This window comes from Coffea arabica, chromosome 5c, assembly GCF_036785885.1.
Source record: "Coffea arabica cultivar ET-39 chromosome 5c, Coffea Arabica ET-39 HiFi, whole genome shotgun sequence".
Lineage (NCBI taxonomy): Eukaryota > Viridiplantae > Streptophyta > Magnoliopsida > Gentianales > Rubiaceae > Coffea > Coffea arabica.
The window spans coordinates 45,917,027-46,035,974 of NC_092319.1; the positions used below are offsets into that span (position 1 = coordinate 45,917,027).

The following is a 118,948-nucleotide window of genomic DNA, read 5'->3' on the forward strand; positions in this document are numbered from 1 at the left end:
TAGTGTACTCTCATCTGGAGGATATAAAAAAATTTGTGCTCATTCGTTTTGTCGACTAGTCAAATTGAGGAAAGAGTTGATTATATAATGTTTAAGCATCCTTTAACCATATCTTTTGATGAGGAGTGGCTCCACTCTTAGTACCAATATGCTCTTGTATAGTCTCAAATTGGCCCTTTGCTCAACAATTGTATAGTTTATCAAATTTCAATAATATTATCTACGCTTTCTGAAAAAAAATAAAATAAAATTACGGGTGACATGGACAGGAGCATTCTCTAGAACAAGACAAAAAGAAGATTAGGTTAAAATAGCCATGTCATATTATTACCATCATCTTAAGAGGATTGATTAAAGTGGTGAGATTTTTACCACTTCAAAATCAACATTGCTCTTAAATTGAAATTTTCATTTGCTTTAATATCTATATTAAACTCATTTTCTAAATCTTTTTTTTTTCTTTTGGTGGTCCATAGCATAGAAAAAGCTGAAAAAATTATCCACACCAACAAGATTAGTTGACTAAGCACCTGTGTGCATAAGCATTTGTCCTCTTATATCCATGGTTTGCCATCATGGTCGTTGTTGTGTCGTGATCATTATTATTGTTTCACACTCATACGTATGTTATATAGCATATAAGAGTTTTCAAATTTTTTAAAAAAATTAATGAAAATAGAAAATACAACAAGAAGCACAATTATCAAATTAGATTTGCTAAATACCTACATTATCATATATGTACTCAATAATTATTTACATAAAGGGATACTGTTGTAGTCATGAATCAAAAGCATTAAAAGTACATGATTTTAGTACCAAAAGCATCTTCTATTTCTATTTTATGAGACATCAAAGCTTAAATATAAGATTAAAATCATTATATCTTATATAGCACAATAAGAATCCTACTCTGATGATAATATAATAAGAATTCTAGTACACGAAAGAAGTAATACCGTATAATTCAATACAACAAAAGAAACAGATAATCATCAAATAATATTATAGAATGCAAAGGCAAAAAAAAAAAAAAAAGCAAGAATTTTCACCATATTTGATCAACTCTATTGGCCAAATGAATGACCTCAACTTCCTTAAAACCAAAATAAATAAATAAATAAATAACAATAATAAACATCCGAAACAGGTCTATCGGTGAATAATAACAATGAAATAATAACAACGATGAATATCCGAAACAATACTAACAACAAAACTTTTTTTGCTTGATTTTTGATTCAAAATCGTGTATAATTTGACGGGTTCCAATTAATATATGATGATTTGAGTTAACTCAGTTAGTATCGACCAAGTTATATTGAGTCATATCTAAAACAGGTTCACTTGCAAATCATGTGTCGGTATCGTATTGGAAGGTCCGTTCCGGTGAATACTGCTTATATCCTGCACCTAAACACCACAAACTTATAAAACCCTTAGCTTACCAACAAACCTTAGCTAAAATGAAAACAAATCATAAAGTTCTATGGTCTATATCACAAATCATAAGGTTCTATGGTCTATAAAGCCCCTCCCCGCCCACCCCCCCCTACAAACTCACCCCCACTTTGGTCTATATCATAAAACAGGTAAAAGATTCTCTAAACTTAAAATCTACTTAGGGCGAATAGGATGTTTTATGGCGAGCTTCCTTACAATTATTTCGCTTCAAGAGAACAGTAGCACTTTTTGGATGTTTTTGGATTGTAAATTATTTAAGATATTTTTACTGTAGCACTTTTTATGATGTGATGTATGTGAGAAAAAAGATAATTCAAAAGAAAAAAAGGTACATTGAAAATTGTAATGGTGATATAAGCAAATATATTTGGACAAATAATCTCCTGTCCAAACACACACACAATTCAAGAGAACAGTAGACTTGGTTATCATGTAATACTTCAAGAGAATTGTTTTTACTTATGTAATGAGTTCTTTTTTTGAGATTTGGAAAGTTTGAATTGATAACATCTTATTAACAGTTTGCTAGTTTTATAATGTTATTGGTGAAGAAATATATTAAAAAGAATATTTTTTCAGTTAGTTGAAATTTAGCTTTAATTGCTTCTCTCTAAACCAAATTCTCTCCTTATTAAGAGTATCTACTTCTTATATAGGAGGGAGATCTCTTATGGCTTTCTTTTTCTCTTTTGCATGTAGTAAAGTCCCTTTTAAGATATTTTAGTGAGAGTTTTTTTTTTCTCTATTTGGATCTTTTAGTGATAATTTTCTTCTCTATTAGCATCTTCTTGTGAGTGTTTTTTTTTTAGTATTTATTTTTTGGTATTTTATTTGTTAGGTTTGAGTTTTTTCCTAAATGTTTTACCAAATTTTGAATTTCTTGGATTTGTTTTGTCAAATTTTTATCTGATTTCTTTAAATATATATATATATATTTGTAGCTTTGAAGTGTAATCTTGTTAAATTTTCAGATTTATTATGATTTTTGTTAATTCTTCCAAATCTATTTGCATCTGTTGCATGTTTTGTTATGTTTGCTGCTATTAGTACAAATCTTCTAAAATAAAAAAGACATTATGATTTTCTCTTAAAAAAGGAATAAATTTTTGAATTAGGTAGCAAGTAAGAATGAATGCACAGCTTATAATTTGAATGGAAATTCAGTGTTTTCTAGGGTCTGTTTGTTTCGGGTGAAAATGTTTTCCAGGAAAATATTTTCCTAATTTCCCGTGTTTGGTTGCACAAAAGTTACTGAAAACATTTTCCTATGTAAAATATTTTCACTCATCTTATGGAAAACAACTTCCCTTCCAAACTTACTGAAGTTGTTTTCCGAAATGCATGCATCCCGCTTGTAGTATATTCCAAACTTACTGAAAACATCTTGTAGTATGTTCTTTTTTTTTTTGCTGTAAATAGGAGGATTCGAACCCAAAACCTCCTCCTTACACTCCCTCCCCCGTACCACCCAACCTAACCCTCCCCCTAGTATATTCAAAATAAAAAAAAACCTCATCCTACTCATCATATGCTAGTAATTAATTATGTATAATAGGGACATTCTTTTCTAGAGAAATTTTCAGCATTGAAAGTGCAAGATATATGTCACAATAAGCATTGCATGTGATTGATATTTGACACTAAATGGCCAGCAATTTGTTTATTGCTTAAGGAGATATTTTTTATTCATATATACATTTCTCTAAGATTTTTTAAATTTAAACAATGAGATAAATTTTCTTATTTTGCATGAGAAGAAGTATGTAGTTATAATGTGTAGAAAGTAAAAATAGAGATAAAGTGAAAATATTTCAAAAGTTAAACAAACACCAGAAAAATGAAGTAAGAAAATATTTTCAATAAGCTAACCAAACACCTGAAAATGATGAAAGGGAAATGATTTTCATGGAAAATTACTTCCACGGAAAATATTTTCCCAAGGAAAACATTTTACTTCCAACCAAACAGACCCCTAATGATGTAACCTTACATTTACAAGCCTATAAACACAGACAAGAATGGGTTAAGTTTCGAAAACAGCCATTATGGGAAATCCCAAACTTTATTTACCAATTAGCAGGAGAGACGACTTTTTACCTGGCTTTCAAGAAACTATTTTGTTGCACGGTAACATTTATCTAATTCAGTGGACAGTAATTTTTAAAGAGCTGATATATAGTTTATGATTGTAAAATAGATTCAGAACAAAATTAACTACTCCCTACTTTATGGGTCTTTTTTTTTTTTTTTTTTTTTTGTGTAAGCGGGAGGACTCGAACCCGAGACCTCTTGCTTACACTCCCTCCCCCCAACTATTAGTGGACTTTTTACTCTTTGCTGTAATCTTCATTTTACTTTTTCTTCTTTTACTAAGGTAAGTAGGATTTGAATTCTCTGCAATCACAACGAAAAAAAAAAAATTCAAGACTACATTGCTTTCTTCTTTTACTAGCTAAGATAACTAGGATTCACAGTGGAATAAAATTCATAACATCGTTTTTTTTTTCAATATTTTGAGAGGTTTAATATTTTCTTTCTTGCACTCCAATTCTGCCTAATTAATGCCCCATTTAGGGTCGCCGTGGATTTACAAAAAAAAATGCACTTTTAAATACTAAAAATACTTTTAGGATGCTTAGTAACTAATTTTTTCGTAACTCAAGGAACTTAATTTTTGATAACTTAAAAGCACTTTTGTTAAAAGAACTCGTGTCAAAAGTTCTTTTTTTTTATAAGTGAGCGCATTCCAAAACGAGACCTAGTAGCCATTCTCAAAGTTAAAAAAAAAATGAAATGAAGAAATCGAAACATAAATTTTTTGGGGTTACCAAGCCGTACAGATAAACATAATTGGATAGAATTTAAACTGTATGGAGAATTAATTAGTGTACCAATTTAAACAGTTCCCAGTGGACCTGGCTGATATATTTTTGGATAATATTTGCCATACCAGAGAAACATGTCATCATTTATGTCCCATTAGAAAATATGAAAGTTCCAATTATTATGACAACCTGATACCAGATATTGAGGACTTGCTATAATTACTCATGACAAAAGTCCAAACACTCTATCCAATTGTGTGTGCTTTGAGTGCAATACAGCTCCAAGCATGGAACACTGTAGCGATATTACAATTTTTAGTGTAAACAATTTGAAACAAAACATTCTTTTCACTGTCAGGTTCGAGATTTAAATTTTGTACCTGACAACTGGAGGGAGGGAGGCCATTCTGTTGTGCATTTCGGAAACTGGAAATCTGTTAACTCGAGCAGAACTTCCCGATTTCCTGCTTGATTTTAATGCTCAAGGTGTTAACAATTTTTTATGCTGATTTTGATGGTAGATCAAGGGCTTGTGAGTATGGTCACGAGGAAAAATTAAAAATAGCAGGAATATGTCGCCTGGTCTGGTACGAAGAATGCCAAATGATCCCAGATCATGATACAACCAACGTACGTGATATGACAGGCTAACCATAACAACCAGGCAAAAGCTTTTCTAATTATTGCTGCTGTCTTATGATTTTGCTACAAGGAGTCTTAGAATTTTATCTGCGATTGCATACCATAAACTATGAGAAGAGGTTAATGCGTGGCATAGGTTTCTTGCCTCAGAAGAGAAAGTTTCATGTAGCTTATGGGGTTGTGATAATTTTTTTTAACCGTGGAAGACAACAATTGAACCTGACTAATTGTTATGATCATGATTCCAAAGAAAATATTAATTTAGCTTTTCTTTTCCCTCTCTCAAAAGATTTTCTAGGCTTTTCTTGCTAATTACAATTTTGTGGCAACACAAAAAAAAAAAAAAGAAAAATTCATGACACTAGAGGAATACTATGTATAAAAAGAAACGTTTTATTGATTTTTTTTTTTCCAATTTGACATTGCTTCATTACTCACCTTGAAATTCATATCTACCACGTCTAGTTATAAAAAAAAAAACAGCTTGTGTATGTGATAAGCCGAGCGTTCTTCCATTTTGTTCTACTACATACGTGAGAAATGTGAACTAATCAACTTGTTTGGCACTTGAGTATTTTGTCAAGTTTGTTTGCTACAAGTATTTTAAAAACTTTAACTACTACAGTAACCTCAAAAAATTTCCCAAAGTTTTTAAACTATACACTTCAAAATATTCAAAAATTTATACACTTCAAAAATTTCTTAAAAAACTTCTACATAAGGTATAGTAAAGTTTTAGACAAACACCTAAAAAAACTCACGTGCCAAACGGGGTGAACATTATGAAGTGAGCCATTCAAGAAAAGGAATACGTGCCAGAAATTACTAGATGGAATAAATAATGAAAGAGGAGTTGCCGGTTCAAATGATTATACTCTTCTAAACCACCTACTAAAACCCAAAATTCTAGCCAAGTAAGCTAACAAATAGGGATTGTTTGATTTAACTGGGAATCGTAATCGTGAGAGAGAGAATAAATAAATAAATAAATAAATAAATATATATATATATATATATATATATATAGCAAGTAGAATGGAAGAGGGGTCAGTGCGGTTAGGGTCTGGTACTATTCGCTCTAATTGTTCATTATTATATTAGGATAGAAGTGATGTATATGAATAAAATATTTGACATATTCAATATAACATTATAATGTATTTGTACATAAAAAATTTAAATATACACACACACACACACATATATATATATATATATATATAACGATCGGGACGAATCCGCACAAAACACAATTGGAGTGAGTTCTTGTCTAGTAGAATGGATTCACCACAAGTAACAAAAAATTCTGCACAACAATTCCTTTAAGAATCAAGACCAGTTTTATTCTCCATGTGCTAAAACCACAATGCATGAGTATCATTCCCTCGCCATTGTTTCAAGAAACTCTCAGAATTCGCATAATCATTTCTTCAACAGAAACTACTCAGATTTCGATCAGTAAAAGATTTAGATAATGATTATATATTGGTACCTTTATTCCATTCTTGACAGTTGCAAACTTCAAATCCCCAACCCAAAACCCCAAGGTAAAACAGGCCAAAGCAACTCTTCAAGTGGAGTTTAGCTGGATTTTTTAGGTTACTGCTAACTCATGAAAACATACAAACAAGGGAAAATACTTCATTCCTTATGTCATGCACTTCAAGGACGAGAAAAAGTCCCTCTCATGCATTTCAAGGCAACAATCTCGTGTTTAAGAACGAAAGTCCCCCTCAAAATAAAATCAACAAAGAAAACATGAGAGAGAAAAAGACCGAAAAGGCCTTATGTCTTGCGTATAGGGGTACTTAACCCTGAGTTGTTGAACTTGAATGGATATGTCAACACCGGAAGTCTACATCCTTTGATGATCAACTCAAAATGTTAGCTCTTGCATGCACAGTGTATCATTTATGGAGGGCAAGAAATTCTGAATGGATATCTCAAAACTACTCTTTGTCTACTGTACAAATTATGTCTAATATCATTACTAAGCTTTGAGGAGTGGCTGGGACTTGGACAAGTGTGGCTAGACCCAAGACTAAGTGGGACTTGGTGATGGAATGGAGGATTACCCATGAATGCTTTGACAGTGTTTAGCTCATGTACTGTATAATTGTAGTCTCTTGTAGTTAGCTATGGAGGTATACTTTTGCATCTATTCAGGCTTCTTTGCCTAAGCTGTACAAACTTAAATGCTGCTCTATCAATAAAATTCATCTCTTTTGCTCCCAAAAAAAAAGGACCTAAGATGTTGAAAAGGATGCACAATTGAACATCGGATATGACTTGAAACGTGGGATTGTAAGAGTAATAGTACGAGAATTGCTTGGAGTTTCCACTATATTAGATATTACAGCTTCGAGCTGAATAGGCTGCGCATAGTTCTTAACCACAAAATTTCATCATTTCTTCAGGACTTTTGGCAATAACTTCATAGACTCAACATAGCTATAGGTGTTGAGTTGTTGAGTAATAGAATTTTCGTTCTCTTCTTAAAAAGACAAAAAGGACAATATGATTCAGGTCTAGATTATAATGACGTACAGCAAAAACCAAAGAAAATGACACTCCTGCTAATTTGAACTAAGAATGGAAGATTGTTAAACAGGGAGACAAGTAGAAGAACTGGATTTCATCTTTCATTCATTTTTTTTTTTTTTTGCAAACTTCTAATCTACACCATCAAACATGCATCTAATAGAAGCACTTGATATATTTGTAAATGTATTCTTTTTTTTAAGAAAAACATAAACCTACGTACAGTGTGCACATTAATTATATTAATAGTTAGCCCTATCATAATTAATGGCAAGCACAGGATAGTGCAGAATCATAGAAGAGACGAGGCTGACAAAAGGAAAAGATTTAATTTTAGAAAACCACCAAAAAGAAAAGAGTGTGGGAAATAAAGGAACAAAATAAAACATAGAAGCGTTGCATGAGTGCCTATTCGTGTTTGCCTGGGAAAGAGGTAAAACAAGAAGAAGCCTAAATTCTTGTTAATTTGAATGTAAATGCTGATAGCCCTTTAATTTGTTGGTTATTCTAGTATACAACCCTGCCTTACTCCCAAGTCCAACGAGCTAGCATGCAAATTAGGGTTTTGTAATGAGGCAATGAATCCCAGATTTTCAAGAAAGAAATCAGATTAGCCTAACCAGTTCGAACCTCATTCATTTTTGGGCTCTTTCACACAATAATCCAGATAAATTCTGCTCAAAATAGTTGCATTACCAAGCAGTATAAGACATAATACTGGAATAAAAGTATATGTGACACTTAAACACATTAATTTTTGTAGATAAAGATCTGGGAATATAGTACTAGCCCATCTCTATATTATCACAAGAACATAGCATACTCAATCTCTTAAAGCAGCAAAACTTATATGAATTTACTTTACCACAAATAGCAATCAAGAAGACTGCATCTGAAAATTGGAGCTTTCATTGTTTGGCTTCATGGGAATACTTTTCCTCTTCTTCTTCTTCTTGTACGGGATACCACGAGCCTTAGCTTGGGAATCTCTTACCTCGCGAAGATAAACACGAATGGCGCCACTAGCAAAAGGGTTTTTATCAGGTAAACCACCATTTTCTTCGTAGGCAGCTCTGAGGCGTCCAATGAGTGCATCAAGGCTTCCCCAAGCTTGCCTGAGTGGACAAGTGCACGGCCCTGCTGGCTCAGGATGGCCGAAAAACACGCAACCTTGCAAGTGCACCTTAGTCTTCCCAAACTGGTCGAGATATCTCAGAAAATCTAACACATGGTTGAAGTTGCACTGCGACAACGGAACTGGAGGCCTCTGATTCCTCAAATACTGCCCAAAAGTGTTCCAATCGCGACGTTTTTGAGACTCGTACCTGCTCAATTGGCCTTGAGCTGGTTGCTGCTGTTGATCAGGATGATCATGAGTTGCTGGTGCTTGTACCGCTGAAGCTGATGATCTTGATGATGATGATGATGATCCTTCTCCTAATTCTATAATTCCTGGGTGACCATGGCTACTAGACATCATGTTTGATGCACAAAATTTTTTTTTTTTTTGGGGAATTAAGGAGCTTAATTTGAGAAGGTTTTGTGTATGGGAAAGACTAAAGAGAGAAATGCAAGTGGAGTTAGATGCAGATCAAATCATGGGACTACTGAGGAGACATGGTATGGGACCAAGGAGAGTGCTTTAGCTCTTCTTTTTCTTCCTACATCGCATTATTTTCTTCCTTTAATGGTACTATTAGTATTAAGAATGATTTTTTATATTTTCCATTATTTTTATAATTGTACTGGCATCATCAGAGCAATCATTGTCAGGCATATTAGCAAAATTTGGCACTATGATTTGAACCCTTAGTGACTAGGTGGCCACCGCAAGTAACTCAAGTTAGTAGATTAGATTTAGAGCTTGCCATGGTTAATTCTAGATGGTTAATTATGCTGCAATACAAGTGGTGATTGAGATCGTGTCACAAAATCAAAAGTACATAATTATTCGTTAGTGCAAATGTTTAAAGTGGTGAAAAAAGTCGTCATCTTGTTAATTAACTAAGATTTTAAGGTTCAGTCATCGAGTAATTCAATTTCCAACTGGCTTCCTATTAGTTTTTAATTGCTGGAGTAGTGATTAACATAGTTGTGATATAAGATTTGGTTCGATTGAAAATCCAAGACCGACCTCCATTAATTAGTAGGTCGAAACGCGAAAAATGAAAATTTTTTTTTTTTTTGTTTCTGTTTTGGAGGTCAGTAGCTAGTTACATTATTATTAATTAGAAAGAGAATTGTAAGATTGACATGGGAGTATTAATTGCCCGCACGAAATAGTATGGAAAAGTATCTAGAACCTTTAACAAGTTGAGAAAATGAAATAATTAAGTTTTTCTTCTATTGTTCAATTTACAAAGTGAAATTCTCCGTTCTTCTCAAATGATGCACCGAAAATGAAAGAAGGAAAGAGACTAAACAGGCAATTGTAATATATATAGCTGTGACTGCTTTTGTTGTATTTTAGTGATCATAGATAATAGTTGTTTAGATGGAACAAACGATTGATAATATTTATAGTAAACCTTGTGATAATTAGATGAACGGTAGCTGGAAGGTTTCATAATTTCACTGAAGATTTGTCCTACAATTGGAAGGTTGGGCTTAAAAATAATACCACTAGTATTCTTTGCAAGTGTCAACTTGGTTAGACTATCATATACTTTTGCAGACACTACTCACGTCTCTCTCTCTCTCTCTCTCTATATATATATATATATACACACACACACACACACACATAAAACTTTCTTTTTGGGTGTGTTTTGGCCAGCAGAGGGGGAAATTAAAGAAAAGGGGTCTAAAACACTTTCTTGAATGTCACTCTAGCTTGTTTTTAACCATTTTAGTTAAAACCCTTTTGGAATTTGACGCTATGGGTTAAATGGTAGGCATATTTCTTAATCTTAGCTGATTTGGTTGACTCCCAAAGATTTTGCACTATATAATAAGGAGATCCCACTCTATAAAAATCACTAAGCCAAACGAGCATCATTAGCACCCCCTATCACAGTATAACACACAAAAGTGACAAGCCAAATTGCTGCCACTTGTGTATACAAGGATCGATCCCAGTCTTAAAAAGTGACTGGTAGGGCTGTTACCCTAGCAATTTTTCCTAGGTATCGATTGTCAACATAGTCGTTGCCATCACCAACGACTGGTGATAATGCTAAGAGATAATAATGTAATCCAATGGTACGTACCGTTGTTAGTGACGTTTTTGTTGTTGCTTGACGGCTTTCTGCTTTCTGATTAGTTTGCTTTTTGGAGTTTCTGTCTGGAAAGGAACACATAAGATTTGAAATTTCTTGCGTACCCTTACTAGCTGTCCCCTGAATTCAAGCTAATTGCTTGTCAATTCCATTTTGGGTGCATGCATGCATTTGTATAATGGCCCTTCACACTACCTCGTAGGGTCCATTTTCTTTTCCCCATTTTTTTCTTGAAGAAGAAAAATCCCTCCCTTATTTTTCTCTTATTTTTCAATTGGCAATTTCTGAAATAGCAAGATTAGAACAAATTAATCTGAGATGTGAATATGATATTGCAGAGTCGAGTTATAAAATTGAACTTCTTTAATTTCCTCAAACAGGATTAGCCTCCGTTTCACATGGTAATATGTGAAACAAAAGCATTCTGCAATTTACTTCAGTAGTTATGAACGGGTCACTAGCTAGCTCATGAACCACCTCAGTCAATTAGTAAACTTTTCTTGATGCACGTGTACCAGACCGGACTCAATAGTATGATATTTGAGAAGTTTGAGTTTTGTATGAATTCGCCTACCCGCTGCGTACGTACGTACGAGTGAATAATTAATTGGTAAAGCTGATCTACCCAAAATTTCATTATAATTACGTCGTCAACAAATTCAGCACAACTGAAAAAACAAGTCTTAATGTGAATCATATGTCAATACAATATGAAAAACAATGGTATAAAATAATACCTCGCACCTCAAAAATCAACCTATCATGTACACAAAACGAAGCCACGCTACGCCTTCAGTCTGGTGGTCAAAGTTTTTGGTCGCGTGGGAGGTCAAAGGTTCAACCCCTTTCTTCGATTGAATCTCTACTCACAAAATGAGAATATGCTAGATCAGGTTATAAGAATCCTATCATTACGACAGAAAAAACAAAAATGTACACAAAATGAGATTCACAATTTTTCTGTAGATTACAATCTTCGCTCTCTAACAAGTTCAAACTTATATGCATCAGCGCTTCAACTTAGGTCCTTATTCCATGTTTTTTCGTATATCTTCAAATTAAATTTCCGTCTGATGCTATACACCACCATTTGCCAGTTACTACTGTATCTGCAAACTAATAGGCAAGATGTGAAAAGAAAGCTCCCTTGTCTAGCTTTCTTAACAACCACCCAAAAGGCGGAAAAGATTAAGAGTTAAGGAGCTTCAATCTGCTTAACCACTGGTGCCTTAATTAATTAGAGAATCAGTGCATACTGAAAAAGTGTGCTAATTTGTTGATGTCCACTTCAAAGATCCACTGGCTACGGACTGTTTGAGTCTTGTTCATTTTGCTGATTTTGGTAATTACTTCCGCCTTTTGAACCGCATAAACATGTTACTACTATTGTGTATTTTCTGGACTACTCTTTCACACATTCTCTCAATATATTTATATACGTAGCGATCACCACTGAATACTGATGTTATAGGAAGGTATTTTTCGAGGGGTTGAGACAAACGAAAGAGCAAGAATTTATTTGTAGGAGATTCTACCGTCTTTTTTATGTATCATACCCTCGTCTTAAATTTTCTGTTGAATTGTAGAATAAGTGGTTTTAATTTTAGATTATCATCATCATCATTGAAAGATATCAATTGATAGAATATTTTCCAGAGAGACAATACAATTCTCCTTTATTTTGATCTAAAATTAGGGGTTCAAAATCTCATCAACTTTACAAAAATGCTTACCTATCATGTCTAACTCTAAAGCACCCTAACTACAGCCATGGCAAAGTGCAGATGCCCTAACCCAAAAAAAAAAAAAAAAGGGAGAGAGAGAGAGAGAGAGGTGGTTGAAACTTGAAAGCAAACTGATGCTTCACAAATGAGAAAACAAGGATCTGTCACTGCCAGACACATTAACATTTGGAAGCATTCATATTCTCAACTACATATCATCCCAAGTATCAATTGTCGAAAATCATCCGGTCATCACACGTAGATCAACAGTAAAAGAAACTAGTAGAACGGAAATATGAAAGAGTAAATTATCTGAGGTTCCAGGTTTCACCGTTGAATGAATTTTGGTTACTATATATTAGTTCATCTTTATCGTGTGTTAGTTTCCTATTTGATGATTACTAGATCTCAAGATTTTAACAAAACACTAATAAACCAAGGAAGTCTTTGGCCAAATTTGACAAACTTTTAATTTGCATTAGAACTGGGAAAAGTAAAGGTTCACTTAATCGGTCTAAGAGGACAATTAACATTCTAAAACTTGGTGGAGAGAAACTAAAGGGTGAAAAACTTAAAGTCTTTTCCTAGTGGTATTCAAAATGGGGCTAAATTTCACTTTGATCCCTTAAATTATAGATGCATTCCTATTTTGGTTCTTAAATTTGATTTTTGGATACTTTATCCTCAAAAGTATGAAATTCATCCACTTTAATTCTTAAACTTTCAACTTTTGATACTTTACTCTCTCTCTCTTTTTTCCAAGGGATCAAATTGGTGAAAAAAAAGGGAGTGCTCGGGTTGTTGTAACAGGGCTTTGGGCCGGGCATCCCTCTCACATGTTTAAATACGAGCTTTGACGACTCATCAAATCCCTGTAAACTGTTTGAAGGATCATAGATACTTTACTCTCTAAAATTAGAGGGAGTACCCGTGCATCACGCAGGCGTTTGGTGATGTGGTTAAAAAAGATTTTTCATTGGACAAATAATAGTATATTTTGGAAAGAAATAGTCATCAAATATGACAAAATTAATAATAGTACATTCTAATTGTAGCACACACTTGTACACTTCACTTTATTAATGCTTTTACAATTTTATTATTTCCAAAAGATCTCTACAAATGTCAATTGAATTTCGCTCGAGAGACGACATAAGTTGTTTCAAATGAAGGAATACCCTCCAATGGCTAGTTATAGCAATGTGTTAATTGTACAACATGTTAATATGTTTTGTGTTTATTGCACAACAGAAACAACACTTCAATTAAATATGTCTATAACACCATTTCACTAATTACACCAACACATAAGCTTATATGAGTTGTAGTCGATGTAAAAATGGTTGCAAAATAATTCCATATTTCAAAAACACCCAAATGTTTCCAGAAATCAAAGCTTTAAATGTACCAAAATAAGGGTATTTTGGTAAATATATCTAAATACATGTTGCTCTCAATTGTACCAAAAGTTTTAAAAAACTACACAACGTTCCACATTCTCAAAAAGCACCTATCCATATGGTTGAAATTCAAATCCTCTTTAACCACAAATCATTTTATATAGTATAAGGATATGATATTCATCCTATGGATTTATCATAACTGACGGAATAGTAAACAAGTGATGATCAAAGTTTAAAAACTGAAGTGTGATAGATTTTGTACTTTAAAAGATAAGGTGTCCAAATTTGAAATTTAATAACTAAAGTAGAAGTGCATCTATGGTTTAAAGATCCAAAGTAAAATTTAGCCTTCAACATAGTAATTTTTAATTCATTATTGCCTATGTTAGTTATGCAATTAAATAAGTAAAATACATTGTTAACCCTTTTCTACATGAGTAAGAGAGATAGTTATACATGTTAGCGTGAGTTTTTGCAGTTTGTTCGATGTGTATAATGAAAAATGAAGGACGAAAATCACATAATTTAGCATCTTTAAAATGGTTTACACATCTTATGAACATGTTTCATATATGAGCTTTACGCACATATGCAAAAGTACATAAACCATGTGTTGAATTTTCCCATATATTCTTTTTTCTTTTATTTTCTTTTTTTTGGCAAGATATAAGCCATAAGGAATTAATAGCATATGCAACATTGTGGTCTTCATTATGCTTACTTTGAAACAGTTGGGGTTAAGGAACATGTTTCAAACTTTTCATCACATCACACCACGCTATCACAAATAGTTTTGGACGAGGTGAATTCCGAGTAACTTCTAGATTACCAGCAAAAGCACCTGGGAGGATCTTTGGTAAAGAACCACAATCACGAAACGAATCATACTTTATTTTGCTTTAACCTGAGTAGTCAACCTGATTTGATCTCAAGTCCACATCTTTTCTTTCAAGTTTTTGGTTCACTTCACTTAAACAATATTTCGCTATTGATCAACAGAAACCGCTGAAGAAGACAAACCTTAAACTAAGTATGAAGTTTTGCCATCTTTATTTGTTAAGATGAAAGACTATCTCATGGGAATTACTAGGAAAATGGAGGGGAAGACATCCAACTGTAACAGACATCGGCTGAACTTTTACAGGAAAACTTGGTACGATTGCAAGCAAGGGGTTGTAAACCCCTAACTTTGCACCTAAAAGGACCTTAAATTATGGCCCTCTTAGCTAGTGGCCAACTCAGCTTAGAGTGTCACTCTGTTTGTGTGTCAATGACAATAGTACTTCCTAGTACTTTTTTTCTTTCTTTCTTTCTTTTTTTTTTTTTTGGGTAAAAACCTCGAATGGGATGCCAGTCATTATTTCATTAATATTTTAAAACAAATTAAATTGGAGGGGGGACTGTAGGCTGATCTCCCATACAAAAAGCGAATGCGGCTTGCTAGTACTTGCCCCATGTTTTTTTTTTCTTCCAAGCGTGGCAACCTCAAAACCAGGATTTATTTTCATAATAATTAATAAAGAAAATATGTCAAATTTTTTATGAAAATTAAATTATCGATTTCAAAACTAATATTCAATAGCACGTGGATTAGTTAATTCAATTAATTCGATGCATAAATTTTCATGGGATTCAGTAAACATAATATAAATTCCATCGTTGCAAGATCATCTATATAATTCGGCGAAGAATGAACTAATAGTGGGATTTTCTGATAAGCTTATAGAATCCATTTGTGAAAGACAATTCAGCTACTAGAAGGGGTTTAAAATCCCTATTTGAATTTTAGGTGTCTGTACATTCAATTTACTCTACGGATAGAGGAATACATAGGGCTGAACACAGTAAAATAAGAAATTGAAAGGTTTCATTGAAATTGAACTCCCATCGAAAATTCATAGGGTAAAAAATAAAATAAAATCTTGGTAAAACCTATAGGTAGAGATGTACGCAAGTCGAACTGCTCGCGAGTAGTTTGGTCAATGGCTTGATTTGAACTCGGTCAAACCGAGTTCGAACCGAGTCTCGAACTACTCGAGTACACATTCGAGTCGAGTTCGAGTCAGAATTTTGCAGCTCGTGGCTCGACGAGTAGCTCGTTAAGCCATATAATTTAAATAATATATATGTATTATAATTATAAAATGATCGTTATGGATATAATTTATACTGAATTTACAAGTAAAGTGTAGAGTCAAAAAGCTTGATTACTTTAGCCAAGCCTTATCGAGTCGAGTCTCGAGCTTTTAAAGATTTCCTCGAGTCAAACTTGAGTTTGAGATTTTTCTACTCGATCGAGCTCGAATTCAAATTATTTATAGGTCGAGTCGAGCTCAAGTATAACAATACTCTAGCTCGACTCGGCTCGATTACATACCTACCTATAGGTCACCAATCAAAAATTCAATAACGGACGGGACCAATAACAGTTGTCAATGAAAGTTTTTGGATTGAAGGGAATACAGCACATTGAGGATGAATACACTTGTTTCTTTGCCCGAATATGGTCATGAAAATTGGCATGTCGACGATTTCTAATCCGCCTAATACTTTATGTGAAGCCCAATTATGAGATTGTCAATTAGTCCCCAATCACTACAAGTGCTTGCTCACTAAAGGCCCTTGAGGTCCATGAGGAACGAAACCTTGTTTGAGCCAAGTCCAAGCAAAACTGAGAGAAGTCTGATTTTTTAATATTCAAACGATTTCGTTCTAAGATGCAACACAATATTATCTTATAATACAGAATTTGTACCTTGTAACCCATCACTATTTAAAAAAGAAATATGTCCAGTTTTTTATATGAAAATAGGAAACAAAAGAGCACAACCTCTTTTTTTTTTTTTTTTTAACAAACCAATATCTTAAGAACTGAAAACCAGATTAATTCCGGATCAAGCTTCTTCTTCTTTTTTTTTCGATTTAGCATATCAATGATCAATCACTATTTTAAAGAGGAAACCGGAGATAATGAAATAATGTAATGTATTGTAATGGGAAACAAAGAATCGAGCCTTGACAAATTGCTACGGAAGGTTTGATTCAACCACAAGATTTCAAGGCAGATCAACCCTTGTATATCCCTTGCCAAAAACAGAAATATCTAGCATTAGCTGCAACTGCGAGTTGGTTGAAGACAACTACCCTATTTATTTCCACTTCAATCGCTTTTTGATAAAGCATTAATTAGCAAAACATATTCCTTTGATTACTGTACAAATGCCTCCCAAAATTAGTAAGTACGGAGCCATCAAGAAACAAGGTATTCATTTCGGTTTAATCATCCAAGAAATCAGACTTGGCAAATCAAAAATTTTTCACAACGGACCTTCGAGTCCTACATAATACATGTACTAGTTGAGAAAACCATTATTAATAATTGCAGAGGGCAATTAACATTTTTTTTTCTATTCTTATTCCTTTGTTAATGGGACATGCATAACACTATACTCCTCAATTGTTCAACAATGGAAGAGCATGCATTATCCCACTAACCCCAATTACAATATAAAACCACAAAAACCTACAGCAACTCCCCCTGTTGGCTTTTCTTTAAAAAGCAACAAAGTTAATTTATTCAGAGTGAATATTTAACGTATGCAGTAGAAGTGTTCACGTCTCTGATGAAAGTCCCAAGCACTGGCACGAGCAAACACTTCTTCGTATCTTCCTTGTAAACAAACCCTTTACATCTGCAATCCTTGCTGCACTTATCTCTGCAAGCTTCAACTTTAATCGGACCTTCTCCATCACCAGTAGATTCCCTATTCAAGAAATGCTCCGCCGCAGCAATCTTGTAATAATCCACCTTAGCCTTGGCCGCACACGGCTTCAGTTTTGGTGGTTGACAATCTTCGCTCCACCCCAGAAGACCATTTGGACTAGGACACGCCACACACATTCCCATTTGGCACAAACCGAAGGAACCACATTTTGATGGCAACCCGCATTCTCTAACGTAGTAACTCGAGAAAAATGCAAATGTCTCTGACCATCTCAGATACGGGACTTTATCAAAATAAGTAAACACTTTCACGTTGCCATCAGATTGAAGCCTCAAGAATGAGAGTGTTGCATTATAATTCACCTTTCGGAGAATTACTGTGTTAGCAGAACCAACAGGGAATGACTGAAGCAGCCGCCTCCCGCTCGGCGTTGGACTTGGAGTTGGTGGTGATTTTGAATCCTCAAATGTTTGAAGAAGCAGCTCCCAGCCTGCAGATTTAGGGTCTTCATCTATGGGGGTGGTATTAAATCTTACAGAACTATATGCGCTTCCTTGCCAGCCATTATAGTTGACAAGCTGGCCAGAGTTGTTTAAATACAAGCTGAAGCCTGAATTATCAAGCACAAGGCTATACCTTCCATCCCTTCCATCAGCTTCAGACGTACGGCTAACAAGCCGGCCATTTTTCTTGACAGACATGCCGACCAGTAATGTATCGACTGGATGATCAAAGCTTTGCCAAATGAACTTTCCCTTTTTATCATACAGCACAAGGTTGCCATTGGGCAACAGTTTAATGCCCGTGACGCCCTTGTTAGCTGTGTTGGTCTGCCAGGCGACAGTGCCATCAACGTCCGCGAGGACTAAGTTTCCATCGCGGCCGAAGGAAAGAGTGGCATTTTCTTTAACGGGGTGGTTGCGGTTGGCATCCCAAACCCAGCGCATTAGGTCTTCGTCGCGTGGGATGCCGGCACGCATGCCCAAGATGAATTCCCCTGGGGTGGTGTTGTAGAAACATAGACTGAATGGGAATGCAAAGAAGTCGTTGGAAATAACGCGATACCCTGCATCGTATTCGGTTATGTAATCTCCGAATTCACCTTCGTTTATGATCTTGAAGGTTGCATTAGCTGGCACTTGAGCTACAGTGCTAGCAGTGAAGAAGTAGAGAATGAGAAGACTGCTTAAGCAGACTGAAAATGAAAAGCTCCAAGAAGACATTAATTGGGATTCTTTTTGTGTAGAATGCCAATGGAGAGGAAAAGAAAAGGATTGAGATTTGTGGGACAAAAGTGTAGTCTCATGTTTTGGTATTTATAGTTCTTCTCCGGAAAGTTTTACCTTCATCGGAAGCTATTGGCGCGTTGAAAAGTCAAATTGAAGGATAAGATTTGAATAGTCAATGTTGACAACTGCCAAGCGCAAGCCAGATCACTACAGTTCTATTATACGGCATCCTCTACAGTTGTTGTCTGTAGACTCTGTACCGCTAAAGTGTGTAGAACGACGAAATTTCTTCCGCAGCCCTAGTCAACATAGCTAGATACGGGGAACTAAGATGTGAGTATTTAATTAGTGTTCAATCTAACCTTGGTCTCATTCTAGCTGAATAGCTTGCCCCTTTGGCAATTAAATAGGGTGGGATTGTACATTTTGTCAACTAATTAAATATATATGGCCTGAAAAATTAAAGTAAGCATTTTGTCCTTATTAGTTCAACAAGTTTCTAGAGATGTTGTTGATTAAGAGCATACATGTATATTTAATTACGACCTTCTCTCTTCAAATCTTATGATCGCAGGGGTTGCAATGTAAATAAAAATTCAATCTAAATAATGTCGAGTTCTCCTTAGGCCCGTCCCCTTCCCCTTAGTGTAGGATAGATTAGATTTATTGTCTCCGGCAAAAAAAAAAAAAAAGAGTTCTCTTGACATCCTACTGTATCGCAACGGATCTTCTGTCCCATATCCTGTGCCACTCTCTGTCCCACTTTTTATTATATTGCTATTGCTCCTTCACAAACATCATATTTTAATTCTTTTTTATTTTCTTATGATCCAATAACTATTAATTGAGTAAAAAATAAATATAACAGTTTCAAAAAACTAATATATAATAGAAAGTAAAAAAATACAGCAGAAAATTCATAAAAAGTCTCATTTTTTATGCATTTTGATTTTTTGAGTTTGTTAAATTTTGTGTATTATTCAATTAATAGTTATTGGATCATAAGAAAATAAAAAAGAATTAAAACATGATGTTTGTGAAGGAGAAATAGCAATATAATAAAAAGTGGGACAGAGAGTGGCACAGGATATGGGACAGAAGATCCGTTGCCTGTATCGCATTAAGGTCTTTTTTTTTTTTTTTTTTTTGGTTCTTTTTGGAAGTTTAACATACATCATCCCATTATCATTATGTTCCCATTCCTATATGCTTTTCAAGCAAACCAACGTACAAAAACTGCAATGCATAGTCTAAATGGACCACCAATGAGCTGTAATATAACAAGGAAAGGAGGAAATATTGATTGAGCTTTGAGCACAACGATTCAGACGAGGACCCAGTCGGGCAACCGCGAATGGTCTTTGAGATCAATTACGATGACGATAACGAAATGGGATAATGCATGCATGGACTCTGGCGGTCTGGCCTGTCCCACTTATCCACACCCTTGTTTCTGCATACATGATTGACGATGGCTTCTCAACGATACGCTACTTACTGCTATCTGATATCTGCATCAAATGATACTCAAATTTTATTTCATTTCCACAGCAAATGATGACAAAATTTTCCCTTTTTAAGTACAAGTTGCATTTCGACTTACTTGAGAATGACAGATTTGATGTCTCAGAGAAAATTATTGTAGAAATAAGAATTGTGTGTGAAATAATGTCGGTGCACAAAAAAATCAATTTGTTTTTGAAATTTTTTTCAACAGCTTAAGAATTTTTAAATTTAAGATTTTGGATTAAATATTTTATTTTAACCGCAAATGGACCGTTGGTCAACGGTCATGATTTGAAGGTGCAGAAAAAAATAAATTTTTTTTAATTCTATTGTCGCGCACAAAATTTGCGGCGAACAAAAATTTTTTTTTTCTTCTTAAAAGCCGCATGCTAAATTTGACGCGAAATTTGTAGACTGTTGATCCATTTGATCAACGGCTGGAAAATTGCCGCAGATTCATCTGATTTTTTTATTTTTTGAAACCGAACGTCTGATGTATGGCAAGGAAATACGTACACAAGGCCACTTGGGATCCTCGGTGACATGTTTTCTATGTCAATCCAATGTCACCTAAAATATTGTGCCAAGTGTCCTGTTATTATTTACACTTATGTTAAACCAAACCAAGCTGAAGTATTAGAAAATTAAAGTATAAATAATAACGGGACACTTTGCGCAATACTATAGGTGGCATTGGATTGGCATAGAAAAACATGTCACCGAGGATTCCAAGTGAACAAGGCAAGGCTTTCAGGGCAATGCGGTGTAAGAAAAATCAACAAATTCATGATTCTGAGAAAAAACCAAACCGTCAAGGTATAGGAAAGCAACGGCAAGCAAAATTGTGTGCTGCGAAGGTCATAGCCCAAGGTAATTGGTGGAATTGTGGGGGAAATGACATATGCAATGTTGGGACTATTTACTTCTAATTATTAACAGAATGAGTTGGGGTTGAGCCCTTTTCCTCATTTCTTTTTTGTCAAAGAAAATGGTCAGCCATTCCTCAACGATGGATGAATAAAGGAGGAAAATGTCAGCATCATACGGATAAATAAAAAGCCTCTGATTATTGCATATTAAAACAACGCAATTAAGGAGGAGCCCAGAATATAGCGCTGTAACATTTCCACCATTAATTGGCATCTGCTAATTAATTAATTGATTTGAGGCATTGCTGAATACGTTAATACTCTATCTCGGAAGAGAGGAGCGCTTGGAAACTTTTTAAAGTTAATTACATCTGATAATTAAGCATGTGGCCACATTAGACGGGCGTGGTAGGCAGTACAAGTCTCTTTTATCATTTGCGGCGACTCTTAAATTAGAAATCAATCCCAACCAACGTCACTTTTGTGATATTTTCGAGTTTTCACAATACACTGAGAAATTCGCCAATTAACAGCATGTCATATTTTATATATAAATATATATATATATAAGTATGATAGTATATAGGAACCTCGTGAATTTGTAAATACTTTTTTTTTCCTTTTTTATTAAATTATAGTAAGAGATAGTATAAATTTCGATTATAAAAATTAGACTTGGCCTAATTACTCCATCATTTTTTTTTTTGTATTAAAGAAGAAGAAGAAGAAGAAGAAGAAGAAGAAGAAGAAGAAGAAGGAGAGAGACCCATCCCGAGTGCTGCTATATAGCATCAATCATGAACGACTTTAAGTGGCGGTGGAGGCCGGAGGAGCCATAATTGATGCATCAAAGTATGGCAGGTACGCGCATTGAAGCTCTCATAATGAACCAAACCAACCTCTCTTCTAAGGCTGAAACCCAAATCCGAAGAAACGTAGGTTTCCAGAAAACTATTAATGCGAAGGAAAAAACGTTTTTGACAACTTGAACGGAGAAAAACAGCAATATCATATCTTGGAAGAGCATTGCAATTTTAATTAGATTCGTATAGAAAAGCATTATTGATCCAGAAAATAGAATATAAATAAGGCATACAAGTACACATGCATGCGTTCCGGTTTAATCTATCAGAAGGGCCCTCCCAAAAAAAAAACAAAATACTGGTCTGGGCAGCATCAATTTATAGTAAATACACCATCCAAGTCTTACAATCAAAACAGAACACAATACAACATTAACCATGGCCACCACCACTGCATTAAGGTTCGGTGGGGTGGCTAATTTGCCACAATTAAATGTGGTATTGTTTAAAAAATTCAGACGGATGTGTAGTACAGCCGTCTGGTCCGGTGACGGTTCAGTCCCTTCGGAATTATCCCAAAATCTCTTCGGGCCCTTCTTTCTCCCTAGTATAGGAAAACTCACTATTTGACGTATGCACCAGTGGTGTTGACATCTTTAACGAGAGTCAAAAGCACTGGCACAAGCACACGCTTTGAAGTATCTTGCTTGTAGACATATCCTTTGCAATTGCGATCATTGGTGCACTTGTCTCTGCATGCTCCAAATTCCATCACAACTTCTTGACTATCCGGAGACCACTGGTAATTCAAGGAGGATTGCACCCCATCGAGCTTGTAATATGTTGCCTTAGGTTTCTTCCCACACGAGCTCAACTTTGGTGGTTGACAGTTTTCTGTCCATGCCAAGAGCCCCTTTGGTGTAGGACATGCCACACACATCCCATTTTGGCACAAGCCAAAATTACCACATTTTGATGGCAAAGCACATTTTTCTGTTTCAAAATTATACTCCGAAAGAAAGTGTAGGTCTCCAGCCATCTATCAAATCTGACATTGTCATAGTAGGTATAACTGTATAAGCCTTCACATTGCCATCAGATTCAATCCTCAGAAAAGAGTATGTTGCATTGTAATTTATTGTACTGAGCTCTTGAGCTGCATGGGTTTTGACAAAAGTCCATTCCTATTAAGTGGCATGTCATATCCCTGGTCATTGTGACTGTGGAATCCTAATTCCTAACCAAAGAACTGCTTAATAATTCTAACAATGTCTGACAGCCCCAACAAAGCCATGTACCTGGTCCATCTTCAAATGGGCTTAGCAGGTTGTAGATAAATGGATCCGCTGCCTCACAAGTTTCATTTAAATTCATTTCACAGGTTTTTTTTTTTTTTTTTGATAAGTGGGAGGTCTCTGGATTTCTCATTTATATTTTTTCCCTCCTACCATCTGCCCATCTCTTTCCCCTTCCATGTTAGAGTAAAATGGTCTTTTCAACTTGAGGTATCAAACTTTGGTTTGAGGAAAGGAAAATGAATGGTTTATAAACTTGGACTCATTGGCTATTCAATAAATTGGATAAACCATTCTAGATCAGTGGATTTGGATTTCGACTAAAAGTTAGTTGAGACAGTTCTTGAACTCAGGTTGTGACACAACTTTTGTTACGCCATATTTTAATTTAATCACATCATATATGCAACTTAATGCAGGTTTGCAAAAAATTATTATAGGCAAAAACTTTTTTTATCAACTTTAATTGAGAAAAATAAGAATATCATGTGTAGGAAGAGCTACAATGCTCGATTGGTATAGAAAAACATTATTGATCTAGAAAATATTAGATAAGACATATAAGTAGACATGCGTGCATTCCGGTTTAATCTATCAAAAGGGCCTCATAGAATAAGAAAAGAAAAGCAAAACACGAATCTGGGCTGCTTGGATTTATTGCAAATACGATACAAGTCTTGCGATCAAACCAGAAGAACCATAATTAATACAATATTGCAGAAGCTCAACAAGAAGCTTCTTTATTCGGCACATAAAACTCTCAAAGCATACTTAATGCTATGCTAACAATTATCCAAACCAAGTTTTAACTTTTAATAGTTTTTTTTCCTTAAGTTAAGGCTTTCCATAAAATCAATATTTGACATAGGCACTAGTGGTGTTGACGTCTTTGACGAGAGTCAAAAGCACCGGCATAAGCAAGCACTTTGAACTATCTTGCTTGTAGACAAATCCTTTGCAATTGCAATCATTGGTGCACTTGTCTCTGCATGCTCCAAATTCCATTTCGACTTCTTGACTATCAGAAGACCACTGGTGGTTCAAGAAGGATTGCACCCCATCAAGCTTGAAATATTTTGCCTTAGGTTTCTTCCCACACGAGCCCAACTTTGGTGGTTGACAATTTTCTGTCCATGCCAAGAGCCCTTTTGGTGTAGGACATGCCACACACATCCCATTTTGGCACAATCCAAAATTACCACATTTTGTTGGCAAAGCACATTCTGTTGCCAAATTACTTGGAAAGAAAGTATAGGTCTGCATCCATCTATCAAATCTGACTTTGTCATTGTAAGTATAAGCCTTGACATTGCCATCAGTTTCAAGCCTCAGAAAAGAGTATGTTGCGTTGTAATTTATTTTACTGAGTTGTTGAATCCCATCAACCTGTGGTTTTGGCGCTGGCGATTCGAATATTTCAAAGATAAGGTTCCAAGCTGTTGGAGTAGGCTCCCACGTCGAAGGTTGGGTGTTAAACCTTACAGTACTTCCAAAATTCCCCGGCCAACCATTGTAGCGAACTTGTTGGCCAGCGTTGTTTAGATACAAGAGGAGGCCATCATCTCCAAGCACTAAGCTGTACTTTCGATCGGAGCCATCAACATCAGAAGTTCGACTGACAAGCTTGTTTACGCCACTCCCGCGAAGGGACTGCCCAACTAGTAACGAATCAACTGGATAATCAAAGCTTTGCCAAATGAACTTTCCCTTTGTATCATACAGCACAAGGTTGCCATTCTGGAGTAATTTGATGCCCGTGACACCCTTGTTAGCCGTGTTGGTTTGCCACACAAGGCCGCCGTCAGAGTCGGCTAGGACCAAGTTTCCATCCCGGCCGAAAGAAAGGGTGGCGTTTTCTTTCACGGGGTGGTTGCGGTTGGCGTCCCAAACCCATCGCATTAGGCCCTCGTCATCTGGGATGCCAACACGAATGCCAAGCACGAAAGAAGTTGGGGTGGTGTTGTAGAAACACAGTCTGAAGGGGAATGTGTAGAAATCATAGACATCATTGGTTATGATGCGATAAGTTGCCCCATACTCAGCTGTGGGTACGAAATTTTGGAATTCTCCCAGTGGACCTGTGTTGACAATTTTGAAGGTATTGTTTGTTGGCACTTGAGCTCTGGTGCTAATGGCCAAGAAACAGAGGAGGAGGAGAATGCTAAGACAGGGTGAAAATGGAAAGGTACGACGAGCCATTGGAATTCTTTTTGTGCAATAAGGAATAAAGGGCAAGCTAATCAGTTGGAAATGGAATGAGAGATATGAAGTGGGTTGTAACCATTTGGTATTTATAGATTTTTTTTATTGGTTTTTCTGCATACAATTGTTGAAATTTGAAAACTGATCAAAAAAATATTGAAAATTGAAATTTGAATTTCAACGTCAAAGTTGGTAACCTGCAAACAAGATTGAGCATCCATCTAGTAACATAGTATTACATAATTTTGTTCTATGTCGTTTTGGTTGTCAAATGATTATAATGTACAACACAATTTTTTATAAGGGAAAACGAAACAAATAATCCCTTACATATTACTTATTTAATCATTCACATACATAAAAATGCAAATTCATCCTTTAAATATATAAGGGATAATTTTAGAAACCTCCCTGAGGTTTCTAATAATTTCACAAAGCTCCCCTTAATATTTCAAAATTACACATACCTCCCCTATTGCTGTAAAAGTACTCTACTACCCCTATATAGGATACTTAATGACTTTTTCTTTTTGGAAATTTCAGAAATTTCAAGAAAAACTAAAATTGACTTGTTTTTTCTCTCTCTCTCTCTCTCTACCTTACTCTTTCTTCCATTTCCTTTTTTGCTAAATTCCTACCACTCATTCCTCTCTACCTAATATTCTTCCTCCAATTCACGACCAAATTCTATCTATTATCCCTTACCCGTATTTATCCCCCTCCTTCCCTTTTTCTTCTTCTTCTTTTATCTCTATTCTCATCTCTTTTTTGCAAATATGATCAAGTTCATCCTTTTTATCCTTTTAATTCTAAGTGTAATGGGTTTGATTTTTCTGCGTCTATTTATTTTATCCAATGTTAGTTGATTATGGGTGATAAAACTTAGTGATGTCAAAAGTCAAGAATTTGAGGGATGGATGTGCTTTAGAAATGGGTTGTCGAAAAAAAAAAGAAGGCTGCAAAAAGAGAAAGACGAGAGATCTGTGCTATTGATTGTTGATGAAGTGTTAGTTTTGGGTAAAAGTTTGAGACTGAGTTTTATCCAATTTAGCACCAAGTGACGGATTTAATTAACTTGTGTAGTAAATGTAGCCATGTAGGGGTTGGGTTATTGGACATAAATTAGGCTATAGTGTTTTAAGTGCTAGAATTATTGAAATTTATTTTGATTTAAATTGGGGTGTTTGCTTGGCTTTTGGGGTGGAGTTGTTTGGAATAAGGCAATCATCATAGTTGAATTTTTCTCCAAACTTTTATTTTTGGTAGAAAGAGTTTGTTGGCTCTGGTGTTAGAAGAAAAGCAATCAACAGAGCTCTTTTATTTTTCCTTTTTATCTTTTTGACAAAAAGGGTAGTTTAGGATATTTGAAGGAATTGGTAGCCTATTGGACATATTTTGAAGCATAAATAGTGAAAGCAAGGTAGGTGTGTGTAATTTTTGAAACCTAAGGGGAGCTTCTTGTAATTGTTAGAGACCTCAAGGGAGGTTTATGAAATTATCCCAATATATAAATTGCATCATGTTTGTCTGAAAATTCATTTTAGGAAATTCTTTTTTTACCTGAAAACGCCATGTGGCTACCAAATGAAATATTTCAAAGATAAAAAAGACATTACATACTCATGATTTATCCATTTTTTTTTGCCTTTTTTCCTCCTCTGTTTTTGCTTCACCAACATTCAAACAGCAAATCCTAGATCCACCACCATAGTCCGCAATTTCCAGATAACAAACACTATCAAATATTGTTTAATATCCAGAAATTGTAAATTACGGAGATTTTGCTACAAAAGCCTCATTGCTGCCGCTATAACAAGACAAACGCCGCTATAGTTTGATAAGCATACAGAATAGAGGATTTGTATGCTAATTAATTTTCTTTTTGTTTTCTGAAAAAGGAATAATATTAATCATTCGATCATGCAATTCTAATAGTGCTTAAATAATTAGATTAGATTGTGGTGCGATTGGTATATGTCAGGAATGAATTTGCATCATTTTGATAATGAGCGATTAAATAACTACAAATGCGACTACTTGTATTTTTTTTTTTTACAATATCGCAACACATCATCTGTCCCGCTTTTTATTTCACTCCATATCTCAGCTTTTATTATAGTGTCATTTTTCTTTCACAAACATCTTATTCTACTTCTTTTTTATTTCCTTAAGTTCCAATAACTACTAACATATTGTAAAACACAAATTTAATCATACAAAAAAAAAACAAAATATCACTAAAAAAATGAGATTTTTATGATTTTTTTTGTTGTACTTTTTGTTTTTCTATTAAGGAAAATGATCGGTTTCATTCTTCACATTTCACAAAAATATTCTTTTCATCCCTCACTTAAAAACCGAAGCAATATCGCCCTTGACATTTAAAAACTGAAGTTCTTACATCCCTGAACCCAAATTTCAATGTGAATCAAACTACCAATCAACTTGATTACAAATTTTGGGGATGTAATTGGTAGATCACTTGGTTAACTCACCTTGATATTCATGTAAAATTTAACGAACCCAAAAATAAAAAATAAAAAATTATAACATAAAAAAGAAATATTAATCTTTCCTACATTATCATTATATACACTGACGGTGACGGTTTTATGTACCGCCATATCATTTCAATTTAAATTTAAACACCAAATTTTATATTTATGATACGCATCTAGATTCGCAAGCGGATATACAAACGGTGTATGAAAAGATTTATCCAAAAAAAAAACTCTACTATTCCAAGACAAAGAATGGCCTTTTATGTTATAATTTTTATTTTTTTTTTGGTTTAATAAATGTCATGTGAATATGATGAAATTGACTGAGTGATTTATCAATTCTATTTCCAAAATTTATTACTAGGTTATTGAATGGTTTGATTCAGATTCAAAATTAGGTTCAGGGATGTAATAGTTTTAATTTTTAAATGTCAGGGACGAATTTGCTTCATTTTAAAAGTAAAGGACGAAAAGAATATTTTTGCGAAATGTGAAGGATGAAATAGGTCATTTTTCCTTTCTATTGTATTATACTTTTTAATATGTTGAATTTTGTGTTTTACCCTTTAGTAGTCATTGAAACTTTAGGAAATAAAATAAAATATTTGTAAAGGAGGAATGACAAAATAATTAAAGATGTGACATACGATAAAAGAGGTAGGATACAGTGGGTCATAATATGCAAAAAATGGCAAGTATTAAGCTACTAAAAATAAATGGTAGAAAGAAAGTCCACTTTTGGAAGTTTGAAGTCAATATAGCAGCTGAGTCAAAAAAAAAAAAGTCAATATAGCAGCCTGTAGATGTGCTGCAATCCCCTTAGAACCGGGCTCCGTGTCGTCTTCACCCTTCACTAATTAGCAACTTGAGCACATTGCAGACAAACCTTTCCTCTTTGCCTTTGGGGTTAGAAGATGGGAAAACGCGTCTGCTTCTTCTATACTTTTGGGCTGTAACGCAGCAGCATTTAGCAACTGTAATGAAGTTAATAAAGTTTAACAGAAGGATAACATCAAGGTTTTAGACAATTATCCTAGATCCAAACCTTCCAATTGCCTGAACCATAAAGGACTTTAACATCTTTGGCTCCCGGTTTGAGTGCGCTAGGCTCAAAGATTGGCGAAGAACGTTTGGCACGGTTAAATTGAAAACCAGCATTAAATGGTGACAGTCCATTTTGTATCCTTCCATTTTTTTTTGTTTGGATCCATTTTGGTTCTCTTTTGCATGGGCGCAATCTGTAGCAATAGATGCTGATGCAGATCAGCAGATGGATGCTTCCAGTTCCATATGGGATGAATTGTGATCAAAGTATTAATCTATCCTTATGGCTTTGTTTCATGTTTACCTGCTTGGCAATGAGAAAAGCCATGCACGGCTTTCTTTATTTGTTGAGAGACTGATCACATCAAAACCAAGAGATTCATCACCTCAAACCGCGCATGATTTTTAATTTATCAAGTCAGTCAAGAATTGTGTGGTAGCTTTGTGGGCTGGGAAAGTGGGAATGCGCCAGAATTTGCAGATTGGTTGTGGTCCTGTGGAGTGGACCTGCGCGCATTGCTAGCTTTGAGTGATTGGAAAAGTCGGGCGAATGGATAAATATTGAATACATGCATGCATGATATAAAGTCATTAGCAACCAATGTCAAATAGTCATTGCAGAAGACTTGTGGGTTCCTCTTTGATGTCTTGGACCATTTCGATATGTGTTCTTTGAACATAATTGTGTGCTTATCATTAATGGCATGATGGTATAATCTTTCTTTCCTGTCTCTTTTTGTTATGCGCGCAAGAATGATCAACATCGACAAGTTTGCTTGCGGTTGGTTGTTAGATGCACGATTTTGATTTACTTATTTGTTTTTGGTAAATAAAAGTTTGATTTTAAAGGAGAGGAACATAGTTCAGGCTAAGGCTCTGTTTGGTATGATATAAAGTATTTTCCTTAAGAAAATATTTTCCATGGAAGTTCTTTTCTGGGAAAATATTCACATTTTTCAATGTTTTCTGATGTTTGGTTGAAATTTTTAACTACATTTTTATTATCAAAATTCAACTCCTTCCGCCACTCGCTTTTCTCTTCCACTGCTGGAAACCGATCTTCCTAATTCCTACCACTAAAAATAGCAGAACCGCTCAAAATGGAATAATCCAAGTCAGGCATAAGGACAATTCGTTGACTCATAACTATTGGCGCCATAAAAGACATTACCAAGCTAGACATATCAAGACCATGAAATGGCTGGTGATTAAGGTCAATCAATGAAAGTGAAAGAACAGGCATAAATATCTTCTCAAGTTGAAGAAATAGGCTCTGTTCTTTTTCATATGATTAGTGCTCTTATTGACTCGTATATGAAATTTGGTTTAAAGATCATATACTAGCGCTCAAACCACAACCTCAAAGGCATTAAAATCCAGGCAAATTTGAGCTAAAGATACATAATTTTGATTAAGAAAACAGTGTAAAGAAAATTAAAATGACTGAAGAAAGACAGTGGGAATTGATAATAATCCAAATTGTTAACAAATTCGTAGTGTTTGCGTCACCAGTAAATTCATCAGCATCAAAAGCACAATGTCAAAGAGATCAGAGTGAGTAGGGTGAGGCCTTTTTTTTTTTTTGAATATGCTACAAGCTTTGAAAGTTTGACAAATACCTTTAATAGGCGGCCACATGCGTTTATAAAAACAATTTCGATAAGTCCGGAAGGGAAGTTATTTTTCACAAGATGAACAAAAATCTTTTACACAGTAAAATATTTTCATTAACTTTTGTGCAACCAAATAAGGGAAATTAGGAAAATATTTTCCTGAAAAAGATTTCACTTGAAACAAATGGACCCGAAATGATACTCATATACAATATTTGTTTAAGACCTGTCTGAATGAATCAATGGGTATGAAAAGCCGAATCTGAGGGTTTCATCATTAGCTATTTTGCTAGTTATTCAACTTGATTATCCCTTTGTCCTAATTTTTTTTATGAAACAAAATCAAAACAGAAGCAAAAAAAATTAGTAAATAAATTAAAGGGACACGTATCTCTCTCACCACCTTCTGTTCCCCTTCCCTCTGTCCCCTCAAAATCGCCTCAAAGCTATGTACCTAGTTCGTATCTATATCGCTTTAAATGGATTTGTGGCCACACAAGTTTCATTTCATTCCATTTCAGAATAAAATAATCTTTTTTAACTTTTGTTGTAGTACCATATTTTAATGCAATCGGATCATATCTAATCTTTAATTATATTATCTTTCCAGCTAAAGGATAAACTTGCGAGAAATAGAATTTGTGAGAGGACTCGTCGTTTAATTAAATTTGGCAAGACCAACTTGTGCAGTGATATTTGGGAGGATGATCCAAGAAAGAGAATATATTATTAAAGATATTCCTATGAAAGATACGTTAGGAGAGGCAAGTGTTACCTTTACACAAAATGAAGTCCCAGATTTTAAAAAATTGCTCAGCAAAAACGAACTAAAATATTCATAAACATGCAAAGATAATGTAAGTTTGCAGAAAATTATTATAGGAAAAGATGCTTTTTTGTCAGCTTTAATTGAGGAAAATAAGAATATCATAAGTAGGAAGAGCTACAATGCTCGATTCTATTATACAAGCATTGTTGATCTAGAAAATGTTGGATAAGACATAAAAGAAGGCATGGGTGCATTCCGGCTCAATCTATCAAAAGGGCCCTCACAGAACAAGGAAAGAAAAAGCAAAATACCAATCTGGGCAGCTTGGATTTATTGCAAACAGGATACAAGTCTTACGATCAAACCAGAAGAGCCATAATCAATACAATATTGCAGAAGCTCAACACGAAGCTTCTTTATTCGGTGCATAAAACTCTCAAATCATACTTGATGCTATGCTCACAATTACCCAAACCAAGTTTTAACTTTTAATAGTTTTATTTTTTTTTTCTCTCAAGTTAAAGGATTTCCACAAAATCAATATTTGACATACGCACTGGTGGTGTTGACATCTTTGGCGAGAGTCAAAAGCAGTGGCATAAGCAAGCACTTCGAAGTGTCTTGCTTGTAGACAAATCCCTTGCAATTGCAATCATTGGTGCACTTGTCTCTGCATGCTCCAAATTCCATTTCCACTTCTTGACTATCAGAAGACCACTGGTGGTTCAAGAAGGATTGCACCCCATCAAGCTTGAAATATTTTGCCTTTGGTTTCTTCCCACACGAGCCCAACTTTGGTGGTTGACAATTTTCTGTCCATGCCAAGAGCCCTTTTGGTGTAGGACATGCCACACACATCCCATTTTGGCACAATCCAAAATTACCACATTTTGTCGGCAAAGCACATGCTGTTGCAAGATCACTTGGAAAGAAAGTATAGGTCTGCATCCATCTATCAAATCTGACTTTGTCATAGTAAGTATAAGCCTTGACATTGCCGTCAGTTTCAAGCCTCAGAAAAGAGTACGTTGCATTGTAATTTAGTTTACTGAGTTGTTGAATCCCGTCAACCTGTGGTTTTGGTGCTGGCGATTCGAATATTTCAAAGATAAGGTTCCAAGCTATTGGAGTAGGCTCCCACGTCGAAGGTTGGGTGTTAAACCTTACAGTACTTCCAAAATTCCCCGGCCAACCATTGTAGCGAACTTGTTGGCCAGCGTTGTTTAGATACAAGAGGAGGCCATCATCTCCAAGCACTAAGCTGTACTTTCGATCGGAGCCATCAACATCAGAAGTTCGACTGACAAGCTTGTTTACGCCACTCTCGCGAAGGGACTGCCCAACTAGTAACGAATCAACTGGATAATCAAAGCTTTGCCAAATGAACTTTCCCTTTGTATCATACAGCACAAGGTTGCCATTCTGGAGTAATTTGATGCCCGTGACACCCTTGTTAGCCGTGTTGGTTTGCCACACTAGGCCGCCGTCAGAGTCGGCTAGGACCAAGTTTCCATCCCGGCCGAAAGAAAGGGTGGCGTTTTCTTTCACGGGGTGGTTGCGGTTGGCATCCCAAACCCACCGCATTAGGCCCTCGTCATCTGGGATGCCAACACGAATGCCTAGTACGAAAGAAGTTGGGGTGGTGTTGTAGAAACACAGTCTGAAGGGGAATGTGTAGAAATCATAGACATCATTGGTTATGATGCGATAAGTTGCCCCATATTCAGCTGTGGGTACGAAATTTTGGAATTCTCCCAGTGGACCTGTGTTGACAATTTTGAAGGTATTGTTAGCTGGCACTTGAGCTCTGGTGCCAATGGCCAAGAAACAGAGGAGGAGAATGCTAAGACAGGGTGAAAATGGAAAGGTACAACGAGCCATTGGAATTCTTTTTGTGTAATAAGGAATAAATTGGAAATGGAATGAGAGATACCGACAGGGTTGTAACCGTTTGGTATTTATAGATTTCTTTAAGCTCTGCTTTTCACAAGAAGTTTTTTGATGCATTGAATGGTCGACTAAGAGTTGGTTCTTTCTCTATTTATTTTGTTGTATTCAATTATTGAAACCTGAAAATTGAATTTCAAAGTCAAAGTTGGTAACCTGCATGCATAGGAGAATGTGCATCCAGTAACATGGTACTGCATATACCCTACGTTCTATGCCCCATCAGTTTTTGGCAGTGTACAACTCAGGAAATACCGGTAGTAAGAAACAATCTCAAACTCCGAAGTGTAATCGCAGCAAGTTCTAACTAATACACGTAGGTTACTGGAAAATCAGGGCGAAGACAAATTTAAACTTTAGATAGGTTTGTAGTTCGTTGAATTTAATGTTTATGTAAGGATGTTAGATATATTTGGCTCTGCATAATTTTCTCACTCGTAAGATTTATGTTTACTTTGCTTCATATTTGAGATCGGATTCCAAACTATCTGTCATTTCCTAAAAGTATATAGGGTTAATTCAAGAAAATCCCCTCGAACTTCTTTCTTTTCTCACTTTGTCCCCTTGAAGGTTGATCAATTGAACCAATATACCTCCTATTCTTTCACAATATTCTCAATCATCTGTAAATTTTATCGGATAACCCATTTTGTGTTTGATTGAATTATGTGCACTCACGTGTCTAAGTGAATTAACCAATACATATTCAAAAAAAAAAAAAAAAAGTCTCTACTATTTTGTATGCCAAAAATATTCCTCGACCAAATAGAAACACATGCAAATACTAGGTGATTTAGAGCTGTCATCTTCCCCAAGTAAACTTCCTAAATATTTGTAATGACAAATTTAAAGACCTTAAAAACCCTAAAAATCCAATTACCTGAAACAAGAGTGGCCAAAGGTCTATATATGGTACATAATAGGCGGCATTGGTTCTGAATGATTTTAGTTACAAGTAGTTGCAATGGATCTTCTGTGCCACTCTATGTTACACTCTATATCTCACTTTTTATTATATTACTGGGTACGTTTGGATTGGTGTTTTTGAGCCTGTTTTTGAAAAACTGTTTTTCACATTCCAAATGCTACAGTAAATGTGTATTTCAAAAACAACTTCAAAAACACCAATCCAAACAATATATCAAAAACAACTCCAAATATATTTCAATTATGCATATTTAATTTGTATATTTTAATAAGTATATTTCAATCTGTATATTTTAATTATGTATTTTATATGTATATTTCAATTATATTTTAATATATTTTAATTATATATTTTAATATGTATATTTCAATTATGTATTTTAATATGTATATTCAATTATGTATATTATATATATATTATATTAATATAAATATATTTATTTCAATTATGTATAATATTATATATATTATGTCAATTGAAATAAATATTATATATTCATATAAATACATTTATTTATATATAAATTTATAAATATATTTATGCAATTTTGTTTTATAATATATATTAATATGTATATTTCAATTATGTATATTATATATAAATTATATTAATATTAATGTATATTATATATATTATACATTTCTAATATTATATATTTACATATACATATCATAAATATTTTATTTTATTTAAAATATATTTTTATATATTTATAATATATTTACATAAATATTATATGTTATATAAATTATATATAATATAATATATAATTTATTATACATTTATATAAATGCACATTTATACATAATATATAAATATTTATGTATATTTATAATATACATTTATATTATATATTATATATAATATAATACATTTATAATAAATTTATACATTTATATTAATATACATAATATTAATTTTACATTTATACATAATATTAATACATGCATACATTTATATTAATTATATTAATACATTTCAACATAATATTAAAACATATTTATAATATATTAATTTATACATTTATATAATATTCATTTATAATTTATACATTTTTAATAACATACACTTATACATTTATATTATGTTATATTATATATAATATAACACATTTATACATTTATATTAATATACATAATATTAATTTTACATTTATACATAATATTAATGCATATATACATTTATATTAATTATATAAATACATTTTTACATAATATTAATATATATTTATAATATATTAATTTATACATTTATAATAATATACACTTATAATTTATAATATATTTATAATATTAATTTATAATTTATACATTTATAATAATATACACTTATACATTTATAAATATATTTATATTATGTATTATATAGAATATAATACATTTATATATTTTTATATGAATATATGAATATATTTATTTATAAATGTATTATAAATGCATAAATGCATATTTATATAAAAAATATCATTTATAATTTATACATTTATATAATATTCATTTATAATTTATAATTTATAATAATATACATTTATACATTTGTAAATATAAATGTATTATAAATGCATAAATGTATATTTATATAAAAATATAAAAATTATAATATTCTAAAAATACTCAAAAATATGTTTCAAAAATACCTCTAAAAATAATCCAAAAAAATCTACAGTAAAAGTTTTTCATATAGTTTTTGAAAAACAACCCCAAATCCAAACGGACTTGTTTTTCAGATTCGAAATGCTACAGTGGTGTTTTTGAAAAACAACCCCAAAAACAGCTAATCCAAACGGAGCCACTGTTTTTCCTTCAAAAACATCATATTTGTAGTTCTTTTTTGTTTCCTTGAAATTCAATAACTATTAATTGAGTACAAAATATATACAACAATCTCAAAAAAGTAATATATAATACAAATTAAAAATATAGTAGAAGATTCATAAAAAAATCTCATTTTTTATGCATTTTGAATTTTGAGTTTATTAAATTTTGTGTGTTACTCAATTAATGATTATTGAATTTTAAAGATAAAAAAAGAATTAAAATATAATGTCTATAAAGAAGAAATAGTAATATTATAAAAAATGAGAGAGAGTATGTGACACAAAAAGTGGGACAAAAGATGCGTTGCGCAAGTAGTTAGATTTCTAGGTTTTTTAAATTTGTCAATAGAGAAATTTAAGAAGTTTGCCTAAGGAACATGACATCTCCATATCGTCTACTTTTTGCGTGCGTTTCTATTCGACCAAGAGGTATTTTATGCATGCAAAATGGCATAAACGGCATAAACTTCTTTGAAATAATTCGGTCAATTGACATGATCATTGAGCTGCACATGATTCAATCAGTTGCATTTGATTGGGAATACTATGATAGAATAAAGGATGCATTAATTCAATTGAACTTTTAAGGGGGGCGAGGAGAGAAAAGAAGTAAGTTCAAGAGGATTTATTGGAATTAACCCAAGTATGTTAAACTGAAAGTCCAGTTTTACAAGTTTGAAGTTCCAGAGAGCAGCCAATCTAACCACTAAACTTGGCGCAGTGGCCATCAGGAAGGGTTTTAAGTTTTTCCTTAAACTATAGGTACGGGTTTAAATCTCGCCTGTAGTAAAAAAAATTCAAGTGTTGTGTCAAGCATTCCCTTGATCTAGTAAGATCTGTGTACCTGTTAATTCCAAATACAGTTTTTTTAAACTCCTCCTTTCCTCTAGTTTAAAATATATAGATTATACAATAGATATCATCATCTTCTAAAAAAAAGAGCAGCCAATCACACCATGTGCTGTCATCCTCTTTGGTTCGGGATCCACCTCGTCTTGAGTGAGCGAGGCCCCCTCAGCTTGCAGACAAATCTTTCCTCTTCTGCCTTGATGTGAAAACGCGTCTACTTTCTTTGCACTTTTGGGCTGTAGAATAATTAGGAACATTTCTAGCAATCGTGATGAAGTAGATAAAGTTTAACAACTAGATAAGATCACGGTTTTAGACCAATTATCCTAGCAGGTTGATAGTTATGAGTCTTATGACGGGGAGGCTCCTTGGTTGAGAGTTTACACCCTTCCCCTCTTTACAACAACAACAATAAATCTTCCACTTCCCCGTGGTAAAGAGACTGTTAAGCTTATTTCTCCAGCTTCTAATTTAAGCAATTAACAACACAATAATTAAAACTTCAGATTGATTAGGTTTTCATGTCCTTTCTAAAATTTTTAAATGCACTTGAGTTGAGTATCTTCCTTACAGAATGAAAAAAAATCGTAGCTTTAGTGGCCTAAGTGGAATCGGGCTGAACGGTTGTTAGGAAAATTATTCGATCTGATTTTGTATATTTTCACAATATGTAACTTGCATTGCATACGGTGTAATTCACTTTTAATAACGTGTAATTATAAAACAAAATTTTATAAGCTCCATATATAATGCAAAAAATTATGTATAAAATGCAATCTAAACCTTACTCTTTTTTTGACCAAATTTTGACCATGAATCTTTAGAAATGATTGCTTTCCTGCAACTGTCGTTGCCCCTCGGACCACAGGTACCTAGCAATTTTGTACATTTTACACACGATATAACTTTATTTGTACACGACGTAACTTTGTTTGCACAACGTATAACTTTGAAACAAATTTTTGTGAACTCCACACACGACGTTAAAAACGAGGTACAAGAAGTGATCTGGACCATATAATTTTTTTGAACCAAATCTTGACCGTGAACAACTCAGATGGATCGCTCCTGCCCCTCATCCTTGCCCCTCCTCCAGCCTAAGTGCCTTACAGTACATGCAATGCAGCAGCCCACCCCCTAAGACCGTCGTCTATGCTTGAATTGACTGCCCCGATGGCTTTAGGACGGGCTCCCAGAATAGATTCGTTTACTTGCACAAAAAGTAGTGTACAAAACGAAGATAACATATCCATTCATGACAATTGACATATACCCTGCGTCAGAAATGATATCAAGGGCCTAAGCATTAAATTTTTGGGCAAATTGGAAGTGATAAAGGATAAAGATTTATTGTCTGCAGTCCACATCATCAAGCATAGATGAAGTACGCCATAACAGAATATACTTTATCTTACTATGATAAAAGTGTTACACGGATCTAACCAGTTCACTTAATGCAGATGGTGAGGGAGGATCTCCCTGTCTGTCACTATAAGTAGGCTTGGAGTTCGATTCCAAAGAGTCCACAAATCGACTGGGATTTGACTACCTCCCGTTCCCTTGCAAGTGATTCCATGGTTGTTAAAATCGCGATCCGGATCGTAGGATCGATCCTACGATCCGAAAAGGTAAAATTGATCCGGATCGCATTCAGAATCGCAAATTTCTTGAATCTATATAGGATCGAGGTAGGATCGCATAGAATCCTACGATCCTACTTCGATCCTACAAATTTTTGCTAATTTGTGGAATACAAGGTTCATTTTGCAAGTAAAAATGAACATTTGGGGTAGGCTTGTAAGTTCACACTCAATTGCAGGCCTTAGTTGCAATGTTTTAACAAATTTTGCCTCAAAGTCAAAAGATTCCGTCAAAAAGCTTCGGCCCTTCTTCATCTTCTCCTCAAGTAGAGCTTTGACGTTTCTCTTCTCCTCTCCGCTGCCCAAATCAAATCCCTAATTTTAACCATCAAACCACCTCAAGCTTCGGCTACAGCTCTTACCAAGAACCCACAAGACAAATCGCTGCGGCTTCTACCAGGAACCCACAAGCTACAGCCAACAGCTATTGCAGAAAAGGTTCATTTTCTGCATTGGGTGAAAAGCTGAGCAGCAAAATCATCATCTTCCTCTCTCATACTCATACTACTTTGTAAGCGTTTAAACATGAGTGCAATAGTGACTAATTAATGGCGTGTGAAATTAGGATGGAAATGTACAAATTTTACCTTTTCTCAAGCTTTTTTCGTTTACATTGTAGGAAATTATATGATACCAGGAATTCTATTCTGTTGGATGGTGCTCCTATTTTTTTTTCTCAATAATTGAAATTTGTATTTGGCAACTTTAATTAGTGAAACCACAGGAAGTTTTAAATACTTGAATTAAATGATGAAATGAAATCTAATGCCAGAACTTTTTCTGCCCGTTTAATATTTGAGCTTTATATATATATATATATATATATATATATATATATATATATATATATATATATATATTATTAAGTTTTTGTAATGAATGTTCAATATTTGATCGTTAACACATTCAATTCACACCTATTATATATATGCACTTCTAACACGCATAACCTTTTTTTATATTCATATATATACCTTTTTTGATTAATTTTACTTTTCAAAAAATTTCATTCTTCAACTTCGTACCTATTTTTCATTAATTCGAAATTGTAAACATATTATTGATCTTTTGTGATTGGCAATTGGCAATCAAAACATTCTTGAAATGCTGTGGGCTGTAACTTCTTCATCTTTTTATTACTTGTCAGATAGTAAGTAAAAAATGCTATATATTGATGAGTAACTTATTTATTTGATATCTTTTAGAATGTACAAAATGGTATATGAATTTCAATTTCATTAATTTAGTAAATTTAAGAGCTTTTGGTGGGATCTTACGATCCTATGATCCGATCCTACGATTCGATTCTGTGAAACTAAAATCGATCCTACGTGGAATCCCGATTTTACAAATCTTGAGTGATTCTTGAATTTATAAAAAAAAAAAAAAAAAAAAAACCAATGGTAATCCACGTGAGTTTATTCAACAAACATATCTGCGAGTTCTTTAAATTTCTAGAGTTAAGAAGTTAGAACCAAAATAATTTCAGGGCATCCGGTAATAAGCAACCCACTCATATTTTGTGTGGATAAGTAGGTTGTCCCACATCTATCATCCTGGATTGCTCAAATGCATGAACTAATATCCAAGAGAGTTCAAGACGCCAAGTTGTGGATATATGGGCACGCATTTCAGACTCCAAATTCTCATCCATAACATGGCTCCCATAGAAGAAGACAGGAGATATTAACACTGATCATGGCTCTCGCAAGTCTAGTTGCTCATAATATAGCATCTGAACGTATAATTTTGTACTCCATAATCAAGACACGAGCAGAACTTAACAAGGTATCCATTCACAGGTAGCATGTAAACATTTATTTTCTCAAAGAGTAAATAAAAGAGCAAACAAACAAATAAGAATAAAGTAAAAATGACTTAATCCGCATTGAAATTAAGAGAAAATGTTAAGAAAAAGCACAAGCAAAAAGGATTACGGGCTTGCATTTTGCTCAACAAGGTAGGGCTCTAGCATGGCACAAGGTTCTTAGAATGCAACGATGCAAGTTTTACCCACACAGAACTTGACCAGATTTCAATCCCACTGTAGCATGCAATATCATCCCCGGTCCCCATTCCACCAACAATATGTATAACTACCATATACAATGAAAGACAGAAAACTTAAAAGACCAATATGAATGATTTACATGGCAACAAAGAAACGACACCGAAGGTCAATTTCAAGCAAAGCAAGACAGCGCTAGGATTCAGAATCAAAAGGCAGCACCAGACCATGCATCTTAATTTATTGTACATATATAAAGCAATTAGAAGAAATAACCAGAAAAGCTAATCTGGTTACCTCCTCCATCAGTTGGCTCTTCGAAAAAAACTTCACTGAATCTGCAGCACTCTGTCTGGGCTTTCAACCATACGCAAAGAAATAAATGGGACAAAAAAAAATGTACAGATATAGACCTAAATGAGAAACTTCGTGTTCTAGGCAAGTAACAATATAGAATGACGTTCGTCATCTAGCAATCAAAGTACAAATCAGCGGCATGAGAAGACACAAAGCTCATTGATAATTTCAGTGTTATGAACTTATGATATCTCTATTAGACAACTATGACTCATTTATTTTCTGCAGCAAATTTATATAGTTTAGGGAGGCAATGAGTACAAATGGATTGACCCTGTAGAGTCCTTTCTAGACCGAAGTTAATGATTCTAGACATAACCAACTCACACGTTACTTCTTTTTATCCAAATTTAACCATCACTCAAGCTCAAATATTAAAAGAACCCAGAATCCCATCCATAATCAATGAGAAACAATAATCCACCTTCAAATTGCAATAAAAAATAAAGTATCTGAAACTTGGCACTTCCTAGAATCCACTGGACGTAATAAAGCAGAAAAATTTTTGAAAAAAGTCAACACTGAAAGAAGATTAATTATCTAAGTACCTGTTACTCCCTTGTCTAAGGCAGTGACATCAGGGTGCGTCTTCTGATCTTTGCAACATGAGTAATTGATAGAGAGTAGCCATGCTGTAAGTGACAACCATTGACCCAAAAACATTGATCCTTCCTGATCTACTACAAGCAACTTCTGCCTCTTAAAAATTACCCTGGCTCAATGAAAATCAGGACAGACTTCAGTCTCAGATTCTTTCAGCAGCCCAAACCTCCTCAACATTTTACTCAAATTTTTCTCTGATGGAAGGCGATCTCATGTTGAAAAGGTGAATATAATTTCGGCTGGTGATGCTTTAAGCTTTTCCATGTCAACATCCTCTGACTGTTCATCTGATGATATTTCATAATTTCCAGTAGAATATCTCTTTCTAGGGTGCAACCTCCAGCCAGATTTATGGAGAGAGAGAGAGAGAGAGAGAGAGAGAGAGAGAGCACTAATCATAGAAGAATCATGACTAGACAACTCGATGAGATATTCTGCATCCAGTATAATTAGCTTGTCTAGTCACACCTTCACTGAGATGAAATCAAAAGATGCAGAGAATTTAATTGATTACAATTTGTATATTATAAAGAGCAGCTATTTAAAGCAATATCCTGCTGAAAACACAAAATATACAGATAGATGTTATGGTAATTCCAGCAACTGATCCTAGAAGCTAAAAGGCAGAATGGCAGCAAAAGAAATTAAATAAGACAATCAAGAACTACAAAATGATCTTGAAACTTTGCAATTGGCCAATTCAACTTTGTTCAGAAATTTAATAAAGTGATACAGTCATACCAACCTATTCACACAACAGCAAACAAAAATCCACTGGTTCCCTGCCTAAACCACAACAAAATTATCCTACAATAGGAATACTATTGCTGCTTAGCGCCGCTTTAAACCAGAACGGCTGTGCAACTCCAAGAGCTGCTCCAAAGATGCCAAAGACCACCCATCATCTATCTGAGCAAAGACTTTCTGATTGAGGGAGTCAATGATAATGTTAATGTTACCAAAACCATATATTTGGTGACCATCTTGCATTCTTCCTGGTTTTGGCTTGAAGAGCAAACCATTCTGCTGTGCATGCACTTCAATAACTTCTTTCAAACTCAACTCAAGTCCAATACTTCCTTGCAGCTGAGAAGCTCTTTCTTGAGCCTGAGCAGCAGCTTTCTCAAACTGCCTTTGCTCACGCACCCTAAGATAGGATATATTCTCTCTCAAACCAGGTTGAACCACTTCCATGCCTTCAGCAGCTTTGTTCATCATGTCAAGGCCAACACTCAGTCTATGACGAACGTGCTCATTAGCTAAAAGTTCAGGTGGGAATAGATCCTTCCAGCCTAAGTACCAGTTTGTCACTTCCTCAAAATTTGGACTGGAACATAACCAGTGATACAAAACTTCTTGCCACTTGTTGAAAAAAATATCCATTATGTGAATCATGTGATGGATGGGGATAGTCGCTGCCCAGGTCCGAACCCAATAGAACTGATCAAGATTCTGGTTTGCAGGGTTTATTTGGAACTCATGCATGACAGTCAACAATTTGGGAATTATATGGCGAACCATCAGTTTTTCCCAACTGGCTGAATCAAACACTGTCTTCCAAGGTGAAAGAATGTAGTATGCTGACATATCACTGGGATGCCAAGCATGCAAAACACTTTCCAATCTATCACGAATTGTGTGGTAGCAGGCCTCTAACCTGTGTCCCAATAAAGGAAGCCATGGATGAACCCAAGAATGGATAGGAATGGTTTCTCGACGTGGATCCCAAGAGTCCACAGCAGCTGATAATTTTGGCATGACAATTTCGTCCAGAATTTTCTGAACAACAAGAGTTGGCAGCAATTTTTCCCAAGAATCCAGAAATCGAAGCATTGGCTCGGGATCTCTTGCCTGCCAAGTATTGGTGCCAGATATTCTAACAGCAGGAAACACAACTTCCATAATCAGTTGTGTGTAAGGAGATGAACTGTTAGCGAAATTTAAAGAGTCTTCTTGCAAAAGGGACTTCCATTGGGATACCATTTCTCTCCCATGTGTTGGATTCTGAAGAGGGTCCCAACCCTGAAATACTCTGATAAACAAGGGCTGGGCATATGAACATGCAATGCATGATAAATTGCAAAGTTTATATTCTTCTCCGTGTCGTTTCTGCATGTCCACAAACAACTTAGCCAAAGAATCTAGGGTCAGTGTTCCCGAAGAGCTCTGCTCCCCTATCTGCTCCAATATGTTAAGTATATCTCCCATGTTATCAAGCTCCTGCTTCTCCTTAGATGCTTGGTTTTGGAGTTTCTCCCTCTCTTTCTGCAAACTTACAACTGTCTCCCGCTCGTTTCTTAAGTCTCGATCTATCTTCTGTATATCTAATTCAGCTAAATCCACAATCAGTTTAATATTGTGCTGAAGCTCAGGCATTGGTATGTCATTCTCTCTTGCTTTCTCTTCAGCATTTAGATTTTCCAAGTTGGTCAAGACACGAACCTGAGGCCCCCTCATGTCGAAAACTTTCTGCACAACTTCAAGGCTCTGCTCTTGCTTCTTCGCCAACAACTCCTCAGCTGTAACATAAACCTTCTTCTTAATCCGTGCTTGCTTGGACCAGAGCTTCTCTTTCAACTGAACCACACCAGGCTGAACAGAAGAAGTCACAACCTTCTCTTCTAGTTCCTTCAGCACTGGCAGATTAGTCTCTTTGTAGTCATTAAAACCCATCCCCATATTCTTTGGTCGCAATTTAGCCTGAATTGGAGACACAATACCTTGCTCATTTTTACCCAACCCCCCTCCTTTGTAACCCATCTTCTCCAACAATCTCAACCCAATACCCTTCGTGTGCTTCTCAAAGGAACCCACATCGCCTGGCTCGAGTTCCTTCCTCCCCGGTCGAGAAGACTTCTTAGCTAACATCGATTTCTCCTTTTCCCTCTCGCGTCTCAATTGAGCTCCTTCTTTGATCTTTTTCCCAAAAGCACTTGGTAAAAAGTCGTCATCATCATTTTTACTACCATCCTCCATCAACATAGTTGTTTCCTTTGATGAAGAAGAACTCGCACCAAAACCAAGCCCAGCTGGGACTCGATCAGCTTCCCCCTCATCATCTAGCTTCTCCTCCTCTAAATTTCGATCAATTTCCTGATTGGGCATAACAGTACCAGTAGACACAAAATTGACAGGCTTACTAAAGTCAGGTTTCGAGGAAAGCCCCTTATCCTTCCTCCTTTTCCTCGAAGACCCTAAACCCCCATAATCATCAGAATCACTATCCCCAGAAGCAAAAACACCATACAAGACATCATCTTTCGTCTGCGTGTGCTTTTCTCTACGTTTTCTATAATAAAACTCTCCACCAATCCATTGCCCATCCTCGAAATCATTCTCCATGCCAAACTTCTCCATTTCTTGATATTCATCCATTTTTTCTTTTTATTTTTCCTTCAGCTAGCAAATAAATAAACGAAAACCTAGAATTAAAATCAAACCCAAACACAAATTTTTTTAAAAAAAAAAAACCTGAAACAAGTTGGACTGGGGACTGGGGGAAAAGGCAAAAGGCCCAGAATTAAAGATAAACGATAAACAAACGTCAGTAGAAAAATCCCAAATTCAGCTCTTGAAAACTCATAAATCTGCGCAATTTAAGAACATAATCAAGTAAAACAACAAATAACCAGGATATATCAATTGTATTACCTCAACAAATTGCCTTCTTAATCTCGAGAGGTCTTTGCGACCGGCGGAAAGCTTTGCAGCGCTGAGCCAGAGAAGCGGGAATTTGTAATTCGTGAATTTTAAGGTTTTTGCTGGTCAATCCGAATACCATCCGCACAGAAAGAAGCCAATAAGCTCAATAAATGCTCAACAAAATTGTCTTACGAAGACAGTAAATGGGCTTTGTACTGCCCTTTGCAGCTTCAATTAGGCTTGCTTCAATTAGGCTTCTTAGAGCCAATCTGGATGATATGCGATGATTGCTTATTAGACCAAACATAAGGTACCAAAAGCCCAATAACGAAAATGTTTGTGTGTCTGTCGATTAAGAGGCTAGTTAGACCGGGCTCATTTGGACTAGGCAGTCCAGCCCGCTAAGGAGGACTCCGTCTCTTTAAGAAATCACATTACGGCACAAGTAATAATTTTCTAGTACTTAGTATACAATCAAAACCTAACCCTCAAGCTTATTGCACTTTGACAATCTCCATTGTCATGCTTCAATCACTCATTAGCTAGGTTTTTCTTTCGCTTTGCATCAATTCCCTGGGATCTAATTGGATGCAAATTATAGGGAAATCCCACATTTTTTAAGTCAGTCTGACAAAACCATCTATTTTTTATATTTTGTTTGTCTCAGAGTTGACTGAAAATATTTTCTTTTTTTTTTTAACTTGAGGTAGATATCAGCTCGCTTGTTTTCCTTGTTTTTCTTCTCCAAATTTAGAAATCCAGGTCAATGCTACTACGAATAAGACCTCAATAAGAGGTTTGTTTGGACAGTGAAATTATTTCAAATAATATTTCGCTTGCATTATAAACACATTTTTCAGTCCACCTTTTTATATTCACAATCACTTTTTTGTTTCACATATATCGCATCATAGAAAGCGCTACAGTAATTATTCCAAATAATATTTCAAATAATACTATATCCAAACAAACCTTCATCTTGAAGAAATAAAGAAAAAAAGAAAGAAAGTTGATAGTATCATCGTGGGTCATCAAAGCAACAATCGGTAATTTATTGGTGCCGACAACCATGGGCCGACCCAAGCGTGTCAGGTTTCCTAGTTTGCCGCGGATCCGACACTTTAGCTAGTTTTATATATTTCTCCTGAATATCCTTGAATCAAGAGAAAACTTTGACCATAGGAAGATTGTGATTGGGTAAAACAATTCTATGTTTTTTTTTTTTTTTTGGGAAAGAATTCTATGTTTTGTTCACCACAAGAAAAAAGAAAGAAGAATCAAAGAGTGTGTATTTTTCATGCTTTCATACCATGCCTATCAACTGTCTTCCCCGGAGGGGCCCAAAAAAAAAGGAGTAAAAAAGTGTGTAATTTCATGCTTCATACTTGCCCATGCCCAGAAAAACAGAAGACAAAGGATCTGTTTCATGCCTATCAACTGTCTTGGCCGGAGGTTAAAAAACAAATGTGTTTGGATAATAAATTATTTGAGATAATTTGGTGAAAAAATACTATAGCACTTTTTTGATATGATGTATGTAAAATAAAAAAAAATGATTGAAAAATATATTGATGATACAAGCAAGTCAGTGTGTGTAAATAAGGTGAAAATAATGTGTAATTTAAACACAAAAAAAAAAAAGCGTCTTGTGTTCATGCCATAATTGAGAGCACAGTCTAGCTTTCATATGAACATGTGCATTAGCTTGATAAGAGCACGTTCGGACTGGACTTTTTTTTTTTTTTTTTTGAAAAATGTGGGCAGGTTTTACAAGAAAATAGCATTAAAAAGCAACTTTTTTGAGTTGCGATGAATATAAAGTTCTTTTTTTTATCTTGCGCAAAAAAAAAAGATTGAAAAATTTATAAGAAAAATATTTTCAAAAAGTCAAACAAAAAAAAGTCTCACAAAGCTAGCAATTCAAAGACACTCAGCCGACAGCTTGAAAGAGAGAGCTAGTGATGGGATTCCCTCCACGCAACACGCAACACAATCTCACATTCCTCTCACTCTTTTACGACGGTTTATTACTTTCAACTCTGGTTTAGTACTCTTGGTCAAATAAGCTATAAAGACTTTGAATTTAAGAAGGGGAAAAAAAAATAGACTACTGAGTTTGTTTAAAGGGAGAGAAAAAATGTGCCAAGAAGGGATGCAAAAAAAAAAAAAAAAAAAAAAAGGTGTTTCGAATTGATAAGTCTGGTCAAAACTCAAATATCAGTTGCACGACTGATCATGATGTAAAAGAGCAAAATGCAGTCAATAACTGCGAGAGCTTATCATCTTCCCTCTTCTCCACGCCATGTGGTAAATTGACAAGGCTGGAATTCGTACACGCCACCCACCGTAGAAGTTTCCGATGTGTCGCCGTCTATCATTTTCTCCACTGCTGCCCTGCCCCACCGAGAAAAAGTCAATTCCAAACAAAGGAAACATCAAATGTACCTAGTCACATTTCTTTTCTTTGTCCCAATAATTTGGTTAATTTATTAATTCATTTCTCCCCATTATTGTCTTATTTTAGTACTTCTTATAAGTTATAATATACTACTACTTGCTATGGCAATTTATTTATTATTTATTATTTATTGGTCAAACTGAAGTGCATTAATAATGGAATAAAAATGTTGATTTATTGTTGGGTGCCAAAATAAGGAATTCATCATGGTTTTTGCTGGCTCGTTTTGGACCATGAGCTCTCTCCTCAGGTCAATTTTTGCATGCTAAATATCCAATAGACAGGTTCGAATATGCTCAAACACCGCCATACATACGGCAATCTTAGACTTGAAGCTTGAAAATTATTCGACTTGTAAAATACGATCTTTCTTTATTTTATAGTCATCATCATCGTTGTCTTCTTTTTCTTTTTTTTTTTTCAAGTAAAAGATCATGGATGCAATATTTTCAATATATTATTCCTTCCACCTTTCTATCCATCCAACCAAATCCTCTCTCTCGGATACTTTTATAGTCAAGCAACACTTTTGGAATATGATTTTTCCTACAACACTTTTTAGAGTTGAAAATTTGCACCTTTAGAATAACTACATGGAACGTTGGAAGTCAACTTCCATGTTAGGGTTGATTCCAAGTCTCTAGCTTGAATTTTTAGTGTTCCTGTTTTTCTTCTTCTTCTTCTTTTTTTTAAAAAAAATGACAGATCATAAACGTAAAATTTTTTACTCATCGTCCCTCCTATCTTATCATCCATTCAATCGATCCTCTCCTTCTTTACTACTTCCTCCCTTTTTTTATAATTGACGTTTAAGAAATCTGCTCTAGGGTACTTTTATCTGTCGTTTTATTTTCCCCATACAGTATTAATTATTTTTTCACAATTTTATCCTTTTATCTCTCTTTTCTAATATAGGGTTCTTAATTACTACTCTAGTTTGGTGGGAGTTAGTTTGCATTGCTTTTGGCATAGTAAAACAGCATCATTTAGTACTTTAGTGAGAGAAAATATGGGTGAATTGGACAATTAATGAGGGTACAAAAGGAAAGTAGTATACAGATTTAAGCAACGAAAAACTTTTCTTAATTGATGTGCAAAACCTTAAACGTCAGTTATAAAAAAAGGGAGGGAGTATATATATAATCAAGCAAGACTTTTAGAATATGATTTTTCCTACAACATTTTTTTAGGGTTGTAAAATTGCAGTTTTAGAATAACCTCAGGGAACGTTGGAAGTCAACTTCCATGTTGGGGATTCCAAGTCTTTTGGCTTGAATTAGTGTTCATATATTTTGTCATATGTCATAACCCACACGTAGTTAGAAATAATTTCATAACCGGCGGTCAGAACAATTCACTCTACTTATCAACCACCCTAACTCCTAGTTCAACATGTTGTTAAAAAATTGTTAATTAAAAATATCATAGACTCGTTTAGTCAATAAAATGAAGCAACGAGACCTTTAATTATTGAAAATATAAATTAAATAAAAAGCTTTAGCCGGCATTTTTTTATCCTTATTTTTGACATGGGGGAAAGAGTTAAAAGTTCGCGTTGAAACTTGAACCTTTCGTTAGATAAGCGCATAAGCACGTAAAACTGAATTGCTGTATTGGGTTCGGGGATCGAAGAGTCAAGAATGCCCAAAATCAAGGTGGTCCAAATCTAGAAATCTGATGATGGAAGTTTAAGGGTGACTGCAAAGGTGTGGTGTTTTCACCTTACTAGGCCAGCAAGGAAAATAATACTCCGGTCGAAACAAAAGGTTGACAGAATATTGATAAAAAAAAAAATAAATGTGTTTATTTAATGAACAGGCACCCGTTAAGATATACTTCAGGTATATAATTATGTAATATAATAATAAATATTAACGTGTACATGTATATATATGTATGATATATTGGATATAATTTAAACGTATTAATGGGTGTCCAGAAAACTCAAAATAAATCACTAATATGGGTTTACGTGACTAACAAAATTATTGCATGACATGATCCAATCCTACATGTTGAATTTATGTGTGATATGAGTATATGACATGACTAAAATTGGCACTCGCATGTCTTCCTTTCCTTCTCGAACTTTTGCGCAAAATTTCAACAGAACCTATACTAGGAATAGGATGTGATTTTCAAAATCAAAGCTAATCTAAGAGCATCCACAATGCTATTACACCTTGTGGAGTGTAATCCACATGCCACGTCAGCATTTCACTTTCTCCTCTTTTATTACACTTTCACTCATAATGGATTACACTCCATAAGGTGTAATAGCATGGATCCACAATTAAATCAAATATTTATTTTAATAATGCATAACTCATATCTCATAAATAAATAAAGTAATTTTTAAAAATAATTTTGTTATTTTTAAAAAATAAAGTACTAACTTTAATTAAATTTTTTACATTAAATTTAATGGGATATGTTTTAAAAAAAGTGTTGTGTGTTTATATGGAAGGCTAAAATCTAACCGTTGGAAAGCTAAAATGTGTTGTGTGCTGGCAAATTTACCGTTGAAGCAAAAATTGGATGTACCTATTGGTGGCTAGAATTATTTTACATTTAATCATGGGTCTCACCTTTTAATGGATTACATGCATCGGAGCCGTGTCATGGAGCGGTGTAATGGCCCTCCATTTCACCCGCGCTGCTATTGCTCTAAGAGGCAACTCGATGGATGGAGTGTGTTAGATTATTTAAGACAATTTTTTTTGAAAAAGATACCGTAACACTTTTTAATATAATATATGTAAAATAAAAAAATATTAAAAATTTATTGATAATGCAAACAAATAAAAACTTTTATATAACAAAAAGCACCATCCAAAGACTCCAAACAACTATTTGAGAAAAACAAATGAACAGATGTGGGCCAAACAACTATTTGAGAAAGACTCCAAACAACTATTTGAGAAAAACAAATGAACAGCTGTGGGCCAAAAGTCTTTTCAGCTAAGCATAGCTTTAAACCATTCCAACGCCAAATTTAATTGCCCAACAAACCATAAACTATAGGTAAAGGAACCCACTGAACGTTATATGAAGTGAAAAAAATAAGCAATCGCTTTTGCAATGACCTTCCCCGGGTGCGAGAAGGAAGCAAAAGCAATTGATTGGGGAGCATATTGTTATAACTGGTGCAGGCAGGTATTCCAGTTTATGCCATAATTTTAGTTATTTTCTTTGTCCAAAAAAAGGACAAAGTGAACGATAAAAGAAACCAATAAGACAAAAAGAAGATCGGTTGGGGTTTAGTTCTTGTGGCACCAGATCATGATGCATACTTGTGTTTCAGATAGATTCTGCTGGAGAATGCAATTGAATAATCAAGGCTCTTAATGAATTGATTGATCCCACTTGGACTAAAGATTTCAGCGATAAATCCTGTCTGCCTGGAGTGGTTACCCAATAAATGATTTGTTGCTTTGAGTGAAGCGTGCGGTCATGAATCAAGATGATGATGGTTGCAGTTGTTTTTCATTGAGGAGCTTTAACTGAGGAAACTCGACTTCTTCGAGCTACTAATCTCATGACAATGACATGTTTCAGGCTGCCAAAAAGATTATTGTAGCGATTTGATATATGTGAGGGAAAATGTGATCACGGAAAATGATAATATTTTCTGACGGAAACAAACAATCCAAACATGGCCTTGATCTGCTTTCTTTTAGAAGAGCTGAAACTGAAAGAGATGGTGGCCAGGTAAGATTCGAAAACTCGTACAACTTGTGCATTTCGTTTGAAGTTTTGGTACTTTTTTTTTTAAAGGATACATTTATTTTTTAAAAATACTTTTAGGGTGTTTTCGTAAGTTGAGGGGCTCAATTTTTGGCAATCTAAAAATATTTTTACTTGTGCCTTCTTTATAATCTACTGTAATCTCAAATGGTGGGACCATTAGCGTCGACCATTAACACTTTTTTCACAAAATTATCTTAGATAATTTACAATTCAAACACAAATAATATTTTTATAATCTAATTTATTTTAATTTAGGCGGAAGGTGAATCTAAAGAAATTATATATACGGGGTTAATAGATATATAAACCTATTAAATCAAAGAAATGTTCTGATGCGTCTTTTTAATTTTTTTCGCCGCGACTAAAATATCTCTTTTGTGGCCACTTTCAGCTCAGTGGTTCTTTGCAATTACATCTCAGTTTGTATATATTAGCAAAGAACTAGTAGATGACACGAAAGGGTATTGATTTATTTATACATATTTATTGATGAGCAGGGAAATGGGGTGCTTGATTGATTTACGTATTTGGTAGGTCATACTATTCGAAAGCTACAGGTCGTAATTGTAGACCTTGAAATGTGTGGACTTTGAACCAATCACGAAACCAGTGGGATCTACCATTCATCAAATTTACAGAGAAAATTGGACAACAATTACGGTTTTCACTCCCACGATTTTCTAGTCTAGAGGATCTCATTCGTGATTGAGGAATGCTGTGACCAAGAAATGAAAGATAACTAACTAGTAGTACAAAATTACTACCACAAAACTCGGAGATATGCTGTAATCAAATCAATTGATGTATTCTCTAACTCAAATTGTTACAACGCCTAAGAGTGAAAATTAAAAGCACAAAACCTTCACATTGGCCATTTCTAGCTGCAAAATTTGAAGCATCTTATTCTCCAGTAGCGGAGATATCATCAATTACTACCAAAAACTAAAGAATACAAAATCTGACCATCTTTGGAGAAAAAATCAAGAATCTTTCTTGGCCGAGGAAGGCATATTCCTTGTTAGGAGTATTGGAACGTTGAACGGCAAACTAGACAGTACAAAAAGCTACCAGATAGAAGAAAAAGAGTGAAGCAAGCAAATAGACAGACGTGTATTTGACTTTGCGGGTCTGATGGAAGTTCTTCTTTTGAGTTCAGGCGGAGAGTGAGCCAATTTGCTTGCTTGCTGGCTTTGGTGGAGGCTGCACTTGAACTTAAAGATCCGGCCAACAAGTTGGTAGAAATTTGAAGGGGACATTTTATTTAAAAAAAAAACAAAACAAAAAGTTAGAAATTTTTTAAGGAAATAGAAGATCTATTTCGCTGCATTTTCCTGTTTTTATTCCTTCTCAGTCTATAAATAGCTAACAAATTAAAGGGGACATTTTATTAAAAAACAAAATGTTAGAAAAATTTCAAGGAAATGGAAGAACTATTTCACTGCATCTTCCTTTTTTAATTCCTTCTCAGTTCTCAGTCTATAAATAGCTAACATTTGCATAAGCAGCTTTGTACATCAACTCTCTTGCCCCCCATCTCTGAGCTCTTCCCCAAAGTCCTCTTCCAAATTCTCAGGTCTTCCTTTTTTCAGGTACCTCTTACCTTACTCTGACACTACATTTCAGTTTCTGGGCTTAACCAAAAATGAGATGCTGGATTCACACACACATATACACATACTCACGCACACGGAGCCATTGATATATTTTGGCTGCATTTTGTTTGTTTCCTAATTGGACGGTGACGAATAGCCGAAAGTTAGCTGATTTGCATTTGTTTTCATATGGCCCCTACTATCTGCGTTCATGAGTCATGATCAGATTTTTGTGGTCAACTTCATGCTATCCAAATCAATTTACTTTTCTGCTCACTTCACTGCAGGGACTGCCATTTGTACTTATCAAATTGAGAGTGGTTGAGACCTGGGAGTGAGATTATGGCTCCTGATAGGAATTTAGAGAAGTTGGCATCGATTGATGCCCAGTTAAGGCTTTTGGTGCCTGCCAAAGTGTCTGATGATGACAAGCTTGTTGAATATGATGCTTTGCTTTTAGACCGGTTCCTTGACATTCTTCAGTACTTACACGGCGAGGACCTTAAAGAAACGGTATGCATATAGATTTTATTTTTCCAGCTTGTATTTAGGTGATTTTGATCAAGATCCAATTTTGGTTATGATGAAAAAAATCTGATCTTTATATTGACAATCCATATAATAAGTCAGTTGGAATTTTTTTTTTCGGTCTTTTTTCAGTTTTTAGATGGGGCATTGTTTGTTTTCGATGATTCCAATGTGAGGGAAGTACTATCAGAATTTTGAAAAACCCAGGTTATGTTTAATGATCAAGATTGTGTTTTTATGGCAATTTTGGTTGTTTAATCTGTTCCTCGGAAGAAAATTGCTATAGACATTAAACGAGAAGTTCCGATTTCAATCTTAGTATACCATTCAGTCATTCACCAGTGAGTCATTATCACTTGAAGTGTCAAGTGTATGGCCCTTCTGTAATTTGGCTTCCGTAATGTTTAGATCCTTTAAGCCTTTGTGCATATTTGTATCTCGTAGTGAATTGCTCTGTTCATTAGCTTAAACAATCTGCAGAGTCTGCAAGGTCTGCTCAATGTAGTTTGTTCTGTTCTTTTAATCTCATTATTATAGGTTCAAGAATGTTATGAACTTTCCGCCGAATATGAAGGCAGGAAGGATCCAAAGAAGCTGGAAGAGCTTGGTCATGTTTTAACCAGCTTGGATCCTGGGGATTCCATTGTCATCGCAAAAGCTTTTTCTCACATGCTTAACTTAGCCAATTTGGCTGAGGAGGTTCAGATAGCATATCGAAGGAGGAACAAGTTGAAGAAAGGTGATTTTGCTGATGAAAACTCAGCAATTACTGAATCAGACATAGAGGAAACTCTGAAAAGACTTGTATTGGATTTGAAGAAGTCTCCTCAAGAGGTCTTTGATGCATTGAAAAATCAGACTGTGGATCTTGTCCTTACTGCTCACCCTACTCAATCTGTTCGGAGGTCATTGCTTCAAAAGCATGGAAGGTTTGTCCTATAACTGCTCTCCTGTTATTTTCTATCCACAAGCTTACGAGTATAATTCTCTTAGTTTCTTTTCCTTTTCCTACTCTAATACTCTTATGTCAGGATACGCAATTGTTTGGCTCAGTTATATGCCAAAGACATCACGCCAGATGATAAGCAGGAGCTTGATGAGGCCTTGCAGAGGGAGGTAATGTTAGCTCTTATTTTGTGCCTGATGGAGTTTTGACATCCATGCTCTGCACTAGACATTTTCCAAACTATCTGACAATATTACTGCATCTTCTCAGTCAAGAACAAATTCCTCTGGTTTTGCATCGTCCAGTGTATCTTTCATATCCATTTTTCTGCCAAAATTATGCAACCCATTAGTTACTAGATCTGACGTAGCTAAAAGCATTCAAATTCCTTGGGCGATTAGCAAGAAAAGGTCTCTACTGGATATAGATTGATCTTCAGAATAGTAACTTTGATGTTGTCAAATCGACTTCACAGCTTCTTTCCCTTCTGTTTCTTGTTTCTGAACTGGTTACAGCTACTTATTTTCTTCTATTAATCTGTCACTGATTTCTCTGCTTGTACTATTGCAACTTTATATCATTTCTCATCAACGATTAGGATCAGATGCTCACTCAATCCCCTATTATCCTGTGACATTCAATAATATCATGACGCAAGCATCCTGTATATAAAGCCCTTCACATTTAACTTACTTTTTCTTTGTCTGATTTCAACAAACCTTCAGATGGTCACGTATATGAGAGCTGTTCCAGTATATTTACTCTGATACTGAAATATTCTGGTTTCCATGTTTTTTCTTTTTGTCAAAGACTCGAACCTCGTTTTCATACTTGCTCTGAAAATGATCTAAGCTTCTTTTCTTTCCAGTCTTAAGGTAGACTCCATTGTGATCACTGAAAACTGATAATTGATCGGAGAGAATGGTTGACCACTCACATTTGTTTCTGTGCAATGTTTTCAAACAGATTCAAGCTGCTTTCCGGACGGATGAGATCCGAAGGACTCCTCCAACACCACAAGATGAGATGAGAGCCGGAATGAGCTACTTTCATGAAACAATTTGGAAGGGTGTTCCAAAATTTCTACGACGTGTTGACACAGCTCTTAAAAACATTGGGATTAATGAACGTGTTCCTTACAATGCCCCTCTCATTCAATTCTCTTCTTGGATGGGTGGTGATCGTGATGGTATAAAGTTTCTCCCAAAAAACCAGCTTATTCAAATGGCTAATGCATTGTGCTGCACACACAGGAAAAGACACTTAATTGGACTGCTTAATGCTTCTTCATGAGTTCTGTAATGAAATGTTATACAGATGGGCATTTGCTATGTCAGCCTTTAAAATAAAATAAAAAAGATGATATTAACCTTTTAAAGTTATAAAAATTTCTGAGGTTGTCTAATTTTCTGATGCCTTGGCCTAAGAAATAGAATACGGAAGAAGAAGGTGTTGGCCACATTTTTTGTTTATTCATGCATAGCCATCCCACCAGGTTTGTTGATTGAGATTTTATTGTTTTTAATGCAGGTAATCCGAGGGTAACTCCTGAGGTGACAAGGGATGTTTGCTTATTAGCTAGAATGATGGCTGCTAACTTGTACTACTCCCGGATAGAGGATCTCATGTTTGAGGTTTTTATTATCCAGTTCACCTTTTTGAATCCTTTTGATTGTTTTTCCATTGTCTTATGAAACATATGTGCTTGTACTAGTTTTTCGCATCATGACTTATGTGCTTGTACTAGTTTTTTACATTATAATTTTTTTGTCAGTTGTCAATGTGGCGTTGCAGCGATGAGCTTCGTGTTCAAGCTGACATACTTCACCAATCTTTAAAGAGAGATGCAAAGCACTACATAGGTGAGTAGGGAAGTAACTCCTAGAATTTGCTGTAGACGTTTATTCAATAAGGACCATTCGTTCTGCCAAACAACCTTTTGAAACTGAGTTTGAGGTTCAAGTATAATAACCATCCCTTTTATTCTCATAAAACAAAAATGCATCAGAACCATTGTCGCTATTTCGTAACTGCTCAAACCATCATTTGGTCTCTAGTTGTAGGACAATGAATAAGAAGGCTATGTGTCTTAAAATTAAACTTTCTGCTTCAAGATTTATGAACATTGAATTTAACATGGCAGAATTCTGGAAACACGTTCCACCAAATGAACCATATCGTGTTATACTTGCTGATGTGAGGGATAAGTTGTATCAGACACGCGAGCGCTCTCGACATATGTTAGCTCATGGAACTTCTGATATTCCAGAGGAGGGAACCTATACCAATGTTGAGCAGGTAGTACTTCTGAAGTTAACTGCTAAGCACCTAAAGTTTTGAATCACACTGTTGCCTATTATCTATATTTTTTCTTCTAGTTTGATCTCTGAGTCTATTTGGCACTATATGTGATTGCTGATCAACAGAAGTTCCCCCCTCACTCGCCCCCCCCCTCCCCGGCTAACCACCACCACAAAAAGCAAAATAAATCCAAAAAAAAGAGAGAAAATCTCATACCTGTCGCCTTACTGATAGAAAGATTGTGCTATCGTGTAGTTTTTGGAGCCTCTGGAACTGTGTTATAGATCTCTTTGTGCTTGTGGGGACCAACCCATTGCTGATGGAAGCCTTCTGGATTTTCTGAGACAAGTTTCTACATTTGGGCTATCACTTGTGAGACTGGACATAAGACAAGAGTCAGACCGCCACACTGATGTTTTAGACGCCATTACAAATCACTTGGAAATTGGTTCGTACAAAGAATGGTCAGAAGAACGCAGGCAGGAGTGGCTTCTGTCTGAATTAAGTGGCAAACGACCTCTTTTTGGACCTGACCTTCCAAAAACTGAAGAAATTGCTGATGTTTTGGATACTTTCCATGTCCTGGCAGAACTACCATCAGATTGCTTTGGTGCATATATCATCTCAATGGCTACAGCACCTTCTGATGTTCTAGCAGTTGAACTTCTACAGCGTGAATGCCATGTGAAGATTCCTTTAAGAGTTGTTCCACTTTTTGAGAAACTGGACGATCTGGAGGCTGCTCCTGCTGCTGTTGCACGACTTTTCTCTATCGATTGGTACAGAAACCGGATTAATGGTAAACAGGAAGTAATGATTGGATACTCAGATTCTGGCAAAGATGCTGGACGACTTTCAGCAGCTTGGCAGTTATACAAGGCTCAAGAGGAACTCATAAAAGTAGCCAAGGAATATGGTGTGAAGCTAACAATGTTCCATGGTCGAGGTGGGACTGTTGGACGAGGAGGTGGACCCACCCATCTTGCTATATTATCTCAACCTCCTGATACAATTCATGGATCCCTTCGTGTTACGGTTCAGGGAGAAGTTATTGAGCAATCATTTGGTGAGGAGCACCTGTGTTTTAGAACCCTCCAGAGATTCACTGCTGCCACCCTTGAGCATGGGATGCATCCCCCAGTCTCTCCAAAACCTGAATGGCGTGCACTAATGGATGAAATTACTGTAATTGCTACAGAGGAGTACCGTTCTATTGTTTTCAAAGAACCTCGTTTTGTCGAGTATTTCCGCCTTGTACGTACTTCATGCAGAATTCGTGCACCATGCACCTCCTCATTAATATCTGCATTTTATCTGCTCTTTTTGGTGAAATTTTTGTTGAATTTGATTTTTTTTTCCCTCTACCCATGATTAGGCAACACCAGAGCTGGAGTATGGTCGTATGAATATTGGTAGCCGTCCTTCAAAACGGAAACCAAGTGGAGGCATTGAATCACTTAGAGCTATTCCATGGATCTTTGCATGGACGCAAACCAGATTTCATCTGCCAGTTTGGCTTGGCGTTGGAGCAGCTTTCAGATATGCAATCAAGAAGGACATTAAGAACCTTCAAATGTTGAAAGAGATGTACAACGAGTGGCCTTTCTTTAGAGTCACTATCGATTTAGTTGAGATGGTGTTTGCCAAGGGTGAGCCTGGTATTGCTGCTCTTTATGATAAGCTCCTAGTTTCAGAAGACTTGTGGGCATTTGGAGAGCGCTTGAGGACAAACTATGAGCAAACAAAAACACTTCTGCTTCAGGTACTACGGGAAATTTTTACGGCTAATTTTTGCTTAAAGTCCCGTTGGAGTTGGAGTTATTTAGGGAAATTTTGGGAAATGAATTCTAAAGAAAAAGTCAGATCAAATCATTGAATGGTTTTCATAAGTAAAGACAACATGCTGTTTTGCTTTTTGCAGATTGCAGGACACAAGGATCTTCTTGAAGGAGACCCCTACTTGAAGCAGCAGCTTCGCTTGCGCGATTCGTACATCACAACTCTGAATCTTCTTCAGGCTTATACTCTTAAACGAATTCGCGATCCAAACTACCATGTGGAGCTCAGACCTCATATATCCAAGGAGTATATGGAATCAAAACTTGCTGCTGAATATATTCAGCTGAATCCAACAAGTGAATATGCCCCTGGCTTGGAGGACACTCTCATCTTGACAATGAAGGGAATTGCTGCTGGACTGCAGAACACCGGTTAAACTTATTTTGTTTTCCTTTCTAACCATTGTAAGAGATGTGCTTTCCCTAAAAAACCAGCAGGTATAAGCAGAGTAACCTTCAATTGCCTTCCATGGTTGCCCGGGCTGTATGGTTAATTTGAATAATTTGTATCATCAGTTTGTTGTGCTTATACAATTTTCGAACTTGAACAATCTTCACGTATCCTCTACTTAGCTGTTGTGACGCATAAAGCACATAAGTTTACCCAATAGGTTCTCATTCTTGCTTGGCTTGGCATGTTCAACCATCTATCCTTTCGCGTGGCGTAGCGGCAGGAGACGAACTGTGGATTGAACTCTATCGACTTCGTCCAGTTTGGTCCAATCTTGCAGAAATAACAATTAACGATGTATAAGTTGTCACAAATCTAATTTCAATAGCTGAAGGGTGTGATATCTGGATTAATCCATCTTTTTTTTTTTTCTCTTTTGAGGAAATTAATCCAGCTTCTGCAGTAACAAGGACCTGATCAAGAATCTGAATCCTACGGGACTCAGCCCACTTAGGAAACTGCTGCTTTTATATTCCCCAGATGATTTCCAAGTTTCAACAAACATAAGTCGGTTCAAAGTTTTAGGTGAAATAAATTAATATGATCAAGGGAAAGAACACCAAAAGAAAAAAAAACATAAGAAATTTACTCGGATGAATATCTTACAGAAGTGCTTGAGCCACCCAATATTAGCATCTCTAACAACCACGAACTTGTGAAAGCATCAAGAAACTGGATAAAGACAAAATACAAGCAAAAATAGACGAAATTTTACACAAGAAACACGTTAATTTCAGGTATCAGCCCTCTTATTAGCAGGAATCCACTGGCCATTCTCGTATTCCTGATGAATTCTGAGGCTGCCAAACGGATACAGAAACTCATCCCCTGAACTCTCGAAATACACGTAGTATTTGTAGCCAGCTCTACCCGAGATTCTTCCAACCCACCAACCATCATTATCAAAAGCGTCCACTTTTTCAAGAACATGAAACTCCGAGACATTTATCTGAGGAGGTAAAGGCCTGACTGTTGAAGCTTCAACAACCTCCTTGAGCAACTCTTTTTCATTATCTTCTTTGAGTAAAGTTTTGTACTCCACCAGGAACTTGTTTTTACCCCGTTTGGCAATAATCTTGGCCTCGTAGTAGGAACCCAAGAACCCATCTTCGTTGCAGCATATCTCCACTGAATCACCTACCCTGATGGCCATTCTTCAAGTCCTTTTCCCTTCCCTTGAATTGATCAACTATTCAAGATTGAATTTTTGGAAAAATTCTGGCAAGAATGACTGAATTACTCTCGAATGGAGGGAGTTTTTTTTTTTTTTTTTTTAGTACAGTGAAAACAACGGAGGAAGTCTTGTTTTATCATGGCTAAGCAGTTTTCCTGTTCCTAGACGGACAACGCGCAGTAGTCACTGTATTTGGATTTAGGAAACCGAGAAAAGGTAGCACTTGATCACGTGGGATGCATTATTCCTTGATGTGATAAATGATGGGGCAAATTATCCATTAGTCACTAAACTTTTTAAATAGTGTAGTTTTGACCATTTAATCTTCAAAATTAATGTATTTACCCACTAAAATATCAAAAGTTTAATTATTGGAGAATTCCATCCTTTTTTTACAGTTAAGTCTATCAAATTTGGTTATATCTCATGGCTCGTACGAATTTTAGACATAGAAAATTTAATGTTGAAAACAGACAAAATGACTTACACTTTTGATAGTTTAATGGATAAACGGATACTTCAAAAGTCAAATAGCCAAAATCTTATTATTCAAAATATTTAGTGAATATCTTGGTAATTTACTCTAAATGAAACAGTGGGTTGTCGGGCTCGGCAGTGCCCATTATCCTATAAAAGTTTTCCATATTCTAATTGGAACCATACAATTTTTAAAAAGGAAAATCTCAACTATGAATTTGATCAATTACACCTAAACAATTGTTGATAATCTTTTCCTATACCTACTAACGTAGGTGCTATTTAGCTTGAAGAGGCACTCTAAGTTCTTATAGGGGAAAAATTTTTAATTAATAAATAGGCACTCTGAATTTTAACAAGGAAAAAAATATACAATCAATGAAGAGGCACTAAGAATTCTTACAAGGGAAAACAATTTATTTAATCTCGTAATTACTTAACTAGTGCCCAACATATCATTAACATATCTAGTCTACGCGCGAATGCGAATTTTCAATTGAGTTCCAATTACAGACGTGGCGCGCTGATATTGGCTAATTAATGATCGTTCGACTCGTGCGAATTTCCAATTGATGGTCGTCCATTCCCACGCATGAATTCTTTCGTTTGCTCATACGTTTACCAATCCTTTTGTTTCTTTGTTTCCACTAAAATCTACTCCCACGTGGCTTTGATTTTTTTTCCTTTTGCATTTTTTTTATTGGATTGGAAGTGCTTGTTAACATATTATATGCCCATGGTTTTCAATTGATTTTAATTGCTGACATGGCACTCTCCCATTGATTGATTGGTGGTAGTCATCCAATTGATTTCAAATTGATGAGGTGTTGCCTTGTGATTGGTCAATTGATGGTCCTCCCAATTGTGTATGAAAATGGTGATGTGGTGATTGGATGAGAGGTGGTAGTCGTTTAATTACATGTAGGATTGTCCTAAAATTTGGTCTTTTTTTTGCCTCAACAAATCACATTAACAAAAATTTGGGCTTCTAATTTTTGTTGTCCACCAAATCACCTCTAATTACCTATTCTTAGCAATTAATTGTTAATAAGTAATTAATAATGCAATGTTTTTTATCATCCAACAAATCATGTTTAATTAACAATTTTTTTCCAATTATTAACAAAAAAATGACTTCTTTTTTGTGGTTGTCCAAAAAACCACATTTAATTATCAATCTTTTTCAAATGTTATAAAAAAAAGTCCTCTTTTATTTTGGGTTATCCAACAAATCATGTTTAATTATAAATTTTTTGCCATTAGTTTTTCATTAATTAATTAATAATTTCACTTTTTTAGCGCCTAACAAATCACATTTTATTACCAGCTTTTTTGTCAGTTGATGGTACTCCTCCAGTTGACTTCAAATTGACGAGATGTCATTTTGTGAATGGTCAATTGGTGGTAGTCCTCCTAATTGCATATGAAAATGGTGATGCAGCAAGTTTTTATTGCATAAGAGGTGGCAATCCTTTAATTGCATATAGGATGGTACTAAAATTTGGCCTCTGTTTTTTTTTTTACCCAACAAATCACATTAACAAAAAATTGGACTCCTTTTTTTGTTGTCCACCAAATCACGTCTAATTATCAATTTTTTGCAATTAATTGTTAATAACTAATTAATAATGTCATATGTTTGGTCATCCAACAAACCGTGCTTAATTAACAATTTTTTGCAATTATTAAAAAATTTTTGACTTTTTTTTGTGGTTGCCCATAAAACCACAATAAATTATTAAATTTTTTTCAAATGTTATAAAAAAATGTCCTCTTTTATTTTGGATTGTTCAACAAATCATGTTCAATTATAGAATTTTTTGTAGTTAATTGTTCATTAATTAAATAATACTTTCACTTTTTTATTGCCCAACAAATCACATTTAGTTACCAACGTTTTACAATTATTAAAAGTTTGTTTAGGTTTCCAAATAAATCACAATTAATTATCAAATTTTTGTAACAACATATATTATTAATTATTAACATACATATAAGGGGGAAGCCATGCTGTGAGAACCTGTATTTTCCTAATGTGTATTGGGTTCACTTTCTTTTGATTGGCAAACCGAACATGTATATTCGTAATGAATGGTTTTTGATATGCCGCTTTGGCTTGAAAATGTTACATTTCAATGTGTGTATGTTTGATTGATATTTGGTTGAATTTCGGATCAACTCGTATTTCAAACGGCAAAAGAAAAAAATTTGGCTACTCTCGGCCTAGTATCTGGATTCTGACGTGGCCGGTACTGTTCATCATCGGTTTCGATTTTCATTTTTTTTTGTGATTTTGACTTGTTTACGCGCGTGAGTATGTTCCGGAACGTATTAGATCGACGTGAACTAATTCGTAGTTCTGGCGAGAGTTGGGCAGGCAGTCCGCTAACCCCTTTGGTTCGCCTTAGGGGAAAGTGGGGCTGTTACAAGTAGTATCAGAGCCACTTCGCGTGGTCTCTGCGCGGAGTGAGACTGGGCCAAGTGGTGTTGTGATCATAATTTCATGAATATGTCTAAGTGCTCGTTTGAGCGTAAGTTATGAACTGGGCATGTGATAAGTGTACGAATCATTATCATGGGACTCGAGGAAGTTAGGTATGTTTGTCGGGTAGTAATCTTTAATAAGGATGGTTTACTCTTGGGACCGGCCGGCTCGAGATGTGAATTATCTTAGACAAGATTCTTGCGCCCGGATACGAAAGATATGAGGGCCTAGATTAGAAAGGATTTGGTGAACTAGAAAGGCGATTCTATGGAACTTCGTGTGATTTGTTCGGGTGTGGTTAAGCGTGATCGACCTTGATTAAGATATAAATATTTGGACGAAACCCTAGAAGGGGAAAAGCTTTTCGTGAGTTCTTTTGCACTTGTGACCTAGGTGTCTATAGCACTTTTGGAGGACTCTTTTGTTTCATGGAATGACTTCGTATGTACTTGACTGACTGTTCCGTATAATTGCTTAACCTGGTTATGTGATCTATGTATACGTGTTATGTGTTTAAATGCTCTTCGCGGTAATTGTTTGAGTTACTTATTCTTGTTTCATTGTTCCTGTCTGGTGCTACGGAAAGGAGGGTTAAGTGCCCTTTAACAGTATATTTATTTGGTGACCTAAATTGACTTAGATTGATGGAAGGCACTCGGAGTGGTCGAGGTCGTGGACGCAGAACTAGACAACCCACACCGGTTACGGGTACGGGGGAAATCTCTACTGGACCCAATCCTGAACCACAAGTAGACCCGAATGTGCAAATAACTGCTGCTATGCAGCAAATGACAAACCTACTAGCACAAGTAGTGCAACAATAGGGCCAGAACCCAAACTCTAACCCCGAGAACCCTGATAACCACATCGAGAGCGAAGATAGAGCTCTCAAACGATTCCAAAAGTTCGCTACGCCAAAGTTTGTTGGGGGACCCGACCCAGACGTTCCCGAAAGATGGCTTGAAAAGATAGTGGATATATTTGCAGCACTACACTACCCTGACGAACGGCAGGTGACTTTTGCCGTGTTTCAACTTGAGGGGGCAGCCCGTTCCTGGTGGAACGTAATTCGGCAGAAGTGGGAACGAGAACAGACACCTAGGACTTGGGTGAAGTTCATCAGAGAATTCAATGCGAAGTTTTTCCCTCCTCTAGTTCAGGAGAGGAAGGAAGACGAGTTCATTCGACTCCGCCAAGGAGCTCAAATTGTGGCGGAATATGAGAGCCAATTCACCCGCCTATCCAAATTTGCGTCCGAACTTATCATGACCGAGCAACGAAGAATACGGCGATTTGTCCAGGGCCTGAACCTAGAAATCCAGAAGGACCTCGCGGCAACCCAAATTAACGCCTTCAGCGAAGCAGTGGAGAAGGCACAACGAGTAGAGAATGCTAGGCTACAGGTGAAAAACTTCCAGGCGAAAAAGAGGGAATTTCCTGGAAGTAGTTCGGGGCAGGGGGATGAAAGTACCCCTCCCAAGTTTGGGCGGGGAACGGGAGGAGTAAGGATGCCGGGAATGTCACAAGAGAGCCCGTCAAGAGGAGGCTCGGCTTCTACCACACGCGAACCCTGCGGGTATTGCGGAAAATTAAACCACTCGGAGGACAACTGCTGGAAGAAAGGAGGAAAATGCTTGCGCTGTGGAAGTGCCGAACATCAAATTGCTAACTGTCCAACTCGCCTGCTTGAGCGGAGAGGGACTCTGCCACCAACCACAACCCACCCTGACCAGTCAAAGGGAGACAAGAATGGATCGAAAGTGTCCTCTCGGATGTACTCTTTAGAACAACATCAAGTTTTTGACCCATTAGAGGACGTGGAAAGTAAGAATTTACTGAACCTGGCCAGTGAAGGGGGTACAGATTTGTTAGCCAAGTATAATGCTCAATTTAATCCCGGAATAGTCAATGATAAGGAATTTCGAGGACGAAATTCTTTTAAGGGGGAGAGAGTGTGAGAACCCGTATTTCCCTAATGTGTATTGGGTTCACTTTCTTTTGATTGGCAAACCGAACATGTATATTCGTAATGAATGGTTTTTGATATGTCGCTTTGGCTTGAAAATGTTACATTTTAATGTGTGTATGTTTGGTTGATATTTGGTTGAATTTCGGATCAACTCGTATTTTAAACGGCAAAAGAAAAAAATTTGGCTACTCTCGGCCTAGTATCTGGATTCTGACGTGGCCGGTACTGTTCATCATCGGCTTCGATTTTCTTTTTTTTTTGTGATTTTGACTTGTTTACGCGCCTGAGTATATTCCGGAACGTATTAGATCGACGTGAACTAATCCGTACTCCTGGCGAGAGTTGGGCAGGCAGTCCGCTAACTCCTTTGGTTCCTTTTAGGGGAAAGTGGGGCTGTTACAAGTGGTATCAGAGCAATACGGGTTCTCACACTCTCTCCCCCTTAAAAGAATTTCATCCTCGAAATTACTTATCATTGACTACTCCGGGATTAAATTGAGCATTATACTTGGCTAACAAATCTGTACCCCTTTCACTGGTCAGGTTCAATAAATTCTTACCTTCCACGTCCTCTAATGGGTCAAAGACTTGATGTTGTTCTAAGGAGTACACCCGAGAGGACATTTTCGATCCATCCTTGTCTCCCTTTGACTGGTCAGGGTGGGTCGTGGTTGGTGGCAGAGTCCCTCTCCGCTCAAGCAGGCGAGTTGGACAGTTAGCAATCTGATGTTCGTCACTTTCACAGCGCAAGCATTTTCCTCCTTTCTTCCAGCAGTTGTCCTCCGAGTGGTTTAATTTTCCGCAATACCCGCAGGGTCCGCGTGTGGTAGAAGCCGAGCCTCCTCTTGACGGGCTCTCTTGTGACACTCCCGGCATCCTTACTCCTCCCGTTCCCCGCCCAAACTTGGGAGGGGTACTTTCATCCCCCTGCCCCGAACTACTTCCAGGAAATCCCCTCTTTTTCGCCTGAAAGTTTTTCACCTGGAGCCTAGCATTCTTTACTCGTTGTGCCTTCTCCACTGCTTCGTTGAAGGCGTTAATTTGGGCTGCCGCGAGGTCCTTCTGGATTTCTACGTTCAGGCCCTGGACAAATCGCTGTATTCTTCGTTGCTCGGTCATGATAAGTTCGGACGCAAATTTGGATAGGCGGGTGAATTGGCTCTCATATTCCGCCACAATTTGAGCTCCTTGGCGGAGTCGAATGAACTCGTCTTCCTTCCTCTCCTGAACTAGAGGAGGGAAAAACTTCGCATTGAATTCTCTGATGAACTTCACCCAAGTCCTAGGTGTCTGTTCTCGTTCCCACTTCTGCCGAATTACGTTCCACCAGGAACGGGCTGCCCCCTCAAGTTGAAACACGGCAAAAGTCACCTGCCGTTCGTCAGGGTAGTGTAGTGCTGCAAATATATCCACTATCTTTTCAAGCCATCTTTCGGGAACGTCTGGGTCGGGTCCCCCAACAAACTTTGGCGTAGCGAACTTTTGGAATCGTTTGAGAGCTCTATCTTCGCTCTCGATGTGGTTATCAGGGTTCTCGGGGTTAGAGTTTGGGTTCTGGCCCTATTGTTGCACTACTTGTGCTAGTAGGTTTGTCATTTGCTGCATAACAGCAGTTATTTGCACATTCGGGTCTACTTGTGGTTCAGGATTGGGTCCAGTAGAGATTTCCCCCGTACCCGTAACCGGTGTGGGTTGTCTAGTTCTGCGTCCACGACCTCGACCACTCCGAGTGCCTTCCATCAATCTAAGTCAATTTAGGTCACCAAATAAATATACTGTTAAAGGGCACTTAACCCTCCTTTCCGTAGCACCAGGCAGGAACAATGAAACAAGAATAAGTAACTCAAACAATTACCGCGAAGAGCATTTAAACACATAACACGTATACATAGATCACATAACCAGGTTAAACAATTATACGGAACAGTCAGTCAAGTACATACGAAGTCATTCCATGAAACAAAAGAGTCCTTCAAAAGTGCTATAGACACCTAGGTCACAAGTGCAAAAGAACTCACGAAAAGCTTTTCCCCTTCTAGGGTTTCGTCCAAATATTTATATCTTAATCAAGGTCGATGACGCTTAACCACACCCGAACAAACCACACGAAGTTCCATAGAATCACCTTTCTAGTTCACCAAATCCTTTCTAACCTAGGCCCTCATATCTTTCGTATCCGAGCGCAAGAATCTTGTCTAAGATAATTCACATCTCGAGCCGGCCGGTCCCAAGAGTAAACCATCCTTATTAAAGATTCCTACCCGACATACATACCTAGTTTCCTCCAGTCCCATGATAATGATTCGTACACTTATCACATGCTCGGTTCATAACTTACGCTCAAACGAGCACTTAGACATATTCATGAAATTAGGACCACAACACCACTTGACTCAGTCTCACTCTGCGCAGAGACCACGCGAAGTGGCTCTGATACCACTTGTAACAGCCCCACTTTCCCCTAAGACGAACCAAAGGGGTTAGCGGACTGCCTGCCCAACTCTCGCCAGGACTACGGATTAGTTCACGTCGATCTAATACGTTCCGGAACATACTCACGAGCGTAAACAAGTCAAAATCACAAAAAAAATGAAAATCGAAGCCGATGATGAACAGTACCGGCCACGTCAGAATCCAGATACTAGGCCGAGAGTAGTCAAATTTTTTTCTTTTGCCGTTTGAAATACGAGTTGATCCGAAATTCAACCAAATATCAACCAAACATACACACATTGAAATGTAATATTTTCAAGCCAAAGCGGCATATCAAAAATCATTCATTACGAATATACATGTTCGGTTTGCCAATCAAAAGAAAATGAACCCAATACACATTAGGGAAATACGGGTTCTCACACATGCCATGCCATGTCTCGTCTCAAAGGGGTGCCTGTGTTACTGACATGATGAAATGCGGTTGGCTAGAGACTAGAGAGTGTTCATCCAACTTGGTTTTAGTGGTAGCTTGTCTTTCTTATATTCCCATTTCGTTTTCTTTTCATTCGTTCTTTCCTTCTAACTTTCTAAGTTCTAACTAGTTTTGTACCCGTTCGTTGAACGGAAATCGTCGAAAAATAATAAATTTTAGTCAATTTATAAAAATGTCGATATAAAATACATATTTAATGTATAATCTATTATAACTTGTCTTAAGTATATTACTATATACGCATTGTAATGTAAAGTATTCTTATAATATAAATTTGAACATCTAATTCAGTGAATAATAATTCAAAAGTAGAAAAAATAACATTCAACAATATCATAACATTCAAAAATTTGAAAATAAATAAAAGTGCAATAAATAGTATCAAATAATATTCTACTATTCAGAAACTTGTTTTTGTTTTTTTCTGTTTGAACATTCTCTTCGATTTGTCTGTGCAAATCAGCATTTATTGATTTTCTATTATCACTGTATGATAGCAAAGTAGGATAACTAAGTATAAAAAAAATAAATGATTTATCGCATTCAAGTTTGTGTATAACAATACGTAAAGATTATAATTAAGTAAATGACCAAAATCTTTTAATTAACTAATGAATTTGCAGATATATCTAATAGAGATATTTATGTCTCTTGTATTTATATCGTATTACTTTCCAGTGTCTTTTGTTTTTTGTTGTTTTTCCTGAAGACAAATTAACAAACATCGTAGTATATGATCACAAAAATCAATTAACAAACATGTTAGAAAAGATCCTACAAAAATAACAATGAAAGTACTTGTTTAAATCCTATGTCTTCATACAAAACAAATAGAAAATAAAAAAAAAACAAAATTCAAGATATGTTACTAAGCTCTTACAATTGAAGATCAACATGCCTTTTAAAAAATATATATATATATATATTGAAAAAAGATGTACCTGATAATCAAGAGGGGTGGAAACCCAAAATCGACACTTTAATATGCCAATCGCTTGCACTGGAAATACCTAACCATGAATTTGATACTTGAAATCAATATATTAGAGGCTATATGTAGTGTAGACATGGGAAATAAGAATTGATAAGAATACAAAGAGATATTGATAAGAACATTAAAAGTATGTTTATCTTAATTTAAATTGCTTAAAGTACGTAACTTTTGGTAGAAAATAAGAATCCTATAATATTAAGAATTCTTATAAGAAATAAAATCATAATCGTCCAAATAACTTTGGGTAGAAAATAAGACCTTATGTGACCCGTACTATGCACGTATATAAACATGTACGTAATAAATTTACAAATGTGTTATCAAGATAGATTTTACCGATCTTAAAAGACCACCTCTACTATATCGAGTCCTTTAAGTGCATAGACTCCTATGATGTAGGTCCACACATGAAATACTCCTTACCATCTAGGTAGAGATGTATTGTGATTAAGGAATTATTAACAAAAATATATTAAAAAAAAGACGGGCGAAGAACACTACGGACGGAGGCCTTTCTTTTGGATTGGAGGACACTACGGACGGAGGGTCGGGTAGGGGCCTTCAGGGTGCAAAACCTCAACAAATATCTAATGTTTTATCTCATCTTTCTTTAGCTATGATAATAGGATTTTATTTCTTTGGTTGATGACACTCCATTTTCTTTATGGACTTTTCCAGAATTTTTCAATCAGATGAAGTATCATTTTTCTTTGTACACAAATTATGCATGGGGACTGTGAGTCTTGTAAAAACTTTTTCAGGCTAACTTTCTTTAATTTTCATGTCTAAATTGTTTGTATGTTGTTCTATATATGGGTAGATTATCTTAAAATAAAAAGGATCTATGATGAAACTGTTTAAAAAAAAATAATAGGACACTATAAAAAAATATATTATCATTTATTCCTATATATCTAATAGAGGAGATTTATGTCGCTTTTATTTATATCGCATTACTTTTCAGTTCCTTTTTTGGGTAGGAAATAAGAATCATATAATATTAAGAATTTTTATAGGAAATAAAAATTGATATATATCCAAACAAAAAAGGAGCAAGTCACGTAGGAAACTATTTGACGTCTCATTAAGCCACGTAGGAAAGAGAAAATATGAAAGAATAAATACGAAAATATGACTTTATTATATATATATGACTAGAAGACAGACTATAAATTGCAAGCCAAATAGGAGAAGAGAGAGGAGAGTGGCTAAGACACGCTGTACCAAGTGTGGTTGGTCAGGTTGAATGACAAGGCGTGGGTGTTGGGCTCAATGTTAGGCCATTGAAATTATAATTTTACCCTTATTGCTCCTCAAATTTTACAAATTCTATTATAAAAGATCTTTTTTTTGAATGCCTGCGAGTGTAAAATAGATTCCACCGTACCTGTACAAGCTTGACAAAGAACAACGTTCTGCTCCGATTTTGATTGAGAAGCCTGTTGAAAATTTGTTCGTACAATAAGCGGACGAACGTCCATGTATTGCCCGTCGGATTTTGGAGATATCTACATTATGATACTGGTATTTGAGCTACTGTTGCTTTTCGCTTTTTGCTCTTTCGTTATTGGTTTGTTGTTTTTAGGGTTGCAAACGAATCAAACCGCTCGCGGACGGTTCGAGTCAAGCTCAAGTCGAGTTCGATATTAATCGAGCTCGAGTCGAACTCGAGTTCAAAATGTTAAACTCATTAACTCGCGAGCCGACTCGCGAGTTTGAGTATATATATATATTTTTTTATTTTTATTTAATAATAAAATTATGTATATTATATATTTTTTAATTTTTATTTTTATAGTAAAATTACGTATATATCTTTAATATTTTATTATTTATTAAGAAAAAAATATTATTTTATTTATTTTTTTAAAAATAAAATAATTATTTTTTTATTTTTTTCAAACTCGAACTCGGCTCGACTTGATTCGAGTCGAGCTCGAGCTCGAATATTGCTGGCTCGTCGAGTTCGAGATCGAGCTCAAGCTTGGTAAATTTTAGTCGAGACTCGGCTTGATTAGCTCAAAACTCGACTCGACTCGGCTCGTTGGCAGCCCTAGTTGTTTTTCCATCAGTTATCCAGTCAGACTGCAGAAGAACAGAGCAAGTATCTCCAAGAAAAACTTCACCCCCATCTTCTTCTTCATAGGCTTTTCTTCCTCTTGATCAGCCGCATCTTCGTTCCCCGCCTTTTTTCCTTTTTTTTTTTTGTAAATGTTGATTAAACAAACAAGATTGCTTCCACCTATTATTCTATGGATCTTAATCTTTTTGGAAACTTTCATATTAAGGTATGCTTGAACTATTCTACACTTTGCACGGATGAAACCAATAAAAAACAAATGAAGTTCAAAGGAGTTATCTGAGGTGAAAATTTCCTCTTTTTTTTTCCTATGTTGTGCCTAATTTCCCTTTTTTCCTTTCTCAGCTATACATGAAATTTATTTTTTTGCACTAACAGCTGCCGCCGAGATGAAAAGGGGAAATAATTGCTAAGAGAGCCTTTAGGTAGATTTTGCTTTTGTTTATATGTTAATTTCTTTTTAGATCAGTTTTTATTCTTCTGATTCTATCTGGTAGTTATTGAATATTTTCTTTATTTTTTTTTCAGGTTTTTTGGTTGTACAAGTGCTTGCTTCATGGTGACTGGTTAGTATACAGGGGAATTAGTGTCTCCTATTTATTTTCCTCCTTTCCGTTTCTTTCTTGACTACTCACACCGTTGTTTAGAGTGGTTTTTTGAAATGTCATTTTCTCATATCTTGCCTAATGGAGTTTTTCTTTGATGTCTAAGGTTTTGTGTGGTTAGAAATTTAGGATCTGATACTTACATAATTGTTTATCTCATAGTGCTCAAAGTTCCATGTGTTTTAGTGATTACTAAGGTTCCAAGAATTTGATATTTTTCTCCCTTTTTTGCTTTTGGAGTTTAGTTGTTTAAGTACTTGTCTCGTTTACATTGCTAATTCGCTATTGTCCTCTGAAACAAAAAAACTTCACGGTAGCCAAGAGGTATCCCCTCAAATTCTGGTTTTGGGTTTTGCTGTGAATTGTAGAGTGTTACCCGTTATCTAATGCTGAATCTGTTGCATGCATGGTCTTAGCTTCTTTATTTAGTGATGTGCCTGCTGAATTTGTAGTTTCCAAAGCTGTGTCCTGTAAGTTATAAGCTTGTTTAAATTGATTTAATAGCTCTATTCTTCTCACAAGTCACTGGAATTATAAGCATTAAGAATAACTTTAGCATAAGGCAATTGATGCATGCATGGATGATTTCCTATTTTAGTTTTGTCTTTGTGTTCCCATACTAATGGTGCTGTTATATTCATCATCATCGGCTATTTATTTTTTTTTTTTGCTCTGCAGGTTCTGCTCTTGGTTCGGTGAATTTCTAGGTACTTTTCCTGTAGCTCTTATAGTTAGTTTTTTTTTTCAACCCTTTCCTTTTTTTGGTGTTTTTGTACTAATGATACAGCTTAGTTGATACACATAGTTTTCACAGTAAATGCTATAAGTATTGAAATATCTATCTCATTCCACTAAAACTACACAATAGTACTTGAGTTCTTTAAAGGGAAAGCATGACTTTTAAAGGGAAAGCATTAGCATTAGCTCACTTTGCAATAGTACTTGAGTTCTTTAGTCTTGATTGTTCCCTTCTAATAGACTCTAGGAATCACCAAAAGCTGAATTCACTCAAGGTCATTGTTTCATCCTTTTTTTTAAGGTCTTTCATCTTTCCATCTATAGAGTCCTTTGAGTTCTTTAAAGTAACAATGGTCAAAGTTAAAATGAACTACAAATGATGGAGACTAGAATATTTAAGCACTTAGAGGCACTACCTATTTCTTTATATCTGACTTTTTCCTCTTGTTCTTATGCTTCTTTGACACAGAGATCTTAACCTTCTCTTCAGCAGACTCCTACCCATGTGTACAAGAAGTTAGGAAGCTGATTCTAGCAGTGATAAAAGTAAAATTCAATTTTCCTGGCATGTTCTTTATGGGAAATCGCTTATGTGAATGCAACTATAGATTACCTCAGAATCATCAAACGAATCAGCTCTTCAAAGCACAAAGCCATCTGCTGCAGGTTGGCCTAAACTTTCTTATGTTGACATATCACAAAATACATTTTTAATAGAACAAACAGGTTGTCCTTGCATTTTCCATGTATTCGTTCATTCCTTTTCAATGTACTCTTTGAGGCATGCTAAATAACTCGATCTCACATGTTTAGTATACTATCTAACTCCCTCTGAAGCAGACTTCAAGATTAACTGGATAACCAAATGGATAGAGAGCATCCCTGGTTCATTATACTGCAATCGCTTCTTCCTTGAATGAGCTGTGTATTTCCTAGCACTTACTAACAAAGACTTCTAAATGAACTCCATAAGTAAATGGATGAAGCATATCTTTGCCTCACGTAGAGAACTACAAGAAAGGTAATGAGCTGCTAGAGAGTGGTTGTACTCTTAGGTGTTGCTCACATGACTTCTTAAGTTCTTATGTTCCAATTTGACATTATATTTTCTTTTGCAAGAAAATAGTTGTCCTTTGCTTTATGAAGTGTGATGCATGTCTTTATCTCTATCTTTAATAGTACACTTAGAATCTTTTATCATTAGACCGTGGTCTACTATGAGAGATAGGTAACCAACTATTTCACACTTTTGGATTGCATTTTATAGCTCAAGTAAGTGAAATTAAATTCTTGACTTTGTTTTCTTAGTTTTGTATCAATAAGTTTGATTATGCCTACAATGTGCTGCTTACTTTAGTAAGATGTTTGGCGTGCTATGTAAATAAGTTTCTTAATCATTGACTTTAAAAATTTGGCTGCTGGAAAGCACAAAAATCAGGATGAGAAAATTCCTATGACAGATTTAATAGAAATTAGGGAACTTAAGTGGTGTGCCACTTTTGCTGTTTCATTAGAGCATAAGGACTTGACAATTTAGAAGGTGGCTTAACTAATTAAATGGCTGAAATGGTTTAAAAAATGTCTTTTTCAAAAGGGTGAAACATATTTAAATTGTAACACTAAACAAGTTGTCATTTTCTTTTTTATTGATTTTTTTATACAGTATATATTATACAAAAAAATTTATTTGTCTCTCTTCTTTTATCGAATTCAAGTAAGAACTCATAAGTAATGACAAAAGGGTGCAGAATATTGACTGATTAATATCTTGTCCTTTCTTGGGAGTACAAGTGGGAATGCAAACTTTGGTTTAAATCCATTTGACAAGTGTGTAGTTTCAAAGCTTTAAACATGAGAATTTTTATACTTAGACTAACTCAGCCAATTACATAGTTGTGCATCTGCTTGGCGACTTTAAGTGTAGAGATGTTTTATTACACTTGATGAAGCAAGAGTATGAAGCCTCCTTGCTCAGTTCTTACTTTATGTTATTTAAATAGTCAAAATTAGTTCAAAAAATAATGGGAGTGTTTGGATACCAAAATTATTCCAAATAATATTTCGCTTGCATCACAAATACATTTTCCAACCAACCCTTTTATATTTCCAATCACCTTTTTATCTCACATACATCATATCACAAAAAGTGCTACAGTAATTATTCCAAATAATATTTCAAATAATACACTATCCAAAATATTGCAAGTCTTCTATTCTATAAGTTCTTATTTTCTTTTCTTGATGTCTCTACCTTTTATGAAGTCCAAAGAAATTGAAGGCCTTTAGTCTTTTGGTGACTTCAAAAACAATTTTGAGTTAGTTTCAACTGTTGTAGGAAAACAAAGATTAAAGTGATAAAATTTGTTGGGTCGGTGGATGAATATTTTGGCCTCAAATACCATTTTGAAAGGTGTTAATACCTTTCTTTGCTGTTATCATGGGCCCAAAATATTTCCATTGTATATCTATTTCATTTGCTTTATCAGATCTCATTTGCTACGTCAATAAGGTTCTAAACTTGAGATAATGACTTGTTTATCTTATCTCAGACTGGAAGCATATGCAGCTCTCCACTTCCGATTGTGTCGAGTCTTGTGTTGAGCATTGTGTCAAGTCTTCATGGGTGCTAGTACTTGAGAGAAAAAGGGCATTTCATAGCCTTTTTGTATTTTTGTAATTTATACCTTTTGAAACATTATGAATATTGTGCTGATACTGCTTTCTGTTGGTAAAATCTGGGGGAGAAAGAAATCCAGCAAGTCCTGTAACTTACAATTATACTTTTTTGTTTTATTCCTAGATGAGAGTCCCATTTTCTCAAGTCTGCGAACATGGATGCACTTCACAGTTACAATATCATCGAAAATTACTTTTGCAAATTGCTCTATCAACTTTTGAATGGATAGATATAATACAGCTTTATATAATTTTGAATGGATGAATATAATATTTATGATTTAGCGTAGTATAATTTGCAACAATTATGTACTATATATAAATGGAAAAACTTAAATAATTGGGAAAGTTCAATTATGTACCATACATGACTGAGCAAACACGAAAATTTTCACGGTGTTCTCCTCCTAGTTTTTGAAAAACACGTGCAGGGTGGGTTAGAAGTGTGATGCATCACTTTTAACGAATTTTGACTAACTTGTGTCACATTCTACACTACTAGCATAATTTTATAATTTTTTATAAAATAATTTTTAAGTAAATTGAATTTTAGGAATCGAAAGATGAGTTTAAATAATAAAAAAATGTTTGAATGGCGATGCAAAATAATACTGGGCTCAACTGTAGATTTGATTTTTCTTTTTTCAAATTAGAAAAAATTGAAGTGTGTTTGGATAGAATATTATTTGAAATAATTATTATAAAACTTTTCGTGATGTGATGTATATGAGATAAAAAGATAGTTAAGAATATAAAAAAATGAATTAAAAAATATATTTATAATACTAGCAAAATATTATGTAAAATAATTCAACAATTCAAACACACATATATAAGATAAAAAGATAATTAAGAATATAAAAAAATGAATTAAAAAATATATTTATAATATTAGCGAAATATTATGTAAAATAATTCAACAATTCAAACTCACATATTTCAATATCATTGGGCTCTAATTCAAAGCTTGGGATTCTCCCATCGCGATTTCAGCCCAGAATGTAATCGCCGCAGCCCAAATAGTTCCTTCAACCCGAAGAAAGGAACATCCCGAAACCTGGTCAAACTGAAAAAATGATTCTCGCCCATGTTCAAACCACCACGGCACCACCAGCTGACGGCAAAAAGGCAAAAGCAGAGTCGTAAATTCTCATTAGAAACCACAGAAGTTTCCAGAACAATGGCTTTAGCGACGAGGCAAAGGCGGACGCCACCGACAGATCTCTTGACGACGTCGTCAAGTTCGTCGTCCTCTTCGTATACGAAGCTCGATAAGCCGAAGAAATCCGACGCCGGACAAGATGAGGTCGACCGCGGGTTAGGATGGTTGTTGCCGTTGATTTCTCTCGGAATGCTGAGATACATGAGCTCTACGACGAATATAATTCACGATTGCGATGAGGTCTTCAATTATTGGGAGCCTCTTCACTATCTCCTTTACAAGTCTGGCTTCCAAACTTGGGAATATAGGTCCATTTCTCTCTTCTCAATGCTCAATTTAAACATAGTTGTGTAAAACTTTTCTTTTATATTTTAGTAGCTTAATTTGGATTTGTTTTTTGGTCTTAATGTTTTAATCGAGAATTGATCTATGTTTCTTCATGTGTTGCATCCGTAAAATAGTGAAATTGTAGGAGCTAAATTTCTCTTTTTCGGATATTCATTTACAGAGCAGAGCTATTACGTGCTCAAACTTGATTGAGTTTTCTAAACAATTTTTTTTTTTTTTTTTTAATTTTTGCTGAAGTGGAAGTTTGCAGTTGATATTAAGCATACGGTAGGACATTATCTGTTTCTGCACAAAGGAATAGTAACACTTGTTATGGAGTAAAAGAAAAACAGGCTTGGGGTATAAGTTGAGTTTCACTACATCTTCGCCTGCTTCATGCGGCATTGTCGTTAAATTGATATTTTGCATCCTGCAGCTCCCAATTTGCACTGCGCTCGTATCTTTACATTATTTTCCACAAGTTAATCGCATCCCCTGCTTCCTGGTGGTTTGGTGAGGAAAAAGTAAGAACACCTCAAGCTTCTTTTTGTTTTTCTTTCCCTGACTTCTTTTTGTTGTTTTCCCTGAATCTGTCTTAACTGGTACACGTGTATAACTTTCAGGTCAGGGTATTTTATGCTGTGAGAATTTTTCTTGGACTCATCTCCACCGCAACAGATGCTGCTCTTGTGGTTGCCCTGTCCAGAAAGTATGGAAAACGTCTTGCATCTTATGCGCTTGCCATGCTATGCCTAACCAGTGGCTGTTTCTTTGCTAGTACTAGTAGGTAGCTTTTCCCAGTGATCTCTATCCAAGCTTCCAGCGTGTTTATAAATGGTTGAACAAATTAGCATCTTTCTGGACCTTGCTTTGATTTTGTTATTGTTTTCACGTTCAATTTGTTTGGGCTTTTCACAGCATAAGTTTATATTGGGCTAAATTTGCAGGTTTTCTGCCTAGTTCGTTCTCCATGTATGCTATGTCTCTTTCGTCAGCACTTTTTCTTTTTGAGAAGCCTGCCATGGCAGTTGCTATTGCAGCAACTGGAGTTATTCTTGGCTGGCCATTCTCGATCTTGGCATTTCTTCCAATAACTATCTACTCCCTCGTTAAAAGGTTTAAAGAAGCATTCCTTTCAGGGCTAATCAGTTCCCTTGCACTGTTGGTGAGTGGATTTGGTTATAACTTTAGTATTGCTCCTCAACTCTTTAATATCCTGATTTTTTGTATAAATTGCCAAGTTTGATCATTTAAGTTGTTGTTGAATTACATTATAAGGAATTTGATCTCTTCCAGGTGCTCTCCCTCGTGTTTGACTACTACTACTATGGAAAGTGGACATCATCGGTTCTGAATCTCTTGGTTTATAATGTCTTAGGTGGTGGGGAGAGTCATTTGTATGGTACTGAAGGGCCGCTGTATTACCTGAAGAATGGCTTTAATAACTTTAACTTCTGCTTCCTTCTTGCCCTGCTGTTCCTTGTGGTTCTTCCTGTTGCAAGAAAGAAGTATCAACCAGATTTATTGGTCGTCATCTCTCCTATCTATATATGGATAGGTTTCATGTCTCTGCAGTCTCACAAAGAAGAAAGGTTTGCTTGATTTGTTGTCCTAGTATTTTGAAAATTAACAATGGGCTTTATTTTGTCCTTTTTTGCATCTATATTTTTCATATTCAGTTCCTTTGAAGTGTTTATTGGTTGCAACATGCAGAATCTGATTTTTTTTTTTTTTGGTCTACTATCAAGGCTTAGTATGCTTTATTGTTTTATAACCTGGATGCCATTTGTTTAGTGTTCTCTAACCTAGATGTATTACATTCCTCCACTTGGCTTAGATTATCTTCAAACATGTTGTTTTTACTGGACTAATGGGTTGTACAATCATCAAGGATTTGAAACTATGGAAGGTTTGTTAGGTTGCTTACTTAGAGAGTAAGAGTTGTTCTTTGAAGATTTTTCGGGCTCTTTAGGTCTGTGAAATGTATTCTCTGTTGGCTGCATACTGAAGGAAAATTCAGAACATCAAAGCTTGATAGAATGATGTAGAAGTGAAGAACTTGTGAAAGGACTGATAGAAAGGATTACTATATTCATCCTACCGCTAAAAGTGAAGAATTTGTTTAACAGTTTATGATTTTCTATTCAACTGAAAGAACACAACCACATAATGCATTTGCAAGTTGTTTGTTTTTCCCCTTTTCCCTTTAACCACCTGCTACAAGTTTTCCATGGAAAAATGCTTTATTTTTGGATGACCTGGTGGTGTGCATCAGTGCAACCCTGTAGATTCCAAAAGATTGTGTTGCATGGATATTAATGGTTGTGGCATTGTTTAACAAGCTAAGCTCAAAGTTTTAAAGTATACTCAGCTTATTACCTCTGATGGACTTTCTGCTAGGTTTCTCTATCCAATTTATCCCCTTATCTGTGTTGCTGCTTCAGCTGTCATTGAGAGCTTTCCTGATTTTTTCCGGGATAAGCATGATCCACGCAACCCATCCGTGCTTGTCAAGGTAATATGACTCCTAACTGCTGCTTTATATTGGCTCAGTGCCTGTTGCTGGTGAAAAATTACCTTTGATTTGTTAATGCAGGTTGCTAAATTTCTGAGACCTGTGATTCTTGGCTTAATTTTGTGTGTTTCCCATTCTCGGACATTTTCCCTGATTCATGGCTATTCCGCACCTTTAGAGATTTACAAGCATTTTGAGCATCATGATGATGTAGGAACTGGTGAGAATCCATTTATCTGATTATGGGATCTGACGCTTTTCGTCAAATTCTGGCTATGTTACTTTAGTATCATGGCTAGTTCTTAATCATCTGTCCTCAAGGCCTACAGAATATAAGAAGACTATGGAACTGGTTAGACAAAACTTGTATGCCTGCTTACTGTCAAATTAAAATTTTTCCTCATTGTTCCAGCAAATTGCCTTCTTCCCCCATCCCTTTTCCCTCCGTTTTAATTTCCTTCTAAGATGATATATGAATTTTCTTTTCCCTTTTCATGGTAAACAAGTATCTTGGCAAATTATTCTAACAAGGCTTCCTGTTTAATTGAAGTACGGGATTTCCTGAATTGGTCTATTTTTCTTGCTATTGACAAAATTGTCAGTGCTTTTGGGGTTAATTTAATTGTTCACATTTAGAAACAATCGTAGCCAAGTTTATTCTGGGTGTTTGCTTCCCAAAAAAAAAAATCTGGATGTTTATTTCCTCCTAATTTCATGTGTGCCTTACTTATTTGTTTCATGTATTTACAGGTTCTGTTGTTTGTGTTGGGAGTGAGTGGCACCGCTTTCCTTCATCTTTTTTCATTCCTGATTATGTGGCCCAAGTTCAGTGGATAGATGATGGGTTCAGGGGTCTTCTTCCATTCCCTTTTAACTCTACCTTGGGTGGAACTTCAGCAGCACCGCCTTATTTCAACAATAAGAACAAGGCATCAGATGGCCAATATGTAATCAAAATTTGACTTTCTAGTGAATAAGCATCTCTCTTTCCCTTCCTTTCTCACATGTTTCACTAGCTTCACTTGTTATTTTGTTATAAAGAAAAAGATTATTATCTTTGTTTTTGTGTGAATTGTTCAATGGGTTACTATAATTGGTTACTTTGTTTCCTTCTATATTACAGCTCCAGGATCTTGAGAAGTGCACTTTCCTTGTAGAGCTTCAGCTTCAACGGCCAGTCCTTTCCCGTGGAAGTGACTTGTCGAAGTGGGAGGTACAGCCACTCTCTCTCTCTCTCACACACACACACATATTCACACTTTTGTGCACACAACTGGGTGCACCATGGCAGATACATAAAATACCAAAAAGGGGTTGTTTTTCTGACTGGGAGTTTCTCTTATGTAGGTTGTTGCAGCATTACCATATCTCGACAGGGAAATGTCACCTCCCCTTCACCGCTCTTTCTTTATCCCCCATCTTTGGCTGCAGAAGAATGTCTTTGGCCTATACAAGCTGCTGAAGAGAATACCAAAATAGCTAGCAGATTATGAGAAACCTTTCATTAGTTGAGTAGTGCTAACTTTTTCTACGCTGAGTTCAGCTTTTACTAATAGAAGTTTTCTGAAGACCCAGTTTGCTAATTGAGGTTAGGAACACTCTAGCTGAAAGACCCAGTTTACTAAAGAATGTCTTTGTTTTCAAGAATGTCACCCTCCCTCTGTTTACCGCTACATGCAAATACTTTCAGTGAGATCGTGGCATTTAGTGTAATGTGTCTAGTTGTAGCTGATCTTTCTTCTGATCCCCTCATGCCACCATTGTGGAGTCTCATGGCATCGGTCATAAACTAGCTATTTGTTGGTTACTCGCTGGCAAGCCATTGTTTTTATTTGAAGGGAGGTAAAAGGGGGATGGTAAATTGGGTTTTTTGCAACCTCTCATAGATTAATTCGCACAAATTTGAGTTGGAAAATCATGCCCCGGACTCAGCTGAGTTTCAGAGATCATATTTGTGGTACTTGCAGGAAAAATTTTCTCCACTCTTGTTGTGGCCAGTGGAAATCTTCACGGTGACTGAATGCTAGGAGGTGATGATGCGTGATTATATTGCTTTATCAAGGGATGCCTCTCTAATTTCGGACCACGGGTCCTGAATGTTTTACAATATTCAAATGAACACCTTCAGGCAAATTTGGAATCTGGAGATATCTCATGGTTTTGATGTTCGATAGAATTAATGCTTATATCGTCATCTCCTTGACCGGGAAACTCTTTTGACGCTGAAAATGTTACTACAAGTAAGATTCATGTATCGATTATAACTGTTTTCGTCCAAGGGGAAGAGAGGGGATTAGAGGAGGAGACTCAAAAGAGAAAAAAATGAAGTAAACGCAAGAGTCTTGAGCAATGTGGTTTTATGGCAGAGTGGCGGTACTGAGGTACAATTGCTTCCACGGTTGGAGGTTTCCCAAAGGGTACTGAAATGCATTTTCTTAGAGAAACTATCTGTGATCAAGGAGAGGGAGCGTATGTTCTTCTGGAGTAGCATACATGATCCAACTTGTAGAAGCGTAAGGTGTTCTGAAATTCGAAAATAAACCAAAGACATTTTGCAAAACTACTACGAAAGTTGGCGAAATCAAATGAGAAGGTGATGAAATCCTTAACAAATGACCTCACAATTTTGGCTGACATTGATGGCAATACAGCCAAGTGCACGGAATAACTCAACAAATAGCGGTTCAGGTAGATTGAAATTACACTCTTTCCATTTACTTTTTGATATGGTTACATGTAGCCCGCACTTGTGAGATCAATACAGCAAACCCCACAGGAATAGGGATAAACAGTAACCCCTTAAAGCTACATCAACCATTTAATCATTCATTCATACTAGCCCAAATAGTTACATCTGATAAACTGAATTTGCAAATTTAAACTTATCAACCGTACTGACGTTTACTGTGTTGGGTTTGAGTTTTATCTCACAACTGTTTATTTTGTTGGATTTGGATTTTATTCCACCAAACCCAACAAACTGAACGGTTGGTTGGTGAGATAAAACTCAAGTCCAACAGACCGCAGAACTCAAACTTTTACCAACTGATCGGCATTCTGATCCAGCCAGTATGGGAACAAGTAGAGATTAAGCGCTCAATGCAGTTGGAGAATTGGTGATAGGTTAGTAAGATAGTCAGATATGAATAGTTAGCAATGCCACAACCTGGATGATTTACGGGCTTCCAGATGAACATTCCCAACTAATCATTCCAACTAGGCAATGCCGTACGAAGTTCTTGCACAAGCTTTGGTCGAGGACTCATAACGCTTGACATTAGCTCCTACATTCTGAAGCTTCATCTCCATATTCTCATATCCACGATCACTGTGAGATATTCCGCTTACTTCAGTTATTCCTTCAGCAGCCAACCCCGCCAAAACCAGAGACATTCCACTACGTAAATCAGCTGCCATGACTTGAGAACCTTTGAAACTACTGATGGAACAGTAATTTAGAGTTGTCAATCTTCATAAACCATAGTCATACTCCAAATTTAGATATATTCAGCTACATCATAAAAGAGTAGAAGCTAACCTTCCTGTCTCCTTTCCAAAAATCAAAGCGGTGCTTCCACAACCATGAATTCTGGGCCCAAATTTCCTCAATTCCTTTACTACAAGAACCAAAAGCCAGAACTAGATGTAAATAGCTGACAGTTTGAAAAGAAGAATATGGCTTGGTGCCTAGGGAAGGATATGTCATATAAAAATTACCCTAGATTAGAACAGGAATACGTGTGTAGCTACAAGTTAAAATATGTATTTGCTGATGCAGTTGAGCAAGAATGTGAACAAGAGTGGACATGAATTCCAGTGCAATGATTGATCGCTCCATTATCCATACTACATGCCATGACCCAAGCGGTTTTCAAACACAGATTCCTCCACCATACTTGGACCGTTACATGTTGCAAGGAATGCCATAGTCTGGGGTTGGAGATCTGTAGGAAAACCAGGAAATGGGCCTGTTTTAATGTCAAAGCGTTGCAAATCATCTCCACATTTTTCAGGGATAGCTGAAACCTGGTCATCAATCATATATTTCTCGGAACTGTGTATAACAGATTTGGGTCTGGAAGAAAATTAAAAGCTAAAATATGTAAGAACGTTCTTATACCTCCAAGGTGTCATCAGTGTACGATACAATTTTGCAGCCTGCACTAGAAAGCCTTTCAATCAAACAGGATATAGTTGAAGGAATGATGGGTGACAACGAGATACAAGAGCGGGTAATCGCAGCTGCAAGCATGAAGCTGCCTGCTTCTATCCGATCAGGCATAATGCTGTAACAGGAACCATACAACTGACCCCTTCCGGAAATATAAAGTTCATGGGTGCCAGCTCCTCTGATGGAAGCTCCACATCTTGTGAGGAAATGAGCCAGATCTATCACTTCCAGTTCCTGCAGAGGGAATATCCAATTAAAGAATAAGCAAGATTTTGAGTCATTCACTGAGGTCCAAAATCTTTGAAGCAGCAGAAACTTAGCACAACAAACCACTATTCAAATCAGAATAGAATATCTAAGAGATTCTTCTACTGCCATACTTGAGCTACATTTGAAAGCACTGTATTTCCCTTGGCCAAAGATGCTGCCATCATAAGAGTTTCCGTCGCCCCAACACTAGGGTAATCAAGTTGGAACCTCGCACCAACCAATCCCTTTCCATTTGAAGCGTAGGCTTGTACTTTTTCATCTCTGTGGATGATAACCAAAGCTTACTTCATTCATGTACATTATCCAGCATCTGTCAATTCTTGCAAATATGAACCACCACTGGGCTTCCTGTCATACATACATGACCTGGCACCAGTCTGCTTTTTATTTTGTGAATGACTAGCAACTATGCTTGTTGTGAAGCAACGGCTACGATGATTGCAAATACAACACGACACAAATATACAGATATATCAAAAGCTTGCCTAGCTTTCAGTTGTTTAACACAGGATGAAGTATTAACAAAAGCAGGGGCAATTCTTTGTCTTTTGAGTGACAGAGAGGGAGAGAGAAATTTCTTTTCAGCGAATTATGAGATACTGCTGATAAATAAATTCATGCAGAAAACACCCCAAGCAGTCAAACACTACTATCAATCTCTTTGCGTGAACCACCATTACTTCAAAACTTGAGTCTCAACGTCAGGGTTGGCAATTGAGCAAAACTATAGTTGTAGACCTTAAAAGGCTAGTACACAAATTAACCACATGTCGTTAGGAATGATAATTGGGTCGGGTCGTAGCCTCGTAGGTTGGCAGGTCAGCTTGAAACTCACGTTTTCTGAATAACACGTCAACTCGAACACCATCCGAAAATTTAAATGAGTCAATTTTCTTGACCCAAATAAGATTTGTTAATTTCACGAGTTATCGGAATCCTATTTAAATAACTTGTTCGCTTAATTTTCTTTTTATTTTTTAACCTTCTCACTTTGGTAGTACGGTGGATTTTTTTTAATAATGAAGTTTCCATCAGAACATAGAAATTGTAGTCCAATCTCGTAGTATTTTTTTTTTTTGTAAAAAAAATGAAAAAAAAAAACTACGACACTTGCACACATAAAATACCTTATTTTCGCATAATATTCATGCTTTCGTTCTCGTAATACTTAATTATAGCCTTAGTTAGTTTTCTTTTTTATTTATTTTATGCCTCTATTTTATTTATTAAATTATAAAAATACATATTAAACTAGTCAAACGGGTCAACCCATGTTGATCTAAATTGGACTTGTTTGATTAGTGGATCGTTCGGATCTGACCTGAATTTAATCCAAATCCGTGAAAAGTAAAATCATATCTACTAATTTTATGTTAGGTTCGATTCGAATTTTTAAATCGTGTTGAGAATTGTTACACCTGCATGTCTTGGCTAGAGAACATTTTGACACTGGTTAATTCTAGACATATCTACCGCAAATGCAAATGAATATATATATATATATATATATATATATATATATATATACACGCACAAATGTTCTTAACCTTTAGGTGGACTTAAAGTTGCAGACAAAAGGAAATAAAGTAGTAAGAAATTTACAAAGCAATTTATAGTTTTGGGCCAAACCTTTTTCCTTTTTGGCCTAATGAAACAAGATAGACTCGTAAATTCTTACTCAAAACCATTCAAAACTCTAAGCTAGCAAATAGTGGCTCATACCACAAGTCATCCAAAAACAGCATTCTGGTTCCTTTACCAAACTTTTTCCCATTACATCTCCCTGCATTTCTAAGTGAAACCAATCTCGTAGTTCAGAGCATTCAAAAAGTAAATATTCTTCAGGGCCTAAAACGAGGAGCCTAGATTAAGTGGCACTGCTGAACAGAGTCCTTCCGAGTAAAAAATACACACACACATACAAAAATTAACTTACATACGAAAAATTGCACACATTACCTCAACTCAAGAACAGCACCAAGAGCACCAAGCCCTCGGATATAAAGATCAAAAGGACGACTTCCAATGTCACAACCACCCGGCAATGCCACAGCCACCCGGCAATGCCACCACAGCCTCGCCAAACCGAGTTAACAGCGGCCCAATGACAAAAAAGCCACCTCTAATTTTCCCAACCGCGTTTGAATCTGGCTCAACAGAGCTAATGCTATTAGCATTAACCACAGCTTCATTCCTACAAAACTCAACTTCAGCACCCAATGACTCCAAAACAGAAGCCATTGTTCGAATATCAGATACATTAGGTACATTTGTGAGCTTTGTAGTCCCAGAGCAGCAAATTGTCGCTGCAAGAATTGATAAAGCTGAATTCTTGGAGCCACTAATGTTAACATGGCCAGAGAGCTTTGAGCCTTCTGTAATGATGAGTTTTGGTTCTGGGGTTAAAGAATTAGAGGTGGGGGAGAGGGGGCTGAGGTTTTCGGGCCAATGAGAGGAGAGTTGTGGTGGTTTATTTGCTGGATTTTGAGGGGAAGGAGGGAGAGTGTGGCTGTTGGAGTTCAGTCTTGACGCCATTGGGGGAAAATGCCAGTGTCTTGAGATTTTAAACCAAGTCTGAAATGAAGATGGATACTAGTAACTGGTAAAGGACAGCTGAGCAATGAAGGGAAACGTCCGTTAACAATGGAAACCGACACGTCTCTTTTGATAAAAAGGCAAATGTTTTTAAACTCTGGCCGGCCAGTGAACCGGAAAAGCGGTCGGTTTGTGATTTGACCGGTCCAACCAATCTGACCGTTCATCTGGTTCACCGGTTCTCTTTTTTTTTTTTGGTAACTTCAAAAAATTCTTTGAAGGTCACACCTTATTAGTAAGCAAAGAGATAATGCCAAATAAGTCTCGGAAACCAAAAAAACAAATGATTTCAAAATAGAAAAAGAAGAAAGAAACATAATCCAAATTAACTTCCATTGATACTAGTCCTAAGAGAAATCTACATAACAATTATTACAAGTTAGGCACCAAAGACAAAAAAGGAAAAATATTATTACAACTCCAAAAATTTGTAAAATTATAGTAGTAGATGATGCAATTATTACAAGACAAACGACATCTTTGTCATAGATTAGTTGAAATTTTTCTTTTGATTAAAATTTTCAAATATTTGTACTGAATCATTTGCAAATGGAAATAGAAAACAAAAATCTTGAAAAGGAAAAAATTAAACTCACCAAGACGAAAAAACTCGTATGAAAGTTGAAGCTTCCAACTTGCTTATAAATCAGCTAAGATAATAGCTTGATGATCATGGGGAAGGCTTGAGAAAGATTTTGTCATGGGTATTTGATTTGGAAATGCAAAGGTTGCAAAGAAAAAAATGAAAAAAAAAATGAGACAAGAAGCAGAGACAAGAGAATTGAGGATTGAGGAAGTGAAGCAAAACCCAAAATATGCTATCTAGTGTTTGCGGTGTCTTAGTGCTAGGGTTTTCTTTTGTTTAATTAGATTTTAGTTTTTCACTTAAGATAAGTAGCATTCTATACAAAAAAAGCTTGCCCTATGAATATAGTCCAGTTGTAACAAGTCTTTGTTGTGACTGTGGAGACCTAGGTTCGAATCCCAGGAGCTCTATTCCTATTATTGTTTTGAGTTTAGAGTGAATATTTGAAAACTTTATTATTGTTTTGAGTTTAGAGTGAATATTTGAAAACTTTAAAAAACCACCGGTTTACGGTTTGAACGTCTTTTAACGGTTCATATGGTTTGTCCGGTTTTCAATGGTTTTTCATTAACTTGCGGCTTCAACACTAGACCGGACCAGTGACATGTTCGATTTGCGGTCCAATCGATCAAACCGATTGGTCCGATCCGATTCTAAAAACATTGGATAAAAGTTATAAATCTGAGAAACTTCTCTTTTATGAAGAAATACAATAATAAAAGTAATTTATAGATTTTAAGTAATTAACTTGTTAAGTTAAAATACAATCCATAATAGTAAAATCTCTAAATACGTAAATTGGTGATAAACTACTAACAATTCTCCACTAGTTTGTCACTAGCTTAGATTTTCTTTTCACATAACAAGTATTATGCTTAAAGAAGGTGTCTCTCGATTTGAACCATTTCCTAATGCACAAGATTATAAAGTTCATAGTGTTCTAAGATTGAACTCCAACTCTCAATGTAATACAAAGCACACCTTGCAGTCATCTTACTTTTCAAGAGGTTTTAACTGCCTTAGCATGTTGCAAATCTCTTTTGACATATCTCTTTTGATGAAAGTCACAAGAGGTTTCCTAAGATTGACATATTTCTTTTGATAAGAGTTACAAAAGTGATAAATTTCTCTTTTATGAAGAGATACAATGATAGAAGCAACTTATAGATCTTAAATAATTACCTAATTACCTTGTTAAGTTAAAATAAAATCCATAATAGTAAAAGCTACAAATATGTAAATTAATGACAAACTACTAACAATCCCCCACTAGTTTGTCACTTGTTTAGATTTTCTTTTCACACGACAAGTATTATGCTTAAAGAAGGTGTCTCTCAATATAGTACAAAGCACACATTACACTCATCTTACTTTCCAAGAGGTTTTAACTACCTTAGCACGTTAATGGCCATGTGCTAATTTTGCATGCCATATAGAAGAAAGAACAGTTCACAACATAAGCAAAGAAATTATTTATTTCATTGATACTAAATTTGAACATGCCATCCCAAGTGTACCTCTTGCCTACAAATACACAATTCTTAGTTATTACAACTTTATCAGACTCTAGGACTACTTTGAAGTCCTTCTCAGTTCTCACACAATAGATTAGCAAACACAAAATTTTTCTTAAGATTAGGAATATGAAATACATTCAAGAGAGATAATTTCTCCCCACAGGTGAACTTTAGTTCCACTGATCCTTTCTTGACAACTTTGGCAGCATTGTGATTCCCTATAAGCACTTCCTCAAACTTTTTCAGCTCTCCATAAGATTTGAAAAAGGCTTTGTCATGACACACGTGAATAATTGCACGTGAATCAAGCCCCCAGACTTCGGACTTTGTTGCAATAGCCATATGTAGTTCAGTGATCATGTCAATTTCTATTTGAGACACCATAGCAATAAGTTCTTTAACAGCATTCTCAATCATGTTGGTCTTGTTCTAATTTTCGGCACTTAAAGTGCTCTATTTTGCTGCATTCTTGAACTTGCACTCTCTGATATAATGGCCATGTTTTCCACAGTGAAAGCATATTCTACTCTTCTTAATGTTCTTTGAGCTCTTTCCATTCTTTTGGACGTTCAAAGAATTATGAGTCTTTTTTTCAGAACCAGAAGCTTTTTCACTGACAAAGTGTATGTCATTTTTTTGAAAGTAGAACTCAAAATCATAGCCTCTCTTGCACGATTGGTTGCCTCAATTTGCATATGATTAGTAAATCGTTCAATAGTTAAACTCTCTGTAGAATGCAGAATTTTCTTCCTCTAGTCATGCCAAGAAGGAGGCAACTTTACAAAATTGCTCCCACTTAGAGAGGGTCAAGAACAACAAATTGTGATTCACTCAATTGAGAAACCAAAATGTCCAATTTGTGTATTTGATCCATAATTGGCATATCATTAGAGATTTTGTATTCAAAAAATTTGAGTACGAGTGCTAGGAATTTATTTGTACCTTTCTTTTCATGTTTATACTTCCGCTTCCAATGTAGCCCAAATTTCGTTCGTACTCTTAAAGATCATAAAGCCTGTTGGTAAGCGAGTTGAGAACCTATCCTCGACACTTCAATTCATCAGCAATCTGGTCTAGTTTGTTCCATCGAACCCGACCAAATTGATGGCTTCTTGATCTTGAATATGAATTTTCACTCCAAAATTTGCCTCAATTGCCATTATCAAAATACCTTTAGATTGTTAGCACAGTAATGACTTTGAGGCGTGATGATCTCACTTTCCTAATGGTATTTGATACCCCAGGATACAACAAAGCCTTAATAAAACTCTCTCAAAATTGTATATGTCAATTACGTATTGATTAAGATTTTATAAACTCTATTGAGACACCAATGAAGAAAAACGTCTGTCAACAAGATTTTATAGACTCTATTGAGACACCAATGAAGAGAAATGTCTATCAGTAATGGAAATTGACATATCTCTTTTGATAAGAGTTACAAATCTAATAAACTTCTCTTCTATAAAGAGATACGATAATAGAAGCAACTTATACATTTTAAATAACTACCTTTGTTAAAATAAAATCCATTATAGTAAAATCTCTAGATAGTGACAAATTAGTGACAAACTACTATCACGAGTTGCAGAGGTGACAAATTGTAGAGGTGTCTATACCTCTATATTACAATCTGAAGCTTGGGTTTGAAGAAAGATAATGCATAAACGATGATGTCTTAGATGCGGGAACAGAGCAAATACAGTTAATTTTAGGTAAAATTGGTACAGTTATTTTACCTCTTTATGATTTGATGTGCACTCATATAATTTTATTATATTTATGATTTAGTATATATTCACGTAACCTTGTCATACTTCATGAAATACAAAATTTCATAAGTGTATACCAAATAAAAAAAAAATACAACAATCATATCGACAGGACTTAACGCCAACCATACCAACATGCCCCAAATCCATTAGACGGTAGCGACACTTCATTGACCTTCATTCACGAGTACTGTTTCAGAAAGGCACTCACCATTAGCTACTAAGCGTGATCTTATTAATTTACCCTATCCAAGGAGTGCTAATTACTATAGATTACATTGATTTTACCCTAAAGAAGAAGTATTAATTTTTACACATATGAATACTCAACTTAGGATTCGGTACTAATCTCTTTAGCTTTGATAGTATCAGCACTAGTCTGCAAAGGTTAAAAAAATGTATATTTCTTTCGATAAATTAGTCTTTTATTAATTGTTCAATTACAAACACTCTAGCAAACCATTATACCTTTGTATCTGTACGCGTGTACACCTTGTCCACGTACCTTGGCAATTTAAATTGAGAGAGAAAAAAAAGGCTTTTTTTTTTTTAATTTTACCCTTTCGTAAAAATAGCACCTAAGACGATTAAGTTCTGCATTTTCATTATATTAATGGCCAGAAACCATGCCAAAAAAGAAAAAAAACAGTTAGAAAATTATTGAGTAAAAAAATAACTGGAGAAAAACATAACTACCAAATCAAGATCTAAGCATGACCACCTCCCAATATAGGAGGTTATTTTGTTAAAACCAATGGGCTGATGTCAAAGAAGCAAAGTCTTCCCGAAATATGTGGGTTAAGAAACTGAGGTTGGTTAAAATTTTTGAATCTGTCAATGGTGGTGAAACAAATGCAAGAGACAATTAATCTCTTCTTCCAAACCGCAAAAAAAATTATGGTCCATAAACTGCTAGAGAAATAACCGCTGAACCTCATTTTCTGCTGGTTCCATCACCTATAAATAGGCCTTAATAATACATCCAAGAAAACCAGTAGATACACAAGCAAGAGAAGAAGCACAAAGCCAAAAAATCTTTAAAACCAAAAAAAAAGAAGCCAAAAAAAATGGCAAAGGCTGTTGCTGTTGTGTCTGCTCTCTGCTTTTTGGCCCTTGCCAGCCTCGCTCATGCTCAAGAAGCATTCACCGTTAAAGGCCGGGTCTACTGCGATCCATGCCGCGTCGAGTTCCAAACAAGCCTTAGCAAAAACATCGAAGGTAAACTAATTTTCTTTAATCATGTGTTACCAAATCAATTTACATTTTTCCTATTTATCAGGATCAAGGTTGATGACCTCGAGAGCAGCAGAATTAACGTTGTTTGCTAATATGGGCAGGCGCTGAGGTTGAATTGCAGTGCAGGGTACGCGAAAACGGAACAGTGACAGTTTCACAGAAGGCCACAACTGATGCAAGTGGAAACTACGAGTTGAGCGTACAAGGAGATCATGAGGAAGAAATCTGCGAGGTGGCGTCCGTGAGCAGCCCCTCACTGGAATGCAATGTTCCCTTCGGCGAAAACAAGGCAAGGATCCTTTTGACCCAAAACAATGGCGTCCAAGGCACTGATCGCTTTGCCAACCCTCTTGGCTACAAGACAACTGAGGCTAATCCCGATTGCAAGCCAATCCTCCAAGAAATGGGCTACATCCCAGATGAGAATGGACTGTAGGAAATTTTTTTAAAATAGCCTCTTGCCTAGCTAGGCGCCTGATCAATAAAAATTGACTTCTCTCCTGTATGTGTATCCAACTCATTCTATGAATGAGAAGTTCATGAGACTGAGGGAGAAATAAAATACAATTCTTATTTAGAGAATTGATTTTGTGATGCTTTGGCAAGATTAATTAACTGAAAATATCCCTTTTATTTTTCTCGTGTACTGAATTATCAATCTCGTAAGCAATCTGTGTTAAAACAGATTTTTGTGGGAATAAATTAAGGCCAAACTGATTATTATTGCATCGTTCACCACATGCATGGCATCTTTAATACCGAAGACAGCAATTTCTATCACTTCTAATCATTTTTCTTGAAAAGAGTTATTGATCCATTGAAATGTACTCTTAGAACTCCAAGGAAGTAACATTGAGGAGATTAGTAGAGGATTCAGGAGTCATATTTTGCTTTTTTGATAGTACATCTTATCTTAAGCCATCTAAAATCTTTATTAGATTCAAAGAAAATCGAACCTAATTATCTGGCTTAATGATGCATTACAACCGCAATGCTAGCTCAAAATGGCAGAGCTCCAACCAAGGCTAGTTTTTTTATTTTTATTTTTATTTTTTATCTTATCCAAGCTTCTTGATTTGGCCAAAAAATAGCAGTGACTTCTCTTCAAAAAAAAAAAAAAAAAAAAAAACCTTCAAAAAACATGTAATGCCCAAACTAATAGTACAGGGTCATGGTTTCTCCACCTTCAAGTCTGGAGATGTCGTCAAATTTAGCTGTTAAATTACAAGGGCAAGCAGATGACTTTCAGTTGTGGCCTAATCGCGAAGGCTTCATCATAAAGGCGTGAATTTTATACGGTCCATATTTCACGCCTTTCTTGAAAATGGTCGACTGCAAGGTGTCCGCTTCTAGTTCTAGGGTCTCTATTGCGTTCGTTTGTTTCACGCCTTCAGCAGATAGTAATGTAGATAACTAACTGGTTTTGTTACCCTGTGCCCTTCATCTCCTTTATTATGATCATGAAAATACATCAACTACAACAAGCAAGTTGTTTCTTCGGAAAATAGTTTCTTTTTTATTTTAAATTTTTTAGTGAAAGAAGGGTGGGATTTAAGAATCGAGGTGGGAGAAGGGAGTTTCTTTACAAATCCATAATATTATCTTTTCCTTGCTGCTGAATACGTTACGTTGGTCTTTCTATTACTTATAGGTCTTTGGTTGAATTCAATTGGGCTGTTCAAAGCTTTACCCCCTCTTCAAAGTTTGTGGCTGTTGTTGAAAGTTTACTTGAAGAATGGATGGAAGGCGAGTGGATTTTCCATTTGAGCTTCGCATAATTTATGTCAATTTTAGTTGATAGTCCTTTTGGCTCCATGTCCGTATCTGCACGAATTCTTGAACTATTTATTGTATGTGAATGGTAGTCCGGATGCTCTATCGCTACAGCAGCTCCATGTTGTCAAAAGCAGGACATGATATCATAACTACATAGCTTACATGTTACTTACTGTGTTTTCTGCGTCCACTTTTGATTATCAAATTATTTTTCGTCTCAATTCAATCACTCAACCAACTAATCAATATATCTGTGATCATTTCTTTGGATTTTACTCTTAATTAGAAAAAATAAATCAAATATCTGCAATTCACGTGTCAAAATTTAAGAATAAATATATCCACTAAACTTCTTAGTTCGAACCTAAAAACTCATTTTGATTCATATCGACTAAAAGGTTCGAGCATGTGACTTCATTGGAGTGAACATACGAATCCATATATGTCCAATGACAAGCATTTTTTCATACGACGAGGCACTAGGATGAATTGAACAAAAAAAAAATGAAGTTGTTTTTACTTGATATATTAATTCGTATCCACCAAAAAATGAAGTGAACATACGAATCCATATATGTCCAATGACAAGCATTTTTTCATACGACGAGGCACTAGGATGAATTGAACAAAAAAAAATGAAGTTGTTTTTAGTTGATATATTAATTCGTATCCACCAAAAGATTCGAGTACGTGACTTTATATTGGAGTAGTGAACATATGAATCTACATACAACCAATGACAAGCTTTTTCTCATTCGAGCAAGGTACTAGGACGAATTGAGTTTCAAATATCAATTTAAAAAAAAATTTTCAATTACATCATAAGCATGTTTCTCAATAATTTCATTTTTTTCCCAATTAATTTTTAATTTCATACAAATTATATAACAAAAAATTACTACAGTATTATTCCAAAAGTGTTTATTTGGAATTAATTTTTAATTTCATACAAATTATATAACAAAAAAATTACTACAGTATTATTCCAAAAGTGTTTTTTTTTCCCAAATAACATACATACAATTTTATTACCAATTGGCTGGATGGTGTTGGTTTATGAGCTTCACCTTAGACTGTGTTTAGCACCTTAACGTCGATTACCTTCGAGTGTTAATCTAATTTTATTGGGGATTTTCAATTATCTCTACAGTTGAAAAAAAAAATACATAGTACAATTTTATTATTTTTCTTTTAGTATGTAATAATAACACATTATTTTTGTCACCCATCAGATATATAAAATTTCAAACAAGCCCTACCCCATTCCAGTCTCCCCATAATTCATTGCTAGTGAGAGAAAGCAGAGATTCTCTTCGAAACTCTGAAAACCTTCTTCTCTTTCTCTCTCTACAAAAAGCCCTTGTTGCGTAGACTCTGCGAACCCATCAAGCAAAAACTCTCAGCCATCTTCGCCGAATCAATCCCATTCAATTCGATGGCTAATAGCAATTTACCTCGTAGAATCATCAAGGTAGTTTTCCTGATCTCTTCGATCCCTTTCTCAATTCACCCCATTTACATGTGATCACTTTTTTAGGGTTTTTCTTTTTTTTTTTTTTGTTGATCGTTGCTTTTATTTCAAATTTTCATTTCCTTGCTTTTATTTAAAATTTGCATTTCCTCAAGTTTTTATTTTTGGGTTTTTGTTCTTTTTCCATTGTGTGACAGGAAACTCAGCGTCTTCTTAGCGAACCCGGTAAGCGCCCCCTCCATTATTTAGCTGTGTTTTTAATCTATAAGTTGAGCTTCAGATTCTGTGTTCTGCTGTCTTATTATGCGTTTTTCCCCCCTTTTCTTGTTCCGATTGAGAAGGCTGTTGATTTTTATTTTTTTTCGTTTCATGATCTTATTTCCTTGTTTTGTTTACAAAATTCTAGAAGTTTTCCTATGTCTTCATGACTGATAGCCTGTTATTTGTGGTGTAAATTTTTGAGCTTTATGAAAACTTACATTCTCCTTTTTCGGTTATTGGACTTTGATAAGTTTTTTTTTTTTAATGTGAATTACGAATTTATTTCTCATCTGTGGAATTGAGTGTTGCAGCGCCAATGAGTCTACTCTGGTGATCACCTGGTTTTTTTCTTGAAAACAGTTTCTTTAAAGTGGAAAAACATTTTCTTTAGATCATAGGTGAGGTCATGCGAATCCTCCAAGTAACATTTACTAGGGGCTTTGGAAACCAGCTATGTAGATTGTGCATCTTTTTTTGGTAGAAAGCAATTTTTTTGCAACAGCTATATCATTTGGTAGTTTATTATGCTGAAGCTTGTTGTTAGCTTAACATTTGGTAGTTTTTAATGCAGTGCTTATTAGCTACTTGTGTTTTTCAATTATGGTCATTGTGTTGATTGTTGTGTGCAGCACCGGGCATAAGTGCATCCCCCTCTGAGGACAATATGCGGTACTTTAATGTCATGATTCTTGGTCCAACACAATCGCCTTATGAAGGTTAGTTGCTTGATCTTATTTTCCTCTTTGAATGGATTAATCTCCTGCCTTTGCATCTTGTTGCCCTTTGGGGTAAACAGATGCTTAAGTAATTATCAGTTTTTTTTGCTTGTAAGAATTAATTGCAGAACTTCTTTCACTATTTGGCCGTCAATGTTGGTTTTGGTATCTTCTTGCATCTTGCAATTTGAATGTGAGAAAAAAGATTAAATGTGAAATTTCTAACTTAAAAAAGGCATTTGTGTTGATACATTTCCCCATGATTAAAATAACAAGAGAGTAAGTCTAGACGGAAATATTAAGTCAAAAGTTGTTTCATAGAGGTCATAGTTTTGCTGGACAATCATGTTGGGACTTCCAAGGCGTTGCCATGTTTGGTTTGTTGAATGGTGAAACACAAGTTTCCTCACGAGTTATTCTTGTTTCCTCCTGTAGAGTACAATTCAAACAACTTATCATCTTTTGGTTTTCTATGTTTAGTTATCTTAGGTTTTTGTAACTTTGTTAAAAAGGGGTAGAGGGAGGAATCGAGGTGGGTTTTAATTTTTTGGGAAAGGAAATAACTTCAGATTAGACTCTTTTAACTGCAAGGAGTACAAGTGATAACTTTATTCCAGCTTCCTTGTGTGTGCATGGTCACAGATGTACATGAACTTGTTACTTTTGTAGAATTGTAAATATGTGGTTGTCAAGTCAAGGTTTTGCGTGCGTCTTTTCTATCTCTTTCTACTTCTTATCCTTTTTTTTATTTTTTGGGTTGTTGCTGTTGGGAGAGAGAGGGGGGTTTGGTGCGGCTTTTGACAGCGGAGGGGAGGAAGAGTAGGTATGGGTCATTAAGCCCTCTCGTGTCATTGGTTATGGAACTAAGAGCTTTTACCCATGTTTTGTCCATAAGTGATTACATAATTTGCCCCATGTTTGATTTTCTTGATTTTTTATTCTATGTAAATTTGGCTTAAAGATGTTGGGGTAGTTTATATGGTATATGATTTTCCCACTATATTTTGGTTCCATCTACTTACTTGGTACCCATACTTTGCAGGAGGTGTTTTCAAGTTGGAATTATTTTTGCCTGAAGAGTATCCAATGGCAGCTCCAAAGGTATTGCATACTGCTATGAATTTCCAGCTTTAATGGTGTACATATTGCACTGTGATATCTCATGGACTTGATTCGAGGCAATTTAGTCTTTTGTTTGCTCATGTAAGTAATTAAGAGCGGGAACTTGTTGTCCATTTTATACCTTCTGTTTTCAAGTGATTCTTGAGAGTAACATGGTTGATGTGGCACCATTGTTGTAAGCAATTTTTTTTTTGGGGGTGCATGCTCTTTGTGCATTCTGCATATTCTACAAATCAATTGTAATCTTCATTTGGGTCACATCCTCACTGGGTTATTCTGTTGGCTTTAGTAATTTTGCCTGAAGCAGGCTCAAATTTTTTGTTTAATGAGGACTGTAGCTGCATGCTAAAGTTTGGATCTGCTCATAAACATTTGGCTAGAAATATTGTGAATCTGTTAACTGAAAGGACTCTAGTTGTTACTTTTTGTGCTTGCTATCTGCTTTTATTGTGCTGTAATATTTAAGTGGTGTTGCACGGAAGGATGTGGAATTTGTATCTAATGTTAAAAGTGATTGTTGGATGATTAGTCATGAGATGCTGATCTGTATTGGAGTTTTCTCTTTAATAGCTGTTTCATCAGAGCATGACAACTATACCAAAAGCATGCCAACTATATCAGAGCATGGAGGAGTTTTTAATAGCTGTTTCTACCAAAAGATGAACTAAGGAGCTCAGACCCCAACTTTCTTTCAAGGAAAGGGAGGAGGCATTTTCGGGGACTAGCCTACTTCCTTCTTACTTGTCAGGCAAAGCAAAGAAGCTAACAATTGAAAGGAGCAATCAAAAGAAGTACAAGAACATTCATAAAAAGAGGAAAATAAAAACTATACTTAATAATAGTAGGTAGCCCTAAAAAGAAAAATCTCTCATTCCATCGTTTAGCTGTGAAGGAAAACTTAAAAGTGCCAAAGATGATTTCGATGTCCCCTGATCCAGTGATCATGCCCATCATAAAACAGAGGAGATCGAAGTGGAAAGGAGCCTGCATACCCACTCTCCTTTCTTTCCATTTCTGTGAGCCCCATCTCTTTAAGGTGGGCCCCACTTAGATGGATAATTCATAGTTCTCTAGTGCTTGGATGACTCGCTTGTATGGAACAGAGTTGCGAGTACCCAAGTCGTCGATACTTGTGACATAGCTTGCAACTATACATTCTTTTTTGCAGCTTTAAAATCTGCTTTCTTGCGTGTTGTTAGTTTTGTGTTCTGTACTTGTTGCGTAGCAATGCAAATTGGGCTGATTATTAGGTGTAAACTTTTGGCCTGCCAAATGGAAGAACTTAAAAATATTGCATTGCTTTGGCCCATGTCAAACCTTGTTACCTTAAAATCATTTTTGTACATGGTTAAATATCAGCATAGTTTGCAGAACTATTAAGCATTTTGAAGGCTCGTTGCGACATCAAACATGTGTTCTCTTATTAGCACCTGGGATTGGGCTTATTGGAGTTTAGGTCTTCCTAATGGTTGTTTGAGAGCTACTATATTATCTGAAATTTTGTATTATCTGAAATTTTGTTTTCTATGTTGATTGAAGGAATAAATCTACTTATTTGGAGTGAAATCTTTTCTAACGAAAGGCACTTGACTTGTATGCTCTTTGTCCGTTACATCTCTTAACAGGTTCGATTCCTGACCAAAATATATCATCCTAACATCGATAAGGTTAGTAGTTACAGCTATAATCCTAGTACTCTCTAGGCTTAAATAAAGTTGTGTCTTACAGGATAAGCATTTATTTGTAGCTTGGAAGGATATGCCTTGATATTCTCAAAGACAAATGGAGTCCTGCTCTTCAGATCCGAACTGTACTTTTAAGGTACTGAAGTTACTTTTTTCTGTATTTAAAGGAAATTCTTATATTTAAGGAATGTTGTGGTATGCTGAACAAGTTGGGGTTCTGAAGGTATGATCAGGGTCTTGATTTTCTTTGAAACTCTTCCTAAAATGAGTTAGGGAGAATTGCATTAAGATTTTCTTTTCATTAATTTCAAGGCTGTATTTATTACGAACAAGCGGATGACAATTACATTATGTAATTGTTTCTCTTTTCTAGCATTCAAGCTCTTCTGAGTGCTCCAAACCCGGATGACCCACTTTCCGAAAACATTGCAAAGCATTGGAAGTCAAATGAGGCTGAAGCTGTTGAAACAGGTAAACTGTACAAGCTTTCTTCTTCTCTGCTTCCCTTAAACATTTGTTTCCTTTTTCCATTTTGGGCTGGAAGCCAGGAGTCTCATATTATACTTAAAATGTTGTGTATCCAATAAACTGCAGCTAAGGAGTGGACACGTCTATATGCAAGCGGTGCCTGAAGTTGTCCGGACCTGGTGCTTCCAAAAAGTAACATGTGCAATGTACTTTATTGACTTGGTAATTCATATGGAATCTGGAAGAAAGGCTGATAGTTGGTTAGGGGAATTTAATGTTCTCAGTGCTTCCAGTTACTTCGTTTAAATTGTTTTCTTGCCATGAACTCTGTCTTTCAAACTGTATAATTACAATGAAACGTACAATTTATCCGTGTTTGCATCACCCTGTTAGAGGAATTTCTACATTTTTAGTTTGAAGTTGAACTAGGGTTTAACTTGTAAAATATTTAGAGCAGGCTTCTTCTTGAATTTGCCCATGCCCATGTAGGAGTTGAAAGTGCTGGTTATGCGATGTCTTTGACTTGGAGGTGACAAGAATCTGCATGCAAACTTGTAACTCAAAATTGATTTTGGTAGCATGCTGATTATTAGATATTTGCTGTCCGAGAACACGAATCGCGTGTTGCAAAAAATGCATACTTGAAGGAGAGCATAATGGCATGGACGAGTACAGGGATCTGTAGCCAGAGGGGGAAGGGGGGAGCAGAAAACCCAAAATCAAACGCCAATAGTTAGGAGCAGTGAAAGAACAAAAAATTTAAATTTGGTGCTTACGGGAAACTTAGGAGCAGAATATTGGGTTCTGTTTTGGTCGATCGAAACCAGAGAGTGTGATGGTAACCAAATAGAAGCGTCTGGACAAGACTAATCTCCTGGCGGTGGACAAAATACAAATTCATACGGCTTAAACTATGCATACAACTTATGAAATCTTAGTCAAGGGTTTATATATAGCAATTACGGCTCCCATTTCACGTTATATCCCAAGCTGGCAGGTAAGAAAATAACTGCATGCTGCAGGAGTGATGGCAGAAAAGGAAGGAGGCATTGTGAAGTAGGGTCATGAGGAAGTGTTGAAAATGGCCATATCTCTCCTCGAATAGCTTGGACTACCATTAGGTCTTCTTCCTCTTGCAAACGTGGTGGAAGTAGGATTTGTTAAAGAGCACAGGGTATATATGTGGATTGTTCAACAAAAGAAAGCTGAACACGAATTCAAGAAGAGCAGCAAGCTCGTGAGCTGCGATACTGATATCCATGGTTATATTGAGAAGAAGAAGAAGATTAAGAAGCTCAAGGGTGTCGAGGCCGAGGAGGAGATGATGCTTCGGCCTCCAAGTTTGTGAAACTATTCTGGACGATCCTGTAACTGGAAAGATCCACTTCAAGGGCCTTGCGGGCATCACCCAGTTGAAGCCTTTGCACTTGGCCAGCAACGGCCTCTTAGTTCACATGTTAGTTGTCCTTAATTTTTGTCTGCTTTTTATGTTTGATCCATTTCTGATTAGCATAAACAGAGTCTTACTCCTCCCAAAAATAAATAAATAAACAGAGTCTTATATTATTATGTCCTTCGTGTTTCAGTGGGGTGTTTCAACAAATAAAGAAACACTTAACAGGTTTGGTTGTAGAATCGAGGGATTGCCACATTTGTAAACTTCCTTCGTCCAACCACATGGTTCCAATGATCACCACCTACCCTCTTCTTGATGTGATAAGGAAAAGTCGTCCATTTTTCTTAGTAGATAATTGATTTTGACATGCAAGAAAATTAAAACGATACATAGGATGGAAGTGAATTGAGAGAATAAAAAATTCTCAAATTACAATAATCTTTTTCTTAAAAAAAAAAAAAAGAAGAAGATAATCCCGCCTAACCTCCCCCTCTTCTAGTAACATCGTCGAGATTTCGATTGGCAACACAATCAAGGTAATATGTCCATAAATAGAATGGAGCACACAGAGTACGAATCCTCTTCAAAAATTTTGGGTCTGAATAAGGCGCTTTCCGAGCCCAAGCTTCTGTCAAAAACAGCCCCATTTAAGTGGTAAAAACGAAAAAAGTAAGAAAAACAAAATACTACAGAAATTGCTACTACAAAACAAAAGACAACACAACGCTCTGCCTTTCTTGCGTGGAAACCCAATGCCTTGTGTTCGCCCCCAAGCCCAAAGTCCACATGTCGTCCGACCGACAATCACTAAAAGCATATTAATAAGTGTCGGTCAGTTTTTTTGGTAAAATTTTGGTCATTGGATCTGTGAAACTTTGCCACAATTGGTCAACTTTTCAAACCATCTTTTCTGGGTGGCGGGGTGTTGGCGCAAAACTATTAAAGCCGAATGAATACTGGCCGTGGCCACGGGACGGCTACGTGTCTTTGACTAAAATTAAATTCCAAACCCAAAAAAGCCTATAAAAGAAGACAAAAAGGGTGAAATGAAAATGCAATTGAATTGACGGCAAGCAAAAAAGGTAAATGCTACCTCATCATGCCAAATTATTTTGTAACCCCACCAACCAAACGAAAACGAACCGAAGCCATACATTTCATCCTACTACCATCCTACTTATTGAATGGTTTGTTTGTATGTTATATCCATTCCCCACTTTTTCCACCAGCCAAAGACGTCTGCTTCAGACAAGTGACAGCAGTAACACACGTACAAACACACGGATAAGGGGCTCGAATGATTCGTCAAAAGATCGTTCGAATCGATTTTATGTAAAATTTATAAGACGTAATTTTATCGTATAATTTACTTTTAATAATATATAATTATAAAATAAAATTTTATAAATTTTAAGGTGCAAGCAATCTAAATCTATATATATATATATATATATATATATATATATATATATATATTAAAACAAAATCTCGATCATGAAATGAATCTACTGTGCAACCGTTGCTGTCCCACCTCATCAAAAACACACACACTCATCTGGGCCTTTTGGAACTGAACGTAACGGCTATATTTTCTGCAGGACACTGAATGATGATCTTCAATCTTCATCATAAAAATAAAATCGATCCATCCTGATCCATCAATGCGTCCATCCATCATCAGTCTGACTTCTTTCATTTCTTTGCTTTGGTCAAAAATCGGTCAGACTTTTAGGACACTTCACTTTTGATCAGTAATAGTAGTGGACAGTACCACTCAGTAGTAGCTTCACACTTCTATTACGTTTACGGGCTCCGTAGGGGGTACTGTAACAATAATAATTATAGGGACCTGTAAACGGAAACCAACCAATCAAATAATAACGTCTCCCTGTTCTCGTCTTTTTCGATGGATCCCAAAATTCCAACAGCGTCCTCCTCCGCCTCCTTCCCTTCTACACCTTTCTTTCCTAGGATTATTCTACTTTCTGATTCTTTTATTGACCCTTTTGCTTAATTGCAGTTTTGGCCACAAGGATCATTTATTTCTTCCATCATTATCATGTAATCACTTTACTCATCTGAATAGAGATGTATCCAGCATCCACACACCCACCTAATTCGGATGGCACCCCCAACCAAACATACACATTAGATTTCCCATTCTGCTGGCAGTATCGGGCTATCGGATAAGGAATTTTACCCTTAGTATCCACAAAACAGTTTCAATGTCATATTACGAGTTTTTTTTTTTTTTTTGCCAAATTAACCTTTTTTTTCCAAAAAATATTCCTACAATGATTCAGCTCCAAAATTTATTACTAATCTCTAATCTTCTAACCTTATCTCCTAATAAGGAGCATCCTCCGCCATGCTTTTTAAATCAAATTCTTCAAACTCAATCAAATTCTCGTTACCACCATTATTAACATAGAAGATTCCAGCCTGACGAGCATCCATTCCAAATAAAAGCATAAGACTATCTATTTTCCTCAGCCCACCATGCTATTCCTCCTGTATAGCCGCATGCACAATGAGTTCCCGTTCAATGCAGTATGAACAAATGTTCCTAATTTTTCCCGTTCAATGAGTTCCTTTACAATTTCAACGAAAAATTAGCTGTTTTTCCCTTACAATAATGAAAAGGTCATAATTGTACTTATAATTGAAAATTGACCAAATGTTTTCATCGAAGGGGTGCTTTAATGTAATCAAATATTTGAGATGGATTGCTTAAGACATGCTAAGGCCGTGGCATTATCGGATCAAGGAATGAAAGGGAAAAGAAAAAAAAAGGAAGAGAGAATAAGGGGGTTTGCATGACTTTTAATCTTATCCAAGATACACTTGTCCTGTAAATCTCTCTTTTTTTTTTTTTTATAGTGTGTAATATGAAAATTATTATTTCAAGGTTCTTTGCCCAATCATCAAACCACAAAATAATTAATTATCAATCAATAAATAAAAAAATCAGATCCCCCGCTAATTATATGGATGTGACTGGTAATTATGCATGCAACTCGCCTCGCTAATTGTGACTCAAAACTGGAATTGCCATGACGTCCACCATTAAAATCTCAATAGTCAATAGCGACACCACTCAATAGCCAATAGCGAATAATAGAATAGGCCAATAATCAAAGGAGCAAAGATTGGAGTCCCGCTGCAGGGGGCCTTTTTTTGTCCGAATCAAACAAAATGGCAGGGCAACCCAAGAATTCATTGCAAAACGTACATACAGTCGCTGTCGCAGGACAGGACAGCCCTATCTGTCAGCAAGGCGCATGTTAGCACCGACGACCATCATCATCTTGATCGTCATCGTCATCATCTTCTGTCCATCATCCAACCTTGTGGACAAATTCCCTCTGCAATGGGGACTGACTTGGAATGGAGATTGGAGGTTGGTAAGTAAACTTAAATGCTTACATGTGATTTTTAAAAATGAAAAGTGGAAAGAAGCAGCCCTCCCTCCACCACAGGGCTTCTTCTGCCTGCCTGCTCATAAAATCATATAAGCCTCTCCCCTCAATTAATGTCCACAACTCTTTTATCAAAATTACACCGCCCCGTCAAGGGGGAAAAAATTTGGATCATCTATCAAAGGCTTACAAATAACCAACGAGTTAGCCACCACATAATAAATTGTGCATGAGAGATCAAGAGTTCAAATATTATTGCATCATCAATCAAAGGCTTACAAATGCTGGAGGGGTTTGATCACATCATAGCCAAAAAACCGCAAAGGAAGAGAAAAACCAAAATGGGTAAGGCGCTAGAGAAACTAAAAACAAGTACAAAGAGTAAAGAGCATTCATTAGTTATTACTTTTTTTTTATCGCAACGATAACATTTGTATTATCCACCCTAGCGAAGCTATAATTAAAAGCCACAATTAAGTAGTTACTACTACTAGCATGCATATACAAGGATATGATTAAAACGTGGCATTAGTTTTTGGTGTAGAAGTGTTTTTGAAGGGAAAAAAGAACAAAAGAAATTCAAAGAATCAAACGGGGGACCGCGTATTTTTGCAGTAATCAATCGAATCAACAACCCTCCCACCAACAACTTGATGAGAAAGCCGACCATCAATTAAAAACACTTTCGCTGCTCTCTAGGAAAATGTACATGTGTTAATAGTAAATATAACAAGATTGACTACTGAACACCACCACTAAGAAAAACAGCCCATTAACAAACGACAAATCAAAGTACAAAAAAATAATAACAATAATAATAAAGAATTTTTATTGATGAAATGGTTGAGCAATGATAAAACATTAATATCAATAACATCATCATCATCACCATATCCATCCTTCTTTCACTAACCCGGTTAACTACCCACCAGACATGACATCCAATCTCCCTCAAATGGCCTCCAATGGTTTTGTATGTATCATTCACCAATATGTACATGTACAGGATCCTCTTCTAAAGCCAGCCAACCCGGCCAGCCATGTCTCTTTTTCTCTGGCTAGAATTCAACTAAACAACTTTAATCGATTGTACATCCTCTCTCAACTATTTCTACCCTCAACTGGAGGAGAGATGATAATATCAGGAACACAGGCCAGGCCATATAAAACCGGAAAAGATATGAACTTAAAATTTCGGAAAAATGTAAGATCGGTAGAAAAGATGGAACAAGAGAAAGGATGAATGAATGAATAAATGAAAGGGCAAAAGAGAACTAAGCTATCTTTTTGGATCTTTCTGGCCCTTGCCTGACATTGACATCTAACAAGATTATTATGCCGTGCTCTGCTTATGTCACAGGTGTTCAGCAGAACTATATGGCAGGAGGAATGACCGTTTGCACTGAAGCAGGGGGAGCTGGGCTGGAATGCAAAGAGGGAAGCACAAGAAATGAAGAAGAGAAGCTGGAGTAAACATTCTGATCTTGAATTTAAATACTGTAATGCCTCACCGAGGACTCCAACAGCTCTTTACTAGGGCATATCATCTCCTTCACCCGGCGACCATTCTTATAAATCTTGAATGTAGGTACAATTCTTACGTGTTCCGCATTAGCAATTGCAGGGCTCCCTTCGACATCAACCTTCAGCCAACAATGAACGACAATGTAGGTTTTGTTGTCCAGTCAAAGTATGTGAATGCACGTAACAAGTTTGCTAATTTTATTTTCAAGGCAGGGAATGTTTCAGAAGCATTCAGGAAGAATTGGCAATATCTACAGCAATGGCAGTTTGTACCTTGAGAAAGTTTATGGACGGATATTTCGCACATAATGCGTCTAGGACTGGAGATATCTGCTTGCATTGTAGGTTTGATGATGCTAGAAAATGTACAACAGAAGCACCTGCAATGTTCCAAAAAAAATTTCACGTAATTGCAGTAGTAAACAATGCACGTACAAGCTCTAATGCATAATCAAAAGGAGGCTAGTACCAGAAGGCAGAAGCTTACAAGGTGAAGAAATTGCAGCCCGAAACTGCTCAAGACAAGAAACCAACTCAACTTCCCCACCAAATTGCATATTGGAAACATCTTCTCCCCGGGATTTCTTTAGGGCAACTTGTGCATGGAATAGCGCCTCGGCAATTTCATTATCGTATGCAAGTTCCCTTCTCAAAACCTCATAATCTTGCACAGCTTCAGCCCACCGTTCAAGCTATAAATAACAATATCAAGTCACACCTACACCTATGTGATTGCAAAGCAAATACACAAATGCAAAAAAAAAAAAAAAATGCTCTAGCGTGTTTAAAGTGCATGAGATGCAAAACAAAGGCAATTCACCTTGCTATTTGAGGCAGCCCTTCGAAGCAATGCTTTAGTATAATTTGGCTGGATACGCAGGGCTTGGCTGCAGTCATCTACAGATAGCTCCCATTTTTCAAGCTTAAACCAACATGCTGCTCTATTGCACAAGAGAACTGAGTTTGAGGGATCAAGTCTGAGACCTTCCCCATAAGCTGAGCATGCTTCAGTAAATCTCTCGGACTTGAATAAAGCATTGCCACGGGAACGAGCTTGACTGGCCATCCTTATATTGCTGAGTAAAACAGAGACTTCAACACTCCGAGGATCAATCTGCCCTGCTTTCTCAATGGCTGTAAGTGCATCTTCAAACCTGAATAAATTTATACAAATCACAACCCATGTAATCCATAATTTCACTTTCAGATGCGGATAGTTTGGGCCATACCTTCCAAGCGCCAACTCCAGTTGAGCTCTAACAAAGGGTAAATATGCATCAGATGCTATTCCGAAAAACTTTATTTGGGAGTTCAAATTGTCTGATGTATGAAGTCTGGAAGTGCTTGAAAGACTTGAATCAGCATCATCTATTCGGTGCAGCTTTAAAAGGGCTTCTGCTCTACATGCCAATAGCTGCCAATTCAATTAAACTGTTTCAGTTCAACCAATTTCCTTTTCCTGTCACTAGAACTTCTCCAAAAGACAGAAGTTTTAAGCATTTTTTTACCTGAGGACAACTATCAGCTCCAGAAGCAATTGCAGCTTCTGCTTCCCTAAGCACATTTTTCCAATCACCAACTCTCCGAGCATCAGTGCACCTACTTAGGCGCTTCTCAATAACTTGCAACTTCTGTAGCTCAACTGGATCTGTCTGGTGCCCTGGAATACAAAGGTGCCTCCTGGCATTTTCAACCTGTCCTAAACTGCGACCCTTACAGGAATTAGATTGCTTACTGCACAATGCAGGATAAACAATGGAAATTCCAATAACCTAAACCACAAAAGGAAAAAAGGCAAAGACCTCAACCAGATTTAAGATGGAATTAATTGAACAATAGTCATGGCTGACTGACTTTTAACCCCCCACAACTGTGTTCTTTTTGGAATGATTTCCTAGCAAGTACAACTTTAAGATGGACTTCATTAATGGGCAGGTTCAATTCCAAAATGTTGAATTATTTTTTTGTCAAACTTACAATACGGTAAACAAGTAAAGACTTTAGTGATTTAAAGTGAAATGAAATTCACGCATAAATATCTTAAGCAATGACAATCTACTCGGCATTTGCTTCTTCTACAAGCAAGGAGCTAATTTACAACCCAAGTTTCTTCCAATCTTCTAATGTACTTCGAACTCATAGGAGCAGATAGGAAGTGCAACATTAATCCAATTAGAAGCATGATGCACTCAATGACACTAAGAAACAATCACAGCACGAGATCTTTCAGACAAATCAGATCTGACAAAGGACGTGGATCACACTAAAAAAAAAAAAAAAAAAAGCAGTAGAACGAATAAAACAAGCTAAAAAAAGAAAGCAGCCCTTCATTATATACGTCAAAAGCACAAAAGTTCAGCCAAGAACCATATAGCAACTGCAACACTAACATAGCAAACAAAACGAAAGATTTGAAATAACACAAAATTGCAATTTGGCATAACCAATTAACAGAAAAACAAATCAAGGTTTTCACTTTCTTCACCCAACTCACCTAACAAGCAAAGACCCTAACCGATGGTGTGCCCTCACGTATCCTGGATCCAACCTAATAGCTTCCTCACATTCCCTCACTGCCTCTGGAAACCGCTTCAGACCTATCAATGCAGCTGCTCTGTTGCAATGGTAAGCAGCATTACCTGGTGAAATCGCAATGGCTTTATCATAAAGAGTTAAAGCCTCCAAAAAATAACCCTTTTTATAATTCTCATTTCCTAATCTTTTCAACTCTTCTGGATCATTACTATTCAACAATCCAGCCCCACCCCTTCTTGTTGGCTCTCCAACCATGAGGCCACCGCCTCTTAAATTTGTCGGTGCTGGGCTGGCAAGGCCCACACTTTCTCTCTCCCCGCCGCAACCAACGGCGGATTTTGCTCCGGTGCCACCCCGCATTATACTTCCGTGGCCGTAATTACCAGTCCCGGACCCCAACACATCAGTCTTGGACGACCGGCTCGCCATGCCAGTCTTCAAAATCCTGCCGGAAGGACAGATATTCCCGCTGGGAAGCACATTGACCCCCGGCGAAGTAACAGAGCTTCCACTCCCACCGGAGTATATCAAGGGGTGGGTCCCACCCGAATCTGATCGGGAATGACCCGGCTTAAATCCCCGGCCACCGGTCGGAGAACTCTCCGCCGTGCCGGAAAGTTCGCCGGAATGATTTAAATCCGACTTTTTAACCACCTGGCCTTGCCCATTTCGACCCGATACCGATCCAGACGAGCTGGAGCTACTGCTCGTAGTAGTAGTTGTCGTCGTAGTGGTAGCAGTGGCTCCACCACGAGTCCTCAACGGCGAGACCGGCGAACCCAGATCGAGTTCTCGAAAGTCCGGCTTGTTAAAGTTGTTATCATTATCGTCTTCGACACAGCTCAATGAGTTTCTTAACCGATCATTCAAGGAATCCAACCTAATATCCGTAATGGGTTTTCCAGACTCAGCCATTTTTTTCAATCTTTACTCCCCTCAATCCACACACACCCACACACTGTCTCTCTCTCCCCCCCCCTGTAAAATTTCCTACGATATACAACAAATGTGCTTACTCTTTCCCCTTTTCCACCTCCTTCCTCTCAAGTCTCAGTCTTTGAGCAATGTTAAACGGTGGAAGTAAATAGGACGCAGCAATGGAAGAAGAAATAATTAGAAAGAGAAGTTTTTGAAGAAGACATGAGAGAAAGGAAATAGGGGAAGTAAGGAGAGAGAAAAGAAAAGAGATGGGGATCTCGTGATTCAAAAGGAGGAAGCAAAGAATGAATGTGAATGTTTAGAGAGTAGATAGATAGAGAGAGAGAGATGGGGTTTTGCAGAGGTGAGAGTTGAAGAAGGGGAGAATAGTATAGTAAGAGGATGAAAGAAAGGGAAAGGAAAGAAAAGAAATTTTTTGGGTTTTTCGTTTTCCTAATTTTCTTTTGGCTTGTTCTTTCCTTTCCTTTCACCTGCTGCTTCACGAGACAGCTCTGGTTGGCTACTCTCCTCCCACTCTCTCGCTCTTGTGTAGTATATTAAGGAGGAGGGGGACTTTAGGGAGTCTCGTCTCCTCTTTTTCGCTCCCCTATTTACTCTTCTCTTCTTTCCTTTCCCTCTCTCTCTCTCTTGTATTATTAATTTATTATTCACCTTGCTTGCTTTGGGGACATGAATTTTGTAACAAGGGTGAAATGAAAGGCCATACAAATTCACTGCACTAGCTGCCCTCCTTCTTTCTTTCACTCTTGTCTTTGCTCTTTATTTCTTGGAAGGGATATCTAAACGATTTTATTGCACTAAACCTAATCAAAGATTTTGGTTTTATAACTCACAGATTTTGCTATGGAGTATTATAACACTTAAGTTAGGAAGATCAGCATAATTTTCAAAGTGAAAATGGAAGATTAGTATAATTTTCAAACTATAAATTAGTAGTATAATTCTACGTACAATGAAAATTCAATGCTTGCTCAAATTTTTTGACGAACAACATGTGTAAGCTAATATATGAATATTTATTTATATGTAAATTAAATGCAGTTTATACGCAACAAATTCATGAATAAGAATCCATATATGTAAAATTAATATACATTTTTTAAATTTTTTTGCTAGCAATTAGATACATTTGTGACTAATTGGTATTCAAAGCTAAATTTTAATCACTGATTTTGTCATTTATCGGATACATTAAGTACATGTTTGACATTTATATACGTACAAAAATATCGAAAGAACAAAATCGTTAAAATGGATTTTAGTTGAATTCCTTTTAAGATGACGTCGACAATTTCTTTTGACAAATGACACTTGTAAATGAGTATACGCGTTTATATTCTAATAATTGAATACGCGGTATATACGACAAAATTTATGAATAGGTAAGTGTCAATACATGCGAACTCAAGACAATTGTATAATGTAAATGTTAATATAGGTAACGAAGAACAATATAATGTCTTTGATTGACTTTAAGTTTTGCATGTCTAATTACAACTTACGAGTAATAATGTCAATGGTTTTAATGATATATTAGCAAGTATGAAAGTATGGCAGTGGTAACATGATGAATATTTGAGATTTTAATGGAGGTGGTTATCAATAAATCTCCATCTTTTAGTACTGTGGAGTCTCTCACTCGTAATTTGAATAACATTTTCCCCCTTTTTATCTTGTTTTGAGTTGGGAGCTAAACAGTTTCACTTTGAAAGCATAAAAAAAAAATATATATATTCTCATGTTTGATCCATTTAGACCTTTTTAATCAATACATTGAAAAAACTAGTAAATATACTTTGCATTATAATTCATGTTATACTACAATTTTAGCATTATAGTTCATTTTTGTATTGGATACGTCTTAATGAAGATGGCAAAAATATTGACTGAATAACTACATAATTGAAATTCAGGTAATTCCTAGATCTAACAAAATCAATTTAGTCAAGATTACCAAGACGGTAATTACTTTGTGATAGCCATAAATTGATGCACTAGTGTGGTGCGTATATATGGTAATGATTCTCAAGAAATATACATACATATATATATAACTAAATTGATATGTTTCAACAAAAGTAAAAAGAGAAAAAATATGAAAAACGAATGAATCAAATGCATTCTTTTTATACTGAACTTTTCTAATATTTCAAACAAAATTATTTCTTGGGTTAATCTTGCATTTTCCTACATCTCTCCATGTCCAGTTTAATGCACTAGTGCATTCTTTTGTAGGATTTTCCAATTCTGCAATTGTGACTTCCAAAACCCATCAGACATAGAATCCAGAGTCTAAAAACCTTCTTGTTGAAACATATTCTGTGACAGTTGGTGCTCCCCCTCAAAGGAATGGGTAGGTAATAAGGCTATATAGCTACAGTAGAGTTTTTTTTTTTTAAATATATATATATACTGTCAGTTGTCGGTGTATGAAAAAATAATCTATAATAGTTGTAAAAATATTGAGCATATCCAAGTAAAAGTATATAGTGACAGAATTAGGAAAAAAGAAAGCATAATCACTTGATCAGTGGTCATTAATTTTAATTAGGGTGTATATCTTCTCTCTTTGTACGCATGGATTCTGAATTCTCTTGTATTGGTGGCATTGCTAATACTTTCCTTCTATTTCACATCTTATCGAACAAACAAATGCTGAACCATTACGTTTCCTCAAATCAAACAATTATCTATCCAATTTAGCTGGTTTTCGATCTTCGATTGCAATATTTATTTGATATGGTATAAACTGACTTGGCCAGTATAATCGTCAAATTGAAATCAAGACAAGTTTTTTTTTTTTTTTTCTTTTTGGAAGAAAAAAATAGGTCTGTGCTTATCCACGATAGTATCAGTTTCGATGTGCAAATCGATGCTATCATCACATACCAAACCATGATTTGTTAAGCTTCTAATATTAATCTTCTTTAGAATAGCAAGGGTTGTTTGCTGACGTGGCGGTGCTAATATTTCGTGCATTGTGGAATTTCAAAGAACTTTAATGTGATCTGATCCCCAAAGTTACAACGCATATTCGTTAAAGTTAATACTCCCTCCGTCCCACTTTGATAGTCCTGTTTCTTTTTTCACACAGTTTAAGAGAAAGTAGTTAACTTTATTGGAAAAGTAAATTTAGATTGCTATTTTCCTAAAATACCCTCACATTAAATAGAGTACAACTTTATGGGAACTTGAATTGATAGTAAAAAAAGAATCAACTCTCATTAAATGGGGTAGGTTTATAGCAACAACAACTTGTATTGAATAAGGGTATTTTAGGAAAATGAAAATATAACTACATTCTTCAATTGAAAAGTGGACTGCAATTTGGGACAGACAAAAAAGGAAAACAGGACTATTAAAGTGGGACGGAGGGAGTACAATGGAATTGTCATTGTGAGCAAGAGAAACTAAAACCTAGGTATTTTCCAACAAAAAAATTTCTACGTTTTTCACGAACACATTTTTCAATCATCTTTTCACCTCATATATATCAAGTTCCTGCAGTACATTTTTTATAAAAATTTCAAAAAATTGGTGAGAAATTTTGTGTCAATGCCAAATATTGGTGGTGTATTGTTGACTTATAAAGCATTTTCATGCGAAACAATTCATTTGCTATTTTTTGAAATCACAACTTAGAAGCCTAACCGTTACAAGCATTGCAAAAATGCAAATTGCCTTTTGTAAACTCTTTCCTAAACATTTTCCAAAAGGACGTAAATACAAATGAATTATTAGTTTCATTTTCCAAAACAAAAAAAAAGAAAGCCTTTGTTTATCTATTACTAGATGTTTATTTGAAATATTATTTGGAATAATTACTGTAGCACTTTTTGTGATGTGATGTATATAGGATAAAAAGGTGATTGAGAATATAAAAAGATGAGTTGAAAAATGTGTTTATGATACAAGCGAAATATATATTATTTGGGATAAGTTTACTATCCAAACAAAGCCACGGGTCTGTTTGGATTGTAAGTTATTTGGGATTATTTGAGATATTTTTACTGTAGCATTTTTTGTGATGTGATGTATGTGAGATAAAAAGATATTGGGAAGATAAAAAGGTGTATTGAAAATTGTAAAGATGATGTAAGCAAATAAAATTGAGAAAATATGAAGCAATCCAAACAAACCCTTATATTTTCCTCCATAATTTCATCCGATGTTTTGCTATAAAAAGTAGAACATTTAGCGCAAAGAGCTGCTCTATGCAAATTATATTCTCTACCTTTTCTTTTCAATTCCTTGTTTAATTATATATGTGGAATTTATTTATGACAAAAAATTAAAAAAAGAGAAGAAAAACAGGGAAATGAAGGAAAAACAAGAAATTTTATAGGGTATTTTTGAAAAAATTTTAGTGTAACGGTATATATGAAAAATTTTTCAAATATTTGATATATTATATAGATAAAATATTTTTTAAAATATTTTTATTTTTATATTATAATGACATCATATTTAGAAAAAACTTGTTTTCGAAAAAAAGTTCAATCCTAACGGACATGTTGCAAGTGGTAGAAGATTAGTTCAGAGTTCAGACAAGGCACATTGCAAAGTGGCAGCGACTCGTGGGTTCTCCCGCAGCGAACAATTACGAGCACTGTAAATGGGGACCCACATGTCCGGGTAATTAGCTACTAATTGGCAGATGGCCCATTTTGCAACAGTTTACAGGCACAACACCGAATCATTTCTCCCCTATGTTCTTGCAAATATCCATGGGTTCGTTTGGATTAGCTGTTTTTGGGGTTGTTTTTCAAAAACAGCACTGTAGCATTTCGTTTTTCAAATACAAGTTCGTTTGGATTAGTTGTTTTTGGGGTTGTTTTTCAAAAATTATATAAAAAGCTTTTACTGTAGATGTTTTATGGATTATTTTTAGATGTATTTTTAAAACATATTTTCGAGTATTTTATAATTTATAATTTTTATATTTTTATAACAATATATAATTATACATTTATAAATATTTATAAATAAATAAATTTATATAAAAATATATAAATGTATTATATTATATATAATACATAATATAAATATATTTATAAATGCATAAATTATAAATGAATATTATATAAATGTATAAATTATAAATTATAAATTTTATATTTTTATATTTATATACATTTATGCATTTATAAAACATTTATTAATATTTATAAATAAATATATTTAAATATTTATAAATAAATATATTTGTACTTTTATAAATAAATATATTCATATATTTATATATAAATGTATTATATTATATATAATACATAATATAAATATATTTATAAATGTTTAAATGTATATTACTATAAATATATAAATTATAAATGAATATTATATAAATGTATATTATAATTTATAATTTTTATGTTTTTATATTTATATACATTTATGCATTTATAATACAATTATAAATATTTATAAATAAATATATTTATATATTGATGAATAAATATATTTATATATTATTCTAAATAAGTAAGTGTATTATATTTATAAATAAATTTATATATTATATATAAATAAATAAGTGTATTATATTTATTTATTTATTATATATTATATTTATAAATAAATATATAAATGTATTATAAGTGTATTATATTATATATAATACATAATATAAATATATTTGTAAATGTATAAATGTATATTATTATAAATGTGTATAAATTATAAATGAATATTATATAAATGTATATTATAATTTATAATTTATAATTTTTATGTTTTTATATTTATATACATTTATGCATTTATAATACAATTATAAATATTTATAAATAAATATATTTATATATTATGTATAAATAAATAAGTATATTATATTTATAAATAAATTTATATATTATATATAAATAAATAAGTGTATTATATTTATTTATTATATATTATATTTATAAATAAATATATAAATGTATTATAAGTGTATTATATTATATATAATACATAATATAAATATATTTATAAATATATAAATGTATATTATTATAAATGTGTATAAATTATAAATGAATATTATATAAATGTATAAATTAATATATTATAAATATATATTAATACTATGTATAAATGTATTAATGTAATAAATATAAATGTATACATTTATTAATATTATGTATAAATGTGTAATTAATATTATGTATATTAATATAAATGTATAAATGTATTATATTATATATAATACATAATTTAAATGTATATTATAAATATGCATAAATATATATATTATGTTTAAATGTACATTTATATAAATGTTCAATATATATAATATATATTATGTATATATTAAATATATATAATATATAACATTTATATAAATGTATAATAACATATTTATAATATATATAATTTATATAATATATAATATTTATATAAATATATAAAAATATATTTTATATAAAGTAAAATATTTATAATATGTATAAATAAATATATTTAAATTAATATAATATATATATCCTATACATAATTGAAATATATAAATTGAAATAAACATATTAAATATGTATTTGGAGTTGTTTTTGATATATTGTTTGGATATTGATGTTTTTGGAGTTGTTTTTGAAATACACATTTACTGTAGCATTTGGATTGTGAAAAACAGTTTTTCAAAAACAGGCCCAAAAACAAGAATCCAAACGGACCCCATATTTTCTGGAAATTATTTTTCTGGATTCCTGTACTTTCTAGATTTCCACTTTCATACGCAAGCCAGGAGCTAACACAAGATTTTGAGGGGCCCAAAACGAATTGCCCAAACTACCCAATCCTATTGCGTGTGAATTTTCATTTTTACCACCATTTTGGTCCTTGATCCACGAAATTGGCCGAGAATGAGGTAATACACTACTATTGCTGCTCCTCTATTTGAACAGTAGATTATTTGGAAAAACTTTGTGCGATAATATTTGGATTAATCTCTGTTATTTTAATAGTATATACATTAACGGATTCGAATGCATGGCATGTCATTTTAAATTAAATTTAAACACCAAATTTCACACATATAGTATGATGCATTTAGATCATTAGTACGTGTGCATTCAGATCGCTAACAAATACATTGATCATGTAAACAAAATACATTTTTAATACATTGATCATGTAAATAAAATTTTACCCGTATATAATACATTTTTGTTAAAGTGCAACAATAAAAGTAATTAGAAACATGTTCATGATATTAAGTTTGTTTGGACAGTAAAATATTTACATAAATTTATTTGTTCGTATCATGAATATATTTTCAATCATTTTTTTAATAGAATAAAATTTTAATCATATTTTTATTTTACACCTAAACGGTGTCACAGTAGTACCTTTTTTCAAAAAAAAAAATTATCTCAAATAATCTAATATCCAAGCGCACTCATCGTGTGGAACGGACTACTTTGATAAATTTGAGAAAAAGTGAGGCAAACATGTCAACCGCGGAGCCATGCAGAGAGAGCTTCATGGCAGCTCATAGCAACGAATCCCGATAGAGGGCGAGGGTAATTCAGTCAATTTATTGTCGTGTCTCTCAACAGCACAGCAGAAGCTGGCCATGTGCTAGAGATTGCCGTGCCAGCTGGCCCATTCAGGAAACCCTAGAGTTTTACAGTGGCGTCCAGCTAAGCAGATGACAGAAAAGGCTTAACGACGTTAATTTCGATATGCAGAATCTGGAAGGGTGCAGGAGAATATGCCGTTAAATCTGACGGCCCGTAGTGGGGTAACGATGGCGACGGCCCCGTCAGGGGCAGAGCAGCCATCATCCCCTGGTGGCTGTTGCCTGGAATGATGACCGGGCGATCCTCCCCATTCCCGCCAGGTCATCAAGAATCACTGCTGATATCCATCAGATGCCCTCAGGCTCACAGTAAAATAAGTGGGGGTGATGTAAGAGGCCAAACGCCCGCTCACTTTTTATCAACTGGATAATTTGGTTGCAGTGATTGAATAAGGTACTAGCGTCTGTGTAAATTGAGATTGACATAGCCCCTCCTGGCTACATTTACTTGCCTGTCCTGAGCCAACTTGCTCGCTGATGACATTATGGCAAGGCAAGTAAATGCGTATGGGCTCTATTTATTTAGTTTGGCCTTGGACCTTATTCATTAGTATTGCTTAGGAGAATAAAGTACAACAATCAAATTCAAAGCTAAAACATATGCACATCAAGCCAAACAACCACATCTAACTCTCAATTCACTGAAATAATAAAGAAAACAATGGAGGCAGTCAGATTTGTGCCTTTAGCTAAATATTCATGACCTTCTTGTTTGGCGGGTAATTTTTTTTGTCAAGTTCATCTGTTACAAGTTTTTTAAAAATTTTAGTTACAGTAGTAATTTTAAAAAATTTTAAAAAAAACTTCTACAGGAAGTTACAGTAAAATTTTAGACAAACATCCAAAAAATTCAATTACCAAACTGAGGCCACTTTTTTTTTTTAGTAGTCGGTGTCATCGTAGTCTGTATGTACACTTTCTAAGCGTATAAATATTTTTGAATGCCTCGCCGGATTTGATACTACTAATTTTAATCTCCTACCTTGGGAATATATGTACACTTTCTATGGTCATTTTCGAATGCCTCGCCATATTCGATATTCATTTAATCTCTTACCTTCGTAATCGATGCACCAAATCCTATTGTTGCAAACATCATCAATGACATTAATATTGTTGCACCAACAATTTTCGCCAATTATGAACGTGAAATTTTGGTCTCTCTTTAATTACATATTTCCCAAGTTGTAGCAGTATAACACACACAGGTAAACACTGGCTGATGGACCATTCTCAATCAATAATTCTCAATGCTGAGTTTTGCGTCCATGGAAGGCAATGATGCATCGAATTGATGGGGTCCACGGGACTCACCAGTTGCTACATACGATGATTGAAAAAAAGAGCACCCCATGTAAATTGTATAGCAGCTCTACCCTATCACGGTGGTGGTTGTCCCATGAAAATCTTGAGGGAAGGAAGAAATCTGCACTTCCGAACTTCACCAATTACAAAATTGATGATAACAAAGACATATTATATTCTTATTCACTCTCAACAAATTTCGTGCTTTTCAATTTCATGACCTGTGACATCGCTTGTGCCAAGAAATGTAGCCTCCTTGTTTGGGGCAGACAAGTTTTTTGTCAAGTTTAACTGTTACAAAATTTTTAAAAATTTTAACTACAATCATTTCAAAAAAATTTTTAAAAATTTTAAATTATATGTTTCAAAAAAAATATTTTAAATTTTTAAAAAAAAATTTCTACAGTAAAATTTTAAACAAATATAAAAAAAATTCATTTACCAAATAGGCCGGGTACTAGTTTTTTTTTTTTCGAAGTGAAATAAACACACACCCAAACAATGAACAGTCACGCAGAGGTATCACCGAACACATCGACTTAAACGAGCAATCTAAGATGAGACCCACGAGAAACATCCATTTAGCGAATAGGCCGGGTACTAGTACGTTGTTAAAACTTATACTAGTATTATTATTATATGTCCTGTCGAGTTTGACTAATTCAACATGCTCATAGGATTTCAGAAGCGTTGGCTTGAGTTACAAGTAATATTAAATGGCTGTTCAGCAAGTTTTGCTGGACTTTTCTGTATTTCGTCAAACAATTATTAGTTTATGTGTGTCTTCTAGTGGAAGAGCTAGGTGCAACATGACAAAAGAACATGATTGTAACTCTGACCTGATGACAAAGTTACACTGCAAACCAGAAAAAAGGGTTGAAATTGTGGCGTGTGAAATGGATAAATGACAGTAGCGAGTTTTAACCGATCGGATGCCAAAGCATATGTTGATGATGGCTCTGTCTTTGTAATTTAGCGGGATTTGTCAATGATACTCACGAGCACCGTCGGTGTGCAGGAGCAAGACATTCAAAATTTGGAATTCATGCATGGTAGCAGTTCCTTGTTGCTTGAAGCTAGCAATTACTTTGAAGTTTTTTTTTTTTGCTTTCCCAGTTACGATTCTGGTGGTCCAGTAATGGGATGGATCACTTCAATTTGAAAATAGAAATATGCAGAGCAGAGACATCCAAGACTGAATTTTGCAGAGTCAAATTTGGGGAAATATATCATTGTCAGAAAGAGAGAACATTTTCAGAAGGGAGATTACATGCAGAGTGTGTGTGTGTGTGTGAATACAATGAATGAATGTAATAGTTTAACCAACACAGAAGAAGTTTAGAGATATCTTGACTGGGTTTAATCAGGTCACGATAAACTAGATGTATGAATCTGATTAGTTGGTCCTTGAGTGAGCTTGCTCTTATACATGTTGCTAATAAACTAAGCAGAAAAACCAAAAGTACAA

At 35.4% G+C, this 118,948-nt stretch overlaps 12 protein-coding genes, 2 long non-coding RNA genes and 1 other non-coding gene across 26 annotated transcripts; 5 read left to right on the forward strand and 10 right to left on the reverse strand.

Moving 5' to 3' along the window:
- Positions 1-8,144: 8,144 nt before the first annotated feature.
- Positions 8,145-9,154, reverse strand: LOC113691007 (protein LIGHT-DEPENDENT SHORT HYPOCOTYLS 10-like). Its single transcript, XM_027209174.2, has one exon. The coding sequence runs from the start codon at positions 8,950-8,952 to the stop codon at positions 8,350-8,352; it is 603 nt and encodes a 200-aa protein (XP_027064975.1). The 5' UTR covers positions 8,953-9,154; the 3' UTR covers positions 8,145-8,349.
- A 4,022-nt stretch (positions 9,155-13,176) lies between these two features.
- LOC113691163 (small nucleolar RNA Z279/snoR105/snoR108) lies at positions 13,177-13,287 on the reverse strand. Its single transcript, XR_003448575.1, has one exon. It is a non-coding gene; the product is annotated as a small nucleolar RNA Z279/snoR105/snoR108 (small nucleolar RNA).
- A 3,780-nt stretch (positions 13,288-17,067) lies between these two features.
- LOC113690961 (EP1-like glycoprotein 2) lies at positions 17,068-18,819 on the reverse strand. The gene has a single exon (XM_027209111.2). The coding sequence runs from the start codon at positions 18,763-18,765 to the stop codon at positions 17,395-17,397; it is 1,371 nt and encodes a 456-aa protein (XP_027064912.1). The 5' UTR covers positions 18,766-18,819; the 3' UTR covers positions 17,068-17,394.
- A 5,050-nt stretch (positions 18,820-23,869) lies between these two features.
- Positions 23,870-25,482, reverse strand: LOC113691091 (EP1-like glycoprotein 2). The gene has a single exon (XM_027209289.2). It carries the CDS (start codon positions 25,441-25,443, stop codon positions 24,097-24,099), a length of 1,347 nt encoding a protein of 448 aa, XP_027065090.1. The 5' UTR covers positions 25,444-25,482; the 3' UTR covers positions 23,870-24,096.
- A 6,187-nt stretch (positions 25,483-31,669) lies between these two features.
- LOC113690335 (EP1-like glycoprotein 2) lies at positions 31,670-33,380 on the reverse strand. Its single transcript, XM_027208186.2, has one exon. The coding sequence runs from the start codon at positions 33,378-33,380 to the stop codon at positions 31,911-31,913; it is 1,470 nt and encodes a 489-aa protein (XP_027063987.2). The 3' UTR covers positions 31,670-31,910.
- An 8,806-nt stretch (positions 33,381-42,186) lies between these two features.
- On the reverse strand, positions 42,187-45,355 carry LOC113690756 (septin and tuftelin-interacting protein 1 homolog 1). Its single transcript, XM_027208781.2, has 2 exons — positions 45,173-45,355; positions 42,187-44,920 (listed from the first exon to the last, which is right to left on the reverse strand). Exon 2 carries the CDS (start codon positions 44,894-44,896, stop codon positions 42,353-42,355), a length of 2,544 nt encoding a protein of 847 aa, XP_027064582.1. The 5' UTR covers positions 44,897-44,920; positions 45,173-45,355; the 3' UTR covers positions 42,187-42,352.
- Positions 45,356-52,757: 7,402 nt separating this feature from the next.
- Positions 52,758-59,127, forward strand: LOC113691073 (phosphoenolpyruvate carboxylase). Its single transcript, XM_027209261.2, has 11 exons — positions 52,758-52,960; positions 53,251-53,476; positions 54,029-54,420; positions 54,523-54,607; positions 55,404-55,626; positions 55,968-56,071; positions 56,212-56,299; positions 56,581-56,735; positions 56,994-57,992; positions 58,114-58,500; positions 58,660-59,127. Exons 2-11 carry the CDS (start codon positions 53,306-53,308, stop codon positions 58,951-58,953), a joined length of 2,898 nt encoding a protein of 965 aa, XP_027065062.1. The 5' UTR covers positions 52,758-52,960; positions 53,251-53,305; the 3' UTR covers positions 58,954-59,127.
- Positions 59,128-59,760: 633 nt separating this feature from the next.
- On the reverse strand, positions 59,761-60,180 carry LOC113689582 (protein AGENET DOMAIN (AGD)-CONTAINING P1). Its single transcript, XM_027207342.1, has one exon. The coding sequence runs from the start codon at positions 60,178-60,180 to the stop codon at positions 59,761-59,763; it is 420 nt and encodes a 139-aa protein (XP_027063143.1).
- A 10,933-nt stretch (positions 60,181-71,113) lies between these two features.
- LOC113689994 (uncharacterized) lies at positions 71,114-75,299 on the forward strand. 3 transcript variants are annotated; one of them, XR_003448287.2, is made up of 7 exons: positions 71,114-71,419; positions 71,514-71,560; positions 71,664-71,701; positions 72,419-72,447; positions 72,948-73,144; positions 73,319-73,499; positions 75,028-75,299. It is a non-coding gene; the product is annotated as an uncharacterized lncRNA (long non-coding RNA). The 3 variants fall into 3 exon arrangements; XR_011815287.1 differs by having other exon boundaries at positions 72,948-73,499; XR_003448286.2 differs by lacking the exon at positions 73,319-73,499 and having other exon boundaries at positions 71,115-71,419.
- An 819-nt stretch (positions 75,300-76,118) lies between these two features.
- Positions 76,119-80,871, forward strand: LOC113690768 (alpha-1,2-mannosyltransferase ALG9-like). Its single transcript, XM_027208821.2, has 10 exons — positions 76,119-76,624; positions 77,080-77,167; positions 77,267-77,426; positions 77,591-77,808; positions 77,940-78,235; positions 79,044-79,158; positions 79,240-79,378; positions 79,909-80,105; positions 80,282-80,371; positions 80,506-80,871. Exons 1-10 carry the CDS (start codon positions 76,242-76,244, stop codon positions 80,635-80,637), a joined length of 1,818 nt encoding a protein of 605 aa, XP_027064622.1. The 5' UTR covers positions 76,119-76,241; the 3' UTR covers positions 80,638-80,871.
- Positions 80,872-81,841: 970 nt separating this feature from the next.
- LOC113690231 (uncharacterized) lies at positions 81,842-84,598 on the reverse strand. 6 transcript variants are annotated; one of them, XR_011815289.1, is made up of 5 exons: positions 83,710-84,598; positions 83,279-83,563; positions 82,876-83,184; positions 82,697-82,775; positions 81,842-82,597 (listed from the first exon to the last, which is right to left on the reverse strand). XR_011815289.1 is itself a non-coding variant. In XM_072051239.1 (3 exons), exons 1-3 carry the CDS (start codon positions 83,761-83,763, stop codon positions 83,005-83,007), a joined length of 519 nt encoding a protein of 172 aa, XP_071907340.1. In that variant the 5' UTR covers positions 83,764-84,598; the 3' UTR covers positions 81,842-83,004. The 6 variants fall into 6 exon arrangements, 1 of the variants encoding a protein (XP_071907340.1); XR_011815290.1 differs by having other exon boundaries at positions 81,842-82,594; positions 82,697-83,184; XR_011815288.1 differs by having other exon boundaries at positions 82,697-83,184.
- Positions 84,599-85,164: 566 nt separating this feature from the next.
- On the reverse strand, positions 85,165-86,990 carry LOC140007830 (uncharacterized). The gene is made up of 2 exons (XR_011815293.1): positions 86,791-86,990; positions 85,165-85,793 (listed from the first exon to the last, which is right to left on the reverse strand). It is a non-coding gene; the product is annotated as an uncharacterized lncRNA (long non-coding RNA).
- Positions 86,991-91,072: 4,082 nt separating this feature from the next.
- Positions 91,073-91,887, forward strand: LOC140007550 (anther-specific protein LAT52-like). The gene is made up of 2 exons (XM_072050223.1): positions 91,073-91,287; positions 91,407-91,887. The coding sequence occupies exons 1-2, from the start codon at positions 91,137-91,139 to the stop codon at positions 91,739-91,741; spliced, it is 486 nt and encodes a 161-aa protein (XP_071906324.1). The 5' UTR covers positions 91,073-91,136; the 3' UTR covers positions 91,742-91,887.
- Positions 91,888-94,343: 2,456 nt separating this feature from the next.
- Positions 94,344-99,188, forward strand: LOC140007831 (ubiquitin-conjugating enzyme E2 35). 2 transcript variants are annotated; one of them, XM_072051240.1, is made up of 8 exons: positions 94,344-94,552; positions 94,750-94,777; positions 95,443-95,529; positions 96,572-96,630; positions 98,277-98,318; positions 98,399-98,472; positions 98,710-98,807; positions 98,931-99,188. In XM_072051240.1, the coding sequence occupies exons 1-8, from the start codon at positions 94,517-94,519 to the stop codon at positions 98,966-98,968; spliced, it is 462 nt and encodes a 153-aa protein (XP_071907341.1). In that variant the 5' UTR covers positions 94,344-94,516; the 3' UTR covers positions 98,969-99,188. The 2 variants fall into 2 exon arrangements, with proteins under 2 accessions (XP_071907341.1, XP_071907342.1); XM_072051241.1 differs by lacking the exon at positions 94,750-94,777 and having other exon boundaries at positions 94,348-94,552.
- Positions 99,189-104,425: 5,237 nt separating this feature from the next.
- Positions 104,426-109,148, reverse strand: LOC140007832 (TPR repeat-containing thioredoxin TTL1-like). Of its 4 annotated transcripts, none has more exons than XM_072051242.1 (8): positions 107,638-109,148; positions 106,652-106,847; positions 106,373-106,557; positions 105,964-106,297; positions 105,613-105,835; positions 105,417-105,523; positions 105,131-105,262; positions 104,426-105,041 (listed from the first exon to the last, which is right to left on the reverse strand). In XM_072051242.1, exons 1-8 carry the CDS (start codon positions 108,591-108,593, stop codon positions 104,721-104,723), a joined length of 2,454 nt encoding a protein of 817 aa, XP_071907343.1. In that variant the 5' UTR covers positions 108,594-109,148; the 3' UTR covers positions 104,426-104,720. The 4 variants fall into 4 exon arrangements, with proteins under 4 accessions (XP_071907343.1, XP_071907344.1, XP_071907345.1 ...); XM_072051243.1 differs by having other exon boundaries at positions 105,631-105,835; positions 107,638-109,146; XM_072051244.1 differs by having other exon boundaries at positions 104,812-105,262.
- Positions 109,149-118,948: the final 9,800 nt, after the last annotated feature.

What these genes read in the sequence shown, in the direction of transcription:
- LOC113691091 (XM_027209289.2), bottom strand. Translation starts at nt 25,443, where the DNA reads ATGGCTCGTCGTACCTTTCCATTTTCACCCTGTCTTAGCATTCTCCTC.
- LOC113691073 (XM_027209261.2), top strand. Translation starts at nt 53,306, where the DNA reads ATGGCTCCTGATAGGAATTTAGAGAAGTTGGCATCGATTGATGCCCAG. An exon ending in ATGAGGCCTTGCAGAGGGAG is followed by an intron (nt 54,608 to 55,403) that starts GTAATGTTAGCT and finishes GTTTTCAAACAG; the next exon opens with ATTCAAGCTGCTTTCCGGAC. An exon ending in GATGGGTGGTGATCGTGATG is followed by an intron (nt 55,627 to 55,967) that starts GTATAAAGTTTC and finishes TTTTTAATGCAG; the next exon opens with GTAATCCGAGGGTAACTCCT.
- LOC113690335 (XM_027208186.2), bottom strand. Translation starts at nt 33,380, where the DNA reads ATGCATCAAAAAACTTCTTGTGAAAAGCAGAGCTTAAAGAAATCTATA.
- LOC140007550 (XM_072050223.1), top strand. Translation starts at nt 91,137, where the DNA reads ATGGCAAAGGCTGTTGCTGTTGTGTCTGCTCTCTGCTTTTTGGCCCTT. An exon ending in CCTTAGCAAAAACATCGAAG is followed by an intron (nt 91,288 to 91,406) that starts GTAAACTAATTT and finishes TAATATGGGCAG; the next exon opens with GCGCTGAGGTTGAATTGCAG.
- LOC113691007 (XM_027209174.2), bottom strand. Translation starts at nt 8,952, where the DNA reads ATGATGTCTAGTAGCCATGGTCACCCAGGAATTATAGAATTAGGAGAA.
- LOC113690756 (XM_027208781.2), bottom strand. Translation starts at nt 44,896, where the DNA reads ATGGATGAATATCAAGAAATGGAGAAGTTTGGCATGGAGAATGATTTC.
- LOC140007832 (XM_072051242.1), bottom strand. Translation starts at nt 108,593, where the DNA reads ATGGCTGAGTCTGGAAAACCCATTACGGATATTAGGTTGGATTCCTTG. An exon ending in CTGGAGTTGGCGCTTGGAAG is followed by an intron (nt 106,298 to 106,372) that starts GTATGGCCCAAA and finishes AAATTTATTCAG; the next exon opens with GTTTGAAGATGCACTTACAG. An exon ending in GGGCTGCCTCAAATAGCAAG is followed by an intron (nt 105,836 to 105,963) that starts GTGAATTGCCTT and finishes TGTTATTTATAG; the next exon opens with CTTGAACGGTGGGCTGAAGC.
- LOC113690768 (XM_027208821.2), top strand. Translation starts at nt 76,242, where the DNA reads ATGTTCAAACCACCACGGCACCACCAGCTGACGGCAAAAAGGCAAAAG. An exon ending in GGTGGTTTGGTGAGGAAAAA is followed by an intron (nt 77,168 to 77,266) that starts GTAAGAACACCT and finishes TATAACTTTCAG; the next exon opens with GTCAGGGTATTTTATGCTGT. An exon ending in AGGCATCAGATGGCCAATAT is followed by an intron (nt 80,106 to 80,281) that starts GTAATCAAAATT and finishes TCTATATTACAG; the next exon opens with CTCCAGGATCTTGAGAAGTG.
- LOC113690961 (XM_027209111.2), bottom strand. Translation starts at nt 18,765, where the DNA reads ATGTCTTCTTGGAGCTTTTCATTTTCAGTCTGCTTAAGCAGTCTTCTC.
- LOC113690231 (XM_072051239.1), bottom strand. Translation starts at nt 83,763, where the DNA reads ATGATGGCAGCATCTTTGGCCAAGGGAAATACAGTGCTTTCAAATGTA. An exon ending in TGCTTTCAAATGTAGCTCAA is followed by an intron (nt 83,564 to 83,709) that starts GTATGGCAGTAG and finishes TTCCCTCTGCAG; the next exon opens with GAACTGGAAGTGATAGATCT. An exon ending in ACACTGATGACACCTTGGAG is followed by an intron (nt 83,185 to 83,278) that starts GTATAAGAACGT and finishes ATTGATGACCAG; the next exon opens with GTTTCAGCTATCCCTGAAAA.
- LOC113689582 (XM_027207342.1), bottom strand. Translation starts at nt 60,180, where the DNA reads ATGGCCATCAGGGTAGGTGATTCAGTGGAGATATGCTGCAACGAAGAT.
- LOC140007831 (XM_072051240.1), top strand. Translation starts at nt 94,517, where the DNA reads ATGGCTAATAGCAATTTACCTCGTAGAATCATCAAG. An exon ending in GCGTCTTCTTAGCGAACCCG is followed by an intron (nt 94,778 to 95,442) that starts GTAAGCGCCCCC and finishes TGTTGTGTGCAG; the next exon opens with CACCGGGCATAAGTGCATCC. An exon ending in GGCTGAAGCTGTTGAAACAG is followed by an intron (nt 98,808 to 98,930) that starts GTAAACTGTACA and finishes AATAAACTGCAG; the next exon opens with CTAAGGAGTGGACACGTCTA.